Source organism: Cherax quadricarinatus, chromosome 7 (genome assembly GCF_038502225.1).
Source record: "Cherax quadricarinatus isolate ZL_2023a chromosome 7, ASM3850222v1, whole genome shotgun sequence".
Lineage (NCBI taxonomy): Eukaryota > Metazoa > Arthropoda > Malacostraca > Decapoda > Parastacidae > Cherax > Cherax quadricarinatus.
The window spans coordinates 2320923-2448159 of NC_091298.1; the positions used below are offsets into that span (position 1 = coordinate 2320923).

A 127237-nucleotide genomic window follows, 5' to 3' on the forward strand; every position below is an offset into this window, starting at 1 on the left:
TCTCTGAAGGCAACTTGTCACAGCCGGCTGAACCTTCTTAAAACCCTTGCTCATCTTTCATGGGGAGCTGATCGTCGAACCCTCCTTCGCCTACATTCCACCCTCATTTTATCGAAACTTGATTATGGTGACCAGATCTATTCAGCGGCATCTCCTGCTACTCTCTCTAGCCTTAACCCCATTCATCACCAAGGATTACGTTTATTCCTTGGTGCTTTTCGCTCTTCCCCTGTCGAGAGCCTCTATGCAGAAGCGAACGTTCTATCCTTATCCGATCTCCGTGATGCCCATTGCCTTTGCTACTATGTACGCTCTCATGATCTCCGCAATCCTTCCATTTATAGAATGGTCACTGATATTAGTAGACATTCTTTATTTGTTCGCCGCCCCTGTTTACTCCGTCCCTTCTCTCTTTGCCTTCATTCGCTCTTGTCTTCTCTTCAATTACCACCTTTCTATGTTCATGTAGCATCTCACTTTTCCCTACCCCCCTGGGAAGTTCCAGCTGTTCGAGTCTGTTCTTTCTCTCTCCCTTGCTCGAAAGCCCAACTGTCTACGGTCGCTTCCCGCTCTCTTTTTCTTGACCACTTCCACTCTCATTCTCATGCCATTGCTGTATACACAGATGGCTCTAAGTCTTCTGACGGCAAAGGATTCGCAGCAGTGTTTCCGGACAGCGTCGTATGAGGGCATTTACTATCTTCGGCTAGTATTTTTACTGCTGAATTGTATGCCATCCTTGCAGCTCTTATCCGTATTGCATCTATGCCTGTGTCATCATTTGTGGTTGTCTCAGACTCCCTTAGTGCTTTACAGGCTATACAGAAATTTGATACACCTCACCCCTTAGTCCTCCGTATCCAACTTTGGCTACGCCGCATCTTTACCAAGCATAAAGATATTGTTTTTTGTTGGGTCCCTGGTCATGTTGACGTACAGGGCAATGAACAGGCAGACACTGCTGTGCGGTCAGCAGTACACGACCTTCCAGTTTCATATAGAGGTATTCCATTTACGGACTATTTTACTGCAATATCTTCCCGCCTTCACACCCGTTGGCAACAACGTTGGTCTACTATGCTCGGCAACAAACTTCAGTCTATTAAACCGAGTATAGGTTACTGGCCGTCTTGTTATCACCAGTGTCGAGGTTGGGAGACTACTCTCTCCCGTCTTCGCATTGGCCATACTCGTCTTACTCATGGAGAGGCGCCGTGCTCCTCTCTGTGAGAATTGCCAAGCTCCATTATCAGTCAGCCACATTCTGTTGGACTGCCCACTTTATCAACGAGCACGCAGAGTTTACCTCCGTCGTCATCTTCACTCCGCTGCTCTCTCTTTACCTTCCCTTCTCGCTGATGGACCCACCTTTCATCCGGACTCTCTCATTGACTTTTTGACAACAACTGACTTACTTCACAAATTCTGATACCTTCAGCTCTTTCTACTTCAATCTCTTGCTACCCTCTACCCCCGTACTATCCCCTGCCCCGCTGTTTTCTGTAACCTACTGATCATCCCTCCTCCCTTCTGCCACCCAGTACCCTCGCTTCCTTCCCTACCCTGCAGCGCTGTATAGCCCTTGTTTCTTAGCGCTTCTTTTTGATTATAATAATAATCTCAGCAGCAAAGGCCTACTCCTTTCCTAATTATAGCTTTTGATCTGTAACAATGCTTTTTTTTTTTTTTTTTCAAAATTGGATACATCAGGAATGTGCTACTGCCCTGTTCTATATGATAAGTTAGTGGGAGCAAAAGCTTGCTATGTTTCCCTGCCATATTTCATTATGCAGGATGGCTTTCATACATAGTGTTAAAATCTGTTAGCATGAGCTAAGAGACTTCACTGAGGCAATGGGGATTTCAAGTATTGTATTAAGTATTGAACAGCTCTATAAGCTTGAAAGATTCTCTTCCATCAAAGCTGAAGCTTTCATTACTCAGGAATTACCATCTCCCAGGATGACCTATTCCATACACGGAATAAATATAATTTTTATGAAGTCTCTGTTGCAGAGGTGGAACATAACATTTGAAAGTTATGCAGATAATTTTTACACATGCCATGGTTTTATTGCAGACATCATTTCACAAAGGACAAGCTTTATTAAGTGACTTGAAGGTGAATTGTTGTCTACATAAAAGACTTGTCCATTAATAGCTTCTCTGTATATTTCTCTCAATACTCTATGCCATACTTTTACTTGCTTGTTACCGGTAATAAATAATTCCTGAAACAATGTAGATTATCAGTAGGTAAATAAAAAATTTTATGAATTTTGTTAAAAGTGTTACAGTACAACTTTATATTACATGGGAAATTTCAGTACATTGGTCTCCAACAATGTTTAACCTAACCCCAGAAAATACCAGCATGCACTTGTATATTTTTGTCTGCATTCAAGGTGCTTTAGTCGGGCTCGTGTAATTACGCATTACCTTGCTGTCTAGAGACAAATGAATTTTGAAACAACTGAGTACACTAGAGACAGTGAGAGAGTAAGCAAGAGAAAAATAAAATTTGAGAAAGAAAGTACACACCCGGGTGTTTGATAATGTACTGTACATGTATTGTATATAGGGAAATTGTTATGTAATATATCTATAACATATGGCAGAGGACAACTGCTGCAGGATGTGTTACATACTCTACCTTTTTTAATTAAAATTTTTATGCACAGTGTAAACTTCATCACCCTCAGAACTGTACCATAAGCCAGAAATGTGCAAATATATCCTGCAAAAAATCCTGACTCTGGCAAGATTACACTGTCATAGATTTTATAACACAGTATATTATTTAGAGAATATTTGATGAAATAATTTTACTTGTTAATTCAAAACTGTGATAAATTCCAAATAATTTTGAAATGAAAACTTAAAATTTTTATGTCATGCTTCTTTAGTTCTTGATAATTACTTGCTTAGTTTAAGGCTATATGTCATCAAATAATCAGGAGTCATAGTTGACTAATCTGATATTATATTTGTATATAGTACAGTATTCTTAATGAAGCTTCCTAAGTGAATTGTTATTAACCCTTTGAGGGTTTCGGACGTACTAGTACGGCTTACGACCCAGGGTTTTTGACGTACTAGTACGCCTAAATTCTAGCGCCCTCAAATCTAGTGGGAGAAAGCTGGTAGGCCTCCATATGAAAGAATGGGTCTATGTGGTCATTGTGCACGGTATAAAAAAAATCCTGCAGCACACAGTGCATAATGAGAAAAAAAAAACTTTGACCGTTTTTTTGGAATAAAACAGCGACTTTGCACTGTATTTTTGTATCGTATTTATTGTTGTATTCTAGTTTTCTTGGTCTCATTTTATAGAATGGAAGGCATATCACAGAAATTGAGATGATTTTGACTGGTTTTGCAATGAAAAGTACCTTGAAATTGAGCTCAAAATAGCATAAATGTTCGATTTTTACCAAAGTTCAAAAGTAAACAAATCATGCCAAGCGTCCAATACACGTCAACTGGTGAGTCTAATATTCTTTTGCAAGTGCGCCAATATGATTCATACCATTTTTTACACTAATGCAGTAGTCTGCATAGCAGTAAATCTTCTATTTTTTGTGAGAATAAAAATTCAAAGTGGAAAGCAAAAGAATGTAAGAGGGACCTTGAGACGTGACTAATGAACAGAGGAAATGTCATTTTAGTGCCAGGAATGTATTTCTTGTTTGTTCTGGACCCTATTCGGAAATTGGCATCTTTTGAAATTTGTGTGAAATTGGCAAAATTGCTAAATTCTTACCACTGTACTGGATAGTTGAAATTGGTAAATGGGTGGTTTCTTGCACTCATTCAATAGAAAAAATGGAGTTCTAGCGAAATATTAATGTTTTTTGTCGACTAGTATAGTGGAACTGGCAGAGAATGGGGCTCAAAGTGGGCAAAATCGCCGATCCGTAAACATCGCCGAGACCGCTAACTTCGCGAGAGCATAATTCCATCAAATTTCATATTTTTGGTGTCATTATGATCGGGAAAAAGATTCTCTATCTTTTCATAAGAAAAAATTATATATTTTTTTTTTTTAAATTTGGCCGACCCTGAGAACGAGTCTCGGAGAGGGCCTGTCGACCCTCAAAGGGTTAATGGTATGAACCCTTCTCTACTATTGTATCTACAGTTGTAACATTTGCTGTACTTGTAATATAATTCATCATGATTCAAGAGAGGAGGAGTCCTGACCCCAGGGCCAGATGTAATATACACGTCTGTTGATCTCATTTGAATTAAATATTGTAAGGATCCTTATTATTTCTTAATGTGTTATTAAAAATGTAAAAAAGTGGATATGTACTATATTCCAGTATTGACATTAGTCAATTATAGTAGTCAATAATTTTTTGTTTTATGATCATTTGTTTTATTAATAAGGATACTGTTGGTTGTAAAATCAGTTAAATTGTTATCTTTTATGAGGATATTGCTGGTTGCATTTTTGCTCTTGATTTGCTTCAGGTATCTCATACTCAACTACCCTTCATTTGAGACTGATAATACTTTGTTGTAATCATCACTAATATTGTACATGGTAAGGATCAAATGATTTTTACTTTTTCTTGCAAATTCAGCATTTATTCATGTCAGGTGTCATTCATTTTTTTTTATCACATCCAAAGTTGATGTGAGAAACTTGTACATACAGTGATTTTTTTTTTTTGCAACTGACTTTTTATTGTCTGCTCACAGTAAAGACAGTTTTTAGGTTTTTATTTGAAAAATTATAAATTTTCCTAATAGGTGATAGAGTATATACGTATACACTTTATGGAATCATCTTAGATCCTAAAAATGTAGACTGCTTCTGCTATTTTCAACTCAGTAATGACTGGTGCTTTAACCTTGGTTGCAATATTAATGTTAAATGCAACATTTAGCCTTAATGACGTACAAATTTGTATAAGCTTTTCTAAAACATAATTCATATTGCCTTCAGGGGAAATTTCCTGCCACATTGATCCAAGGAACTGAATTTGTTCCTTTCCTCATATCAATTCTAAATGCAGTACCCCAAACCCTTCCCCTCTCCATTTAGGAGGAAATATATCCCAGCTCCTGGACAGTAAAAAGGCACCACTGTCAGCCCTGTTCTAACACAACCTCTGTTGGTACTGCTGTGGTGGTCTCTTTCAAAGAGTATACAGAATTTACTTTTGATCTCTTCATTGCCCTGATACACTAATTCTAATCGCTCTTCTTGGCAAAAGCCTCACAATTAGTGCACACTATGATTTTTTAATGGAACTTAATCTATTGCACCAACTACAACTTTCATGTTTTACCCTTCACTAAACCTCACCTCCAATCTTATCTACTCTTAAAATACAAACCACCATTGCACTCTGTAACCCTTATGGGTTTAGCTTGTTTTCAAGTGTAATAAAATTCATGTATGCATGTAAATACAGGTGTGTTATTAGCTCTTTAGAAAAATAAAGGAATCTACTTATACAAAAATCATCTGCATATTATTTTCCTTCACATTAAAGTAATTATGAGTAAGTACACCTGTTTATAAAATACAGCATCACCTTTTACCTAAGCACCTTTGGGCCTGGCTAGTGTATCAAAAATGTATCAAAAATGCAGTCAACTGGAATGTATATCTACGGTAACTTTTGTATGGCTCATAAGAAATAAAAAAATTTTTTAATTTTAATGTAATATAGATGGACAGAGAATTTCTAACCCCCTATCTCAGCATATACTATTAGGATCAACATATAATATTTTTATTCATTCACTGTTGTTTGTTTCAGTTCCCTCAAACACTTGAGAGGCCTAATTCAGAGGAAACAAATGACTAAAATTGTATCAATTCTTAAAATTTATACATTTCTTTCCCCTCGAGGGAAGTTCATTGATGCTGAGTGGCTCTTAATGCAATGAATTGGACCTGTCTCTTATTCCCTTTCTAATATATACATGGGCTTAACATACCTTAACTGACCTCTTTGCTGAAGATTCCCCTTCAACACAGACTCTGACTTTAACAAAATAAACTATTGCACCAACTATGATTGCAATTTTACACTCATTCTAACCCTGACCTCCAGTAACTCCTACCTTTACACACCCCTTCCCAGAGCACTGTATGTTCCATGTAAGCTTAGCATTTAAAAATGATTATATTACAGTATTTTTCCCCTCCTTGGGCAGAATCCAATTGTCTCCCATTCACCCCAGGTGCTCTATGACTCCTACAGGTTTAGTGCTTCCTCATGATAAGTCACCACCTCTGTTTTCTCTGCAGCTCTGCATGTCATTCCCTGGATCTTTGGTAAATATGTATAAAAAAGTGTTCCTGGTGCTTTTCCGACTGCACTTGCACAGTTCATTTAAAGTAAGTTGCATGGGGCCTCTTACTTACAAACTTACTATAGACGTTTCCTAACTTACAAACAAGTGAGGGTGCACAGACATCAAGTTACATGTATATAGATAACTAAATGAACTTGTAGGTGTGCTTACATGTTCACTAAATGCCACTACCTCTATGTGTACAGTCTGGAGAAAAAAATATGAAAGTTATAAGGTCCTGTCCTGTCTCTTCTTACCTTTGCTGGCAAAAACATAGCAGACCCTTTTGAAGCTACCACAGTGATTGGACATTACTTTGAGAATTGATGTTGGTGAGAGGCTCTTGATCTAAGGAACTAGATTTTTTCTCCCCTTCAAATTAATCCAGAATGCCTTCCATTTCCCAAACACTATATGACCCCAAGGGTTGTGCCAAAATTTCTGTATCAGAAGGGCTTAGCGGTGGTTATCCTGTTGGAAGGGATGCTAGACTTTTGAAGCAGCATTATTATTTTTATGTGGGAGCTTCAGCCTCCAAAACTCTCCTTGATGCAGTCCCTGTATGGCCCCATACAAATTTAGCACTTTTCTCTCTTTTTTTTTTTTTTTAAAGGGGGAGGGGCAACAGATTGTTCATATTTCTCAGGGGCTACACTTATCCCCCTCATTTCTTCAACACAAACCTGAGCAAGAGTCCACTCCACCAGATTTTGTCTTCACCACCAAACCTGAAAATGTTCCTCTCACACTGATGTTATCTGAATGCCATCCAACAGCAGCTGGACCTGATGACATGATATCAATGTTCAGATGCTTCAACACCAGTCTTCCTTTAATCAGATTTGCTTCATAGGAGATTCCTTTTCACTGGAGAGCAACAGTCGACATTCTGTTATGAAACCCCTCAAGGGAGGTTCCTTAACGTTGGTGAAGGGCTCATCATCTAGGGAATTAGATCTGTGCTCCAGTTCCCTGCATTGAGCCTGAGTACCTTCCATCCCCCCCTCCCCCCCAAGGAGCTGTTTAATCCCTCCGAGTTTGGCGCTCCCCATGATTATAATAATGATCCATTTTGAAAGTCGGGTATCTAGTCAAGACACCTCTCATTATAGACCCATTGCCTCAGGTACAGGTACACATAAATAATTACATAAATCCTTCAGAGGAGTTTCCTTGATGCTGGTGAGGGGCTCTTGATCTAGGAAATTGGATCTATGCTCCACTTCCCTGAATTAATTTCTGAATGCCTTCTTTCCCCACCCCCAAAAGCTCTGTATAATCTGATGGGTTTAGCGCTCCCCCATGATTATAATAATAATGTTTCATAAATTATCATACATAGCAGCATATGTGTAGATTACCTATAACCCAAGAATGCCAGACAAAGTGACTTAATTCCAATGGGGTCCTTGAAAAGGTTGATGCTAGCAACTTTCAGTGTTCTCATGCAGTCACCCATTCAAAGTACTAGCCAAACCCAACGTTGCTTAATTCAATTCAATTCAATTCAAAGTTTATTCTCTATAAGGATTACAATGCTGAGTTTACAGAATTTGGTTATTGTGTGGTTTACATGTAGTAAAATAATAATTACAGAGTGTACCACAAGAACACCTAGCATGGCTAGGCATTTCGGGTAGACTTAAATTAAATCTTAAGTTTAAAATATTACAAAATTATGAGGTAAGTTGGTATTATGGCTAAGTGACTAAATACTAGTTTGTGAGTTTAGCAATGTGAATGCTTTTGTTTTGGCACTATACATAGTTTCAGTATTGGAGTATCACAGGCCAACTTATGACTAGTTAAGATTCATTATTTTGAGATTGAGATTGATATTTCTGTTTATGGTCAAATGGGTGAGTGAGTGCAAGTGTTAACCACCAGGTGGTATTCGTGTAATTAGTTGACAGGGTGTATCAGGGAGATAAGATGTTTTCTGATGGTAGTTTTGAAGGTGATGAATGTGTCTGCAGTTTTAGAATTTTCAGGTAGGGTGTTCCAGATTTTAGGGCCTTTGACATACATTGAATTTTTGTATAGGTTTAGTCGGACACGGGGAATGTCATAGAGATGTTTGTGTCTGGTGTTGTGCCTGTGGGTTCTGTCACAACTATCAAGAAAGCATTTTAGGTCAAGGTTAATATTGGAATTTAAGGTCCTGTAGATGTAGATTGCACAGTAGTAAGTGTGGATGTACTGAACAGGGAGTAAGTTTAGATCTATGAAGAGGGGGGGGGTGTTGCCAGGGATGGGATTTAGTGATTATTCTTACTGCGGCTTTTTGTTGGGTTATTATTGGCTTTAGGTGTGTTGCTGCAGTTGAACCCCAAGCACAGATAGCATAGGTGAGGTATGGATATATAAGTGAATGGTATAGTGTGAGAAGGGCAGTTTGCGGCACGTAGTATCGTATCTTGGAGAGGATCCCAACCGTTTTGGATACTTTTTTGGTTATGTTGGATATGGGTGCTGAAGTTCAGGTTGTTGTCGAGGTATAGGCCTAGGAATTTGCCCTCATTATGCCTGGCAATTAGAGTGTTGTCGATCTTAATGTTAATTTGCGCATCTCCTGCTCTGCTACCAAACATAATGTAGTAGGTTTTGTCAGTGTTAAGCGTAAGTTTATTGGCTGTCATCCAAGTCGATATTTTGATCAGCTCCTCATTAACAATGGTGTTGAGGGTGGCAAGATTAGGGTGAGAGATGACATAAGTCGTGTCGTCAGCAAAGAGAATGGGGTTCAGGTGTTGAGATACGTTTGGAAGATCATTGATGTATATGAGGAAGAGCAGGGGACCAAGGACACTTCCCTGCGGAACTCCAGTATCAAGTGGCTGTGTTGTTGATGCTGTGTCTTTAATGGTGACATACTGATACCTATTAGTAAGGTAAGATTTGAAATATGCAAGCGCATGGCCTCTTATACCATAATGGTCAAGTTTGTGGAGTAGGATGCCGTGGTCTACTGTGTCAAAAGCTTTTCTTAGGTCAATAAAAATTCCTAGTGGATATTCCTTATTTTCCAATGCTGTGTAAAGCAGATCTAGCATTTTTATGATTGCATCATTAGTGCTTTTATTTTTCCTGAATCCAAATTGGCAGGGGTTGAGTATGTTTTGTGCCATTATAAATGAATATAGTCTCCTGTGCACGAGTTTCTCAAAGATTTTGGATAGCAATGATAAGTTTGATATTGGCCTATAGTTGTTTAAATCTGTAGGGTCACCACCTTTATGTATTGGTGTAACCCTTGTCGTCTTGAGTAGTTTCGGGAAGGTGCTAGTTTCTAGTGACTTGTTAAAAAGTAATGAAATAGCATGCGAAAGGATATGGGCCGCTCGCTTGTACAGTAATGGTGGGCAAATTTAGTAATGGGATTGGATTTGTCTTGGCATGATACATTGTTTCTATTAAAAATCATATATTGGAGGAGTATCTTAGGCAAACTTAAAACTAACTTAAGATTTATTAATAGGCAATAACTATACATTAAAAATTTTATGTTTACAGTCATTTGGGTGAGTGTAAGTGTAAATTGGGGAATTACGGATAACGAGAGTAATACTATACATGTATAGTTTTGGATGTGTTCATGATAAAAAAAAAGAGAATTGGGTGGTTTTCATTTGGTTAGCTGATAATGGGGAGGAGTTCCAGATTTTAGACCCTTTTATGTATATCAAATTTTTGTAGAGGTTTAGACGGACACGAGGAATGTCATAGAGATTTTTGTGTCTGGTATTGTCTTAATGATGAGCTACAGGGCAAGTCTCCTCTTTATTTTAGTAAGTTTATTAAGGTATACACAAATACATTTACATAGATTATCATACATAGCAGCATATGATAAGATAAGATTTCGTTCGGATTTTTAACCCCGGACGGTTACCCACCCAGGATAACCCAAGAAAGTCAGGTCGTCATCGAGGACTGTCTAATTTATTTCCATCGTGGTTCTCAATCTTGTCCCCCAGGCTGCGACCCATACCAGACGACTAACATCCGGGTACCTATTTGCTGCTAGGTGAACAGGACAACAGGTGTAAGGAAACGTGTCGAAATGTTTCCACTCGCCGGGAATCGAACCCGGGCCCTCTGTGTGTGAAGCGAGAGCTTTAGCCAGGGTAACCCAAAAAAGTCAGACAGATTGACTTTATTTCAAATTTGCATTCGATATATTGCTATGTGGCCTCGATGTTGCTCACCCTCCATAAATAAATACGTTCCATTTTAATAACCTCTTCAAGGGGGGCTCCTTGGCGTGGTGAAGAGGCTCTTGGTCTGAGGAATTAGCCCTGTCGGTCTTCTTCCTCAGACCGAACCTAATTACCCCCCATTCTTCCCTCCCCTATCCCATCCTCCCCATCCTCCCCTTTTTCCATTCCTCCTCCTCCTCCTCACCCCTCCCTTTTGCCCTTCCTCTTTTTGGCCTTTGGGATTTCTCCCACAGGCACGCTAGTTCCTAGGTAGGGGAAAGGACACCGGGGTCCATCCCATTCCATTGAGGTTCTTGGCGGTGGCGTAGTTTGCCGTGGAATCTGGATTGCCTGGGGATGTCCCGATCCCTCTCCGGTATCCCGGAGTAGCTTTGGGTGTCTTTCGGGCGACGGGTGTATCTCTGGAAGTCACCTTTCGGATTCCAGGGGTGGTGGCCGAAGGAGGTATGCTTTGTGGCGGATATCCGGCCGCCCTCTCTTTTGTCCACCGAGGTAGCTCGGCAGATGTGAGGTTGCTATCCCGGATTGCTGGTTTACTGGCATGAAGGGTAGGGTATGGCACGGGTTCCATGCTGCATCTGCGTTACTAGTGGTGCTGAGGTCCTCTTGGGCGCGGAGGGAGATTTCTGGCCCTTTCATTCCTCCTGGGAACTATTCCTCCCCGCTCCCCCCTTTTTTTTATTCTTTTTTTTATTTTTATTTTCTTTTCTTCTTTCTTTTTTTTTCTTAAAAACAAAAAGCAAAGGAGTAACCTAACCATGGCAGCCCTAGTCCATGAACCCACTACCCCCGGGCCCCTTCTTGATACCGCACCCCATTCTGACCCTGCCTTGCGTTTAGACCACTCTTCGGACACTCCTAATGCCCCTGTACCTCTTGCTGGTGCTGTTTCCTCACCCGCTTCAGGTACCGGGGCTTCGACTGACTCCTTCGATTTGTCTGAACTCCGCTCTCCTTTGACCATGCTTCCGGCTTCTCCCTCTACGGTACGGCAATTTTCGAATCGCCCGCCCATTTCACGCCGGACCAACTCCGGTCCTACTCCTAAACTCCAATGTCAATCTCCTGATGATGCTCCTTCGTTACCTTCCCATTCTACTCGGAAAAGACCGACACGTCAAGCACTCCCTCTCCACGCTCAGTTTTGGACCACACAATGGACTAAATTCTTTACTTTAAGACCGACTTCTTCTTCTGCCTACCTTTCTGACCATAGTATTGGCAAAGCGCTCCTGCGTCATGTTGGTAGAGATATTTCATTTCATGCTCTCAAGAGCGGTATGCGCATCGTCACTGTCCAGAATGCTACCCAAGCTCATGATCTTTCTCAACTTTCGAATATCGATACTACTCATATCACTATTAAAAAACATCTTTCTCTCAATTCTTGTAGTGGTACTGTCATTCTGCCCCATACCATAGTCCAACAGAATTTCCAGTCATGTGGCAATGACATTTTTGAACAGCTGGAACTCCAGGATCTCCCAATCCTCAAAGTAGACACTTATGTCCTTCCTGCCCGGGGGCGGAGACATTACCCTTGCAATGTAGCTCGTTTAACTTTTGACAGCCGAGAACTCCCGTCCTCTGTATATGTCGCGGGACATAGGTTACAAGTTCGAAAGGTGATACCTACACCGCAACAATGTAGAAATTGCTGGCGTTTTGATCACCCAGCGAAATATTGCAGATCTATGGCCGAATGCCCAGTCTGTGGTGCCGACGACCATTCTAATACATCTTGCAGTCAACCTCCATCTTGCCTTAATTGTAATGAAGCTCACCCTTCGTACTCCCGCCGTTGCCAGGTCTACTTAAATGAACGTGAAATCCGTTGCCTCAGAGAGGCAGAAGGTCTCCCTTATGCTATGGCAGTTACTCATCTCCGCCTCCAAGGGAGACTACCCCGTGTTTCTTATTCTCGTGTTTCCAAACATCCCCCCACTTCTGGGGTCCCATCTTCTGCAGCCTCCTCTGTTGTTACCCCTCCCATAGCCACTATGGCATCTAACCCTTTTGCTGTCCTTGGCTCTGACGTCCCGACTACAACTCAGTCTGTTCTCACATCTTCGCGTCCTTCCTCACAAGCCCCAGTATCGACAAGACCTCGTACGACACCTAATACCAATCGCCCCTCTACTCAGAAGTCCAAAAAATCCACATTGCTCAAATCTTCTTTGCCCATTCCTTCCCTTCTTCCACCTCCACACTTTACCTTTCCAGTCTCTGTACCTAGTTCTTCCCCTCTCTCTGGCTCTATTACAAGTGTGGAGATTCACCCTCCTCCTCGTACTATGCCTTCCACCCCCGTCCCCTCCCAAGTTTCTCCCTATTCTGCCACCTCCCAGGTTTCTGCCTCTTCTGTCCCCCCCCCACACTTCATCTCCAGTCCCTTACACTCTTTATTCCCCCTCTACTTTGGTACAGTCCATTACTGTCCCAATCTTTACTCACCCTCCTCCTTCTATCTCAAATATGGTCTCTCATACATCTTTGAATTCAGAAACACTTGAAGCCATTTCAGAATATATTGCAGAGACTAAACCTTCAATGGACACTGATTCACTTCCTGTTCCTTCTCTTCCCTCTCCTCCATCTTCACAACCCCATTCTTCGCAACGCTCCGTTCCTTCGCTGCTTGAACGTCTTCCAATGCCACCACACGTTGACTTTTCTAACCCCTCTAGTCCGTAGGTGCCTTTACCTACAGATTCCTGGTATTTTCTTCATTGCCAATCATGGCCTATTTACAGTGGAATATCCGCGGCCTCAGGGGTAATCGGGGTGAGCTTCAGATGTTGCTTTCCAGGTTTTCCCCTGTTGGTGCTTGCTTACAAGAACCAAAATTACACTCGGCTGTTTTCCAACCTATCTCAGGCTATAATTTATTGTATTCTTCGGATCCTTTCTCAGATGGGACCTTTAATGAAAGTGCCCTTCTTCTACACAATGATATTCCGTACTGTCAACTATTTGTCCATACTTCGCTGCATTACACTGCAGCCCGTATCCACTTGAATAAGTGGTTTACAATATGTTCTTTATATCTCTCTCCTTCTCGAGCATTTTCTATCCCAGACTTTGCCTTTCTTGTTTCATCCTTACCACCACCACTTCTGTTACTTGGTGATTTTAATGCCCACCATTTCCTCTGGGGGGGATGGGTCTCATTGTGACTCACGTGGCATCCAGTTGGAGGCTTTTCTCGCCTCTCACCCCCTCCATGTTTTAAATACGGGTACTCCCACCCATTTTGATCCTCATACTCATACTCTCTCTTGCATCGATCTATCAGTCTGCTCTTCCTCCACTGCACTAGACTTCACCTGGTCTGTTCTACCAGACTTACATGACAGCGATCATTTTCCGATCATTCTTACTTCTCCTTCCTATTCACCACCTTTCCGTAGCCCTCGCTGGCAATTTGATCGGGCAAATTGGGATCTTTACTCACACCTCACTGCTTTTAGTGAGGTTCCTTCTTCATCCTCCATTGATGAGCTCCTACACATCTTCTCGACGTCAGTTTATACCGCAGCTTCTCATTCTATACCCCAAACCTCAGGCAGGCATTCTCAGAAGTGCGTGCCTTGGTGGTCTCCTGCTTGTGCTCGTGCAGTACGTTTGAAACGTGCTGCATGGGGCAGGTACCGGTACAATAGAACCGCTGAGAGACTTCTTGATTTTAAGCAGAAGCGTGCGATCGCTCGCCGTGTCATCCGTGAAGCTAAACGCACTTGTTGGCGAGACTATGTTTCCACCATCACCTCTGCTTCTTCTATGAGTGCAGTCTGGAAAAAAGTGAGGAAATTGAGTGGTAAATACTCTCCTGACCCGGCTCCCATTCTACGGGTCGCTGGTGTTGATGTAGCAAACCCTCTCGACGTTGCCATTGAACTTGGCACACATCTGGTCCGTATTTCCCGAGGGCTCCATCTATGCCCCTCGTTTCTTTCCTCAAAGTCTGCCAGAGAGTTAGTACCCTTGGACTTTTCTTCTCTCAGAGAAGAACAGTATAATGTGCCTTTTACACTTCAAGAACTGGAGGCAACGCTCTCAGCTTGCTGATCATCGGCAGCTGGGCCTGACGACATTCATATTCGTATGTTACAACATTTACATCGGTCAGCCCTTGTAGTCCTCTTACAGCTCTTCAATCTTATTTGGGCACAAGGAGTTCTTCCCCAGCTGTGGAAATCTACCATTGTTCTCCCTTTCCGCAAACCGGGTACTTCAGGACATGATGCCTCCCACTATCGCCCCATCGCTCTTACTAGTGCAGTTTGCAAAGTGATGGAACGTCTCGTAAATCGACGTTTAATGTGGTATTTAGAGACACACAACAGTCTCTCCGCTAGTCAATATGGCTTTCGTAAGGGACGTTCTACCATAGACCCCTTACTACGCTTGGATACGTATGTTCGTAATGCCTTTGCGAATAATCACTCAGTTATTGCCATATTTTTTGACCTTGAGAAGGCATATGACACAACTTGGAGGTATAATATTTTGGCCCAGGCCCATTCCTTAGGCCTCCGAGGCAATCTACCATCCTTCCTTAAGAACTTTTTAACTGACAGACATTTCCGTGTTCGAGTCAATAATGTTCTTTCCCCGGACTTCGTCCAAGCTGAAGGTGTCCCTCAGGGATGTGTTCTAAGCACAACACTTTTTCTCCTTGCTATAAATGATTTGGCCTCTGTTCTTCCACCCAATATTTGGTCATCACTCTATGTTGATGACTTCGCTATTGCTTGTGCAGGCGCTGACTGTCATCTTATTGCAGTTTCTCTCCAGCATCCGGTCGACCGTGTTTCCACTTGGGCCACCACGCATGGGTTTAAATTTTCAAGTACCAAAACTCACCAAATTACTTTCACTAGACGCTCTGTTATCTCCGATCATCCTTTGTAGCTCTATGGCTCCCGTATCCCCGAACGTGATACAGTCATTTTTCTAGGCCTTCTCTTTGATCGTCGGTTATCCTGGAAACCTCACATAACCTCTCTGAAGGCAACTTGTCACAGCCGGCTATACCTTCTTAAAACCCTTGCTCATCTTTCCTGGGGAGCTGATCGTCGAACTCTGCTTCGCCTACATTCAGCCCTCGTTTTATCGAAACTCGATTATTGTGACCAGATTTATTCCGCAGCCTCTCCTGCTACTCTCTCTAGCCTTAACTCTATCGATCACCAAGGATTACGTTTGTGCCTTGGTGCTTTTCGCTCTTCCCCTGTTGAGAGCCTCTATACAGAAGCGAATGTTCCATCCTTGTCTGATCGCCGTGATGCCCATTGCCTTCGCTACTATGTACGCTCTCACGATCTACACAATCCTTCCATTTATAGAATGGTCACCGATATTAGTAGACATTCTTTATTCGTTCGCCGCCCCTGTTTGCTCCCTCCCTTTTCTCTTCGCCTACATTCACTCTTGTCTTCCCTTCAGTTACCACCTTTATATGTTCATGTAGCATCTCACTTTTCCCTACCCCCCTGGGAAGTTCCAGCTGTTCGGGTCTGTTCTTTCTCACTCCCTTGCTCGAAAGCTCAACTGCCTACAGTGGCTTCCCGCTCTCTTTTTCTTGATCACTTCCACTCCCATTCTCATGCCACCGCTGTGTACACAGATGGCTCTAAGCCTTCAGACGGCGTCGGATTCGCAGCAGTGTTTCCGGACAGCATCGTGCGGGGACATTTACTATCTTCAGCTAGCATTTTTACTGCTGAACTGTATGCCATTCTTGCAGCACTTATTCGTATCGCATCTATGCGATACGAATAAGTGCTGCCTTAGTGCTCTACAGGCTATACGAAAATTTGATACATCTCATCCCCTAGTTCTCCGTATCCAACTTTGGCTACGCCGTATCTCTACCAAACATAAAGATATTGTTTTTTGTTGGGTCCCTGGTCATGTCGACGTACAGGGCAATGAACAGGCAGACACTGCTGCGCGGTCAGCAGTACATGACCTACCAATTTCCTATCGAGGTGTTCCATTTCTGGACTATTTTGCTGCAATAGCTACCCACCTTCGCACCCGTTGGCAACAACGTTGGTCAACTCTGCTCGGTTTACCTGGAGTTTACCTGGAGAGAGTTCCGGGGGTCAACGCCCCCGCGGCCCGGACTGAGACCAGGCCTCCTGGTGGATCAGAGCCTGATCAACCAGGCTGTTGCTGCTGGCTGCACGCAAACCAACATACGAGCCACAGCCCGGCTGATCCGGAACTGACTTTAGGTGCTTGTCCAGTGCCAGCTTGAAGACTGCCAGGGGTCTGTTGGTAATCCCCCTTATGTGTGCTGGGAGGCAGTTGAACAGTCTCGGGCCCCTGACACTTATTGTATGGTCTCTTAACGTGCTAGTGACACCCCTGCTTTTCATTGGGGGGATGGTGCATCGTCTGCCAAGTCTTTTGCTTTCGTAGTGGGTGATTTTCGTGTGCAAGTTCGGTACTAGTCCCTCTAGGATTTTCCAGGTGTATATAATCATGTATCTCTCCCTCCTGCGTTCCAGGGAATACAGGTTTAGGAACCTCAAGTGCTCCCAATAATTGAGGTGTTTTATCTCCGTTATGCGCGCCGTGAAAGTTCTCTGTACATTTTCTAGGTCGGCAATTTCACCTGCCTTGAAAGGTGCTGTTAGTGTGCAGCAATATTCCAGCCTAGATAGAACAAGTGACCTGAAGAGTGTCATCATGGGCTTGGCCTCCCTAGTTTTGAAGGTTCTCATTATCCATCCTGTCATTTTTCTAGCAGATGCGATTGATACAATGTTATGGTCCTTGAAGGTGAGATCCTCCGACATGATCACTCCCAGGTCTTTGACGTTGGTGTTTCGCTCTATTTTGTGGCCAGAATTTGTTTTGTACTCTGATGAAGATTTAATTTCCTCATGTTTACCATATCTGAGTAATTGAAATTTCTCATCGTTGAACTTCATATTGTTTTCTGCAGCCCACTGAAAGATTTGGTTGATGTCTGCCTGGAGCTTTGCAGTGTCTGCAATGGAAGACACTGTCATGCAGATTCGGGTGTCATCTGCAAAGGAAGACACGGTGCTGTGGCTGACATCCTTGTCTATGTCGGATATAAGGATGAGGAACAAGATGGGAGCGAGTACTGTGCCTTGTGGAACAGAGCTGTGGAAAATTTTTTAATTTTCCGAAACTATAGTGCCTAATAGGTGTTTAATGTGTCTATATGGGTCAAAAATGTATTTGAAAATAAGAGTAGAACCAAGAGCTCCCTTTGCGCATGCGCGGATGTGCGGGGGGGAGGGGCGGGTTTGTTTTGAAGGTGGAGAGGAAGCGGAAAAGGCATGGTACCACGAAATTGGCATTCACGGCGGCCTAAGGATTAATATAGGCCTCATTTCGTAATAGGAAGTGTCGTGACTGTTCCTAGTGGAGAGTGAGGGAACGTGATTTACGGGACCACGATAATAGAGTGGTAAAAGGTGATTACGGGTAGGACCGGGGGTGACTGACGCGTCGTCCTGGACTGAGCCCCGGGAAAATTACCCTTGGTTTAATCATCACTCATCGGTCTCAGATCTTAATGGAGTGATCTCTAATGTGTATAATAATTTGAGTCATTAAATCGTCTTGTGAATTGTAATGTAATTAAGGATAATAACGCTAAGTTAAGAGAATATGTGAAGTGAAATAAGTCGTTTGCTCCGAGTGAACACGCTAGACCTCGTTGTTAACGAGACGAGGAAAGGGAAACTCCTTGAGTCACGACGTCTAAAGCAGGACAAACCAGCGGATACCTCGTCCTGCTGGAATGAGAATCGTGTCGGTGTAGCAGGACATCGAAAATGAGATGGTGAATCAAGAAATGAGGAATATCAATCACCCACAGTTAAGTAACCCTTCTAGTTATAGCAACCTTAGACTGGCCAGTGGTGGTATGTTATAATTAGATAGGTTATGAGTGATCCAGCTACATCAAGTGACCACCAGAGAACATCTGGTAAGTAGTGGGATTATGTACAAATGTTTTCCTTGACGGATGTATCCAGGTGTATCCTACCCCCCTCCCCTTCATTCAGCTAAACTAATATAATCTATACAGTCCACAATTAATTAGTAGCACCGTACTTGTGGGTGCTACCCAATCCATACTGGTCTCGGATAGATATGGATAAGATTGTGAGGTCGAGGGGACCACTTGGTGCGACCAGGGGTGGTTAAGTTTTCTCACATGTCTACACGGGGTGACTACGGTAAACAATATGATTGTCTCCCAATGAGATTACTGGTATGTATATAATGTTGAGGTACATACAGGTAAGCACCCTAGAAAATTTTCCATATCTGCCCGTTGGTCCTTCGAGAACCGGGTGCAATCAGTGAAAAAATTAATTGAATTAATTACTTAATAATTAAGTGACTGATTGAAGGAAGTGGGTGTAGGGTGCACAAGTTTAATCGATCGTGTGATGGATGACAATTAGCCCAATTAATTGCTAGCACATGTGTGGCTAGGATATACAAGAGTAAAGTGCAAGAATTACTCTTATAAGGCGCCTACTTAAGTTGTATAATCAGTGATTAATAATTCTCTAACCATGACTGGATCTAATGGAGTTAATGTGGCTGACAAGTCCGTGAATTTTAGAGTAATGAAAGCATCATTACAGGCTATTAAAAGCCATGTGACGAAGGCATTTGATTTAGTGAATCAAAGAACCGTGAACCCTAATGAATTAAAGTTATATTTAGATGCTTTAGAGAGTAGATTTGATTGGTACAAATTGTGGTTTAAAGACTGTGAAAGAGATCTGCTAGAGAATTGTACAGATGGAATGGAAATGAATGTTTTAATTAATCAACATTACGAATTGGAAGAAAAACTGTCTTGTAAAAGTAAGGCTTTGAATAAATTAAAGGGTGTAAGCCAGGCAGTTGATCAACCTATTAATGCAAAGGGTGTGTTTGCCAAAACCTCCATAGTACGGTCTGGAGGAAATCAGACTAGGTCGGCAGGAATTAATTGTTCAATTGCAGACCAGTCAGCCAAACAGTTCTAAGGATATAACACATAATGACTCTGAAGTATCTGTCAAGTCTCAAAAGGGAAAAATAATCCCAGTGGTAATAATCATAGTTAAGAGTTAAATAGGCACATATCAAGTCAGGAATCAGTAATAGTGGTTCCTCACATCAAGGTAAGAGGAATAAGTACTTCAGTAAGTGTAACCCAGTTAATAAGAGGTCAGGCAAGGAAAAGAGAGACTGCCTCTTCTGCCAGGGTACTCATTTCACTAAAAATTGTAATGCCTGTAATTCATGGGATATTAAAGTGGAAAGAATGAAAGAACTTGACAGATTTATCAGATGTCTAGACAATCATAATGTAAAGGATTGTCATACCAAATTGAACAGTTGCTATCAATGCAACAAGGGAAAGCACCATACAGTTATGTGCAGGGTTGTATGTGATTCTTATAATAATGGTGACAATAATGATAATGTTAATAACCCTGACACTACAGTGACTGATGTAAAGGTTGCAGCTAATGGCAATAATGATGGCCTAGCTGAGGTAGCCTTGCCGGTGTTGGATGTAAAAATTCAGGATAAAGGGCATAAATCCAAAACCATACGGCGTCACTCTCCTCAACACTGGTACGGGCCATGTAATATATGGCAGACTACCGCCTAGTAATAATGACTAGAGGAAGTAGTGAATACGGTCACGGTGTCTTACTCATGAAAGGTCAACCCAGTACAAGTATTCTTCTATCGAGAATGATGTTGAACCAGTCTAATTTGTGGGAGCTGGACAGCATAGGGATTAATGTAAATGAGGAAAGTCCAAATGATTCCTTTACTCAGGAACAATACCTGAAGGATGTTAAATGTGAATCTGGACATTACTGGGTGCGACTTCCGTGGAAGCTTGACCGTCCAGAATTACCTACTAATTATAGGATGGCGTATGGACAGTTAAAGGACCCAGCTCTGCGAACTGAGCAAGACACCAAAATTGTTGACTGCTTATAATGATATAATTAATAAGCAGTTAAATAATAAATTGTTCTTACTTCAGGCGACGATAAATGCACACCTTAAGTGCACAGGCGGTCCACTGAGCGAAGTAATTGGGTAAATAATCTTATGTGGACAATTTCCGGGTGTGACGTCAACTGAAGAGGAACTAATGAGGATATGTGAAGGGGTTAATGAAATAATGAAGAAATGTGCTGGGACTGACTTGGGATACTGAGAGACTTGTTATTGTTAAAGTCTCAAAATTCCAGTATGCCCAATAAATTAATCCAGGGAGCATAGGCTTATGCCCCTGAGAGAATGGAACACCAATTAGTCCATTTTGAGGGATCAATAAATATAGATGGCCATGGAGTTGGTGCCTGTATGCAGTAATGTGCTGGGGCTGACTTGGGATACTGAGAGACTTGTTATTGGTAAAGTCTCAAAATTCCAGTATGCCCAATAACTTAATCCAGGGAGCATAGGCTTATGCCCCTGAGAGAATGGAACACTAATTAGTCCATTTTGAGGGTTCAATAAATATGGATGGCCATGGAGTTGGTGCCTATATGCAGTAATGTGCTGGGGCTGACTTGGGATACTGAGAGACTTGTTATTGGTAAAGTCTCAAAATTCCAGTATGCCCAATAACTTAATCCAGGGAGCATAGGCTTATGCCCCTGAGAGAATGGAACACCAATTAGTCCATTTTGAGAGTTCAATAAATATGGGTGGCCAGTGAAGATGGAAAAAATTGTACTCCACATTATGTAAGTCGTCTAGCAACGACCTCCGCCCGGCCGCAGTGTGGAAAATTTTTTAATTTTCCGAAACTATAGTGCCTAATAGGTGTTTAATGTGTCTATATGGGTCAAAAATGTATTTGAAAATAAGAGTAGAACCAAGAGCTCCCTTTGCGCATGCGCGGATGTGCGGGGGGGAGGGGCGGGTTTGTTTTGAAGGTGGAGAGGAAGCGGAAAAGGCATGGTACCACGAAATTGGCATTCACGGCGGCCTAAGGATTAATATAGGCCTCATTTCGTAATAGGAAGTGTCGTGACTGTTCCTAGTGGAGAGTGAGGGAACGTGATTTACGGGACCACGATAATAGAGTGGTAAAAGGTGATTACGGGTAGGACCGGGGGTGACTGACGCGTCGTCCTGGACTGAGCCCCGGGAAAATTACCCTTGGTTTAATCATCACTCATCGGTCTCAGATCTTAATGGAGTGATCTCTAATGTGTATAATAATTTGAGTCATTAAATCGTCTTGTGAATTGTAATGTAATTAAGGATAATAACGCTAAGTTAAGAGAATATGTGAAGTGAAATAAGTCGTTTGCTCCGAGTGAACACGCTAGACCTCGTTGTTAACGAGACGAGGAAAGGGAAACTCCTTGAGTCACGACGTCTAAAGCAGGACAAACCAGCGGATACCTCGTCCTGCTGGAATGAGAATCGTGTCGGTGTAGCAGGACATCGAAAATGAGATGGTGAATCAAGAAATGAGGAATATCAATCACCCACAGTTAAGTAACCCTTCTAGTTATAGCAACCTTAGACTGGCCAGTGGTGGTATGTTATAATTAGATAGGTTATGAGTGATCCAGCTACATCAAGTGACCACCAGAGAACATCTGGTAAGTAGTGGGATTATGTACAAATGTTTTCCTTGACGGATGTATCCAGGTGTATCCTACCCCCCTCCCCTTCATTCAGCTAAACTAATATAATCTATACAGTCCACAATTAATTAGTAGCACCGTACTTGTGGGTGCTACCCAATCCATACTGGTCTCGGATAGATATGGATAAGATTGTGAGGTCGAGGGGACCACTTGGTGCGACCAGGGGTGGTTAAGTTTTCTCACATGTCTACACGGGGTGACTACGGTAAACAATATGATTGTCTCCCAATGAGATTACTGGTATGTATATAATGTTGAGGTACATACAGGTAAGCACCCTAGAAAATTTTCCATAAGAGCTTTTCACCGTAGCTGCCTCGGACTTTACTCTGTTGACGACTACTCTCTGTGTTCTGTTAGTGAGGAAATTATAGATCCATCGACCGACTTTTCCTGTTATTCCTTTAGCACGCATTTTGTGCGCTATTACGCCATGGTCACACTTGTCGAAGGCTTTTGCAAAGTCTGTATATATTACATCTGCATTCTTTTTGTCTTCTAGTGCATTTAGGACCTTGTCGTAGTGGTCCAATAGTTGAGACAGACAGGAGCGACCTGTTCTAAACCCATGTTGCCCTGGGTTGTGTAACTGATGGGTTTCTAGATGCGTGGTGATCTTGCTTCTTAGGACCCTTTCAAAGATTTTTATGATATGGGATGTTAGTGCTATTGGTCTGTAGTTCTTTGCTGTTGCTTTACTGCCCCCTTTGTGGAGTGGGGCTATGTCTGTTGTTTTTAGTAACTGTGGGACGACCCCCGTGTCCATGCTCCCTCTCCATAGGATGGAAAAGGCTCGTGATAGGGGCTTCTTGCAGTTCTTGATGAACACAGAGTTCCATGAGTCTGGCCCTGGGGCAGAGTGCATGGGCATGTCATTTATCGCCTGTTCGAAGTCATAGAACTTCATTCTATTAAACCGAGCATAGGTTACTGGCCGTCTTCTTGTCATCAGTGCCGAGGTTGGGAGACCACTCTCTCCCGCCTTTGCATTGGTCACACTCGTCTTACTCATGGGTATCTCATGGAGAGGCACCCTGTTCCTCTCTGTGAGCAGTGTCAAGTTCCAGTATCGATTAGCCACATTCTGTTAGACTGCCCTCTCTATCAACGAGCATGCAGAATTTACCTCCAACGTCGTCTTCGTTCTACTATCTCTTTACCTTCCCTTCTTGCTGATGGACCCTCCTTTAATCCTGGCTCTCTCATTGACTTCTTGACAACGACTGATTTACTCCACAAACTCTGATGATACTTTTCGCACTCCCCTCAGCCCTTTCTAGTTCAGTCTCTTGCTGCCCTTTACCCTTTCACCATCCACTGCCCCACTGTTATCCGTAACCTATTACTCATCCATCTCCCTTTTGCCACCTGATGCCCTCGCTTCCTTCCTGCCCTGCAGCGCTGTAGAGTCCTTGTGGCTTAGCGCTTCTTTTTGATTATAATAATAATAATAATAATCCATTTTAATAAATATGCATAATTCTTAGAAAATAAGGTGTCATATTTAGCACGTGGGGCCAGGCCACTCAAATACAAATGGAAATAAAAACCTTCGACTTTTTTGGGGGGTTTTCCTAGATAATTTACTCATGTTACTATATATGATAATTGTGCATATGTGTACCTCAATAAACTTAAACGAACTTTTTTTTTTTTTGGGGGGGGGGGCGGGGAGGAGGTTATCCAAGGTAATTTACACGCTATTACGTGTGATAATTGTGGTTATGGGTATCTGTACCTAAATAATTTACTTATCTAAAAACAAAGACAAATTCATATTGAAATAACTTTGGACAGATGTTTCTCGCGGGTTAAAACGTTTTGGTGGAGGTTGAGAGTGTTAGTGTGACATGTGACGCAGCGGGAGTGACGCTATCATTGTTCTCTCACCATCAACGTTCATCTATCTTAATTCCTCTGTGGAAACTGATATTCTCTTACGTATAAACCCAAGTTCTGGGTATTTAATTCCTCTCGGCACTGGAAAAAGAGTTAAGAAGGTGAGTGGTGGACACGAGTATTGTACTGACCATAGTGCATATTTTTGTTGAAAAAAAAACAAACCTGATGAACATTAGTTTAATATCTGTATTATGTACCCCATACCTATGGTATGGGCGGTAGTCAAAATATTACAGAGGTACATAATGGGTCCAGGGAGTGAGCCCCAGAGTTTTGATAGGTCAAGTTATAAAGATAATGAAAGTTTTACATGTCTATATCTGGTCACAATAATGACCAAGTTTCAAAGATAATGAACCATCTACACGTCTATACATGGTCACTATCATGAATAAATTACAAAGTAATGAGCCATCCACACGTCCACAGAAGAACTAAGAGAACATTCACCAAGAACACATTAAGGAACACCAGTTGACTCAATAGATGATGTATATTACAGATGAGGTTCAACATCATTAAAATTACGGGATGTACACTTAAAAAATGTATTTAACCCCACATATATATGTTGAGTTTAAACTTTTTTTTTTAAGGGGGTTGTATGACCCTAGAGGGTTTAGCGCTTCTTTTTGATCATAATAGTAATCATATTTAAGGATTTAGTAAGTTTATTCAGGTATAAGTACACATAAATAGTTATACTAATTATCGTATATAGTAGCAAAGTGACTATTTCTATTGAGGTTCTTGATTAAAGTATATTCTTAGTAAGTAAGTAAGTAAGTAAGTAAATTTATTCAGGTATACACAATACAGTTACATAGAATTATCATACATAGCAGCATATGTGTAGAGAACCTAGGATAACCCAAAAAAGTCAGACAGAGTGACTTATTTCCATTGGGGTCCTTTTACCTTATTATTATAATATAAAGGTTATAATATTTTCTTATTATTCTATAATGAAGATAACATCTTATCATACTAAAAAGACTATCTACTACACGAGGGTCATTAAGACTACAATACGAGGGTCATTAAGACTATCTACTACCCGAGGGTCATTACGACTATCTACAATACGAGGGTCATTACTAGGGATAAGGTAAAATTTACACGTATTTTAGCTAAAAAATAGAAAATCATTCCCCTCCCTTTCTGTTGCTTCATTCATCAGACACTTTTTGGCAGTCTTCTTGAACTGGTTCATGCTATGACTGGCTTTGACATGTGCGGGTAGTCTGTTCCATTCCTTTATTGCTGTACAATAAAAGGTGTTTGAAGCCTGGCCACTGACTGTGGGTACTACAAAGTTGTGCTCTCTCCCCCTAGTACTTGATTGTTAGTGAAAGGTTCCCTGCAGTGCTGTATGACCCTTGTGGGTTTAGTGCTTAGTTATGATTATAATAATAATGGTGAAAGGTTACTTGATGACTCTGCTGTACTGGATAACCTTTAAACCCCATTAAATTACCAGTGTTTCTACACCTTAATGATTTAATAAGACGATTTTATTTCTTTGTGGTACAAATAATGTAGTTAACATATACTAAAACCTTGAGTATACACAGTAAGTAGGCATAAAAGAAAATTGTTAATTATGCAGTGCATTTTGGGGAATTTGTCATACCTGGAGTTTACCTGGAGAGAGTTCTGGGGGTCAACACCCCTGCGGCCCGGTCTGTAACCAGGCCTCCTGGTGGATCAGAGCCTGATCAACCAGGCTGTTACCGCTGGCTGCACGCAATCCAACGTACGAGCCACAGCCCAGCTGGTCAGGTACCGACTTTAGGTGCTTGTCCAGTGCCTGGGTGGCCCGGTGGCCTGGTGGCTGAAGCTCCCGCTTCACACATGGAGGGCCTGGGTTCGATTCCCGGTGGGTGGAAACATTTCGACACGTTTCCTTACACCTGTTGTCCTGTTCACCTAGCAGCAAATAGGTACCTGGGTGTTAGTCGACTGGTGTGGGTCGCATCCTGGGGGACAAGATTAAGGACCCCAATGGAAATAAGTTAGACAGTCCTCAATGATGCACTGACTTTCTTGGGTTATCCTGGGTGGCTAACCCTCCGGGGTTAAAAATCCGAACGAAATCTTATCTTATCTTATCTTGAATACAGCCAGGGGTCTATTGGTAATCCCTCTTATGTATGCTGGGAGGCTTAAAAGTTACTTAAGATTTAGATATTATTAAAGTAGGACTCCATAGTAAGTTTATTAGTGTAAAAATCAAAATGAAAATTTTATTTCTTTGTAAAGGTTACATTGTATGTGTATATTTCAAAATTGTATTAGTACAAAGAAAACCACTGTCGTGCCAAGGCATTTCAGGCAGGCTTAACCTAATACTTAAAGAATACTTAAGTCTAGACAGGTGAAGAGTGGTAGATTACAAATATTTAATATTTTACTCTGTTATTAACATGAGGTAGCACAATTTATGATACAAACATACATTTTTAAATGTAATTTTGTTTAGTCTATTATTAATATGAGGCAGTACAATTAATAATACTAACATAAGAACATAAGAACGAAGGAACACTGCAGCAGGCCTACTGGCCCATGCGAGGCAGGGCCAAGTCTCCTACCGGCTTAAGCCAATGCACCCAACCTAGTCAGGTCAGGTCACATTGACTTAAGGGAGGAACACGGCAACCGACCTGGTAGCACAAGCTATCAGGTCCAACTCACACCCACCCACACCCACTCATGTATTTATCCAACCTATTTTTAAAGCTACACAACGTTCTGGCCTCTATAACTGTACTTGGGAGTTTGTTCCACTCATCCACAACTCTATTACCAAACCAGTACTTTCCTATATCCTTCCTGAATCTGAATTTTTCCAACTTAAAACCATCCCATACCCCGGCCGGGATTGGACCCGTGGTCAGAGAGTCTCAAAACTCCAGCCCGTCGCGTTAGCCACTAGACCAGCTAGCCACAATAAGATTCGTCCAACTAGGTATATTTCTACACCATAGGAAGGTTAGCACAGGCACCACTGTGACCACAAATGCAAGTTTTTACAGACGAATCTCCAGCTAGCGTGGCCGTGACGAACTCTAGCTCAAGTCCCTTCACTGCCGTCAACATGACTCACGAAATCGTAATGACACGATTGCAAACAAACCATACCCTGGCCAGGATTGAACCCGCGGTCAACCTTCCTATGGTGTAGAAATATACCCAGTTGGACGAATCTTATTGTGGCTAGCTGGTCTAGTGGCTAACGCGACGGGCTGGAGTTTTGAGACTCTGACCGCGGGTTCAATCCCGGCCGGGGTATGGTTTGTTTGCAATCGTGTCATTACGATTTCGTGAGTCAACTTAAAACCATTGCTGCGAGTCCTGTCTAGGCTAGATATTTTCAGCACACTACTTACATCCCCTTTATTTATTCCTGTCTTCCATTTATACACCTCAATCATATCCCCCCTAATTCTACGTCTTTCTAGAGAGTGCAGATTCAGGGCCCTTAGTCTATCCTCATAGGGAAGGTTTCTGATACATGGGATCAACTTTGTCATCCTCCTTTGTACATTTTCCAGAGCATTTATATCCATTCTGTAATACGGTGACCAAAACTGTGCAGCACAATCTAAATGAGGCCTAACCAAGGATGTATAGAGTTGAAGAACAACCTGAGGACTCCTATTATTTATGCTTCTTGATATGAAGCCAAGGATTCTATTAGCTTTATTGCGAACACTTATGCACTGTTGTCTTGGTTTCAGATTACTGCTAACCAGAACTCCTAAATCTCTTTTTCGCAATCCGTAATATTAAGATCTACATTATTTAGTTTATATGTGGCATGGTTATTGTCCTGTCCAACATTTAGAACTTTGCATTTGTCTATATTAAACTGCATCTGCCACTTCTCCGACCACTGCATCAGTCTATTCAAATCTTCCTGGAGTGCTCTAATGTCCTCGTCAGAATGAATTTGACGGCCTATTTTGGTGTCATCGGCAAACTTGCTGATGTCACTCTTTATGCCCTCATCTATGTCGTTTATGTAGATTGTGAACAGCAGGGGGCCCAACACTGACCCCTGTGGAACACTGCTCGTGACACTTCCCCACTCTGATTTCTCCCCATTTATGCAAACTCTCTGCTGCCTATTTGTCAACCATGCCTCTATCCAGGAAAAAATTTCTCCTCCTATTCCATGTGCCTTAATTTTCCTCAATAGTCTCTGATGTGGGACCCTGACAAAAGCCTTACTGAAGTCCATATACACAACATCATATTCATTACCATGATCTACCTCCTCAAATACCTTAGTGAAAAAAGTTAATAAATTCGTAAGGCAGGAATGCCCCTTTGTAAAACCATGCTGAGATTCGTTGATTAATTTATGCTTTTCAAGGTGGCTATGAACTGCCTCGGCAGTTCGAAGCTAAGGACCTGTCACCTGCTTTGAAAATAGGTATCACATTTGCCATTTTCCACTTATCTGGCACCATGCCAGTTTGTAGTGATATGTTGAAAAGATTAGCCAAAGGTTTGCTAAGCTCCTCTTTACATTCCTTTAGAACCCTTGCATACAGTTCATCAGGACCTGGGGATTTGTTAGGTTTTAATTTATCTATTTGCCTAAGGACCATGTCACTTGTGACCCTAATCGTGCACAGTTTATTATCGTCCTGTTCTACATAATTTATCATTTCTGGAATATCGCTGGTATCCTCCTGTGTAAAAACTGAGAGGAAGCATGTGTTAATAATTCTACACATTTCCTTATCAATGTCAGTGAGCTGACCCGAGGAACTTTTGAGTGGGCCTATCTTGTCCCTGATCTTACTTCTGTATACCTGAAAGAATCCTTTTGGGTTAGTTTTCGATTCTCTTGCAACTTTAACCTCATAATCTCTTTTTGCTTTTCTAATTCCCTTTTTTATTTCTCTCTTTAACTGAATATATTGATTTCTTAATTGCCCCTCTCCTCTTTTGATTTGCCTATATATGCCTCTCTTTTGACCAGTCAGATATTTTAATCTATTGTTCATCCATTTAGGATCATTTTTGTTTGATCTGATTTCCCTATTTGGAACATAATTTGACTGAGCAGCTAGAACTATGCCCTGGAAAGCATCATATCGGCAACCATCACCACCTACCTGACCCTTAGTCAGGTCATTCCAGTTCAGCCCACCTAAGTAATTTTTCAGTCCTATGAAATCAGCCAAGCAAAAGTCAGGGACAGAGACTTGATTGCCATTATTAGGGGAATTCCATGATATATTAAAACTGAGTGATTTGTGATCACTTTCCCCAAGCTCATCATTAACCTCAAGATTATTAACCCTTAAATGGTCCAAACGTATATATACGTTTTTTCAACATCTGAAAGTATGTAAAAAAATGTAGATCTTCTTTTTTTTGTTTTACATTTGAAAACGTGTAAAAAAACTTTTATCTACATTTTTTTTTGTTATATTTGAAAATATGTAAAAAAAAGTAGATCTACTTTTGTAGCACTACGAATTTGAACGTCGATCTCTTTGGACCGTTTAAGGGTTAAGGACCCCAATGGAAATAAGTCACTCTGTCTGACTTTTTTGGGTTATCCTAGGTTCTCTACACATATGCTGCTATGTATGATAATTCTATGTAACTGTATTTGTGTATACCTGAATAAACTTACTTACTTACTTACTTACTTAATTAGTGTTTCCCTACTGGCAAGAACCAAGTCAAGGAGGTTATTGCCCCTAGTTGGCTCTGTCACAAACTGTTTTAAAAAACAATCTTGGATCGTATCAAGAAAGTCACCTGACTCTAAATTTCCTGTCAAATTGCTCCAGTCAATCTGTCTATAGTTGAAATCTCCCATTAGCACAACATTTTCGTATGTAGATGCCTTACGAATTTCGTCCCATAGAAGTTTACTGCACTTCCTATCAAGATTTGGGGCCCTGTAAATCACACCCAAAATTAGTTTTTCTCGGCCCTCGAGAAGCTGTAACCAAACAGGTTCAGTGGCTGACGCTTCTAATTTTATATTATTTGTTAAATAATTCAGGTGCTATTTTTTAGCTTAAGACTATTTACTTTGTTTTATACTTAATTCTAACTATAGATTCACTACAAATCTTATGATTACAAGCATTGATCCTGATACCAACCTCTTATTTAATGACTTAAATGAATCAAACAGTTACTGTAATTACTACACTGCAGAACAATCAAAGGCACTTCTCAGAGCCAACAACAACATAACTATCTTTAACTACAATATCAGATCTTTAAGCAAGCATTACGATGACCTCATAGCATTACTAAATTCCTTACATGCCAATATGTCCATCATTACACTAACTGAAACCTGGCTAAAGCCTGATAGTACAGATGTCTATGCCATTCCTGGTTACACAGCCATACACAACTGTAGGCCAGACCAACAAGGGGGTGGCACAGCCATATACTACTCAGACCAACTAGAATGTATCACTAATACTTGCACAAGGGATGAACATGGGGAATATATAATAGCCAAATTCAAATCCAAATACCTACAAAAACCTCTCACATTGATAAACATCTACAGAGTTCCACAGTCAAACATTAGCCAATTTAGTCAAAACCTAGGAAGTATGATAACTGATGCATGCATGAACAAAGATCACTTACTACTCTCAGGTGACTTCAATATAAATCTCCTGCAAGACCAGGACCCACACGTTACTGAATTCACAAACACAATGAGTAACTGTATGTTGCTACCAACAGTAACAAAACCTACAAGAGTTACAGAGACTAGTGTTTCCCTACTTGACCACATCTGGACCAACACCATATCCCCTTTAAAATCAGGCATAATTACAGATAATACCACAGACCACTACCCTACTATTCTCATAACAACTCTTGGTAAATTACCCCAAGACACTACTAAAGTCACCTTCAGACTTCACAATGAGGCAGCCATTAATAACTTCACAACAGCAGTAGCAAACATTGACTGGCACACTGAGCTAGAAATCTATACAGATATTGACGAATGTATTAATAATTTTCTAAAAAAGACCCAATACCTCTATAACAAGCACTGCCCTAAAAAACTAAACAGATGACAGCTAAGAGACTGAACAGTCCCTGGTTAACACCCAGCATTCTCAAATCCATAAATACAAAACACCAATATGAAAAACAGTACAGAATGGGTCACATAACCAGAGACCAAACAAAACGTTACTTGTCAATCCTAACCAGCCTGATAAGAAGGGCAAAAAAATTGTATTATGAGAACAGATTATCCAACTTACGAGGTGATATAAAAAAGACCTGGAAAACCCTATCAGAAATTCTGGGAACAAAAAAGATATCACGAAATAGCGAAATAAAATTAGCAAAATCAGATGAACCCCAACTCCCACCAACAGAAACAGCAAACAGACTCAATGACTTCTTCTCCACTATAGGACAAAACCTTGCCAATAAAATCCCAAGCTCAGATACCCCACCAAATGACTACCTCACCGGCAACTACCCGAACACACTGTTCCTAGCTCCGACTAACCCATACGAAGTCTCCCTTATTATCAACACACTAAAAAACAAGGCAGGAGATTTAAATACCTTACCACCCTTTATATACAAAAAAGTGTCACAAGTGCTATCACCAATCATTGCAACACTCTTTAACAAATCCATTGAATCCTCCACCTTCCCTACAGTACTCAAAATAGCAAGGGTCACCCCGATCCACAAAGGAGGAGACCAAACAGAGTTGAATAACTATAGGCCAATATCCAACTTACACCCTCTCTCAAAAATCTTCGAAAAATTAATTCATAAACGAATCTACTCCTACCTTATCTCCCAAAACATACTCAACCCCTGCCAATTTGGATTCAGGCCTAATAAAAATACTAATGATGCTATTATACACATGCTAGAACATATATACACTGCAATAGAGAAAAAAGAAGTCCCACTGGGGATCTTCATTGACTTACGTAAAGCTTTTGATACAGTTAACCATGACTTGCTCCACGTAAAATTGTCACACTATGGTATAAGAGGGCACTCCCTCAACTACCTCAAGTCATACCTCAGCAACAGAAGCCAATATGTGTATGCAAATGGGGCAAACTCTTCTGCACAACCAATTACAGTTGGTGTCCCACAGGGAAGTGTCCTTGGCCCTCTTCTCTTTCTCCTATACATAAATGACTTACCAAATGCTTCGCAATTACTCAAACCCACACTATTTGCAGATGACACTACATACGTCTTCTCCCACCCGAGCCCAGTCACGCTAGCCAATACTGTAAATACCGAATTACAGAAAATATCTACCTGGATGAGGACTAACAAACTTACACTAAACATTGACAAAACCTACTTCATTCAGTTTGGTAACAGAGCTACAGATGTCCCTCTTAACATAATGATAAACGGATCACCTATCACAAAGCTAACAGAGGGAAAATTCTTAGGAATCCACCTTGATAATAGACTCAAATTTCATACACATATACAACAAATTTCTAAGAAAATTTCCAAGACTGTAGGCATACTATCGAAGATACGGTACTATGCTCCACAGTCAGCCCTCCTGGCCCTATATCACTCTCTTATTTACCCCTATCTCACCTATGGAATTTGTGCATGGGGCTCAACAACAAGTAACCATCTCAGACCACTAATTACCCAACAAAAGGCTGCAGTTAGAATGATAACAAATTCTCACTATAGGCAGCACACTCCACCAATATTCAATACACTAAACCTACTCACCATACAAAACATCCATACTTATTACTGCACCTATTACATACATAGAACACTTAACTCTGATATTAACCCTCCCCTCAAACATCTCCTTGCCAACCTCAACAGAACACATGACCATAACACAAGGCACAGATCACTCTTTGATGTTCCTCGTGTCCATCTCACACTATGCAAAAACTCAATGCACATAAAAGGCCCTAAAATCTGGAATTCATTACCTGTAAATATAAAAGAAACACTACCTGTTTATAAATTCAAGTCTCTTCTCAAAGATCACTTACTCACCCAAAACCAAATAAATACTGAATAACTGAACCTTATAAATTGTATATCTTAAATGTTTCTCACAATTATATCACATAAATGTTAAACCTAGGACCCAATCTAACTTTATTATTTTTTAAATACACTACCTAACAGAATACTCCATTCTACTGAATGTACAACAATGCATACAACCATATGACCTGTCTTTGTAATACTCACTTGTGCTTTATAGTAATCTGTTTACATTAAGGTTTTATCACTGATTTCATCATTGCTTAGTTAATCTTAAGTTAATTTTAAGCCAGCCCGTAATGCTATGCATAGTATAAGTGGCTTTGGCATGCTGCTCTTATCTGTATTTTTTGTACCTCTGTATGTGTGCTCAAATTTTTAAATAAATAAATAAAATAAATAAATAAATAAATATCTTGTTTAACACAACAATTTAAATTGTCTGTGACATACATCGCTACTCCACCACCCTTCCTGTTGACCCTGTCAGTGTGGAATAATTATTTTTTATAGCCTTGTATGTGACATTCAGAGGGCGTCTCTCTATCTTTCAGATTGAGCCAGGTCTCTGTTATAGTAATAATATCTGTTTCCTGCACTTGCAATAAATCTTAGCTCATCTATCTTATTTCTTACACTCCTGCTATTAGTATAGTAAACCGTAAGGGAGCTAGTCCCTTGCTGCCCTCTGCTGTCCCCCTTTGTTTGCTGACCTGATCTATTGTCTTTATTTATAACTTCATGCTGAATGCCTTTTATACATTTACTGTTTCCAACCCTGGTGTTGCAACCTGCTTGTTTCCCACACACACCCATACCTCTATCTTCTATCAGTTTAAAATCATAGGCATTTCACCACTGGCCTTCTCAATTGAGTTTGCAAGTGCTACCACCCCAGCCCCAGAGAGATGTACCTCATCCCTTGCATACATATCATGTTTGCCATAAAAGTTGTTCCAGTTGTCAATGAATGGGATTGCAAGTTCCTTGCAGTATCTGTCTAGCCAGCAGTTTACACCAATTGCCCTAGACAACCATTCATTTCCTACTCCCCTTCTAGGCAAGATGCTACATATGCTACATTTATTTATTTATTTATTTATTTATTTATTTAGAAATTTAGCATACATACAGAGGTACAAAAAAGATACAGGTAAGAGCAGCATGCCAAAGCCACTTATATGCATAGCATTACGGGCTGGCTTAAAATTAACTTAAGATTAACTAAGCAATGATGAAATCAGTGATAAGACATTATTGTAAACAGATAACTATAAAGCACAAATGAGTATACAAAGACAGGTCATATGGTTGCATACATTGCTGTTCATTCAGTAGAATGGAGTATTCTGTTAGGTAGTGTATTTAAAAAAATAACAAAGTTAGATTGGGTCCTAGGTTTAACATTTATGTGATATAATTGTGAGTAACATTTTGGAAATACAATTTATAAGGTTCAGTTATTCAGTATTTATTTGGTTTTGAGTGAGTAAGTAAACTTTGAGAAGAGACTTGAATTTATAAACAGGTAGTGTTTCTTTTATATTTACAGGTAATGAATTCCAGATTTTAGGGCCTTTTATGTGCATTGAGTTTTTGCATAGCTTGAGATGGACACGAGGAACATCAAAGAGTGATCTGTGCCTTGTGTTATGGTCATGTGTTCTGTTGAGGTTGGCAAGGAGATGTTTGAGGGGAGGGTTAATATCAGAGTTAAGTGTTCTATGTATGTAATAGGTGCAATAATAAGTATGGATGTTTTGTATGGTGAGTAGGTTGAGTGTTTTGAATATTGGTGGAGTGTGTTGCCTGTAGTGAGAATTTGTTATCATTCTAACTGCAGCTTTTTGTTGGGTAATTAGTGGTCTGAGATGGTTAATTGTTGTTGAGCCCCATGCACAAATTCCATAGGTGAGATAGGGGTAAATAAGAGAGTGATAAAGGGCCAGGAGGGCTGACTGTGGAACATAGTACCGTATCTTCGATAGTATGCCTACAGTCTTAGAAATTTTCTTAGAAATTTGTTGTATATGTGTATGAAATTTGAGTCTATTATCGACGTGGATTCCTAAGAATTTTCCCTCTGTTAGCTTTGTGATAGGTGATCCGTTTATCGTTATGTTAAGAGGTACATCTGTAGCTCTGTTACCAAACTGAATGAAGTAGGTTTTGTCAATGTTTAGTGTAAGTTTGTTAGTCCTCATCCAGGTAGATATGTTCTGTAATTCGGTGTTTACAGTATTGGCTAGCGTGACTGGGCTCGGGTGAGAGAAGACGTATGTAGTGTCATCTGCAAAAAGTGTGGGTTTGAGTAATTGCGAAGCATTTGGTAGGTCATTTATGTATAGGAGAAAGAGAAGAGGGCCAAGGACACTTCCCTGTGGGACACCAGCTGTAATTGGTTGTGCGGAAGAGCTTGCCCCATTTGCATACACATATTGGCTTCTGTTGCTGAGGTAAGACTTGAGGTAGTTGAGGGAGTGCCCTCTAATACCATAGTTTGACAATTTTACGTGGAGCAAGTCATGGTCAACTGTATCAAAAGCTTTACGTAAGTCAATGAAGATCCCCAGTGGGACTTCTTTTTTCTCTATTGCAGTGTATATTTGTTCTAGCATGTGTATAATAGCATCATTAGTATTTTTATTAGGCCTGAATCCAAATTGGCAGGGGTTGAGAATGTTTTGGGAGATGAGGTAGGAGTAGATTCGTTTATGAATTAATTTTTCGAAGATTTTTGAGAGAGGGTGTAAATTGGATATTGGCCTATAGTTAATCAACTCTGTTTGGTCTCCTCCTTTATGGATCGGGGTGACCCTTGCTATTTTGAGAACTGTAGGGAAGGTGGAGGATTCAGTGGATTTGTTAAAGAGTGTTGCAATGATTGGTGATAGTACTTGTGATGCTTTTTTGTATATAAAGGGTGGTAAGGTATTTAACCCTTTGACTGTTTCAGGCCCCTCTCTGAAACTGTCATTCTATGTCGTTCAATTTTTGAAAAAAAAAAATAATTTTTTCTTATGAAATGATAGAGAATCTTTTCCCGATGGTAATGACACCAAAAGTTCGAAATTTGGTCAAAAACTCATGGAATTATGCTCCCGCGAAGTTAGCGGTCTCGGCGGCATATGCGTATCGGCGATTTCGCCGACTTTGAGCCCTATTTTCAGCCAATTCCATTGTTCCAGTTGATCAAACTCATAGCTATTTCTTTAGAACTCCATTTTATCTATCAGCTGAGTACAAGAAACCTCCCATTTACTAATTTGGACTACCCAATATGGTGGTCAGAAATTGGCAATTTGGCCAATTTGACGCAAACTAAAAAAGATGTCAATTTCAAAATAGGGTCCAGAATAAACAAGGTAGACATTCGTGGCACTAAAATAACATATGCTCTGTTCATTAGTCACATCTCTAGGCCCTTCTTATATTATTATTGCTTTCTATTTTGATTTTTTATTCATACAAAAAAATACAAAATTTACTGTTATGCAGACTACTGCATTATTGTGAAAATGGTATAAATAATATCAGTGCACTAGTAAAAGAATATTAGACTCCTCAGTTGACGTGTATTGGACGTGTGGTGTGATTTATTTACTCCTGAACATTGGTAAAAATCGAACATTTCCGCTACTTTGAGCTCAGTTTCAAAGTCGTTTTCATCGTCAAAGTAATGAAAATCATCTCTATTTCTGTAATATGTTTTCCATTTTATCACCTAAGACCATGAAAACTTGAATACAACGATAAATACTATACGAAAATACACCTCAAAGTCGACGTTTTATTCCAAAAAAACAGAGTTTTTTTTTTTCTCATTACGCAATGTGTGCTGCAGGATTTTTTTTATGTGGTGCACACTGACCACACAGACCCATTCTCTCACATGTGGGCCTACCAGCTTTCTCCCGCTTGATTTGAAGCCGCTAGAATTATTGAGTATATATACGTCAGAAACATTGGCTCGTAAGACGTATGTATACGTCGAAAACAGTCAAAGGGTTAAATCTCCTGCCTTGTTTTTCAGTGCGTTGATAATAAGGGAGACTTCGTATGGGTTAGTCGGAGCTAGGAACAGTGTGTTCGAGTAGTTGCCAGTGAGGTAGTCATTTGGTGGGGTATCTGAGCTTGGGATTTTATTGGCAAGGTTTTGACGTATAGTGAAGAAGAAATCATTGAGTCTGTTTGCTGTTTCTGTTGGTGGGAGTTGGGGTTCATCTGATTTTGCTAATTTTATTTCGCTATGTCGTGATATCTTTTTTGTTCCCAGAATTTCTGATAGGGTCTTCCAGGTCTTTTTTATATCACCTCGTAAGTTGGATAATCTGTTCTCATAATACAATTTTTTTGCCCTTCTTATCAGGCTGGTTAGGATTGACGAGTAACGTTTTGTTTGGTCTCTGGTTATGTGACCCATTCTGTACTGTTTTTCATATCGGTGTTTTGTATTTATGGATTTGAGAATGCTGGGTGTTAGCCAGGGACTGTTCAGTCTCTTAGCTGTCATCTGTTTAGTTTTTTTAGGGCAGTGCTTGTTATAAAGGTATTGGGTCTTTTTAGAAAATTATTAAAACATTCGTCAATATCTGTATAGATTTTTAGCTCAGTGTGCCAGTCAATGTTTGTTACTGCTGTTGTGAAGTTATTAATGGCTGCCTCATTATGAAGTCTGAAGGTGACTTTAGTAGTGTCTTGGGGTATTTTACCAAGAGTTGTTATGAGGAAAGTAGGGTAGTGGTCTGTGGTATTATCTGTAATTATGCCTGATTTTAAAGGGGATATGGTGTTGGTCCAGATGTGGTTAAGTAGGGAAACACTAGTCTCTGTAACTTTTGTAGGTTTTGTTACTGTTGATAGCAACATGCAGTTACTCATTGTGTTTGTGAACTCAGTAACGTGTGGGTCCTGGTCTTGCAGGAGATTTATATTGAAGTCACCTGAGAGTAGTAAGTGATCTTTGTTCATGCATGCATCAGTTATCATACTTCCTAGGTTTTGACTAAATTGGCTAATGTTTGATTGTGGAACTCTGTAGATGTTTATCACTGTGAGAGGTTTTTGTAGGTATTTGGATTTGAATTTAGCTATTATATAATCCCCATGTTCATCCCTTGTGCAAGTATTAGTGATACATTCTAGTTGGTCTGAGTAGTATATAGCAGTGCCACCCCCTTGTTGGTCTGGCCTACAGTTGTGTATGGCTTTGTAACCAGGAATGGCATAGACATCTATAGTATCAGGCTTTAGCCAGGTTTCAGTTAGTGTAATGATGGACATATTGGCATGTAAGGAATTTAGTAATGCTATGAGGTCATCGTAATGCTTGCTTAAAGATCTGATATTGTAGTTAAAGATAGTTATGTTGTTGTTGGCTCTGAGAAGTGCCTTTGATTGTTCTGCTGTGTAGTAATTACAGTAACTGTTTGAATCATTTAAGTCATTAAATAAGAGGTTGGTATCAGGATCAATGCTTGTAATCATAAGATTTGTAGTGAATCTATAGTTAGAATTAAGTAAAAAATAAAGTAAATATTCTAAAGCTAAAAAAAAAAAAAAAAAAAAAAAAAAAAGTTTGTAATAATGGCTTAATAGTTAAGGGATAATAAAATATTTGGGAGAGTTGCTTTAAATTTGGTTAGAGTTTAGCATAGTGTGGGTATGGTTGTTATTGAGAGATGAGATGATTTTTGAGTATAGTTCTAAATTGATTTGTGGGCAGGGGACACACATAAATACACAGGTACACATAAATAGTTACACAAATGTAGGTGAGAACTCCCCACTTGATCACCATCTGGACAAGACCCAGGCTGGGACAGTTCCTGTGAACCTCCTACTACTACTACTACTACTAGGTGACAACAATTATCATACTTAATAACATATGTAAAATTATCTAGGATAACCCAAAAAGTCAAAGTAACTTATTTCCATTGGGATCCTTAACTGGAGTATACCTGGAGAGGGTTTCAGGGGTCAGTGCCCCCGTGGCTCAGTCTGAGACCAGGCCTCGTGGTGGATCAGGGTCTGATGAACCAGTGTGTTACTGCTGGCTGCACGCAAACTGACACATGAACCACAGCCCGGCTGATAAGGTACTGACTTTAGGTGCCTGTCCAGTCCAGCCAGGGGTCTATTGGTAATCCCCCTTATGTATGCTGGGAGGCAGTTGAATGGTCTTGGGTCCCTGACACTTATTGCGTTGTCTCTTATCGTGCTAGTGGCACCCCTGCTTTTCATTGGGGGAATGTTGTATCTCCTGCCAAGACTTTTGCTTTCATACGGAGTGATTTTCATGTGCAAGTTTGGTATTAAGCCCTCTAGGAAAGAGTAAGGTTATGAGGATAACAAAAAGATTAGGTGACAAAAGACTGGATATCAGATTGGAGGGAGAGAGTATGGAGGAGGTGAATGTATTCAGATATTTAGGAGTGGACGTGTCAGCAGATGGGTCTATGAAGGATGAGGTGAATCACAGAATTGATGAGGGGAAAAGGGGGAGTGGTGCACTTAGGAGTCTGTGGAGACAAAGAACTTTGTCTGTGGAAGCAAAAAGGTGAATGTATGAGAGTATAGTTGTACCAACACTCTTGTATGGGTGTGAAGCATGGGTGATCAATGTTGCAACAAGGAGAAGGCTGGAGGCAGTGGAGATGTCATGTCTGAGAGCAATGTGTGGTGTGAATATAATGCAGAGAATTCGTAATTTGGAAATTAGGAGAAGGTGTGGGATTGCCAAAACTATTATCCAGAGGGCTGAGGAGGGGTTGTTGAGGTGGTTCGAACATGTAGAGAGAATGGAACAAAACAGAATGACTTTGAGAGTGTATAAATCTGTAGCGGAGGGAAGGCGGGGTAGGGGTCGGCCTAGGAAGGGTTGGAGGGAGGGGGGTAAATGAGGTTTTGTGTGCGAGGGGCTTGGATTTCCAGCAAGCGTGCATGAGCATATTTGATAGGAGTGAATGGAGACAAATGGTTTTTAATACTTGACGTGCTGTTGGAGTGTGAGCAAAGTAACATTTATGAAGGGATTCAGGGAAACCGGCAGGCCGGACTTGAGTCTTGGAGATGGGAAGTACAGTGTCTGCACTCTGAAGGAGGGGTGTTAATGTTGCAGTTTTATAACTGTAGTGTAAAGCACCCCTCTGGCAAGACAGTGGTGGAGTGAATGATGATGAAAGTTTTTCTTTTTCGGGCCACCCTGCGTTTGTGGGAATTGGCCGATGGGTTAAAAAAAAAAAATATCATGCATCTCTCTTGCCTGCATTCCAGGGAATACAAATCAAAGGACTTCAACCATTCCCAGTAATTTAGGTGCCTTATACTTATGTGTGCCATGAAAGCTCTTTGTACACTTTCCAGGTTAGCACTTTCACCTTCTTTGATGGGGGCAGTTAGTGTATAGCAGTATTTCCAGCCTAGAGAGAACAAGCAATTTGAAGAGAATCTTCATGGGCTTGGCATCCCTAGTTTTGAAGGTTCTTATTATCCATCCTATCATTTTTTCCTAGCAGATGCAATAGATATGTACATTGTTTTGGTCTTTGAAGGAGAGATCCTCTGACATTATCACTCCCAGGTCCTTCACATTACTTTCACTCTGTTGTATGGTTAGAATTTGTTGTATACCTTGATAGTTTTAATTTCCTCAAGTTTTCCATATCTGAATAGTTGAAATTTCTCTTCATTGCACTTCACATTGTTTTGAGTGGCCCATTTGAAGATTTAGTTGTCTGTTTGGAGTCTTGTGGTGTCTTCGATGGAAGACACTGTCATGGCAATTTGGCTCTTTGTAATATAATATAATATTTTTATTTCAGCATGTTACAATGTACAGAGATTGGTGATGTTTAAATGTGCACACAGAAAACCCATTTTTATGCAGAGCATTTTGGGCAACTTAAGCCAAACTAAGAATAAAATGGCAATAGTTAATTGACTGCTTATACATGTGGTTTTTGAAGTTTCATAAACAATAAATTTAGTAATTATGTACAAGGAGAGCTAACAAGCAGTCACTTGTTACATAAGGTAAAGAATAAAAATATACAGTGGACCCCCGCATAACGGACGCCTTGCATAGCGGACAATCCGCATAGCGGACGCTTTGATCGCTAAAATTTTGCCCCGCATAGCGCCCAAAAACCCGCTCAGCGGCCTTCGTCCGAGATGCGTCCAATGTGCGGCCTGAGCCACGCTCACATGTTCCGTGGGTGGCATTGTTTACCAGCCAGCCTCCGCGGTAACATCCAAGCATACAATCGGAACATTTTGTATTATTACAGTGTTTTTGGTGATTTTTTTCTGGAAAATAAGTGACCATGGGCCCCAAGAAAGCTTCTAGTGCCAACCCTACAGCAATAAGGGTGAGAATTACTATGGAGATGAAGAAAAAGATCATTGATAAGTATGAAAGTGGAGTGCGTGTCTCCGAGCTGGCCAGGTTGTATAATAAACCCCAATCAACCATCGCTACTATTGGTGGTACAGCTGCTGCTGCTGCTGTATCACCGTCAGCTGCTGCTGCACTGTCAGCTGCTGCTGCTGTACCACCGTCAGCTGCTCCTGCTGCTGTAGTACCGTCTGCTGCTGCTGTAGCATCATCTGCTGCTGCTGTAGCATCGTCTGCTGCTGCTGTAGCATCGTCTGTTGCTGCTGTAGCATCGTCTGCTGCTGCTGCTGCTGTAGCATCGTCTGCTGCTGCTGTAACATCGTCAGTTGCTGCTGTAGCATCGTCTGCTGCTGCTGTAGCATCGTCTGTTGCTGCTGTAGCATCGTCTGCTGCTGCTGTAGCATCGTCTGCTGCTGCTGTAACATCGTCAGCTGCTGCTGCTGCTGCTGTAGCACCGTTGTTGGTGTGGCTTATTGAGAATACCAAGAAACAATTAACCCCAGAGGATTTGCCACCCAGGATAGCCCAAAAAAGTCAGTGTCATCGAAGACTGTCTAACTTATTTCCATTGGGGTCCTTAATCTTGTCTCCCAGGATGCAACCCACACCAGTCGACTAACACCCAGGTGAACAGGGAAAATGCCTGGAACTAGTGCTCATATTGGTGAATTTAGAGCCAGCAAAGGTTGGTTTGAGAGATTTAAGAATCGTAGTGACATACACAGTGTGATAAGGCCTGTTCTGGAAGAAAATACCAAACAGGACCTACAGTACTCAGGAGGAAAAGGCACTCCCAGGACACAGTGTCTCATCAGTCATTGCTGCATCTTCAATAAAGGTAAGTGTCATTTATTCTTCATTTAGTAGAGTAGTACATGCACAATATATATTGTGCATGTACTACTCTACTATTGTGCATGTATCCTTCTCTTTGTGTGTAGGAAAATGTATATTTCATGTGGTAAAAATTTTTTTTTCAAACTTTTGGGTGTCTTGCACGGATTAATTTGATTTCCATTATTTCTTAGGGGGAAAATTCATTCACATAGCGAACATTTCACATAACAGCCAGCCCTCTTGCACGGATTAAGGTCGCTATGCGGGGGTCCACTGTATATATAGCTTATCATATGTTTGTGGTTCAGAGAATTGCTTGGCATATTAACACATTTTTTAACATATTCAACATATTTAATTGTCACAAGGATTACAGTGGACCCTCCCTTTTTGTCGATCTCCGTTATCACCTATTTCCATTTTCACCGAGTTTTTTTTTATTTTTGTCAAAATATTGGTTCCGTTTTCATCAATTTCCTCCATTTTCGTCGATGGTACGGAACCTGTCCAGTGCCCAGTGTGCACACAAAGCTGCCTCCCAAATGTATTCTCAGGCAGTGTCGTGTTGTTTCTCAGTGAGTGAACATATCCTGTGAGGTCATACGAAACATTTCATAATACATGTAATCCATTGTTTTTGGCACTTGTTTATTGTGCGTGACTGCTAAATAAGCCATCATGGCCCCAAAGAATGCTCCTAGTGCCAGTCCTTTACTAAAGAAAGTGAGGAACACCACAGAAATGAAAAAGAAATCGTTCAAAAATGCATTGGACCCCTGACTTACAAACAGCTCCCAACTCGAACAATTATGTAATTGTATTTTTGTGAGTGCTTTTTTAAGTGTATTTTTGGGGGTCTGAAATGGACTAATCTAATTTACAATATTCCTTATGGGAGCAAATTTGTTCGGTAACGGCACCTGAACAGCCTTCTGGAATGAATTAATGTCGTAAGTCGGGGGTCCACTGTATAATAGTGGCATACGCATTGACGAACTCAGCAGGTTGTACAGGAAGGCACCATCAGCCATCAGCTCCATTGTGGCCTTCCTGGCCCTATATCACTCTCTTATTTACCCCTATCTCACCTATGGAATTTGTGCATGGGGCTCAACAACAAGTAACCATCTCAGACCACTAATTACCCAACAAAAGGCTGCAGTTAGAATGATAACAAATTCTCACTACAGGCAGCACACTCCACCAATATTCAATACACTCAACCTACTCACCATACAAAACATCCATACTTATTACTGCACCTATTACATACATAGAACACTCAACTCTGATATTAACCCTCCCCTCAAACATCTCCTTGCCAACCTCAACAGAACACATGACCATAACACAAGGCACAGATCACTCTTTGATATTCCTCGTGTCCATCTCACGCTATGCAAAAACTCAATGCACATAAAAGGCCCTAAAATCTGGAATTCATTACCTGTAAATATAAAAGAAACACTACCAGTTTATAAATTCAAGTCTCTTCTCAAAGATCACTTACTCACCCAAAACCAAATAAATACTGAATAACTGAACCTTATAAATTGTATATCTTAAATGTTTCTCACAATTATATCACATAAATGTTAAACCTAAAACCCAATCTAACTTTATTATTTTTTAAATACACTACCTAACAGAATACTCCATTCTACTGAATTTACAACAATGCATGCAACCATATGACCTGTCTTTGTAATACTCACTTGTGCTTTATAGTAATCTGTTTACATTAATGTTTTTCACTGATTTCATCATTGCTTAGTTAATCTTAAGTTAATTTTAAGCCAGCCCGTAATGCTATGCATAGTATAAGTGGCTTTGGCATGCTGCTCTTATCTGTATTTTTTGTACCTCTGTATGTGTGCTCAAATTATAAATAAATAAATAAATAAATAAATAAATCATGGAAGCTGATGTTGCGAAAGGGGTGAATGCGATAACAAAACAGAGATCCCAAACAATTGAAGACGTGGAGAAATTGTTGTTAGTGTGGATCAAAGAGAAACAATTAGCGGGAGATAGTGTTGTGCAGTCGATAATTTGTGAAAAGGCAAGGCAGTTGCATGACGATCTCGTAAAGAAAGTGCCTGCAACGAGTGCAGATGTTGGTGAATTTAAGGCCAGCAAAGGCTGGTTCGAAAAAATTCAAGAAGCAAAGTGGCATACAGTGTTGTAAGGCATTGTGGAGGTGCCAGTTCAGACAAACATGTGGCTGAAAAATTTGTGCGGGAATTCAGAGACTATGTACAAGCTGAAAAATTCCAACCCCAATAAGCATCAAGAGTAAATTGTGTGTGATGTGGAAGGCTAACAGTAGGGCATGGGTCACGAGGGAAATTTTCCTGGAATGGTTCAATGAAGCGTTTGGCCCGAGTGTGAAGAAATACCTCCTAGATAATAAACTGCTACTCTAGTGGCAATTTATTATCCAGGACAATGCTCCTGCTTATCCTCCAGACTTGGAAGACCAGTTGTCTAAGGAATTCAGTTTTGTAACAGTGAAGTTCTTGGCTCCTAACACCACTCCTCTCATCCAGCCCATGGACCAGCAGATCATTGCAAACTTCAAAAAACTGTACACCAAAGCAATGTTTCAAAGGTGCTTTGACATAGTCTCAGGTTCTGAATTGACCCTAAGAGAGTTCTGGAGGGATCACTTCAATATCTTCCATTGCATAAGCCTTATAGATAAGGCTTGGCAGGGAGTGACTTCCAGGATGATGAACTCTGCTTGGAGAAAATTGTGGCCAGATTGTGTCCTCAACAAAGATTTTGAAGGGTTTGAGGATGAACTGACAACCCTATGCCAGTTGTGCAATCTATTGTGGTATTGGGGAATTCCGTGGGGTTGGATGTGAGTGGCCAGGATGTGGAAGAGTTGGTGGAGGACCACAATCAAGAGCTAACCACTTTTGAGCTGCAAGAGCAACAGCAACAGAGCAAAGTTCAGGAAATTGCTTTAGAGGAGAAGGAAGAGAGATGGAAGAAGGTGCTATCTGTGCTTGGGGTTCAACTGCAGCAACACACCTAAAGCCAATAATAACCCAACAAAAAGCCGCAGTAAGAATAATCACTAAATCCCATCTCTGGCAACACACCCCCCCCACTCTTCATAGATCTAAACTTATTCCCTGTTCAGTACATCCACACTTACTACTGTGCAATCTACATCTACAGGACCTTAAATTCCAATATTAACCTTGACCTAAAATGCTTTCTTGATAGTTGTGACAGAACCCACAGGCACAACACCAGACACAAACATCTCTATGACATACCCCGTGTCCGACTAAACCTTTACAAAAATTCAATGTATGTCAAAGGCCCTAAAATCTGGAACACCCTACCTGAAAATTCCAAAGCTGCAGACACATTCATCACCTTCAAAACTACCATCAGAAAACATCTTATCTCCCTGATACACCCTGTCAACTAATAATACGAATACCACCTGGTGGTTCACACTTACACTCACTCACCCATTTGACCATAAACAGAAATATCAATCTCAATCTCAAAATAATGAATCTTAACTAGTCATAAGTTGGCCTGTGATACTCCAATACTGAAACTATGTATAGTGCCAAAACAAAAGCATTCACATTGCTAAACTCACAACTAGTATTTAGTCAGCCATAATACCAACTTTCCTCATAATTTTGTAACATTTTAAACTTAAGATTTAATATAAGTCTGCCCGAAATGCCTAGCCATGCTAGGCATTCTAGTGGTACACTCTGTAATTATTATTTTACTACATGTAAACCACACAATAACCAAATTCTGTAAACTCAGCATTGTAATCCTTATAGAGAATAAACTTTGAATTTGAATTTGAAGGAGATTTGTACAGTGTGGAGTAGGGTGCAAGCATCTGTGGAGGAACATCACCCTGAGAAAGTTGTTGCAATCCGTGCTGGCAACTTTTACAATGACAGTGCCATCTCCCATTTTAGATAAATCTTACAGAGATGCCAGAAACAGACCTATCTTGACAGATATTTTGTGTGACAGGTCCAGTGACTGTCAAGCTGGTCCTAGTGGCATTAAAAAACAAAGAAGGGAAGTGACCCCAGATAAGGACTTGGTACCTAGAGTCCTTATGGAGGGGGATTCCCCTTCCAAACAATAACCTCTTCCCTCTTCCCTCCTCCCTGTCTTCCATCCACCAACAACAGTCTTCAATAAAGGTAATTGTCATTTTGAATGTTCATTCTTTTGTGCATGTAAATCTGTCTTTAATGTAAAAAAAAAAATTTGTTAATACTTCTGGGTGTCTGGAACAGATTAATTAGACTTACATTATTTCTTATGGGGAAAATGGTTTCAGTTTTCGTCGATTTCCGTTTTCACCGATCTCTCTGGAATTGATTAAACACGAACACTAAGGGTTCACTGTATATAGGTTGTCATCTGAACAAGTTTTTATGTTATCTTATCTCCATCATTGACCTTCCTAATGCCCTATAGAAACATAAAACTCCAACTCTGCCTCACCATGCTCAAACTCTTGAGTCTGGTGAGACAGGGTACATTTCTTATACTGTATGTATGTCACATTTGTAGGTAATCAAGATTTGGCTTACATTGGATCAAAGAAAATAAAAAGTCACAGTACCATGGCTTGAACAATTCACCAAAAATCTGCCATTAAGACAGAAGACTTGTGATGACATTTTAGTCCTTCCTGGGCTATTGTCCTTGATATTGGTCCAGGATAAGCCAGAATGTCATCAAGAGGTTCTCCTCAGTGCAGGTTTTGGGTGAATTGGCATTATGAGGTTTGTTTTCCTAAACGGTATTGCAGTGCAATGGTTCTGATGACGCACAGTGTCATATATTAGTATTACATTATTTGGATTTAATCTAGGATCTCCCAATATATTTTCAGGCTGTACATCCAAAGTGCAGTATGGCTCTAGGAAAACACAATAAAGGGAGGCTATCAGTGGTAAGTAAATTTTGTTTAATAATGGGAAATGTGACTCACGAAATCGTAATGACACGATTGCAAACAAACCATACCCCAGCCGGGATTGAACCCGCGGTCAGAGAGTCTCAAAACTCCAGCCCGTCGCGTTAGCCACTAGACCAGCTAGCCACAATAAGATACGTCCAACTAGGTATATTTCTACACCATAGGAAGGTTAGCACAGGCACCACTGTGACCACAAATGCTGGAGATTCGTCTGTAAAAACTTGCATTTGTGGTCACAGTGGTGCCTGTGCTAACCTTCCTATGGTGTAGAAATATACCTAGTTGGACGAATCTTATTGTGGCTAGCTGGTCTAGTGGCTAACACGACGGGCTGGAGTTTTGAGACTCTCTGACCGCAGGTTCAATCCCGGCCGGGGTATGGTTTGTTATGGGAAATGTAATATGTTGTGTAAATAATTGTGGATAGAAGTACATATACAGTACTTTTAGCTATATAAATTGCAGCAGTTTTTTTTTTTTTTTTTCTCAAAAGGTACACTTTCAGTCCAATAAATTTATTCTTTGAACATAAAGGAGTTGGGATTTCTTTTATTTAGAAATGGTTAAGTTAGAATTTTTCTTATTCTTAGATAGTTCGGTGGTTCTTTGTACTTATTAACTAACTCATGCACAGACTACCCTCCAGACCAAAAAGCATGGATCACCATACTGATCTAGGTGCAATGGATCACCATCCTGAAACTTGTGAAAATGGAGAGAAATGGTATAAAATACTGAAACGATCGATAATATACACATATGTAGTATGTAAAGGAAGTTTTGTGGGCAAGGGGCTTGGACTTCCAGCAAGCGTGCATGAGCGTGTTAGATAGGAGTGAATGGAGACGAATGGTACTTGGGACCTGACGAGCTGTTGGAGTGTGAGCAGGGTAATATTTAGTGAAGGGATTTAGGGAAACCGGTTATTTTTATATAGCTGGACTTGAGTCCTGGAAATGGGAAGTACAATGCCTGCACTTTAAGGGAGGGGTTTGGGATATTGGCAGTTTGGAAGGATAGGTTTGTGTGTCTTTATACGTATATGCTTCTAAACTGTTGTGTTCTGAGCACCTCTGCAAAAACAGTGATCATGTGTGAGTGAAGTGAAAGTGTTGAATGATGATGAAAATATTTTCTTTTTGGGGATTTTCTTTCATTTTTGGTCACCCTGCTTCAGTGGGAGACGGCTGACTTGTTAAAAAAAAAAAAATGTAGTATGTGTAACGTGATCCTTTACTGACATTTTGGCTGCACAGTGGGCTCTATAAGGTCACAAGCACACCAGGTTGTAACTTAAGAAGGCCCACTGTGTGGGCAAAAGATTGTCAATAAAGGATTGCATTGTACTGTATACCTTTGAAGAGTTTCAAGAGTTTATCTACTCTCTGAGCTCGGCCATAGGCCAGGCTCGTGTGTGTTTGTTCCATGAAACACAAATAGAACTACAGTCACAAGCATGATTATTAATGTAAAACTTACATTCATACTGGTAGTCTTCATGACATAATCAGAGCACAAATTCCCATGTCTGATTGCCATAGTTTTTGTCTTCCACTTTCTTATATGCAAATGTTTATTGTGATAAATGTGAACTGAGAAGTAAATTAGCAGATTTTGATAATCTTTTTAATGAGATGAGTTTGGCTCTCCCCAGGTTTACAAACCCAATTAAGTGGTTTTGGTCTATTCTGTTTACTTGACCAAACCATCTCAAATTCATATTTCTTAGTTTGTCCCTTTTTTGTATTATATATGGATTGTGATTGAATTAGTTTTTCTAAGCTTTTCCACCAAATTGTTTGTATTATATGTGATCCCCTGATGCATATGCAGTAAGCTCTTATTTTTTTGTAAACATTAGTGAAGAAATGTGGAATCTACAAAGTGTTTAAATAAATCCCCATGTTTTACATATATACTCAACATATTTTGTTTTTCAGGCAGATGCTGAGGACATTATGGAGGAAGCTCGTTCTAAAGATTTTTGGATTGTTGACTATGCTTTTGACAATTGCCGGACCCTACAAGCGGCACTTGGTAAGAAAATGTCTACAGTTAATAATAAAAATAATAAATAATGATAATGAACAGGACAGTTTGAAACCAGTAAATTTCTTAAGAAAACTCTTCTCTAGATACAGTGTAAACTGAAGCATATTATTTTCCAGAAAATTGTTTTTTATTCTAAAAATGTATTAATATTTTGTTTGGTGGAGATAGTTAGCTTTTGATTTAATCATTTATGAGATCTTAAAGCTAAACTATAAGTAATTTTTTATGCGAGATTTTATTCACTGTATAAGTGTCCTATAGCTTGATCGCTAGTGCACTCGCCTCACACACTGAGGTCCGGAGTTTGAATCCCCGGTACAGCTGGATAACATTAGGACATGCTTCCATAAGACACCTGCTGTCCATATTCACCCATCAGTATAAAATGGATACCTTTGTTAGTTGACTGGTGTGGGTCGCATCTTGAGATAAAATTGAGCTAATTTGCCTGAAATGATCTGCATAACAAGTGGCTTTCTATGTACAGTGAAACCCTGAGTTTCGGCCGTAATCCATTCCAGGAGCTAGGCCTAAACTTGAAACGGCTGAAAGGCGAAGCAGTATTTCCCACAAGAAAAAATGTAAATAAAATTAATCCATTCCACACCCACAAAAATATTCACAAACACGTTTTTTTAAGAATAACTATAATTTTACATACACACAACACAGATAAATACATATACTACATGTACTAGTATACAATAGATAAATTAAAATTTAACTCTTAAACTCTCCAAAAGTAGATCTACATTTTTTCAACATTTGAAAGTATGTAAAAAATGCAAATCTTTTTTTTTTTTACATTTGAAAACATGTAAAAAAACTTTGATCTACTTTTTTTTGTTGTTATATTTAAAAATATGTAAAAAAACGTAGGTCTACTTTTGGAGCACTACGCATGGGAACATAGATCTGTTTGGACAGTTTAAGGGTTAAATAAAAATTTAAAATAACATTTACTAACCTTTATTGAAGAGACTTGCTGGTATCTGGAAGATGCCAACACAGAACAAGAGTGTTAGCCTGTCTTTCATAGGCTTGTGTCCTGGCAGGGCCTTTTCCTCCTGAGTAATGTAGGTCCTCTTTGGCATTTTCTTCCCAAACAGGCCTGCTTTGTCACAAACACTTGTTGGGGTTTGAATTTTTCAGTCTCTATGTACCCCTTAAATTCATGCACAAATTTTTCAGCTGGCTGGCTGGCTGGTTGCCTGGTTGGCTGGATGCATGACTGGCTGGTTGCCTGGCTGGCTGGCTGGCTGGTTGCCTGGCTGGATGGATGGCTGGCTGGTTGCCTGGCTGGATGGATGGCTGGCTAGCTGGATGCCTGGCTGGCTGGATGCCTGGCTGGCTGGTTAACTGGGTGGCTGGTTGCTTGGCTGGATGGCTGCCTGGCTGGCTGGATGGCTGCCTGGCTAGCTGGCTGGCTGGCTGGCTGCCTGGCTGGCTGGCTGCCTGGCTGCCTGGCTGGCTGGCTGGCTGGCTGGCTGGCTGGCTGGATGGCTGGCTGGATGGCTGACTGGCCAGCTGGCTGGCAGGATGAGCACGCAGGGTAATGTTCACTCAAGGATAAACAACGCTAGACTGGTTCACAACCCCTGCACGGGGAGGCGCACAAGCACGGGCAGGTCTGATACACTGGCCGAAACTTGGGGCAATGGTCGAAACCTGGGACAAAATTTGGCCGAAAAAAGCGGTCGAAACTTGACGTGGCCTATACTCAGGGCACCTGAAACTCGGGGTTCCTCTGTAGTAGTATGTCATTGATATTAGCTAGTCCTGTATACCTTGTACAGTGGTCCCTCAATAATCGTCCGTAATCCGTTCCTGGAAGTGGGACTATTATCGAAATGGACGATTTACGAATCAATTTTACCCATGAGAAATAATGTAAATTCAATTAATCCGTTCCTGACACCCAGAAGTATTAAAACAAAAATTTTTTTTACGTGAAATATAGATGTAGTACATAAACAATACAGTGGCACATGATGAATTAAACATTAACAGAATAACACTTACCTTTATTGGCGATTCTTCTTTGTGTATGGAAGACTGGAGAAGGAGACTGATTGGATGAATTACTGTTTGGAAGGGGAATCCCCTTCCATCAACACCTTGGGTACCAATTGCTTTTCTGGGGTAACTTCTCTTCTCTGTTTCTTAATGCCACTAGGACCACCTTGAGAGTCACTGGAGTCCTGTCTCGCAAAAAAACTGTCCAGAGAGCTCTGTTTCTGGCGTCTCTTTAAAACATCCCTAAAATGGGCCAAGACTCTGTCACTGTACAAGTTGCCGATATGGCTTGCAACATCCTTCTCTGGGTGATGTTTCTCCATAAATCTTTCCATCCTACCCCACATTTCAAAAATCTCCTTAATTTCTGAAGAAGGCACCTTCCTCCATCTCTCTTCCTCCTCCTCTGCAGCAAGATTCAGAGCTGCCATCTGTTGCTGTTCCTGCTGAAGCTCTTGCAGCTCCTCAGTGGTTAGCTCTTTGTTGTGGTCCTCCACCAACTCTTCCACATCCTCCAAACTCACATCCAACCCCATGGAAGTCCCCAGTGCCACAATGGATTTAACAACTGACATAGGCTCATCAGGGTCAGCCCCAAACCCTTCAAAATCCCTCTTGTGGACACAATCTGGCCACAATTTTCTCCAAGCAGAGTTCAAAGTCCTGGTAGTCACTCCCTCCCAAGCCTTACCTATAAGGCTTACACAATGGAGAATACTGAAATGTTCTTTCCAAAAATCTCGTAGGGTCAAGTGAGTGTCTGAGGTCACATTCAAGCACCTTTCAAACATTGCTTTGGTGTAGAGTTTTTTAAAGTTTGCAGTGACCTGCTGGTCCATGGGTTGGAGGAGAGGAGTGGTATTCGGGGGCAAGAACTTTACTGTGATGAACCCAAACTCCTTCAGAATTAGGTCATCCAAGTTTGGAGGATGAGCAGGTGCATTGTCCATTACTAGGAGGCACTTGAAATCCAATTTCTTTTCCAGGAGGTAATTCTTCACACTAGGGCCAAACACTTCGTTGAACTACTCTACAAAAATTTCCCTCGTGACCCATGCCTTACTATTAGATTTCCAAAACACACACAATTTACTCTTCATAACATTGTTTTTCCTGAACACTCTGGGATTTTCAGAATGGTTCACTAGTAACGGCTTCACTTTGAAATCCCCACTAGCATTAGCACAGAACATTAGCGTCAGCCTGTCTTTCATAGGCTTGTGTCCTGGCATTGCCTTTTCCTCTTGTGTAATGAAGGTCCTCTTTGGCATTTTCTTCCAAAAGAGGCCTGTTTCGTCACAATTGAACACTTGTTCAGGTTTCAGTCCTTCACTGTTTATGTACTCCTGGAATTCATGCACATATTTTTCAGCTGCCTTGTGGTCCGAACTGGCAGCCTCACCATGCCTTACCACACTGTGTATGCCAGTACGCTTCTTAAATCTCTCAAACCAGCCTTTGCTAGCCTTAAATTCACTCACATCATCACTAGTTGCAGGCAATTTCTTTACCAAATCGTCATGCAACTGCCTAGCCTTTTCACAAATAAGCGACGTCATAAGACTGTCTCCTACTAATTGTTTTTCATTTATCCACACCAATAATAACTTCTCAACATCTTCGAGTACTGGTGATCTCATTTTTGTCAGCATATTTACCCCCTTTGCAACAACAGCGTCCTTGATTTCCTTTTTCTTGGCTATGATGGAAGATATGGTTGTACGGGATTTGTTATACATCCTGGCCAGTTCGCCCACATGTACGCCACTATCATATTGTTCAATGATGTTTTTCTTAAATTCAATCGTATTTCTCACCTTCTTTTCCAAAGGCTTGACACTAGGAGCTTTCTTTGGAGCCATGGTAGCTTATTTAGCACTTAAATAACTTGCAAGCACTAAAATAAATGAAATATTTCACTGGAGCACGTGAGGGGACCGTCGCTCACTGGTAAACAATGGCACACTGGCTGGGAAGGAAAGGCCGAGGCGGTTCGAGGCTGCTCAGACCGTGCGTACGCGTCCGGGACGAAGGACTATTAGCGAGTTACCGGACCATTTCCGAGCCAATATTTTGACGAAAAAACAGGACTATTTCCGAAATGGACGACTTTCAGGCCGGACGATTATTGAGGGACCACTGTACATGTACTTGTAGAAATCAAGATATATTATTATTATATTATCAAGGTGGGTCCACCCAAGAATGATTTCACAAAAACTTCATTTTACAATCTAACTTTGCACCTTTGTAATTCTATAAATTTTCTATCAAATTTCATACTTTTGGTGTCATTTTCGGAAAAAAGATTGTTTACCATTTCAGAAGAATTTTTTTTTAAAGTGAAGACTGAGAGCAATATTAATTTTAGGGGCTTGGACAGTGGAAGGGTTAAGAGTAATTTTTCAGTTGCCATTTAGGTAGAAATCTTTACGAGCTCCTGGCTCATTATATTGTTACTAACGAACAAACAAACAAAATTTATTTGTTTGCAAGATTACATTGAGATTATGAAATTACAATAGTGAGTTGCAGTGCAAAGAGAGCCACTATCATGCCTAGGCAGTATGGGCAGACTTAATTTAATGGCTTAAAGGTTACTTAACCCTTTGAGGGTTTCGGCCGTACTACTACGGCTTACGCGCCAGGGTCCTTGATGTACTAGTACTCATAAATTCTAGCGCCTTCAAATCTAGTGAGAGAAAGCTGGTAGGCCTACATATGAAAGAATGGGTCTATGTGGTCAGTGTGCGCAGTACAAAAAAAAACCCTGCAGCACACAGTGCGTAATGAGAAAAAAAAACATTGACCATGTTTTTGGATTAAAACAGCGACTTTGCACTGTATTTTTGTATGGTATTTATTGTTGTATTATAGTTTTCCTGGTCTCTTTTTATAGAATGGAAGACATATTACAGAAATTGAGATGATTTTGACTGGTTTTACAAAGAAAAGTACCTTGAAATTGAGCTCAAAGTAGCAGAAATGTTCGATTTTTACCAAAGTTCAAAAGTAAACAAATCATGCTAAGCGTCTAATACACATCAACTGGTGAGTCTAATATTCTTTCACAAGTGCTCCGATATTATTTATCCCATTTCTACACTAATGCAGTAGTCTGCATAACAGTAAATCTTCTATTTTTTGTGAGAATAAAAATTCAAAATGGAAAGCAAAAGAATGTAAGAGGGGCATGGAGATATGACTAATGAGCAGAGGAAATGGCATGGAGATATGACTAATGAGCAGAGGAAATGTCATTTTAGTGCCAGAAATGTCTTTCTTGTTTATTCTGGACCCAATTTGGAAATTGGCATCTTTTGAAATTTGTGTGAAATTGGCAAAATTGTTAAATTCTGACCACTGTATTGGATAGTTGAAATCAGTAAATGGATGGTTTCTTGTTCTCATTCGACAGAAAAAATGGAGTTCTAGCGAAATAGTAATGTCTTTTGTCTACTAGTAAATTGAAATTGACCGAAAATAGGGCTCAAAGTGGGCAAAGTCGCCGATGCGTAAACATCGTTGAGACCGCTAACTTCACAAGAGCATAATTCTGTAAGTTTTCCATCAAATTTCATACTTTTGGTGTCATTATGATCAGGAAAAGATTCTCTATCTTTTCATAAGAAAAAATTATTTTTTTTTTTTAAATTTGGGGGACCCTGAGAACAAGTCTCTGAGAGGGCCTGTGGACCCTGAAAGGGTTAATACTAAAGAAATTGATCATAGTTTGTTTAAGTTGCGCATCTTTTTTTTTATTTATAGTAGACAGTAATTTAACTTTAATTATAATAGTTTCAGTAATAAATATTGAATTTTTTTTTTTATCAAGTCAGCTGTCTCCCACCTAGGCAGGGTGACCCAAAAAGAAAGAAAATCCCCAAAAAGAAAATACTTTTATCATCATTTAACACTTTCACCTCACTCACACATAATCACTGTTTTTGCAGAGGTGCTCAGAATACAACAGTTTAGAAGTATATACGTATAAAGATAAACAACATATCCCTCCAAACTGCCAATATCCCAAACCCCTCCTTTAAAGTGCAGGCATTGTACTTCCCATTTCCAGGACTCAAGTCTGGCTATTTAAAATAACTGGTTTCCCTGAATCCCTTCACTAAATATTACCCTGCTCACACTCCAACAGCTCGTCGGGTACCAAATACCATTCGTCTCCATTCACTCCTATCTAACACGCTCATGCATACTTGCTGGAAGTCTTTACCCCTTCCCTCCAACCTTTTCGAGGACGACCCCTACCCTGCCTTCCTTTCCCTGCAGATTTATACGCTTTCTATGTCATTCTACTTTGATCCATTCTCTCTAAATGACCAAACCACCTCAACAACCCCTTTTCAGCCCTCTGACTAATACTTTTATTAACTTCACACCTTCTCCTAATTTCCACACTCCGAATTTTCTGCATAATATTTACACCACACATTGCCCATAGACAGGACATCTCCACTGCCTCTAACCGCCTCCTCACTGCGGCATTTTCTTCCTTAATTCTTTCATTTATAATTCTGGGAGTATACAGTAATTATGGTAATTATTATATCCTTAAACTGTCCAAACATAGATCTACGTTTGCACGCGTAGCACTCCAAATGTAGATCTACGTTTTTTTTACATAATGTAAAATCGAACGTATATCTATGTTTGGAGCGCTATGCTTGCGAACTTAGATCTACGTTTGGACAGTTTAAGGGTTAATAAATAGGTTAAAGGATGAGCAAGATAGAGGCAAACATTTTTTCTTTGCAATTGTAATGAATACTGCCATGTGGGGCTGAGACAGGTTTCCTCAGTTGCACTGGAGATGAAGCCATATTTAATTTTTTACAGATTGCTGTACAGTACTAGGATAATCCAACAACAGTTCTGAATATAAAAATTAGATAGCAAAAACAAATTTAAATACTTGTGTATTTTTTCAAATACATAGTTATTTTCATTTGTGTGATTAATATCAAAATTAAAATGTGTAACATAATTACTAGTAATTTTGTGATGCTATCTCCAGATGTGCTGTATAACACCATCCCTGGCAATAAGTATGTAGTCAACTACCAAGATAATCAGAATGGGACTCGCCTTAGTATCCATTGTAAGGTAAGTTTTAATTAACTTTTTCAAGTACATTATATCACACATGCTCATGCATGCATACAAGCATGATGTGAGGGAAAAGTTCAACAGATAGGAGTAGCGAGCAAGTATATGGTAACGATAGTTTGATTGCCGGCTGCTTGTTAAGGTAGGGTCAGTGTAGCTCCCGCTATCCCCTTCCCTTTCTCCCCACCCCGAAAGGTGACGTGTGGGGCTCCGGCCAAACAGTAATCACTCGACTCACAGCTCCCAGCACAACTGTAAGTAAAAGCCTCTGCTCCTATTCTAGTGGATATTGGTTGAAAGCTTCACTTTTGACCAATAATAAACTTAGTCCTTTCAGTTTTAAGCTCCACATGAGACTTTTAGATAATCATCACCTTTTTTTAAGTATCTTACACTTATCATGGAGAGTGATTTCTTAAGCAGTTGGTAACCTGTCTCTCTTTCCAGATTGGAATGACAGCTCGGGTCACCTGCCAACCAACGAGAAGTGTTGAAGGAGACGGGCTGAAACCGGTCTTGAGACGTCACTTTATGATTTACCTACCTGATTAATTGTACAGGACACTACCCCTCATCTTTGTAGTGGTAAAGAACCTGCGTTCCTGTCATCTGGACTGGCTATTCAAGGCTATACACTCTGTGAAGAACTAGTCATTGGGTTGTCACTCAACACCTGTGGAACCCCCTCCCCCCCATCATTAACGGCTACAATTTCTACAGGATGGTGTCAACATCAACCAGACACCCCAGTTTACTTGTACATATTAGTGTTGAATTCAGATGGCAATTTTTCATTTCATTTTTCTTTCAAGTAGGATACACCTTCATGTTTCAATGTTTTATCTTTGCATTAATAAATAATAAAGCGTTTATCTTTGTGAATTATTATTTCTTTTTCTATTCATTAATTATTCTGAGGAGGAGCCAGCCTTGGTAATACTGTCTGAAGTTGTTACAGGGCTGAGTAAGCCTTCACACATGATTTATGTGAACATTTGTCAGCGGTAGCAGGAAACCCACACGTAATCAAAGACAAGAGACTAGTTGATCTGTATATTTTGATCTTGATCTGATGAGGATCCTGGACTGAGATGCAAGTACTGTATACTGATCAATTCTTCTGCTGTATTTGTTTACATGTGAATTTCCTGTTACCATGATTCATTCTGATTAGCTGTTTCTTCATGGGCAAAGCATTTTAACGTCCACTCAGCAATACCATCCACTGTTTCTTCTTTTCAGAAGTTTCAATTCTTCAACATTGTACTGTACTGTATGTAGTTCAGATTTAAGATTAAATGTATTGTTAGCATTTTGAGATATAATTGAAATGCCTAATTAGTATGATAAATTGTCCATTATAAAAATGATAATATATGCTATTAGTAATTTTTTTTTTTAACTGAACATGTCTCATTCCAAGACAGGGGGCCCAGAGGACAAAAATTCATCATTTACTCAATGGCCTTTCCATTCTTATACATTATACTCTTTGCTTCCATGGATAATGTTCTTTGTTTCTGCAGACTCCTCAGTGCAACACTCACCTTTTTCCTCCTTATCAATTCTATGATTCACCTCATCTTTCACGGACCCATCTGCTGACAAGTCCACTCCCAAATATCTGAATACATTCACTTCCTCCATATTCCCTCCCTCCAAACTGATATCTAATCTTTCATTACCTAAATTTTTTGTTATTCTCATCACCTACTCTTTCCTATGTTCACTTTCAATTTCCTTCTTTTACATACCCTACCATACTCATCCACCAACCCCTGCAACTTCTCTGCAGAATCTCCCAGAAGCAGTATCATCAGCAAAAATCAACTTTGACAACTCCCACTGTGTTAATTTCCTTTACTTTTAATTCCACACCTCTTGCAAACACCTGAGCATTCACTTCTCTTACAACCCTATCTATAAATATACTGAACAACCATGATGACATCACACATCCCTGTCTAAGGCCTCCTATTACTGGGAAATAATCTCTCTCCTACATGCTCTAACCTGAGCCTCACTATCCTCGTAAAAACTCTTCACTGCTTTCAGCAGTAACCTACCTCTTATTCTATACATCTGCAACATCTGCCACACTGCCCCCCTATGCCAAGACCCTCGCATTCACTTCTCTTACAACCCCATTTATAGTTTGGAAATTAGGAGAAGTGGGGTTACTGAAAGTATTATCCAGAGGGCTGAGGAGGGGTTGTTGAGGTGGTTCAGATATTTAGAGATGATGCAATGAAATAGAATGACTTGGAGAGCACGTAAATCTGTAGTGGAAAGAAGGCATGGTAGGAGTCAGCCTAGGAAAGGTTGGAGAGAGGGGATAAAGAAGGTTTGTGTGCTTGGACTTCCAGCAAGCATGCATGAGTGTTAAATAGGAGCAAGTGGAGACAAATGGTTTTTATGACTTGACGTGCTGTTGAAGTAGTATGTGCAAAGTAACATTTCTGAAGGGATTTAGGGAAACCGGCAAGCCGGACTTAGAGTCATGGAGGTGAGAAGTACAGTGCCTGCACTCTGAGGGAGGGGTGTTGATATGTTGCAGTTTTTTAACTGTAGTGTAGGTATGCCTCTGGCAAGACAGTGTTGGAGTGAATGATGATGAAAGTGTTTCTTCTTATTTGCATTGCCCTGTCTTGGTGGGAAATGGCCAGTGTGTTATTAAAAAAAAAAAAAATTGTTAACCCCATGTGAGTCATTGAGTGTAAGGAGTGGTGGAGACTCCATCCTCCTCCTGTTAAACATAAGGCAGGCACACTACACACTAGTTTGTTTTCCTTACAGGTTTGCACCAAGGACTTGACATCTTATGATCCATTTAACACTCACGAAAATGGCAAAACCCACAAGAAGGTAAGCAAAGGTCAAAAATTGTTGGCTCCAGAAGAAGAGGGAAAATAACATGTAATCTCCCCTCACTTAACGACATGCTCATTTAATGACTGCTCAGACTTACGACCAGCTCTCTGACCAGTATGCATACTTAAGTAATGCATATTAGAGCTGATTTCCTCTATTTTGTTTATTACAATATACAGTACACTATAAACATTTAAAAATATACTAAAAATGTTATAAATGGTGCAAAGGTGACATTAAAACAATATCTGAAGATGGTTGACACAAACCTGCTACCAGTATAGTATGCTCCTCGCTTAATGACCAGTTCGTTTACTGACCTACTCTTAGGAATAGAACTCGGTCGATAAGTGAGGAGAGACTGTACTGAACCACACTTTGATATAGTTTAAATCAGTAAGTACATTTTAGTAATAGCTTCATTATTTGCAATAACTATTTAATTGCTAATTTGGTCAACTAGAATTGGAGAGCCTTCAGTGTGGTTTTCACACTTCAGCCTTAGATGCTTTGTATCTTGTCTCTGGTACTAATACACTGACTCAAGAAATATCCATTGTGTTAAAAGGTGCGACTAACCTTAGTAATAGTGAATGGGATAAAACCAACAAGTTAATATGTTGCATTCCTTAGGAATTTGCCTTGACACTGACCACAAATCAGTACATTCACCAGTAGGGATCAAGAAGTTGACTAAGGTGCACACTTTTTTGTGTGTGATGTTTGTGTTAAGAATGAGCGAGTGAAAGGGATTATGTATTTGAGTTTGTGGGGGTAGCAAGGGGAGCTCCAGCTTTTGGTGTGTGTGTGTGGGGGGGGGGGAGTACAAAATGGAAAAATAGTGTATGACTGGACTTCCTGGTTATGTCCCAGGCTCTAATAAGTTTTCATAGTCCAACAGTTATTTGGTGCTCTCTTTGTCACCCTTTAACATCCACAAAATCTGTCTTAGCACAGTACTTGAGTACAGTACTAAAATTTGACTTCACTGTTATGAAATGGTGCCATTCACTGGTTACTTATTTTATAGGAAGACCTTTAATAATGAAAGTGTGTTGTATGTATAAGTAATTCATTAACATTGTGTGGTATGTAAAGGTAATTTGATAATACAAAATTGTATTGTATATGTAACTTAATATGCTGGATGCATAGGTAGTTTGAGAATAATGAAAGTATAGGATGTGTAGGTAGTTTAATAATAAAAAAAAGTATATGTAGATGATAATTTGGGATTTTATTCTTGAGCTACTGCTCATTCAAGAAATTCACAAGCGCTGACACACTGATAGTTCAGTATATAAATACTTAAATATATTGTTAAAGGTCATTTGGTCATTAAAGTGTTTTGTTCAACATTTCATTGCAGTGTCGGCAGCAATTATTAACACCAAAGGATCCAAACCTCAGAAGGCAGCTGGTCCGAAGACATCTCAATGAGCCACGTGGAATATTTCTTGAAGGCTCTTTAGAAAATATGATAGATTCAACTGAATTAAATGTATTAGGTAAGAATTTTGTTGGAAGGTAAGACACACATGCAATAGTTAGGTATCTTTATTTCGAAACGTTTCGCCTACACAGTAGGCTTCTTCAGTCGAGTACAGTTGATAGAAGCAGAAGAGACTTGAAGACGATGTAATCAATCCATCACCCTTGAAGTTTTGAGGTGATCAGTCCCTCAGTCTGGAGAAGAGTATTGTTCCATAGTCTGAAACAATATGGAGTTGAAGTGACAGGATGGAGCCTTATATACTGCCAGGAGGTGAGATGTAGGCCACTAGTAGAGGTAAGAATGTAGTCGTTGGGAGGTCAGGTCCCTCTCAAATTCAGCCATTCTCACTAGTAGAAGTTATCCAAGTTGATTTCAGGTCTGTATCAAGATACCCTTGTGTTGCAGTGTCTGACAGAGTGAACATTAAAATGGTATAAAATACCGACAGGTTGGAAGGTAAGACACATATGCAACAGTTAGGTAACTGTTGCATATGTGTCTTACCTTTCAACCTATCGGTATTTTATACCATTTTAATGTTCACGAATTTTGTTAATTGATAAAGAATGTAGGATGAGGAAATAAAGGGAAGAAAATTTGTAAGTTTTTTCCTAATAGCTTAAAAAAAAATAAGAGGGAGGGGAGGGGAGAGGAGTAGATGGTTGAGAGGGACTGTCTCTACTACTTTTTTGATGAACACTGCTGCCAAACTGTAAGTCCTTGATCCAGTTAGGGAACCTTAGCTAACTGCAAGATCTGTCAGTGACTGAGGTTACAATAAGGCAGGATGCAGTATATTTCCTCCATAAATCCCTGGACAAAGAAAAAGCTGTGGGTCCAGATAAGATGAGCCCATGATTGCTGAGATGTGCAGACCAGCTAGCATCACCTCTAACTTGCATCTATCAGTAGTGCTAGCACAGCATAAATGGTCTTGTGGAAGGAGGTAAATGTAGTTCTTGTTCACAAAAAAATAGATGGAAATCAGCAGTTACAGACCAGTGTTACTCCTGTCAGTCACTGGCAAAATTCTTAAGACTATACAGTGGAATTCCGGCTTTCATACGGTCCACATATCGTACAATTCGGATTTAGAACACTGTTTTTGGGCGAAATTGTGTGTATCAGACGTGTCCACCCATCCGGGATGCCATCAGTCTGGCTCTGGCACTGGTTGAGTGAGCATTCATCTGAAACAATTCGCAATTTTTGTGCTTATTTATTGATTGCGACTGCAAAATAAGCCACCATGGGCCCAGAGAAAGTTCCTAGTGCCAGCCCTGTGATAAAGAAGGTGAGAAACATGATAGAATTCAAGAAAGAGATTGTAGAAAAATACTAAAGTGGTGTATGTTTAGCTGAGCTTGCAGTATCTGCAACATGTTCAGTGACAATACCTTGTCCCATTTTAGGCAAATCTTAAGAGACGCCAGAAACAGAGCTCTCTGGACAGATTTTTAGTGCGACAGGGGTCCAGTGACAGTAAAAGACAAAGAAGGGAAGTAACCTCAGAGAGGGCTTTGATACTTGAAGTCTTTATGGAGGGGGATTACCCTTCCAAACAATACCCTCAAACTCTTCTCCCCTCCTCGCTTTCTTCAATATGCCAACAAGAGTCTTCAATAAAGGTATGTAATGTTCATTTATCATTCAAATTAGTCATTTATATTTATTCCTCAATGTTTTCTGTATGTAAAACTAGTTTTTCTTTAAAAAATGTATTTTTGTTAATATTTTTGGGTGTCTGGAACGGATTAATTGTATTTACATTATTTCTTATGGGAAATATTAATTTGGTTTTCATACATTTCAAATTTAGAACGACCTTCTGGAATGGATTAAGTACGAAAACCAGAGTTCCACTGTACTCTCAAAGCAAACCATTTTTCAACTATCACTCGCTTCTTGGTGACTGCTAATAGGGCTTCAGAAAAGGTTGCTCTGCTGCAGATCTATTAAACCTCTCCACTATGTGGCACTAATCACTGGATGAATCAAAGATCAACTGTTTAGTAGAATTTTATATTGCTGGTGCTTTTGACCAAGTATGGTACCAGGGCCTCTTGATAAAACTGAAAAACACTTGGAGTCCTTGGCTTGCCACTACACCTCCTTAGTGATCATCTTCAAGGTAGATCTCTAAGAGTAGTTCTTAATGGGACAGAGTCAACAAGGCACTCAATTGGTGCTAGTATACCACAGGGAATACCTCAATATCCTTCACCTCATCCCAGAATCCCATGCCTGTACAGATGACTGTATTCTGACATTTACTTATCCAAGAAAGGAAATGTCAGCTGTTTTCGGGTAAATCAATCACCAGCTTACAGTTATATTGGCCTGAGGAAAACGATGGCTGGTTACCTTTTCTTTTGAAAAAAAAAAAAAATACAAATGATGATGGTGTTTGGGCACTGTGGTGTTAATACTTGATGAGTTATAAGAGTGAGAGTGTAGGAACCTGGCGATGAGGTGGAAGTCCTAGGGGTGAAATTTGATCCCAAACTGTTGAAAAACCACCCAGTAAACCTTACAAGAGAGGCAGCCAAGAAGATAGCACTAGGCAAATCTTGTACCTGCTTCACAGCAGAGGCTGCAAAAATGTACCTTTACTGCCTTGGAGTACCTGCCCCTTGTCTTATATATGACTTCTGGACAAAATAGAGAACTGAGCAAGACACCTTACTTCTTGGCCTCAATAAATGTTATTCCATCAGCTCCTTCAGCACTGGAGAGGTGTGGGTGATCTTATTTTGTACAAGGCCAGTATTGTCATCCAATTTGTGGCTGGTGAGAAGATAACTTGCATACAGGATGGTCAGAAAACAGCAACTACACTCTGGCTGTACCCTTCTCAAGAACATTGCTTCATATGATGAAATTACCGGCCCACAGCTGGTTCCTACTCCATCTTGTTTCTGTTTTGTATGTCTCATAATAGTAATAAAAAGACTTTCAAATGAACTGACATGCACAAATAACTCGCATGTAGGATGCTAAAATGTATGATAATGTTTCAGTTCAACTTGGGCCATTAGTTAATGCCTGATGTAGGTAACAGCTCTTAACTTGTAAATAAGGTTAGGAACTCGTAACCTAACCTGTGAAAGCTCTTGTGTAAATTAAAAAGATACAGTAGACCCCTGGTTTTCGGCCATAATCCTTTCCGATATGTTGGCCGAAAACTGAAGTAATATTTCCCATAAGAAATAATGTAAATCCAATTACATACTCAGTCGACAGAATAGAAGTACATAAGTTTATTCAAGTATACACAAATACAGTTACATAGATTATCGTACATAGCAGCGTATGTATAGAGAACCTAGGATAACCCAAAAAAAAAAAAGTCAGTGACTTATTTCCACCACCTGGCTTGGGCTTGCCATATATGATTTTTGGTAAATAATTTTTTCTCAGTTGTTTGTTGGGCTATATTATTGAAACTTGGGTAATGTATGATGGAAAGATGCTTCTTAACGTACACCAAAATTGAAAAAAATCAGATGATAAATAACGGAGTTCACTTCTCAACCATTAGCTGCCTCTTAGCGGTATATTTTTGTATGGTTTTTATGGTTGTATTCTCATTTTTTTGGTCTCATTTGATAGAATGAAGATATATTATAGAAACAGATATGATTTTGATTAGTTTAACGATGAAAAGTATCTTGAAATTGAGCTCAAAGTAGCAGAACTGTTCGATTTTTGGTGATGTTCAATTAATTTTCTTGTGTAAGACAAGTTGATTAACTTTATAAAGTGTATTCTAACCTAACCACTCTGTAATCCGGCAAACTCAGTAATCCGGCACACTACAGGTCCCAGCGATGCCGGATTTGTGATGGCGGACCTGTATAAGCATCCTCTCCTAAGTATGGGTTAGTTGTGAAATATGGACAGTGGCATGTGGAGCAGAGGTGGAAAAGACAATTACAGTGGGAGGACTAATTAACCCTTTCAGGGTCCGTCCTGTAGATCTACGGCTTTACGTTCAGGGTCCAAACCGTAGATCTACGTCATGAGCTCAGCTCACTCTGATAAACTGTGAGTGGTACATTTGGGCCTAGATATGAGAGAATACATCTATGTGGTATGTGTGCACCACATAAACCAGATCCTGCAGCACACTGTGTATAATGAGAGAAAAAAACTGAAATCATGATTTTTCGATTAAAACAGCAAATTTGCAGTGTTTTTTCGTATGTTTTTTATAGTTGTATTTGCGATTTCTTGGTCTCATTTGATAGAATGGAAGACATATTACAGAAATAGAGATGATTTTGATTGGTTTTAGCACTGGAAATGGCTTGAAACTGAGCTCAAAGTAGCGGAAATGTTAAATTTTTGCCGGTATTCAAGAGTAAACAAACGACCTCACACATCTAATACACGTCAGCTGGTGGGTCTAATATACATTCACAAATATGGTGATGATATTTATACAATTATTACAGTATTGCATAACAGTAAATCTTCTATTTTTTGGTGTGAATAAAAATTCATTATGTGAATAAAAAATCAAAATGGAATTTATTTGTAAAGCCTCAAAAATGTAACTAATGAACAGAGGAAATGTTAGTTTAGTTCCAGGAATACCTACATTGTTTATTCTGGAGCCTATTTTGAAATTGGAATATTTTGAACTTTGTGTTAAATTGGCCAAATTAACAATTTCCGATCACTTTATTTTGTAGTTGAAACAGTTGACTTGGCGATTTCTTGTGCTCAATCGATAGAATAGAAGTAATACTAGTGAAATAGCTAAGAATTTGGTTGATTGGAATAATGTAATTGGCCTAAAATAGGAGTCAAAGTCGGCAAAATCGCCGATTCATAAATATCGCTGACACATCAAAATTCGCGAGAGCATAATTTCGTCAATTTTCCACCAAATTTCATACTTTTTGTTTTATTACCTTCACAAAAAGATTCTCTACGATTTCATAAGAAAAAATAACAAATTTTTTTTTTTTAAATTCTTGGACACTGGGGCACCACTTCAGATTTGGACCTTGGACCCTGAAAGGGTTAATGGGCATGAAAGTGTATTGGTGATACAAAAATGTGTTTTTCATTCCTATCAAAAAAGTTTATTATGATAATCATTTCTTTGTCCACTCACCTTTCAGCCAAATTAGGCACATGATTTTTAGAAGATTTACCTTAGGTATGAGAATTTAATGATATTTTTTCTTTCCTTTCACAGGTGTGCAGTTTGTCTACAAGGAGGTTATTCACGGCAAAAATTTATTCACTTGCCAGCTATGTCAAAGAGACAACGACAGCGTCAAACGTATCCGGTCATCTGAAATGTTGTCACACTTGACTTCCAAGGAATACCATGGAAAATGCATGCCTCACAATGCAAAATACTTAGTAAGTATAAGTTTGTAGTACAGGAGGTTGGGTGCAGGTGGGAAGAGGAATGATTGATGGAATGGTGAGTTAGAGGGTGGTAATGATACAAGGCAAAGTGTATGGAGAGGAAGAGGGAGGTTAAAAGTGTTGATTGAGTGCAGGAAAGCCAATGAGAGAATGGGCAAGTCTTTATTAGCAAATTTTGCTGAAAATAAAAAAACTGTTTTGGAAATAAATGCTATAAAATACCGACACAATAAAAATATAAACACTTAAGCAGTATAATGTGATCCTTTATTGGCAACGTTTCGCCCACACAGTGGGCTTTGTCAAGTCACAAACAGATCTACCTGGGTGAAAGATACGTGAATATAAGATGAGAATGCTGGGTCAGGTGGAAAATGCTGCATGTGACAATCTTCCAAGTAGGGTGATAGTCTAGAACCTTGGGTAGCTTTAAAAAGAGATTGGATAAATATATGAGTAGACCTTCTGCATTGTTCCTCCATTCTTATGTGGAATAGCAATGAAGAAGTTTCTTGGCAAGGGGTTCAGCTATGTTATAGAAGCCGTTGTTTTGGTTGAAGTTGTTGGATATACGGATAAGTGATGATTCCAGGATTCTTCGGTATTGAGTGTTGTCTTCTCTGGCGATAAGTCTTGCATTTCTGTAGTTGATTAAATGGTTGTGTGAATTTTGGTGTTGAACACAGGCATTCCTCGGATCGCCAGATCTGCCTGCGTACTGGTGTTCTGAAATGTGTTTGGAGGTCTCTGGATGTTTCGCCGATGTATAATTTGCTGTACGATGGGCATTAAGCATCTTTAACACACCCAGAGAAGACACTGCTAAGAAGAGATACATAGCCCTCTCCACCAACTCTCTTGCCAAACACATTTCCAACATCTTTTCCAATACCTCATTCCAAGTATCTACCTCCACATCCACCACCATCAAGGACATTACAAATAATAGACAGGACAAGCTTCAATCCTCTGCAGGCTTATACACAATCCCTTGTAATGACTGCAGCAAATTATACATCGGCAAAACATCCAGAGACCTCCAAACACGTATTTCAGAACACCAGTATGCAGGCAGCTCTGACGATCCAAGGAATGCCTGTGTTCAACACCAAAATTCACACAACCATTTCATCAACTACAGAAATGCAAGACTTATTGCCAGAGAAGACAACACTCAATACCGAAGAATCCTGGAATCATCACTTGTCTGTACATCCAACAACTTAACCAGAACAATGGCTTCTATAACATAGCTGAACCCCTTGCCAAGAAACTTCTTAATTGCTATTCCACATAAGAACATAAGAATGGAGGAACACTGCAGAAGGTCTACTCATATACTTATCCAATCTTATTTTAAAGCTACCCAAGGTTCTAGACTCTATCACCCTACTCAGAAGATTATCACATGCAGCACTCTCCACCTGACCCAGCATTCTCATCCTGTAAATACTCACTTATGTTTCACCCAGGTAGATCTGTTTGTGACTTGATAAAGCCCACTGCATGGGCTAAACGTTGTTAATAAAGGATCACATTATACTGCTTAAGTGTTTATATTTCTAAGAAACTGTTTTGGAGGGAGATCAGTAAGGTAAGGAAGCCTGGAGAGCAAATGGATTTGGCAGTAAAACATGAAAGAGGGGAGCTGTTAGATGGGGAGGTGGAGGAACTAGAAAGATGGAGAGGATTTTTGAGAAGTTTCTGAATGTTAATGAAGAGAAGGTGGTAATTTTGTGCATTGGGCAGGAAGGAATAAAATAATTTAGGAGTGAGAAGTCTGGGGTCAATGCAGGGAGGGTACAGTACACAAGGCAGTGGGTAGAATGAAAGTGGATAGAGCAGCTGTGATAGATGAGATTAATACAGATGTTGAAAGCAGGTGTTAACAGTGTTGAAGTGGTTTGTGTGTTCAGTATGTGTTAAAGGGAAATTACCTCAGGATTGGCAGAGAGCATGCATAGTTTCCTTGGATAAGGGAAGAGAGAACAAGAGAGAGTGTAAGAATTATAAGAGGATATGCCTACTGAGTATACCAAGTAAATTTTATGGTATAATTATTATTGAAAGGGTTAGGAGTAAGACAAAAAGCAGGATCGCAGAGGAACACGGAGGCTTTAGGAAGGGTAGGGGATGTGCAGACCAAGTGTTTATATTGAAGCATCTAAGCGAGTTGTACTTAAATAAAGGGTAAAGAGCTGTTTTTTGCATTTATGGATGTAGAAGAGGCATATGATAGGGTGGATAGGGGAGCCATGTGGCTGATATTGCAAATGTATGGAATAGAAGTTATGTTACTTAAAGCAGTTAAGAGGCTCAGGTTAGGGTGTATAGGAAAGTTTTTTTTTTTATTATCACACTGGCCGATTCCCACCAAGGCAGGGTGGCCCGAAAAAGAAAAACTTTCACCATCATTCACTCCATCACTGTCTTGCCAGAAGGGTGCTTTACACTACAGTTTTTAAACTGCAACATTAACACCCCTCCTTCAGAGTGCAGGCACTGTACTTCCCATCTCCAGGACTCAAGTCCGGCCTGCCGGTTTCCCTGAATCCCTTCATAAATGTTACTTTGCTCACACTCCAACAGCACGTCAAGTATTAAAAACCATTTGTCTCCATTCACTCCTATCAAACACGCTCACGCATGCCTGCTGGAAGTCCAAGCCCCTCGCACACAAAACCTCCTTTACCCCCTCCCTCCAACCCTTCCTAGGCCGACCCCTACCCCGCCTTCCTTCCACTACAGACTGATACACTCTTGAAGTCATTCTGTTTCGCTCCAGTCTCTCTACATGTCCGAACCACCTCAACAACCCTTCCTCAGCCCTCTGGACAACAGTTTTGGTAATCCCGCACCTCCTCCTAACTTCCAAACTACGAATTCTCTGCATTATATTCACACCACACATTGCCCTCAGACACGACATCTCCACTGCCTCCAGCCTTCTCCTCGCTGCAACATTCATCACCCACGCTTCACACCCATATAAGGAAAGATGGGGACTATATCCCAGTGAAAGTGGAACTTAGCTATGAGTAATATTACCATAATTGTTTAACCCTTTCAGGGTCCAAACCATAGTTCTGTGCCATGAGCTCAGCTCACTCAGATAAGCTGTGAGCAGTTAATTTGGGCCTAGGTATGAGAGAATACATCAATGTGGTATGTGTGCACTATATAAAACAAATCCTGCAGCACACAGTACATAATGAGAGGAAGAAAACTGAGACCGTAATTTTCGATTAAAACAGCGACTTTGCAGTGTTTTTCGTATGTTTTTTTATAGTTGTATTTGCGATTTCTTGGTCTCATTTCATAGAATGGAAGATATATTACAGAAGTAGAGATTGTTTTGATTTGTTTTAATATTGGAAATGGCTTGAAACTGTGCTCTAAGTAGCGGAAATGTTAAATTTTTGCCGATGTTCAGGAGTAAACAAATGACCTCGCACGTCTAATACACGCCAGCTGTTGGGTCTGATATACGTTCACAAGTGTGGTGATATTATTTATACAATTATTACAATATTGCATAACAGTAAATCTATTTTTTGGTTTGAATAAAAATTCATTATGTGAATGAAAGATCAAAATGGAACTCATTTGTAAAGCCTGAAAGCATAATTAATGAACAGAGGAAATGTTAGTTTAGTGCCAGGAATGCCTGCATTGTTTATTCTGGACCCTATTTTGAAATTGGAATATTCTGAACTTTGCATTAAATTGGCCAAATTACCAATTTCCAATCACTTTATTTTGTAGTTGAAACAGTTGACTGGACGATTTCTTGTCCTCATTTGATAGAATAGAGTAATACTAGTGAAATAGCTAAGAATTTTGTTGACTGTTGTAATGCAATTGGCCTAAAATGGGAGTCAAAGTCGGCAAAATCGAAAGAATAAGTTCATCAATTTTCTATCAGATTTTGTACTTGTTGTTTTATTGTCTTCAGAAAAAGATTCTCTACCATTTCATAATAAAAAAGAAATAATGTATATCAGAGTTGATTTCATCTATTCTGTTTATTACAATATACAGTACACTACTGTATAAACATTTAAATTTTTTTTTTTTTCAACAAGTCGGCCGTCTCTCGCCGAGGCAGGGTGACCCAAAAAAAAAGAAAGAAAATCCCCCAAAAGAAAATACTTTAATCATCATTCAACACTTTCACCTCACTCACACATTATCACTGCTTTTGCAGAGGTGCTCAGAATACAACAGTTTAGAAGCATACACATATAAAGATACACAACATATCCCTCCAAACTGCCAATACTAAAAATGTTATAAACCGTGAAAGGGTGACATTAAAGTAATATCAAAGATGGTTGACATAAACCCACTACCATTATAGTATGCTTCCTATTTTGCAGCGAATTCATTTATCGACACGGTATTAGGAATGGAACTTCATCATTAACCCTTTGACTGTTTCAGTCGTATATATACATCTTACTCGCCACTGTTTCTGACGTATTTATACGTGTAAATTCTAGTGGCTTCAAATCAAGCGGGAGAAAGCTGGTAGATGCACATGTGAGAGAATGGGTCTGTGTGGTCAGTGTGCACCACATAAAAAAAATCCTGCAGCACGCAGTGCGTAATGAGGAAAAAAAACTCGCCTTTTTTTTGGATTAAAACGCCGACTTTGAGGTGAATTTTCATATAGTATTTATCGTTGTATTTTCGTTTTCATGATCTCGGGTGATAAAATGGAAAACATATTACAGAAATGGAGATGATTTTGATTACTTTCACGATAAAAACAACCTGAAATTAAGCTCAAAGTAGCGGAAATGTTCGATTTTTACCAATGTTCAAGAGTAAGCAAATCACACCACATGTCCAATACATGTCAACTGGGGAGTTTAATATTCTTTCACTAGTGCACTGATATTATTTATACCATTTTTACAATAATGCAGTAGTCTGCATAACAGTAAATTTTGTATTTTTTTGTATGAATAAAAAAATCAAAATAGAAAGCAATAGTAATATAAGAGGGGCCTAGAGATGTGACTAATGAACAGAGGATGTTATTTTAGTGCCAAGAATGTCAACATTGTTTATTCTGGACCCTATTTTGAAATTAGCATCTTTTTTAATTTGCGTGAAATTGGCCAAATTGCCAATTTCTGGCCACTTTATTGGGTAGTTCAAATCGGTAAATGGGTGGTTTCTTGTACTCAACTGATAGAAAAAATGGAGTTCTAAAGAAATAGCTATAAGTTTGGTCAACTGGAACAACGAAATTGGCCAAAAACAGGGCTCAAAGCCGGCGAAATCGCTGATGCGTGTATGTCGCCTAGACCGCTAACTTCACGGAAGCGTAATTCTCTGAGTTTTCGGCCAAATTTCATACTTTTGGTGTCATTACTACTGGGAAAAGATTCTCTATCATTTCATGAGATTTTTTTTTTTTTTTCCAAAAATTTATCGACATGGAATGACAGTTTCAGAAAGGGGCCTGCGGCAGTCATAGAGTTAAGTGAGGAGAGACTGTATTTATAGGTAGGGTTGTAAAGGAAGTGAATTCTAGGATGATGGGTAGAGTAAGAGATTAAAAAGATGTTTGATAACAGTGGTATTTTTTTTTTTTTGTGTGTGTGTGTGGATGGGGGGGGGGGTTCTGAAAATAAGTTGCAAAGGTTGGTGGATGAATTTGGGAAGGCAAGTAAAGGAAGGAAATTTAAAGTAACCATAGAAAAGAGCAAAATGATGAGGAGTTAACAGAGTCTAGGCAATGATAGATTCAGTATCACATTGTAGGGTTGGAGTATGAAGGAAGTGGATCTATTTAGATTTTTGGGAGTGAACATGTCACTACACTGTATTTGGGTCCATGAAAGACAGGGTGAACCATTGAAAATATGAGAGTGGGGGGGGGGAATGAGTGATGTATCGAGGCATTTGTGAATAGAGGTTTATCTATGGAGGCAAAAAATGTAATACAGTGGACCCCCGCATACCGTTGGCCTTGCATAACGTTAAATCCGCAAACCACTACAATTTATTGCCAAGATTTTGCCTCGCATACCGCTAAAAAACCCGCTCAACGCTGTTCGTCCGAGACGCGTCTAATGTGCGCCCTTAGCCAGCCTCACATGTTCCGCCGGTGGCATTGTTTACCAGCCAGCCTCCGCGGTAACATCCAAGCATACAATCGGAACATTTTGTATTATTACAGTGTTTTTGGTGATTTTATCTGCAAAATAAGTGACCATGGGCCCCAAGAAAGCTTCTAGTGCCAACCCTACAGCAATAAGGGTGAGAATTACTATAGAGATGAAGAAAAAGATCATTGATAAGTATGAAAGTGGAGTGCGTGTCTCCGAGCTGGCCAGGTTGTATAATAAACCCCAATCAACCATCACTACTATTGGTGGTACAGCTGCTGCTGCTGCGGTACCACCATCAGTTGCTGCTGTAGCATCGTCTGCTGCTGCTGTAGCACTGTCAGCTGCTGCTGCTGCTGTACCACCGTCAGCTGCTGCTGCTGCTGTAGCATTGTCTGCTGCTGCTGTAGCATTGTCTGCTGCTGCTGTAGCATCGTCTGCTGCTGCTGCTGCTGTACCACCGTCAGCTGCTGCTGCTGCTGTACCACCGTCAGCTGCTGCTGCTGCTGCTGTACCACCGTCAGCTGCTGCTACTGCTGTAGTACCGTCTGCTGCAGCTGTAGCATCGTCTGCTGCTGCTGTAGCATCGTCTGCTGCTGCTGTAGCACTGTCAGCTGCTGCTGCTGTAGCACTGTCAGCTGCTGCTGCTGCTGCTGCTGCTGTAGCACTGTCAGCTGCTGCTGCTGCTGCTGTAGCACTGTCAGCTGCTGCTGCTGCTGCTGTAGCACCGTTGTTGGTGTGGCTTATTGAGAATACCAAGAAACAATTAACCCCAGAGGATTTACCACCCAGGATAACCCAAAAAAGTCAGTGTCATCGAAGACTGTCTAACTTATTTCCATTGGGGTCCTTAATCTTGTCTCCCAGGATGCAACCCACACCAGTCAACTAACACCCAGGTGAACAGGGAAAAATGCCTGGAACTAGTGCTCATATTGGTGAATTTAAAGCCAGCAAAGGTTGGTTTGAGAGATTTAAGAATCGTAGTGGCATACACAGTGTGATAAGGCCTGTTCTGGAAGAAAATGCAAAACAGGACCTACAGTACTCAGGAGGAAAAGGCACTCCCAGGACACAGTGTCTCATCAGTCATTGCTGCATCTTCAATAAAGGTAAGTGTCATTTATTCTTCATTTAGTAGAGTAGTACATGCACAATATATATTGTGCATGTACTACTCTACTATTGTGCATGTATCCTTCTCTTTGTGTGTAGGAAAATGTATATTTCATGTGGTAAAATTTTTTTTTTCATACTTTTGGGTGTCTTGCACAGATTAATTTGATTTCCATTATTTCTTATGGGGAAAATTCATTCGCATAACGATAATTTCGCATAACAATGAGCTCTCTTGCACGGATTAATATCGCTATGCGGGGGTCCACTGTATAACAGTGTAGTGGTACCAACACTTTTATAGGGGTTTTTACATGCTGCAGCAAGGAGGCTAGAAGCAGTGATGATGGGTTTGAAAACAGTGTGTAGTGTGAATAATGTGAAGAGAATTTAGAGCGTAGAAACTAAAGTGATGTGGAGTCACCAAGGTTATAATACATAGGGGAGGGGGAGTTGTTTAGGTTATTTAGGTATGGAGAGAGATAAGTTGACAGAGGTGAATAAATCTTGGGTGGAAGGTAGGAAGGGTAAGGGTCATCCCAAGAATAGTTGGGGTGAGGAGGTAAAAGAGGCCTTTTGAGGTTTAGGGGTTTGAGCATCCATCATGCTTGTGCGAGTGTGTTAGTGAATAAAGACAAGTGATTTTTAATGGACATGTTTTAGGAGTGAAGAAGAACAGGATGTGAGTGTGGGGGAGGTGCGTGAGGCATTACGTAGAATGAAAGGGGGTAAAGCAGCTGGAACTGACGGGATCATGACAGAAATGTTAAAAGCAGGGGGGACATAGTGTTGGAGTGGTTGGTATTTTTGTTTAATAAATGTATGAAAGAGGGGAAGGTACCTAGGGATTGGCAGAGAGCTTGTATAGTCCCTTTATATAAAGGGAAGGGGGACAAAAGAGATTGTAAAAATTATAGAGGAATAAGTTTACTGAGTATACCAGGAAAAGTGTACGGTAGGGTTATTATTGAAAGAATTAGAGGTAAGACAGAAGGTAGAATTGCGGATGAGCAAGGAGGTTTTAGAGTGGGTAGGGGATGTGTAGATCAAGTGTTTACATTTAAGCATATATGTGAACAGTATTTAGATAAAGGTAGGGAAGTTTTTATTGCATTTATGGATTTAGAAAAGGCATATGATAGTGGATAAGGGAGCAATGTGGCAGATGTTGCAAGTATATGGAATAGGTGGTAAGTTACTTAATGCTGTAAAGAGTTTATATGAGGATAGTGAGGCTCAGGCTAGGGTGTGTAGAAGAGAGGGAGACTACTTCCCGGTAAAAGTAGGTCTTAGACAGGGATGTGTAATGTCACCATGGTTGTTTAATATATTTATAGATGGGGTTGTAAAAGAAGTAAATGCTAGGGTGTTCAGTAGACGGGTGGGATTAAATTATGGGGAATTAAATACAAAATGGGAATTGACACAGTTACTTTTTGCTGATGATACTGTGCTTATGGGAGATTCTAAAGAAAAACTACAAAGGTTAGTGGACGAATTTGGGAGTGTGTGTGTAAAGGTAGAAAGTTGAAAGTTAACATAGAAAAGAGTAAGGTGATGAGGGTATCAAATGATTTAGATAAAGAAAAATTGGATATCAAATTGGGGAGGAGTATGGAAGAAGTGAATGTTTTCAGATATTTGGGAGTTGACGTGTCAGCGGATGGATTTATGAAGGATGAGGTTAATCATAGAATTGGTGAGGGAAAAAAGGTGAGTGGTGCATTGAGGTATATGTGTAGTCAAAAAACATTATCTATGGAGGCAAGGAAGGGAACGTATGAAAGTATAGTAGTACCAACACTCTTATGTGGGTGTGAAGCTTGGGTTGTGAATGCAGCAGCGAGGAAGCAGTTGGAGGCAGTGGAGATGTCCTGTCTAAGGGCAATGTGTGGTGTAAATATTATGCAGAAAATTCGGAGTGTGGAAATTAGGAGAAGGTGTGGAGTTAATAAAAGTATTAGTCAGAGGGCTGAAGAGGGGTTGTTGAGGTGGTTTGGTCATTTAGAGAGAATGGATCAGAGTAGAATGACATGGAGAGCATTTAAATCTGTAGGAGAAGGAAGGCGGGGTAGGGGTCGTCCTCGAATAGGTTGGAAGGAAGGGGTATGGGAGGTTTTGTGGGCGAGGGGGTTGGACTTCCAGCAAGCGTGCATGAGCGTGTTAGATAGGAGTGAATGGAGATGAATGGTATTTGGGACCTGACAAGCTGTTGGAGTGTGAGCAGGGTAATATTTAGTCCATTTCCAGCACTTGAGTCCTGGAAATGGGAAGTACAATGCCTGCACTCTAAAGGAGGGGTTTGGGATATTGGCAGTTTTGAGGGATATATTGTGTATTTTTATACATATATACTTCTAAACTGTTGTACTCTGGGCACCTCTGCAAAAGCAGTGATTATGTGTGAGTGAGGTGAAAGTGTTGAATGATGATGAAAGTACAGTGGACCCCCGCATAGCGAACTTAATCCGTGCAAGAGGGCTGGTCGTTATGCGAAATGTTCGCTATGCGAATTAATTTTCCCCATAAGAAATAATGGAAATAAAATTAATCCGTGCAAGACACCCAAAAGTATGAAAAAAAAATTTTTTTACCACAAAAAAATGTTAATTTTAGTACACACAAACTGAAAAAGGCATGCACAATTACATGACACTTACTTTTATTGAAGATCTGGTGATGATTGATGGGATGGGAGGAGGGGAGAGAGAGTGTTAGTGTTTAGAAGGGGAATCCCCTTCCATTAGGACTTGAGGTAGCAAGTCCTTTTCCGGGGTTACTTCCCTTCTTCTTTTAATGCCACTAGGACCAGCTTCAGAGTCACTGGACCTCTGTCGCACAACAAATCTGTCCATAGAGCTCTGTACCTCCCGTTCCTTTACGATTTGTCTAAAATGGGCCATAACATTGTCATTGAAATAGTCACCAGCACGGCTTGCAACAGCTGTGTCAGGGTGATTTTCATCCATAAAGGTTTGCAGTTCAACCCACTGTGCACACATTTCCTTAATTTTTGAAGTAGGCACAATGGATTCCACAACTGGCATAGGCTTCTCAGGGTTAGCCCCAAACCCTTCAAAATCTTTCTTAATTTCCATACTAATTCTCACCCTTTTTACCACAGGGTTGGCACTAGAAGCTTTCTTGGGGCCCATGGTCACTTATTTTCCAGAAACAGCACCGAAAACACTGTAATAATACGAAATATTCCGAGTGTATGCTTGAATGTTACCGCGGAGGCTGGCTGGTAAACAATGGACGCGTCTCGGACGAAGGTCGCTGAGCGGGTTTTTGTCCACTATGCGGGGCAAAATTTTGGCGAACAAAGCGTTCGCTATGCGGATTGTTCGCTATGCAAGGCGTTCGCTATGCGGGGGTCCACTGTATTTTCTTTTTGGGGATTTTCTTTCTTTTTGGGTCACCCTGCCTCGGTGGGAGATGGCCGACTTGTTAAAAAAAAAAAAAAAGTTGGAGTGTGAGCAAGGTAATTTATGAAGGGCTTCAGGAGAAACCAGTCATCTGGATTTGAATTCTGGAAGTGGGAAGGGTAGTGCTTGCACACTGAAGGAAAGGTGGGGATGTTGCAGTTGGGGGGTAATCTGAATTGTGATGTATGCATACTTCTTAAAAGGCAATGAAAGGAATAATAGTGGTGAATGTGTTTTTTTCTTTGGGTTTCTCCACCTTGAGGGATATGGCCATTGAAATAAAAAAGTTGTAGGAGACTTGAGCATTGCAACTAGGAGGCTAGAGGTAGTACAGATATCATGTTTGAGAGCAATGTGTGGTGAGAATATCATGCAGAGAATTTACGAGTGTAAAAATTAATTGGTGTAGGGGTCACCAAGAGTATAATTTAGAGAACTGAAGAGGGATTGTTGAGGTGGTTTGAGCATGCAGAGAGGCCTAGGATGATGGTGTATAAATCTAGAGTAGAAGGTAGAAGGGGTAGAGGGAGGGGGGTCATCAGGAATGGTATGAAGGTAAGGGCAGAGGAAGCTAAGTTTTAGGGCCTTGAGCATCCAGCAGGCTTGTGTATGTGTGTGTGTTTGTGTTAGGTAGAGATGGGAAGGCCAGTACCTACACTCTGAAGGGATGGAGAAGTTGCAGTTCGTTAGTACTCTGAATTATAATGTCAGCATGCTTCAGCCAATCAGCAGGTGGATAAATGATAGTGAATGTGTTTCTTTTTTATGAGAACATTAGTGGGAAATAGCTGTTGAGGTAGAAAAAATTAACATACTTTTTCATTGAGAATTATAACAGTTTCTATTATGTTTCAACAGAAAGTGAAATTTGGCTATTACAAGAGCTCAGTTGATATCCTAGAAGAAATCGTCGAGGATATTGCAAAGTATGAAGGGAAGATTCATGCAAATATTGCAGATTTCAGTAAGTATTTTTGATTGATACAGTCCTTCAGATTTAAAGTACTGGTTTAGCAGTAAAGTTGAAGATCAGTGGAAAAAATTCCCAAATATAATAACGGTCGTCCTAGGAAAGGATGGAGGGAGTAAATGAGGTTTTGTGTGCAAGGGGCTTGGACATTCAGCAGGCATGTGTGAGCATATTAGATAGGAATGAATGGAGACGAATGGTTTTTGGGACCTGACAAGCTGTTGGAGCGTGAGCAGGGTAATATTTTGTGAAGGGATTCAAGGAAACTGGTTAGCCAGACTTGAGTCCTGGAGGTGGGAAGTACGATGCCTGCACTGGGATATTGGCTATTTGGAGGGACATCTAAACTGTCGTATCTGAGTGCCTCTGCAAAGACAGTGATTGTGCATAAATGATATTGAAAGTGTGAATGATGAAAGTTTTTTCTTTCTTTTTGGGTTTTTCATTCTTTTTAGGTCACCCTGCCTCGGTGGGAAACGGCTGACATGTTAAAAAAAATATATACGTATATACATCGGACCCTTGGTTTTCTTGATTAATCCGTTCCAGAGAGTGCTGAAAACCAAAATTCACGAAAACCAAAACCATTTTTCTCCATAAGAAATAATATAAATCCAATTAATCTATTCCAAACACCCAAAAGTTGTGTTCTGAGCACCTCTGCAAAAACAGTGATTATGTGTGAGTGAGGTGAAAGTGTTGAATGATGATGAAAGTATTTTCTTTTTGGGGATTTTCTTTCTTTTTGGGTCACTCTGCCTCGGTGGGAGACAGCCGACTTGTTGAAAAAAAAAAAAAATTTAGAGATTAAATACAGATTTACATTCAGAAAAGAATGACAGATCAATATAAAGCAATAATATCACACTTAGCTTTATTGAAGACTCTGGTGTATGGAAGATGGGAGGGGGGGAGAGGGAGAAGTTACTATTGTTGGGCAGGGGAATCCTCTTCCATAAAGACTTTAGGTACCGAGTCTTTATCCAGGGTTACTTCCCTTCTTTGTTTTTTTTAATGGCACTACAACCAGCTTGAGGGTCACTGGACCCCTGTCACTCAAAATTTTTTTCCAGAGAGCTCTGTTTCTGCAAAAACAGAGTTTTTCTCATTATGCACTGTGTGCTGCAGGATTTTTTTATACTGTGCACACTGACCACATAGACCCATTCTTTCATATGTAGGCCTACCAACTTTCTCTCGTTAGATTTGAAGGCACTAGAATTTATGCGTACTAGTACGGCACCAACCCTGGCGTACAAGCCGTACTAGTACGGCACCAACCCTGAAAGGGTTAATCTTCGATGAAGGCACCTTCTCTCTCTCTTCCTCCTCCTGTGAAGCAATTTCCTCAGCTGTGGTCTGTTGCTGTTGCAGATGAAGCTCTTGTAGCTCTTCAGTGGTCTTCCACATCCTGGCCACTCACATCCAACCCCACGGAATTCCCCAATGCTACACTACATTCCACAACAGGCATAGGGTCGACAGGTCAGCCCCAAACCCTTCAAAATCCTTCTCTTGGACACATTCTGGCCACAATTTTTCCCAAGCAGAGTTCATCATCCTGGAAGTCACTCTCTGCCAAGCCTTATCTATAAAGGTTATGCAATTGATGATATTTAAGTGATATTTCCAGAACTCTCTTAGGGTCAATTCAGTGTCTGAGGTCACGTCAAGGCACCTTTGAAACATTGCTTTGGTGTAGTTTTTTGAAGTTTCAAATGATCTGCTGGTCCATGGGCTGGATGAGAGGAGTGGTATTAGGGGGCAAGAACTTCACTATGACAAAACTAAACCCCTCCAACAATTGGTCATCCGAGTCCAGAGGATGAGCAGGAGCATTGTCCATTACCAGGAGGCACTTGAGTGGCAGTTTATTATCCAGGAGGTATTTCTTCACACTCCAGCCAAGCACTTCATTGACCCAATCAAGGAAAATTTCCCCCGTGACCTTATTGTTAGCCTTCCACATCACACACAATTTACTCTTGACGACACTGTTTTTCTTGAACACACTGGAATTTTCAGAGTGATACACCAGTAAAGGCTTTGCTTTGAAATTCCCACAAGCATTACCACACAACAAGAGAGTTAGCCTGTCTTTCATAGGCTTGTGTCCTGGGAATGCCTTTTCCCTCCTTCGTGATGTAGGTCCTCTTTGGCATTTTCTTCCAAAAAAAGCCCGTTTCATCACAATTGAACACTTGTTGGGGAGGAATCCTTCAGCTTCTATGTACTCCTTGAATTCTTGCATGAATTTTTGAGCCACACGTTTGTCTGAACTGGCACCCTCACCATGCCTTACAACACGGTGTATGCCACTTCGCTTCTTGAAATTTTTGAATCGGTCTTTGCTGGCCTTAAATTCACTAACATCAGCACTCTTTCCAGTTATTTTCTTTACAAGATCTGCATGCAACTGCCTTGCCTTTTCACAAATTATCGACTGCACAACACTATCTCCCGCTAACTGTTTTTGGTTGAGCCACACCAACAACAAATTCTCCACATCTTCAATTGCCTGTGATCTGTTTCATTAGCACATTTACCCCTTTTGCAACATCAGCTTCCTTGATTTTCTTTTTCTTTCCCATGATGGGAGTGATCATTGAATGGGGCTTCCCATACATCCTGGCAAGCTTGGACACACATACAACACTTTCGTATTTTTATATGATTTCTTTCTCTAATTCTATCATGTTTCTCACCTTCTTTACCAAAGGGCTGGCACTAGAAGCTTTCTTTGGGCCCATGGTGGCTTATTTAGCAGTTGCAAGCACAAAAAACAATGGATTAATACGAATGTTTCATATGAATGCGTGGGGCGATTCTCACTCACCGAGAAACAATGCCAGACTGACTCTTGAATGTATCTATGGGAAGCTTTGTGTTTACAGGGCCACTGGGCCACATACTCTACGACTGCCGAAATCCAAGGGAAATCACAAAAAGCAAGGGTATATTTTGAAGAAAAAAGTTGCTGATAACCAAAATTCACAAAAACTGAGACTCAGGAAAACCAAGGGTCCACTGCATGTGTAAATACATGAATATATTTCTCAACAAACCAGCCATATCCCACTGAGGCAGGGTGGCCCAAAAAGAGAAACTCATCATTACTTACTCCATCACTGCCTTGTCAGAGGTGTGTCAAAACTGCAACACAGCTGTATAGCCCTTGTGGCTTAGCGCTTCTTTTTGATTATAATAATACAGTGGACCCCCGCATACCGATTTTAATCCGTGCAAGAGGGCTCATTGGTATGCGAAATAATCGGTATGCGAATGAATTTTCCCCATAAGAAATAATGGAAATCAAATTAATCCGTGCAAGACACCCAAAAGTATGAAAAAAAAATTTTTACCACATGAAATATACATTTTCCTACACACAAAGAGAAGGATACATGCACAATAGTAGAGTAGTACATGCACAGTATATATTGTGCATGTACTAGTCTATTAAATGAAGAATAAATGACACTTACCTTTATTGAAGATGCAGCAATGACTGATGAGACACTGTGTCCTGGGAGTGCCTTTTCCTCCTGAGTACTGTAGGTCCTGTTTGGCATTTTCTTCCAGAACAGGCCTTATCACACTGTGTATGTCACTACGATTCTTAAATCTCTCAAACCAACCTTTGCTGGCTTTAAATTCACCAATATGAGCACTAGTTCCAGGCATTTTTCCCTGTTCACCTGGGTGTTAGTTGACTGGTGTGGGTTGCATCCTGGGAGACAAGATTAAGGACCCCAATGGAAATAAGTTAGACAGTCTTCGATGACACTGACTTTTTTGGGTTATCCTGGGTGGAAAATCCTCTGGGGTTAATTGTTTCTTGGTATATTCTCAATAAGCCACACCAACAACAGTGCTACAGCAGCAGCAGACGATGCTACAGCAGCAGCAGCAGCTGACAGTGCTACAGCAGCAGCAGCAGCTGACAGTGCTACAGCAGCAGCAGACGATGCTACAGCAGCAGCAGCAGCTGACAGTGCTACAGCAGCAGCAGACGATGCTACAGCAGCAGCAGCAGCTGACAGTGCTACAGCAGCAGCAGACGATGCTACAGCAGCAGCAGACGATGCTACAGCAGCAGCAGCAGCTGACAGTGCAGCAGCAGCAGCAGCTGTACCACCAATAGTAGCGATGGTTGATTGGGGTTCATTATACAACCTGGCCAGCTCGGAGACGCACTCCACTTTCATACTTATCAATGATCTTTTTCTTCATCTCTATAGTATAGTAATTCTCACCCTTATTGCTGTAGGGTTGGCACTAGAAGCTTTCTTGGGGCCCATGGTCACTTATTTTGCAGATAAAATCACCAAAAACACTGTAATAATACGAAATGTTACGATTGTATGCTTGGCTGCTACCGCGGAGGCTGGCTGGTAAACAATGCCACCGGCGGAACATGTGAGGCTGGCTAAGGCGCACATTGGACGCGTCTCGGACGAACAGCGGTGAGCGGGTTTTTGAGCGGTATGCGAGGCAAAATTTTTGCGATTAAAGCAAGCGGTATGCGGATTAATCGTTATGTGATGCCAACAGTATGCGGGGGTCCACTGTAATAATCTCCACCCCTCGTTTAGAATGCAGGCACTATACTTCCCACCTCCAGGACTAAAGTCCAGCTAACCAGTTCCCCTGTATCCCTTTATGAGTGTTAACTTGCTCACACTCCAACAGCTCATCAAGTTCTAAAAGTCATATGCCTCCACTTACTCCTACCTAGCATGCTCACACACTTGCTGGATGTCTAAAGTCCTTTGCACATGAAACCTCGTTTACCCCCTCCCATCCTTTCCTAGGAAGACCCCTACCCTGTCTTCTCTCCTACAGATTTATACACCCTCCCAGTCATCCTGTTTTGCTCCATTCTTTCTAAATGACCAAACCACCTCAACAACCCCTTCTCAGCCCCATGGATAATACTTACTCCACACCTCCTAATTTCCACACAATGAATTTTATGCAAAATATTTACGCTTCACATTGGCCTCAGACATGACATCTCCAATGCCTCCAACTTCCTCCTCACTGCAACATTACTAACCCATGATTTACACCCATATAAGAGTGTTGGTACTACTATACTCTCATACACTTTCCTCTTTGCCTCCATGGAAAACTTTTTTTTTTTTGTCTCCACGGATACCTCATTGCACCTCCCCTTTTTTTTTCTTCATCATTTCTGTGGTTCACATCGTCTTGCACATATCCATCTGATGACAGGTCCACTCCCAAATATCAGAACACATTCACTTCCTCCATACTCCCACCTTCCAATCTGATATCCAATCTTTCATTACCTAAATCGTTTGTTACTCTCATCACCTAGCTCTTTCCTAAGTTCACTTTTAATTTCCTTCTTTTACATACCCTCCCAAATTCATCCACCAACCTTTACAACTTCTCTGCAGATTCTTCCAAAAGCACAGTGTCATTAGTATAAAGCAACTGTGACAACACCCATTTTGTATTAGATTTTCCATATTTTGTTCCAACACATCTCTCCAACACCCTACCATTTACTTATTTTACAACCCTATCTGTAAATGTTAATTAAATAACCATGGTGACATCACTAAGGCCTAGTTTACCGGAAAATAATCTTCCCCTCTCTTATATAAACTAGAACCTGAGCATTGCTATCCTCATAAAAAAGTCTTAATTGCTTTCAGCAACCTACCACTTATTCCATACACTTGCAATATATTCATTTACATGTTAAAATTTTTATTTTATTTATTTCAGCCAAGCAACTGCCACCAGATATGACTGAGAGTACTTCAGAAAATTTCATGTACGTATTATATTCATTATAGTTAGTAGGTTGGTAGACAGCAGCCACCCAGAGAGGTACTACCATCCTGCCAAGTGAGTGTAAAACAAAAGCCTGTAATTGTTTTACATGATGGTAGGATTGCTTGTCTTTTTTTTCCCATTTCATAAACGTGCAAGATTTCAGGTACAGTGGAACCTCAAAAATCGAACGTATCACATATTGAACGTTTTGAAAATAAGACCATTTTTTCGGACAAACTGTGTCCCTATTATCGAACGCGCCCCTATTTTTGGACCGCCGGGTACGGGACCTATCCGCTGGCCCGCTCTGATCGCGTCCCCGTGCAGGCGCCATGAGCAGTCTAACTTTGTTCATGCTTGAGTGAACACTAACCTGCAATCTCATTCACACATTTTATGATTATTTAATTGTGTTTAGTGCTTGTGGGGCTGTGAAATAAGCTGCCATGGGCCCAAAGAAACTTGCTAGCGGTACCCCTGTGGTAAAGAAAGTGAGAAACACCATAGATGTGAAGAAGGAAATAATACAGAAGTATGAGATTGGAGTGAGACTTGTTGAGCTTGCCAGGATGTACAGAGGACTGTGGACAGTTATTTTGTGAGACAGAAACAGACGACTGTGGATAGTTATTTTGTGAGACAGAAACAGGCGACTGTAGACAGTTATTTTGTGAGACTGGGGTCCAATGACTCTCAAGCTGGTCCTAGTGGCATTAAAATACAGAGAAGGGAAGCAACCCCAGAGAGGGCTTTGATACCGGAAGTCCTCAGGAGGGGGATTCTCCTTCCAAACAATAACCCCAACTCCCTCTCTCCTCCTCCCTATCTTCCAGATGCCATCACCAATATTCAATAAAGGTAAGTAAAAATGTTATTTATATTACTATACATAATTAGACTATAGCATTTGTTGTGTTTATGTAAAACTGTAATTAATCTCTATAAATTTTTTTTATAGAGATTAATTACAGTTTTACATACACACAACAAATGCTATAGTCTAATTATGTATAGTAATAGGAAGGGTTGGAGGGAGGGGGTAAAGGAGGTTTTGTGTGCGAGGGGCTTGGACTTCCAGCAGGCATGCGTGAGCGTGTTTGATAGGAGTGAATGGAGACAAATGGTTTTTAATACTTGACGTGCTGTTGGAGTGTGAGCAAAGTAACATTTATGAAGGGATTCAGGGAAACCGGCAGGCCGGACTTGAGTCCTGGAGATGGGAAGTACAGTGCCTGCACTCTGAAGGAGGGGTGTTAATGTTGCAGTTTAAAAACTGTAGTGTAAAGCACCCTTCTGGCAAGACAGTGATGGAGTGAATGATGGTGAAAGTTTTTCTTTTTCGGGCCACCCTGCCTTGGTGGGAATCGGCCAGTGTGATAATAAAAAAAAAAAATAATTTTTTTTTTTTTTTTGTGAATATTTTTGGGTTTTTGGAACGGATTAATTGTATTTCCATTATTTCTTATGGGAAATATTGCTTCGAATTTCAGACTTTCGAATTCAGAACTAGCTCCTGGAACGGATTAAGTTCGATTTTTGAGGTTCCACTGTACTTCTTGCAACTTCTACTTACACTTAGGTCACACTACACATGCATGTACAACCATATATATACACACCACTCAGGGTTTTCTTCTATTTTCTTACTAGTTGTTGTTTTTGTTTATTTCCTCTTATCTCCCTGGAAAGTGGAACAGAATTCTTCCTCCGTAAGCCATGCATGTCATAACAGGCAACTAAAATGGTGGGAGCAAGGGGCTAGTAACCCCTTCTTTTTGGGCCAACCCTGCTTCAGTGGGATACGGCCAGTGCGTTGAAAGAAAGAAGATTAAATTTATTTATAGAAATGAGTGATATATTCTATTGGAGCCTCTAAAAAGAATCTCATAGTACAGACGCTACACTTCTTGCGAACATTCGAGTTACAAACATTCGAACATATGAACAGACTGCCGTGTTAATTAGTTTCATTCACAATACTTCCACAAATCCAAACTTTGAGTTGTGCACCTTCTGCGTAGTATGACGTTTTGCTGCAACCCACGCTGGGCAGCACCAAAGTCAGCGGAGCTGACGAATGAAGATTTGATGGAGCTGTAAGATATGCAGCATAAGGAAGAGCAAGAGGAACAAGATGAAACTGTTCCTTCTAAAAAGTTTGAGACAAAAATGATGGCCAAGGCATTTTCCCTTAGAGAGAGAGGTCTTCATATGTTTGAGCTTCAGGACCCCAGTATCGAGAGATTCTCAAAGGTTTCAAGTGGTGTTAAGAATTCTAGCTTGTGCTACCGTCTTATATACAATAAGAAGAGAAAACAGTGCAAACTTCCTTAGATAAATTCTTCAGACCAGTGCCTTCTACCTCAAAAGCCTCTTCAGATGTTGAAGAAACCCAGGTTTGTGAAACCCTGACTGACGAAGCATTTGACGATGAAGTGTATGAGGTTGACAGCCCTCTTCCCCAGTAGCCCTACACAACCTGCCATCTTCCTCTCATCCATCACCTCAAGTTTATTGTATCCTTAACCCTTTCAGGGTCCAAGGCCCAAATCTGGAGTCACGCACCAGTGTCCAAGAATTTAAAAAAAAAAAAATTTTTATTTTTTTCTTATGAAATCGTAGAGAATCTTTTTGTGAAGGTAATAAAACAAAAAGTACGAAATTTGGTGGAAAATTGACGAAATTATGCTCTCGCGAATTTTGATGTGTCAGCGATATTTACGAATCGGCGATTTTGCCGACTTTGACTCCCATTTTAGGCCAATTACATTATTCCAATCAACCAAATTCTTAGCTATTTCACTAGTATTACTTCTATTCTATCGATTGAGCACAAGAAATCGCCAAGTCAACTGTTTCAACTACAAAATAAAGTGATCGGAAATTGTTAATTTGGCCAATTTAACACAAAGTTCAAAATATTCCAATTTCAAAATAGGGTCCAGAATGAACAATGTAGGCATTCCTGGTACTAAACTAACATTTCCTCTGTTCATTAGTTATGTTTTGAGGCTTTACAAATAAATTCCATTTTGATTTTTTATTCACATAATGAATTTTTATTCACACCAAAAAATAGAAGATTTACTGTTATGCAATACTGTAATAATTGTATAAATATCATCACCATATTTGTGAATGTATATTAGACCCACCAGCTGACGTGTATTAGACGTGTGAGGTCGTTTGTTTACTCTTGAATATCGGCAAAAATTTAACATTTCTGCTACTTTGAGCTCAGTTTCAAGCCATTTCCAGTGCTAAAACCAATCAAAATCATCTCTATTTCTGTAATATGTCTTCCATTCTATCAAATGAGACCAAGAAATCGCAAATACAACTATAAAAAACATACGAAAAAACACTGCAAAGTTGCTGTTTTAATCGAAAAATCATGATTTCATTTTTTTTCTCTCATTATACACAGTGTGCTGCAGGATCTGTTTTATGTGGTGCACACATACCACATAGATGTATTCTCTCATATCTAGGCCCAAATGTACCACTCACAGTTTATCAGAGTGAGCTGAGCTCATGGCGTAGATCTACGGTTTGGACCCTGAACATAAAGCCGTAGATCTACGGGACGGACCCTGAAAGGGTTAAACTGTCCAAACGTAGATCTATGTTCACGTGTGTAGCGCTCCGACCTTGATTTTCCCCATTTGAAAGCCTATATAAAAAAGTAGATCTACGTTCGGAGCCCCCCGCACGTGGACGTAGATTTACATTTGGACAGTTTAAGGGTTAAAAAGGCAAGAAGTTTTTTATTACAGTATTTATTATTAAATTCAAAATTATTAAATTATTAAATTAAATTATTAAATTCAAATTCAAAATGGGAATTGACAGTTACTTTTTGCTGATGATACTGTGCTTATGGGAGATTCTAAAAAAAAATTGCAAAGGTTAGTGGATGAGTTTGAGAATGTGTGTAAAAATAGAAAGTTGAAAGTGAACATAGAAAAGAGTAAGGTGATGAGGGTATCAAATAATTTAAATAAAGAAAAATTGGATATCAAATTGGGGAGGAGGAGTATGGAAGAAGTGAATGTTTTTAGATACTTGGGAGTTGATGTGTCGGCGGATGGATTTATGAAGGATGAGGTTAATCATAGAATTGATGAGGGAAAAAAGGTGAGTGGTGCGTTGAGGTATACGTGGAGTCAAAAAACGTTATCTATGGAGGCAAAGAAGGGAATGTATGAAAGTATAGTAGTACCAACACTTATATGGATGTGAAGCTTGGGTGGTAAATGCAGCAGTGAGGAGACGGTTTGAGGCAGTGGAGATGTCCTGTCTAAGGGCGATGTGTGGTGTAAATATTATGCAGAAAATTCGGAGTGTGGAAATTAGGAGAAGGTGTGGAGTTAATAAAAGCATTAGTCAGAGGGCAGAAGAGGGGTTGTTGAGGTGGTTTGGTCATTTAGAGAGAATGGATCAAAGTAGAATGACATGGAAAACATATAAATCTATAGGGGAAGGAAAGAGGGGTAGGGGTCGTCCTCGAAGGGGTTGGAAAGAGGGGGTAAAGGAGGTTTTGTGGGCGAGGGGCTTGGACTTCCAGCAAGCGTGCATGAGCGTGTTAGATAGGAGTGAATGAAGACGAATGATACTTGGGACCTGACGATCTGTTGGAGTGTGAGCAGGGTAATATTTAGTGAAGGGATTCAGGGAAACCGGTTATTTTCATATAGTTGGACTTGAGTCCTGGAAATGGGAAGTACAATGCCTGCACTTTAAAGGAGGGGTTTGGGATATTGGCAGTTTGGAGGGATATGTTGTGTATCTTTATATGTATATGATTCTAAACTGTTGTATTCTGAGCACCTCTGCAAAAGCAGTGATAATGTGTGAGTGTGGTGAAAGTGTTGAATGATGATGAAAGTATTTTCTTTTTGGGGATTTTCTTTCTTTTTTGGGTCACCCTGCCTCGGTGGGAGACGGCCGACTTGTTGAAAAAAAAAAATTATTATTAAAATATGCTTTAGTATTAAGAACCCAACATTACTGATACTGTACAGTACTAAGTTTTCCATGAACAACAGCGCAGAGAATAATAATGATAATATTAAAAACAATAATAATTGTCACGATAGAAAAATGGCAAAATAACGGCTTACAAATAATTCAGGATGTGAACAACCTTCTGGAAGGTAAGTTGGGGGGCATCAGTACAAGTAGACTGGTAACCCAGAGTAGATATTTGAAATAAATTTGGTTCATAAAAGTTATTATACAGTTTGGAGATTGAATAAAATGAGGTACTGCATTAACCCTTTCAGGGTCGAGAGGCCCTCTCCTAAACTTGTTCTCAGGGTCGAAAATTTTTCAGAAAAAAAAAATTATTTTTTCTTGTGAAAAGGTAAGAGAATCTTTTCCCGATCATAATGACACCAAAAGTTTGAAATTTGATTGAAAACTTATGGAATTATGCTCTCGCAAAGTTAGCGGTCTCGACGATGTTTGCGCATCGGCGATTTCGCCCACTTTGAGCCTTATTTTCAGCCAATTCCAGTGTACTAGTCGACAAAAATCATAACTATTTCGCTAGAACTCCATTTTTTCTATCGAATGAGTACAAGAAACCACCCATTTACTGATTTCAACTATCCAATAAAGCAGTCAGAAATTAGCAATTTTGCCAATTTCACACAAATTTCAAAAGATGCCAATTTCCAAATAGGGTCCAGAATAGACAAGACAGACATTCCTGGCACTAAAATAACATTTTCTCTGTTCCTTAGTCATGTCCCCAGGCCCCTCTTACATTTCTTTTGCTTTCCACTTTGAATTTTTATTCTCACAAAAAATAGAAGATTTACTGTTATGCAGACTACTGCATTAGTGTAGAAATGGTATAAATAATTTCAGCGCACACTTGTGAAAGAATATTAGACTCACCAGTTGACGGTTATTGGACGCTTGGCATGATTTGTTTACTTTTAAACTTTGGCAAAAATTGAACATTTTTGCTACTTTGAGCTCGATTACAAGGTGCTTTTCATTGTGAAACCAATCAAAATTATCTCAATTTCTGTAATATGTAATCCATTCAATAAAATGAGACCAGGAAAACTAGAATACTACCATACTATACTAAAATAGAGTGCAAAGTTGCTATTTTAAACCAAAAACACGGTCAAAGTTTTTTTTTCTCATTACACACTGTGTGCTGCAGGATTTTTTTTATACTGTGCACACTGACCATAAAGACCCATTCTTTCATATGTAGGCCTACCAGCTTTGTCTCGCTAAATTTGAAGGTGCTAAAATTTAGGCGTTCTAGTACGTTCTAGTACGCCCCTGAATGGGCTAATAATTGTCTTCCTCTTTTCTTTGTCACCTTGTTGACTTAAAGAGCCTCCCATTTCTGAGGCAGAGTTCCCCATGGAAGATCCTAGATACTGGCAAGGGACTCTTAATGCAAGAGCTATACCTGTGAAAGATAGGCAAATCATAGAATATATGAGGGGGGGAACAAAAGGGTGGTTGGTGTGTTGAAATGAAAATGAAAGGAAATGTACCAGAGTATAGTGGTAACAACATTTTAATATGGGTGTAAGGCATGAGTTTTGAATGCTGCAGCAAGGAGGAAGCTAGAAACTGTGGAGAGTTATGAGGGAAGACACGAGAAAGAAATTTCTGAGTGTCATGGGCATCCAGTGATTGGTTCATTCACTGTGACAGTTATCCTGCTGATGCAGTTGAGTGGGGGGGGGAAGTGGCATTCATTCCCCTCCCTCTGTACTCCCCAGATGTGGTCTTTTGTGACTTTCTCTCTATCCACAAATAAAAATAACACTTGATGAACAACACTTTAATGATGTGGAGATTCAAGCAAAATTGCAAGTTGTAGAGTTCCAGAAATGTTTCAAGAAGTGGCAGAGGTGCTGGGATCATTACTCTTCCGAGGAGAGTACTTTTAAATTAAAACAAATTATCATACGAGGGATTAGAATGATTCAATATTGCATTCAATCACTACAGTGTTACATTGTTGCATCAATACAGTATTGTAATTCTACACTGATGCAATGTTGTGTTGAAGTACTACGGCATCATTAGCTTTGGAGTGTCCTTATCTACATGCCTTGGATGACCTGAAAAGTTACTGGTTACTCTGCTGGATATGTTTAGAGAGTTTGACCCCATAAATCCAATCAGACAAAAGTTTATGTAAATACTTAAATCAGATATAGAGGTTCACAGGGAATACTTCTATACTTAGTCTATGAAATATCCGAAATATTGTCACAGTGTAACTGATTTCCTATGATGCTATTGTACTCGGTAGATAGTGTTACTGTACTGCAGTGCAGGGTTACTGAATATTTTCTTGTCATCATTTCCTGTAATATGTAATGTGGAAATAGGGTACAAAATTTTTTTTTTTTTTTTTTTTTTTTTTTTTTTTTTTTTTTTTTTTTTACCTTTTCAGACCAATCTCTGGCTCAGACAGGAGTCGTTGTTCTAGGAGTCGCTCATGCAGTTTAGCTTCCTTAAGTCCTTCAAGAAGTGTTCACTCTAGAAGTAAATCACCAAGAAAATCAGAATCTCCAGAGCTGGTACATCTTCCAGAGTTAAAGAAACCTGTTAAATATGATGTAGAGGTTGAAGCAAACTTTGACACGGCGAAGGATATTTTAAAAGATGGACTACTCTTGAAGGAGGTAAGTACACCTACCATCCGACTTGCGACCTGCTCGACATACGACCACTCGACTTACGACCATGTTTTTTTATGCCAAATTTCTGGGATATAAACAACTGTTTGTGTTGTACACAGTGTGTATCCTAAACCTTACGGTATAAAATACAGTACTAACAACATAAAAAGTAAAGTAAAAAATGAAATATCAAAATAAAACAGTAAAATAAAATGATTACAAAAGTGTGATGTTGATATTCACTAGTAAGGTTTGACTTACGTCCATTTTGACTTATGACCGGTGGTCGGTACCAAGCTTGGTCGTAAGTTGGATGGTACCTGTAGTAGTTTTTCTTGGGTCACCCTGACTCAGTGGGAGACGGCGAACGTGGTGAAAAAAAAATATTACTGAACATTCCAGGTAAAGTGTATGGTAGGGTTATTATTGAAAGAATTAGAGGTAAGACAGAGAGCAGGATCACAGATGAACAAGGAGGCTTTAGAATGGGTAAAGGATGTGTTGATCATGTTTACAATGAAGCATACAAGTGAATATTTAGATAAAGGCAGGGAAGTTTTTGTTGCATTTATGGATTTAGAAAAGGCATGTGATAGGGTGAATAGGGGAGCAATGTGGCAGATGTTACAAGTGTATGGAATAGGTAGTAAGTTAATAAATGCTATAAAGAGTTTTTATGAGGATAGTGAGGCTCAGGTTAAGGTGTGTAGGACAGAAGGAGATTACTTTCCAGTAAAAATAGGCCTTAGACTGGGATGTGTAATGTCACCTTGGTTGTTTAACATGTTTATAGATGGGGTTGTAAAATAAGTAAATGCTAGGGTGTTGGTGAGAGGGGTGGGAATAAATTATGGGGAATCAAATACAAAATGGGAGTTGAAACAGTTACTTTTTGCTGATGGTACTGTGCTTTTGGAGATTCTAAAGAAAAGTTGCGAAAGTTAGTGGACAAGTTTGGGAAGGTATGTAAAGGAAGAAAGTTGAAAGTGAACATAGACGAGATTAAGGTGATGAGGGTATCAAACAAGTTAGGTGAAGCAAAATTGGATATCACATTGGAGGGAGAGAGTATGGAAGAAATGAATGTGTTCAAATATTTGGGAGTTGACTTTTTAGTGGATGGGTTTATGAAGGAAGAGGTAAACCATAAAATTGATGAAAGAAAAAAAGGTGGGTGGTATATTGAGGTATATGTGGAGACGAAGAATGTTATCCATGGAGGCAAAGAAGGGAATATATGAGAGTATAATGGTACCAGCACACTTATAAGTGTGAAACATGGGTTATAAATCCTGCAGTGAAGAGGAGACTGGAGGCAGTGGAGGTGTGTCTAAGGACAATGTGTGGTTTAAATATTATGTAGAGAATTCATAGAGTGGAAATTAGGAGGTGTGGAGTTACTAAAAGTATTATTCAGAGGGCTGAGAAGGGATTGTTGAGGTGGTTTGGTCATTGAAGAGAGGATGGAGCAAAATAGAATGACTTGGAAGGTGTATAAATCTGTAGTGGAGGGATAGGGGTCATCCTAGGAAAGGATGGAGTTGGGCAGTAAAAGAGGTTTTGTGTGCAATAAGCTTGGACATACAGCAAGCACGTGTTAGTGTGTTAGGAATGAATGGAGATAAATGGCTTTTGGGACTTGCCTAGCTGTTGGAGGTGGGAAGTACAGTGCCTGCACTTTAAAGGAGATGTTTGAGATATTTGCTATTTGGAGTGACATCTGAACTGTTATATCTGAGCACCTTTGCAAAGACAGTGATTATATGTGAATGATGGTAAAAGCTTTTCTTTTTTGAGGGTACCCTGCCTCAGTGGGAGATGACTGGCGTGTTGAATAAAAAAAATGAGAAGTCTTTATTGCACTTCAAAAGATCTGTAGAAGTAATTTCTTTTCATACCTTAGTTTGCCAGTTAAAGATATATTCAAGACCCTAAAATTTGACATGAAATGTTTAACCATATTCTGTTCTTTTGCATTTAAGACTGAATGTCGGGAAATGCTGCAGGAGGATGCCGACATGCAGGGCATGCTTATTCAAACTCTGTGGACGCTTAATCAGAAGCTCGATAAATATTATAGCCGGACAGGAGTGGTATTCACTAAAAAAAATGAAGAAACTGTCACCCTTAAAGTAAGTAATATGTAATTTAGTCTTTTGAAATACGGTAATGCATAAGTGGATGTTATCCTGTTATATCATGATTTCATAATTTGTCAACTAGTGTCACGAAAAAATATCAGGTTAGTACTGTATGTCAAAGTAACAAATCTGTCATTCTTTATAATATCATAACACAAATGTAGTAAGTTTTGGTCATGATTGACATTGTGTAGGGTTTTTATGCTATCTAATCTTTATTTCATTTTGGAACATTAACTTTTTAACTGTGCAACAAATTGACACAGGGAACCAGATTGTGTCAGATGTATAAAGCTTTTCAGTTTTGGGTTTTCAGATTTGTCAAGTCCTTCTATTTTAGGACTTAGCTCATCTCTTTGAGTTGCCAAATACCTCTTAATATAGGCCCACATAGATCAATGCAGGGCATGGTAGGTGAAAAACAAGCTCAGGTAGCACATTTTCACATTGGCAAGCAGACACCAGAACTTTACTCAAAGTAAAATAGAGGCTTCTCTTGGAAATATACATCTGGTACCAGTACCAGTAATTGTAGTAGGTTTGGTTAAGAAAGTGGAGAATATAAAGATACAAAATGGCTTATATTATTGATGAATAAAGTGCCTCACATTATTCACCAATAAAACAAAAATGTGCATCACTTTATGCTATATATTGTTCTATGGACAAACTTCTCATGATGCTGCTAAGGTAGGGAAAGATAGTGAAAGCGAAAATGATTGTGCAGATTTTTTTTTTTCAACAAGTCGGCCATTTCCCACCCAGGCAGGGTGACCCAAAAAAGAAAGAAAATCCCCAAAAAGAAAATACTTATCATTCAGCACTTTCACCTCACTCATACATAATCACTGTCTTTGCAGAGGCACCCAGATACAATAGTAGAAGCATATACATGTAGTATAAAGATATATAAAATATCCCTCCAAACTGCCAATATCCCAAACCCCTGGAAATAAATGGTATCAAATACCGACACAGTGGAAATATAAACACATATGCAGTATAATGTGATCCCAAACCCCTACTTTAAAGTGCAGGCATTGTACTTCCCATTTCCAGTACTCGAGTCTGGCTATATAAGAATACAGTGGACCCCCGATGTACGGTGTCCCCAACCTACGATGCTTTTCAGCATAAAAATTTGACACCGACATATGTTGAAAAACTCGACCTACAGCATTCGTCCAGTACCTGTCCACATGTCTGTCCACCTGAGCACGCCTCAGCTGGCCTGCCTTCAGTTGGTGTGCCAATGTTTACAAGCCAGAGTGGTCGCTTCCAAGCATACATTCGGAATATTTTGTATTATTCCATTGTTTTTAGTGCTTCTAACTGCTAAATAAGCCACCATGAGCCCAAAGAAAGCTTCTAGTGCCAACCCTGTGGTAAAAAGGGTGAGAAATACTATCGTACCACAGTCAGCTGCTGCTGCACCATGGTCAGCTGCTGCCACTGCTGTAGCACCATCAGCTGCTGCTGCACCATGGTCAGCTGCTGCTGCTGCTGCTGTAGCACCATTGTTGGTGTGGCTTATCGAGAATACCGAGAAACAATTAACCCCAGAGGGTTAGCCACCCAGGATAACCCAAGAAAGTCAGTGTGTCATCGAGGACTGTCTAACTTATTTCCATTGGGGTCCTTAATCTTGTCTCCCAGGATGCGACCCACACCAGTCGACTAACACCCAGGTGAACAGGAAAAAATGCTTGGAACTAGTGCTAATATTGGTGAATTTAAGGCCAGCAAAGGTTGGTTTGAGAGATTTAAAAATTGTAGTGGCATACACAGTGATTATTATTATTATAATCAAAAAGAAGAAGCACTAAGCCAAAGGGCTATACAGCGCTGCAGGGTAGGGAAGGAAGCGAGGGTATTGGGCGGCAGAAGGGAGGAGGGATGATCAGTAGGTTACAGAAAACAGCGGGGCAGGGGATAGTATAGGGGTAGAGGGTAGCAAGAGATTGAGGTAGAAAGGGCTGAAGGTATCAGAAGTTGTGAAGTAAGTCAGTTGTTGTCAAAAAGTCAATGAGAGAGTCCGGATGAAAGGTGGGTCCATCAGCGAGAAGGGAAAGTAAAGAGAGAGCAGCGGAGCGAAAACGATGACGGAGGTAAATTCTGCGTGCTCGTTGATAAAGCGGGCAGTCCAACAGAATGTGGCTGACTGATAATGGAGCCTGGCAATTCTCACAGAAAGGAGCAGGGCGCCTCTCCATGAGATATCCATGAGTAAGACGAGTATATGGCCAATGCGAAGACAGGAGAGAGTAGCCTCCCAACCTCGACACTGGTGATAAGAAGACTGCCAGTAACCTATACTCGGTTTAATAGATTGAAGTTTGTCACTGAGCATAGTAGACCAATGTTGTTGCCAACGGGTGTGAAGGTGGGAAGATATTGCAGCAAAATAGTCCGTAAATGGAATACCTCTATATGAAACTGGTAGGTCATGTACTGCTGACCGCGCAGCAGTGTCTGCCTGTTCATTGCCCTGTACGTCAACATGACCAGGGACCCAACAAAAAACAATATCTTTATGCTTGGTAAAGATGCGGAGTAGCCAAAGTTGGATACGGAGGACTAAGGGATGAGGTGTATCAAATTTCTGTATAGCCTGTAAAACACTAAGGGAGTCTGAGACAACCACAAATGATGACACAGGCATAGATGCAATACGGGTAAGTGTTGCAAGGATAGCATACAATTCAGCAGTAAAAATACTAGCCGAAGATAGTAAATGCCCTCGTACGACGCTGTCCGGAAACTGCTGCGAATCCTACACCGTCAGAAGACTTAGAGCCATCTGTGTACACAGCAATGGCATGAGAATGAGAGTGGAAGTGGTCAAGAAAAAGAGAGAGTGGGAAGCGACCATAGACAGTTGGGCTTTCAAGCAAGGGAGAGAGAAAGAACAGACTCAAACAGCTGGAACTTCCCAGGGGGTAGGGAGAAGTGAGATGCTACATGAACATAGAAAGATGGTAATTGAAGAGAAGACAAGAGCGAATGAAGGTGAAGAGAGAAGGGACGGAGTAAACAGGGGCGGCGAACAAATAAAGAATGTCTACTAATATCAGTGACCATTCTATAAATGGAAGGATTGCGGAGATCATGAGAGCGTACATAGTAGCGAAGGCAATGGGCATCACGGCGATCAGATAAGGATGGAACGTTCGCTTCTGCATAGAGGCTCTCAACAGGGGAAGAGCGAAAAGCACCAAGGCATAAACGTAATCCTTGGTGACGAATGGGGTTAAGGCTAGAGAGAGTAGCAGGAGATGCCGCTGAATAGGTCTGGTCACCATAATCAAGTTTCAATAAAATGAGGGTAGAATGTAGGTGAAGGAGAGTTCAAAGATCAGCTCCCCATGAAAGATGAGCAAGGGTTTTAAGAAGGTTCAGCCGGCTGTGATAAGTTGCCTTCAGAGAGGTAATGTGAGGTTTCCAGGATAACCTACGGTCAAAGAGGAGGCCCAGAAACTTGACTGTATCACGTTAGGGATACGGGAGCCATAGAGGTACAAAGGATGATAGGAGATGACAGAGCGTCTAGTGAAAGTAATTTGGTGGGTTTTAGCGCTGGAAAATTTAAACCCATGTGTGGTGGCCCAATTGGAAACACGGTCGACCGCATGCTGGAGAGAAACTGTAATGAGGTGACAGTCAGCGCCTCCACAGGCAATAGCGAAGTCATCAACATAGAGGCCAAATCATTAATAGCAAGGAGAAAAAGTGTTGTGCTCAGAACACATCCCTGGGGGACACCTTCAGCTTGGATAAAGTCCGGGGAGAGCACATTATTAACCCGAACACGGAAATGTCTATCAGTTAAAAAGTTCGTAAGGAAGGATGGTATATTGCCTCGGAGGCCTAAGGAGTGGGCTTGGGCCAAAATATTATACCTCCAAGTTGTGTCATAAGCCTTCTCAAGGTCAGAAAATATGGCAATAACTGAGTGGGTATTCGCAAAGGCATTACGAACATACGTATCCAAGCGTAGTAAGGGGTCTATGGTAGAACGCCCCTTACGAAAGCCACATTGACGAGTGGAGAGACTGTTGTGTGTCAATAAATACCACACTAAACGTCTATTTACCAGGCGTTCCATCACTTTGCAAACTGCACTGGTAAGAGCAATGGGACGATAGTGGGAGGCTTCATGTCCTGTAGTGCCTGGTTTGCGGAAAGGGAGAACAATGGCAGATTTCCACAGCTGTGGAAGAACTCCTTGTGACCAAATAAGATTGAAAAGGCGTAATAGGACTGCAAGGGCTGACTGATGTAAATGTTGTAGCATACGAATATGAATGTCGTCGGGCCCAGCTGCCGATGATCGGCAAGCTGAGAGTGTTGCCTCTAGTTCTTGAAGTGTAAAAGGCACATAATACTGTTCTTCTCTGAGAGAAGAAAAGTCCAAGGGTGCTAACTCTCTGGTAGACTTCGAGGAAAGAAACGAGGGGCATAGATGGAGCCCCTGAGAAATACGGACCAGATGATTGCCAATTTCATTGGCAACATCTAGTGGGTTTGCTATATCAACACCGGCAACCCGCAGAACAGGAGCCGGGTCAGGAGAATATTTACCACTCAGTTTTAGTACTTTTTTCCAGACTGCACTCATAGAGGAAGCAGAGGTGATGGTGGAGACATAATCTCACCAGCAAGTGCGTTTAGCGTCACGGATGACACGGCGAGCGATCGCACGCTTCTGCTTAAAATCAAGAAGTCTCTCCGTGGTTCTATTGTACCGGTACCTGCCCCATGCAGCGCGTTTCAAACGTACTGTACTGCACGAGCACAAGCAGGAGACCACCAAGGCACGCATTTCTGAGAATGCCTGCCCGAAGTTTGGGATATAGAATGAGAAGCTGCAGTTAAAACGGAGGACGAGAAGAGGTGTAAAAGCTCATCAATGGAGGATGAAGAAGGAACCTCACTAAAAACAGTTAGTTGTGAGTAAAGGTTCCAATTTGCCTGATCAAATTGCCAGCGTGGGATACGAAGAGGTGGTGAATATGAAGGGGAAGTAAGAATGATTGGGATATGATCGCTGTCATGTAAATCCGGGAGAACAGACCAGGTGAAGTCTAATGCGGCGGAGGAAGAGCAGACTGAGAGATCGATGCAAGAGAGGGTGCGAGTCCGAGGATCAAAATGGGTGTGAGTACCTGTATTTAAAACATGGAGGGGATGGGTGGCAAGAAAAGCCTCTAACTGAATGCCATGGGAATCACAGTGAGATCCCCCCCCCAGAGGAAATGATGGGCATTAAAATCGCCAAGTAACAGAATCGGTGGTGGTAATGACGAAACAAAAAAGGCAATATCCGGAATAGTGCCCGAGAAGGAGAGAGATATAAAGAACAGAGCGTATACCACCTATGCAAGTGGATACGGGCTGCTGTGTAATGCAGCGAAGTACGAACAAATAGCTGATGGTACGGAATATCAGTGCGTAGAAGGGCACTTTCATTAAAGGTCCCATCAGGAAAAGGATCTGAAGAATACAATAAATTATAGCCTGAGATGGGAGAGATAACGGCAGAGTATAATTTTGGTTCCTGTAAGCAAACACCAACAGGGGAAAACTGGGAGAGTAACATCTGAAGCTCACCCCGATTACCCCTGAGGCCACGTATATTCCACTGTAAATAGACCATGATTGGCAATGATAAAGATACTTGAAATCCGCAGGTAAGGGTTCCTATGGACTAGAGGGGTTAGGAAAGTCCACATGTGGAGGCAGCGGAAAACGTTCAAGCAGCGAAGGAACGGTGCGCTGTGAAGAAAGGAGTTGCGCAGATGGAGGAGAGGAGAGAGAAGGAACAGAGGGTGGATCAGTGTCCATTGATGGTTTGGTCTCTGCAATATATTCAGAGATTGCTTCAAGTGTTTTGGAATTCAGAGACGTCATATGAGAGACAATATTGGAGATGGTAGGGGGAGGATGAGTAAAGATTGGAGCTGTAATGGACTGTACCACGGTAGGTGGGGGGGCGAGAGGGTGGAGGGAACTGGAGAAGAAGCGTGGAAGGGGACAGAAGAGGCAGAAACCTGGGAGGTGGCAGAAGAGGAAGAAACTTGGGAGGGAACAGGGGAGATAGGTATAGTACGACGAGGAGGGTGAACCTCTACACTTGTAACAGAGCCAGTGAGAGGGGAAGAACCCGGTACAGAGAAGGGAAGGTAAAATGAGGTGGAAGTAGGGAAGGAGGGGTTAAAGGACCTTTTTTTGACTTCTGAGAAGTAGAGGGACGATTGGGAGGAGGTGTCGTACGAGGTCTCGTCGATACTGAGGCTTGTGAGGGAGAACACGAAGAAGCGAGAACAGACTGAGGTGTTGAAGTATGGACATCTGAGCCTAGGACAGCAAAAGAATTAGATACAGGAGTGACTATGGGAGAGGTAACCACAGAGGAGGCTGCAGAAGATGGGACCCCAGAAGTGGGGGGACATTTTGAAACACGGGAATAAGAAACACGAGGTAGTCTCCCTTGGAGGCGGAGATGAGAAACTGCCATGGCATGAGGGAGACCTGCCTGTTTGAGGTAACGGAATTCCCGCTCATTTAAGTAGACTTGGCAACGGCGAGAGTACGAAGGGTGAGCCTCATGACAATTAATAAGGCAAGAGGGAGGTCGATTGCAAGATATATTAGAATGGTCATCGGCACCACAGACTGGGCATTCGGCTATGGATCTGCAATATTTCGCTGGATGGCCAAATCACCAGCAATTTCTACACTGTTGCGGTGTAGGGATCACCTTTCAAACTTGTAACCGATGTCCTGCCACATAAACTGAGGATGGGAGTTCACGGCTGTCAAAAGTTAAACGAGCCACATTGCTAGGGTATCGTCTCCGCCCGCGGGCAGGAAGAACGTAAGTGTCTACGTTGAGGATTGGGAGATCTTGGAGTTCCAGCTGTTCAAGAATGTCATTGCCACATGTCTGGAAATTTTGTTGAACTATGGTATGGGGCAGAATTACGGTACCACTACAAGAATTGAGGGAATGATGTTTTTCAATAGTGACAGGAACACTATCTATATGGGAAAGAAGAGAAAGATCATGAGCTTGGGTAGCATTCTGTACAGTGATGATGCGCATACCGCTCTTAAGAGCATGAAAAGAAATATCTTTACCAACATGGCGTAGGAGTGCCTTGCCAATACTGTGGTCGGAAAGATAGGCGGTAGAGGAAGTCGGTCGTAAAGTGGAGAATTTAGTTCATTGTGCAGTCCGAAACTGAGCGTGGAGAGGGAGTGCAGGACGTGTTGATCTTTTCTGAGAAGAACGAGAAGGTGGAGAAGTATCATCAGCAGGTAATTGTCGTTGGCGTTTAGGCGTGGGGCCAGAGTTGGTCCGACGTGGAACGGGTCGGCGATTCGAAAATTGCCGCACCGTAGAGGGAGAGGCCAGAAGCATAGTCAAAGGAGAGCGGAGGTCAGATAAATCAAAGAAGTCAGTCGAGACCTCAGTACCTGAAGCGGGTGAGGAAACAGCACCGGCAAGAGGTACTGAGGCATGAGGAGTGTCCGAAGAGTGGTCCAAAGACGAGGCGGGGTCAGAACAGGGTGCGGTATCAAGAAGGGGCCCGGGGGTAGCAGGTTCATGGACTAGGGCTGCCATGGTTAGGTTACTTCTTTCTTTTTGTTTAAAAAAAAAAAAAGAAAGAAGAAAAGAAAATAAAAATAAAAAAAAAGAAAAAAAAGGGGGGGACCAGGGAGGGATAGTTCCTAGGAGGAATGAAAGGGCCAGAAATCTCCCTCCGCGCCCAAGAGGACCTCAGCACCGCAAGTAGCGTAGATGCAGCATAGAACCCGTGCCATACCCTACCCATCATGCCAGTAAACCAGCAATCCGGGATAGCAACCTCACATCTGCCGAGCTACCTCGGTGGACAAAAGAGAGGGCGGCCGGATATCCACCACAAAGCATACCTCCTTCGGCCACCACCCCCGGAATCCAAAAGGTGGCTTCCAGAGATACACCCGTCGCCCGAAAGACACCCAAAGCCACTCTCCGGGATACCGGAAAGGGATCGGGACATCCCCAGGCGATCCAGATTCCACGGCAAACTACGCCACCGCCAAGAACCTCAACGGAATGGGATGGACCCCGGTACCCTTTCCCCTACCTAGGAACTAGCGCACCTGTGGGAAAAATCCCAAAGGCCAAAAAGAGGAAGGGCATAAGGGAGGGGTGGAGAGGGGGAGGAGGAAAGGGAAAAGGGGAGGATGGGATAGGGAAGGGGGGATTGGGGGGTAATTAGGTTCAGTCTGAGGAAGGAGACCGACAGGTCTAATTCCTCAGACCAAGAGCCTCTTCACCACGCCAAGGAGCCCCCCTTGAAGAGGATACACAGTGATAAGGCCTGTTCTGGAAGAAAATGCCAAACAGGACCTACATTACTCAGGAGGAAAAGAGGCACTCCCAGGACACAGTGTCTCATCAGTCATTGCTGCATCTTCAATAAAGGTGTCATTTATTCTTCATTTAGTACAGTGGACCCCCGCTTAACGATCACCTCCCAGTGCGACCAATTATGTAAGTGTATTTATGTAAGTGCGTTTGTACATGTATGTTTGGGGGTCTGAAATGGACTAATCTACTTCACAATATTCCTTATGGGAACAAATTCGGTCAGTACTGGCGCCTGAACATACTTCTGGAATGAAAAAATATTAACCGGGGCTCCACTGTATAGTAGTACATACACAATATACATGTATATTGTGTATGTACTACTCTACTATTGTGCATGTATCATCCTTTTTGTGTGTAGAAAAATGTATATTTCATGTGTTAAAATTTTTTTTTTTATACTTTTGGGTGTCTTGCACGGATTAATTTGATTTCCGTTATTTCTCATGGGGAAAATTAATTCAACCTATGATCATTTCGTCTTACGATGGGCTCTCAGGAATGGATTAATATTGTAAGTCTGGGTCCACTGTAACCAGTTTCCCTGAATCCCTTTACTAAATATTACCCTGCTCACACTCCAACAGCTCGTCAGTTCCCAAAAATCATTCATCTCCATTCACTCCTATCTAACACGCAGATATTGGTCTAAATAGTGGACCATATATCCATTGCAGCTAGGATCTTTTGTGCTGCCATTACATTTCTTACCAGTACCACATGTGCCACCACCAGTTGCCATTCTGACTATATGCCAGCACCACCAAATATACAAGCACCAGCAAACAGGGTATGGAACTGGCAAGAAGATGCCTTGTTTGTTTCAAACATATTGCAATTTGATGATATTAACAGTTGAACTTGGCCAAATTGTCTGATAGACTATTCTTTTGAACTTCAGCATTTTAAATCTGCTTTTAATGAGAAGACAATGGATAAGGAGGAACCTGAAGGTAAACTATTAAGTGGCAACAGTTACATAAGCAATACGTTTTATTGGTAAATTTCCACTTTTACCAAAAAGTACCCTGGCATATCTAGAAGCATTGCTCCGAAACATAGAAGCAATGTATGATGTCCCATCATTAGCTCTATTACATTGAGATGTATTATAGAATACTTAAGTACTCCAGTTCATCCATTAGCTAATTACAATACAGCCACATGAATACAACCCCTCCCACCTTCTACCCCACCTCATACACACACATTCCATGTCAGCAAGCAACAGGAACTAGAATGTAAGAAAAGATAAACTGTATACAGTGGACCCCCGGCATATGATAGCATCGGCATACATTAAATCCGGCATATGATACATTTAAACGCAAAAATTTTGCCTAGCCACACGTTAAAAACCCCACCACACACGATTCATCCGGGACGCGTCCCACATGTGTCCTCAGCTGCCCCGTACGTGCCAGTGTTTACAAGCCAGCCAGTGCGGTCTCATCCACACATACAATCGGTACATTTCATATTATCACAGTGTTTTTAGTGATTGTACCTACAAAATAAGTCACCATGGGCCTCAAGAAAACTTCTAGTGCCAACCGTGCAGTAAAAAAATTACTATGGAAATGAAGAAAGAGATAATTGCTAAGTACGAAAGTGGAGTACGTGTCTCGGAGCTGGCCAGGTTGTATACCAAACCCCAATCAACCATCGCTACTATTGTGGCCAACAAAACGGCAATCAAGGAAGCTGTTCTTGCAAAAGGTGCAAGTTTGTTTTCGTAACAGAGATCGGTCAGCTGTTGCTGCACCAGTCAGCTGTTGCTGAATCACGGTGAGCTGCTGTTGCACCACGGTCGGCTGCTGCTGCACCACGGTCAGCTGCTGCTGCACCACGGTAAGCTGCTGCTGCACCAGTCAGCTGTTGCTGAACCACGGTGAGCTGCTGTTGCACCACGGTCAGTTGCTGCTACACCACCATCCTCTGTTGCTGCACCACGGTCAGCTGCTGCTGCACCAAAGTCAGCTGTTGCTGTACCATGGTCAGCTGTTGCTGCATCACGGTCAGCTGGTCCTAGTGGCATTAAAAGAAGGGAAGTAACCCCGGAAAAGGACGTGCCACCTAAAGTCCTAATGGAAGGGAATTCCCCTTCTAAACATTAACAACTTCCACACTCTCCCCTCCTCCCATCCTATCAATCATCACCAGATCTTGAGTAAAGGTAAATGTCAGTTTGTGTGTATTAAAATTAATATTTCACGTGGTAAAAAAAAAAAAATTTTTTATACTTTGTGGTGTCTTGCACGGATTAATTTGATTTCCATTATTTCTTATAGGGAAAATTAATTCACCTTGCAATAATTTCAACATACAATGAGCTCTCAGGAACGGATTAATATCGTATGCCGGGGGTCCACTGTATTTACCTAATGTTAAAGAGTTGTTTCACAGATTTGGAAGTGCCTGGAACATGGTTCTGTTTCCCCATATTTCACTTCACATAATCCTATTTTTCACAAGGTGCCAATTTTCAGGAACATAACCTACACATTTTGAGAGGGTATACTGTATGTCACTGACCTAGTTAATACTGATGTTCTTAAGACATCTTAAGGTTAGTTTTCAATTTAGCAGGTATGCACCAAGCCTGAAAAAGTGGATAATGCGTAATACAGGTACAGCACTGATTTTCCAGCACCCTTGTTTCCTAGACTTTGCTGGTATATTGATTTTGCCAGACCAACAGAGGTCACATGATAATTCAGCAGTATACTTCTAACACACTATGGACTGCTGGAGACTAAAACATTTCCATAAATAAAAAAAACATTAGCATAAATGAAACGGGTATATTTATTTCTGTAGTTTAAATGAATATTCCAGTACAGTAGGGCCCCGCTTTACGGTGGTTCGCTTTACGGCATTCCGCTAATACGGTCATTTCAAATTATGACCAAAACTCGCTATACGGCTCCCCCCACCTGACTTTCTAATACAGTCACCGTGCCCCACCCTGTTTGTTTACATTCTTCGTGAGCTCAGTAAGCACTAAGTCTCTCCATTTTGTCTGGAAACTCCAAAATTTCAAATGTTTTTAAAAGTTATTTCATATTTTATATATACTCTGATAATTATACTTGTGTATACCTGTACTTAAATAAACTTACATACTGTGCTGGCATGCAGGTACACATTAAAATCAGTAAGAGTGTTTTATGTCTCCAGACGTCACATTAGTAATGATAATAATAATCATCGAGTCTCATTTAAATGTCGTATATTACGTTAAATACACATTTTCATTAATCCATCTATGATATTTTTTCAAAATTATATAGTAAACACGATACATAACATAAAAAGATGATAAATACACCCCACAATAGAATAAATAAACATAAATATGAGATGTGGTAGCAGACGACTTGCACAAGTGACGCCATATTAGAAATGATAATAATAATAATAATAATCACCGAGTCTCATTAAATGTTGTATATTACGTTAATATACACATTTTCAGTAATCCATCCATATTTTTTTCAAAATTATATAATAAACACAATACATAACATAAAAAGATGATAAATACACCCTACAATATAATAAATAAACATAAATATGAGATGTGGTAGCCAGATAACTTGTACAAGTGATGCCAAGAATAACATTTTCTCTAATCTAACATAAGAGAAAATGTGTTACTGGGGGTAACTGTAGAAAATTATTCCTTTCGTATGTATGTAAGTTTATTCAGGTATACACAAATACAGTTACATAGATTATCATACATAACAACATATGTGTAGAGAACCTAGGATAACCCAAAAAAGTCAGTGACTTATTTCCATTGCCTTCACTCAGAGCATCATTTCTTCTCAAAATGATGTTACATGAGAATGGGAGTGTTCTTCTTTATTTATTCTACCGTATCAATGTAGAGACAACCTGTACACAATGTAACTTGTACACAAACCAGACGTGTACACTTTGTTTACAAAACTTACCTTCGCCTGGTTTGTTTACATAACTCTGCGCCTGTCCCCTCTCATGCACTCATTCTTTCTCTCTCTCATTTATTCGTTTTATCTCATTTACTTACTCCTGACCCTACATTAAGACTACAAATATTTTAAGGTAAGTAATGAGTGAACTGTATATACATTTTATCGCTCTGGGATGCTTAAATATAGAATTGTATGTGTGGGTGGGGTGGCCTGGTATGGTAGCCCGGCTGACTACCATACATACCACACTTGATTTCTTACAATAAATACTACTTGTCTCACCCTAGATTAAGACTATAAATATTTTAAGGTAAGTAATGAGTGCACTATGTGTGTATTGTACTTTTTTATTGTTTTTTGATGCCTGGTTCTATTGCTAACTTAATATATGTTAGTGTAAACTTGTTATCTAGTGTTTGTACGCATTTGTAAGTGGAAAAAAAGGGTGTTCCACTTTACGGCGGTTTCCGCTTTACGGCGGTAGCCTGGAACCTAACCAGCCGTATAAGTGGGGCCCTACTGTATACGGCTCCCCACACTTGACTTTCTAATACGGTCACCGTGCCCCACCCGGCTTTACATTCTCCGTGAGCTTCGTAAGCACCGCATCTCTCCATTATGTCTGGAAACTCCAAGATTTCAAGTGTTTTTAAAAGTTATTTCATATTTTATATATACAGTGGACCCCCGGTTAACGATATTTTTTCATTCCAGAAGTATGTTCAGGTGCCAGTACTGACCAAATTTGTTCCCATAAGGAATGTTGTGAAGTAGATTAGCCCATTTCAGACCCCCAAACATACATGTACAAACACACTTACATAATTGGTCGCATTGGGAGGTGATCGTTAAGCGGGGGTCCACTGTACTCTGATAATTATATTTATGTATACCTGTACCTAAATAAATTTAAACACTGTGCTGCTGTGCAGGTACACATTAAAATAAGTAAGAGTGTCTTATGTCTCGAGATGCCATCTTAGGAATGATAATAAAGAAGGCGGGATGGGAGGTCATCCTTGAAAAGGTTGGAGGGAAGAAGGTTTTGTGGGCGAGGGACTTGGACTTACAGCAAACGTGCGTGAGCGTGTTAAGAGTGAATGGAGACGAATGGTTTTTAGGACACGAGCTGTTGGAGTGTGAGCAGGGTAATATTTAGTGAAGAGATTCAGAGAAACCGGTTATTTTTATATAGCCAGACTTGAGTATTGGAAATGAGAAGTACAATGCCTGCACTTTAAATTAAGGAGGGATTTGGGATATTGGCAGTTTGGAGGGATATGTTACATATCTTTATACATATATGCTTCTAAACTGTTGTATCTGGGCACCTCTGCAAAGACAGTGATTATGTGTGAGTGAGGTGAAAGTGTTGGATGACAATGAAAGTTTTTTTTTTTTTTTTTTTGGGGGGGGGGGGGGTCACCCTGCCTCAGTAGATGGCCAACTTGTTGAAAAAAAAAATGCTGTAATAAGAAGTTATAAAATGTTATGCACTGTCATAACATGCAAGTAGGTAGATAAAAAAAAAAAGGCAAAGATATGCACCTTATATGTATTGTACATACTTATTTTTTATTTATTTATATTTTTATTTTATTTTATTTTTTTTTTTTTTTTTGCAGCAGTGCACAGAAAAGGTCCGTAAGAATATAGAACAACTGCATGTAATTCATCCCACTTCTGAACACCAACACTGATGAAGCTTAGGGGAGTGTGACCAGACTGCATATCATTAGGCATTTGAAACTCCTACATCATAAGACAGCAAGAATAATGTAACTAAACTTTCAGCATTGTTAGATGTTTAAAACCAAAATTGTTTTGCTCAATTTACAAATTTACAAACAAAAATTTGCTATATTAACTTTGAGAATTGCCAGTTTGGTATTATTGTATAGTATTAATATCATATATCAGGCCATTCCATAAGGTTTTTGTGCGCTATATGTAATTTACATTATCTTTGTTTAGCTATTTTATCCAGTATATATGCACTAAACTATTTCCTCCAGTACTACCACTCCACTTGAGTGGTGGTACTGTGCAAGTAATAGTTAATAAAAAAAAATCATAAAATTAGAAAGATAATTTTGATTTATTTCTTGACAAGGAGTGCTCAAAATATATGAATTTCAAAGCATGTGTCCTAGGATTATTTTACATTAACAGTTATGTCAGTTTTTTTTTTTTTACCAGTTAGTACTATTTTGAGATAATCAGCAAATTAATTTCTGAGCCATCTTTCCATGGATCTCCTGTACCATCATTAAATACATTTTATATTGATTGTGTAACAAATATGATTATTGGATGAATATTTGAAGCCAAAAATTTTGTTGCTCATCTTGGAAGAATAGTTGCACTTAAAAATTAAATGAAGAACTTTATTAGAATAGATTTTATCATTAAGGAATTTAAGATCGGAAAATTTATCATGCTACAAAGAAGCAACTTCTAATAACCTCATTGCAGGTTACTTAGTAGTTGGCAATTCTCATTACTGCCCTGTAAAAAATTTGCTGAAGGAAAACTAGTCAGGGTCTTGAATTAACAATTTAGTATTTAGTTCTGAGTACATTTCCCTAATGCAGATACTATACAGTACTTACAGTTTATATTGAATAGCTTGCCATGTATATAAAGTAAAAGGGTATTCTGCCATGCTCATTTTGTAACTCAAAATTATAGTAACATAGTTGCAAACAAACCACATAATGGGTCGGGTTTGAACCCATGGCGAGTGAGTCGAACTCCAGGAGAGTGGCTTACTCACTGGCCTGGAGTTTTACGAGTCACTTGCTGTGGATTCAAGCCCCACCTAGTCTTTGGTTTCTTATTTTGTACTTGTGCATTTATATTGTATTCTAAGAATGTATTCAAGGTAAAAAAAAAATATGAACTTTGTAAAATGCATTAAATGTTTTGCATGTATACCTTTATCAGGAAGATATACTTAACCCCTTAACTGTTCAAACGTAGATCTCCATTCTTACTGCTAGTGCCCCAAACATAGATCAACGTTTTATTTTTCCAGCCTCCAAATTTGGCACGATTGGCCTGAGATGCCTGGTCAGCATAGAACGGGTCTTAACACACTGCGAAGTATTAAAAAAATCTGGGACCACTTAGTACCTTGTGGGAGCACCAGTTAAACAGCGCCAGCTAGAGTAAACAGCGCAGCAAACACCAAACACAGAGGATGGCTTTGGGTGTCTCTCGGGCGACGGGTGTATCTCTGGAAGCCACCTTTCGGATTCCGGGGGTGGTGGCCGAAGGAGGTATGCTTTGTGGCGGATTTCCGGCCGCCCTCTCTTTTGTCCACCGAGGTAGTTCGGCAGATGTGAGGTTGCTATCCAGGATTGCTGGTTTACTGGCATGATGGGTAGGGTATGGCATGGGTTCCATGCTGCATCTGCGCTACTTGCGGTGCTGAGGTCCTCTTGGGTGCGGAGGGAGATTTCTGGCCCTTTCTATCCTCCTAGGAACTATCCCTCCCTCGTCCCCCCTTTTTTTATTCTTTTTTTCTTTCTTTTTGTTTTTAAGAAAAAAAAAAGAAAACTAACCTAACCATGGCAGCCCTAGTCCATGAACCTGCTACCCCTGGGCCCCTTCTTGATACCGCACCCCGTTCTGACCCCGCCTCGTCTTTGGACCACTCTTCGGACACTCCTCATGCCTCTGTACCTCTTGCCGGTGCTGTTTCCTCACCCGCTTCAGGTACTGAGGCCTCGACTGACTCCTTCGATTTATCTGACCTTCGCTCTCCTCTGACTATGCTTCCGGCCTCTCCCTCTACGGTGCGGCAATTTTCGAATCGCCGGCCCGTTCCACGTCGGACCAACGACAATTACCTGCTGATGATACTTCTCCACCTTCTCGTTCTTCTCAGAAAAGATTGACACGTCCTTCACTACCTTTCCACGCTCAGTTTCAGACTGCACATTATTATTATAATCAAAAAAGAAGCGCTAAGCCACAAGGGCTATACAGCTTCAGACTGCACAATGGACTAAATTCTTCACATTACGACCGACTTCCTCTACTGCCTATCTTTCTGACCACAGTATTGGCAAGGCACTTCTACACCATCTTGGTAAAGATATTTCTTTTCATGCTTTTAAGAGCGGTACGCACATCATCACCGTACAGAATGCTACCCAGGCTCATGAGCTTTCTCGTCTTTCCCATATCGATACTGTTCCTGTCACTATTGAAAAACATCATTCCCTCAATTCTTGTAGTGGTACCGTCATTCTGCCCCATACCATAGTTCAACAAAATTTCCAGACATGTGGCACTGACATTCTTGAACAGCTGGAACTCCAAGATCTCCCAATCCTCAAGGTAGACACTTATGTTCTTCCTGCCCGCGGGTGGAGATGATACCCTAGCAATGTAACTCGTTTAACTTTTGACAGCCGTGAACTCCCATCCTCAGTTTATGTAGCAGGACATCGGTTACAAGTTAAAAAGGTGATCCCTACACTGCAACAGTGTAGAAATTGCTGGCGATTTGGCCATCCAGCGAAATATTGCAGATCTATCGCCGAATGCCCGGTCTGTGGTGCCGATGACCATTCTAATATGTCTTGCAACCGACCTCCCTCTTGCCTTAATTGTCATGAGGCTCACCTTCGTACTCTCGCCGTTGTCAAGTCTACTTAAATGAGCGGGAAATCCGTTACCTCAAAGAGGCAGAAGGTCTCCCTTATGCCATGGCAGTTTCTCATCTCCGCCTCCAAGGGAGACTACCTCGTGTTTCTTATTCCCGTGTTTCAAAACGTCCCCCCACTTCTGGGATCCCATCTTCTGCAACCACCTCTGTGGTTACCTCTCCCATAGTCACTCCTGTATCTAATTCTTTTGCTGTCCTAGGCTCAGACGTCCCTACTTCAACGCCTCAATCTGATCTCGCTTCTTCGTGTTCTCCCTCACAAGCCTTGGTAGCGACGAGATCTCGTATGACACCTCCTAATCGTCCCTCTACTTCTCAAAAGTCAAAAAAAGGTCCGTTAACACCTCCTACCCATCTTCCACCTCCTCATTTTCTCTCTCTCTCTCTCTCTCTCTCTCTCTCTCTCTATCTCTCTCTCTCTCTTTCTCTATCTATCTCTCTCTCTCTATCTATCTCTCTCTCTCTATCTATATCTCTATCTATCTCTATCTATCTATCTCTATCTATCTCTCTATCTATCTCTCTATCTATCTCTATCTCTCTCTATCTATCTCTATCTCTCTCTCTCTCTATCTCTCTCTATCTATCTCTATCTATCTCTCTATCTATCTATCTCTCTCTCTATCCATCTATCTCTCTATCTATCTCTATCTCTCTCTCTATCTATCTCTCTCTCTCTCTATCTCTCTCTATCTATCTATCTCTATCTCTCTCTCTGTCTGTCTGTCTGCGGTCTTCTTTGCCCTTTCCCAATCTTCATGACTTTGCATTTGGCAGGGTTAAATTAAGGAGCCAGTTGCTGGACCAGGCTTGTAGCCTGTCCAGGTCTCTTTGTAGTCCTGCCTGATCCTCGTCCGATTTGATTCTTCTCATTAACTTCACATCATCTGCAAACAAGGACACTTCTGAGTCTATCCCTTCCGTCGTATGGGAGACAATATTGGAAATGGTAGGGGGAGGATGAGTAAAGATTGGAACTGTAATGGACTGTACCAAGGTAGGGGGGGACGAAAGGGTGGAGGGAACTGGAGAAGCGTGGAAGGGGACAGAAGAGGCAGAAACCTGGAAGGTGGCAGAAGAGGAAGAAACTTGGGAGGGAACAGGGAAGGAAGGTACAGTATGAGGAGGAGGAGGGTGAACCTCTACACTTGCAACAGAGCCAGTGAGAGGGGAAGAACCAGGTGTAGAGGTTCACCCTCCTCCTCATACTGTACCTTCCTCCCCTGTTCCCTCCCAAGTTTCTTCCTCTTCTGCCACCTCCCAGGTTTCTGCCTCTTCTGTCCCCTTCCACGCTTCTCCAGTTCCCTCCACCCTTTCGTCCCCCCCTACCTTGGTACAGTCCATTACAGTTCCAATCTTTACTCATCCTCCCCCTACCATTTCCAATATTGTCTCCCATACGACGGAAGGGATAGACTCAGAAGTGTCCTTGTTTGCAGATGATGTGAAGTTAATGAGAAGAATCAAATCGGACGAGGATCAGGCAGGACTACAAAGAGACCTGGACAGGCTACAAGCCTGGTCCAGCAACTGGCTCCTTAATTTAACCCTGCCAAATGCAAAGTCATGAAGATTGGGGAAGGGCAAAGAAGACCGCAGACACAATATAGTTTAGATGGCCAAAGACTGCAAACCTCACTCAAGGAAAAAGATCTGGGGGTGAGTATAACACCGAGCATATCTCCTGAGGCGCACATCAATCAGATAACTGCTGCAGCATACGGGCACCTGGCAAACCTACGGATAGCGTTCCGATACCTCAGTAAGGATTCGTTTAAGACTCTGTATACCATCTACGTCAGGCCCATACTGGAGTATGCAGCACCAGTTTGGAATCCACACCTAGTCAAGCACGTCAAGAAATTAGAGAAAGTGCAAAGGTTTGCAACAAGACTAGTCCCAGAGCTACGGGGATTGTCCTATGAAGAAAGGTTGAGGGAAATCGGCCTGACGACACTGGAGGACAGGAGGGTCAGGGGAGACATGATAACGACATATAAAATACTGCGCAGAATAGACGAGGTGGACAAAGACGGGATGTTCCAGAGATGGGACACAGACACAAGAGGTCACAATTGGAAGTTGAAGACTCAGATGAATCATAGGGATGTTAGGAAGTATTTCTTCAGTCATAGAGTAGTCAGGCCGTGGAATAGCCTAGAAAGTGATGTAGTGGAGGCAGGAACCATACATAGTTTTAAGGCGAGGTATGATAGAGCTCATGGGGCAGGGAGAGAGAGGACCTAGTAGCAATCAGCGAAGAGGTGGGGCCAGGAGCTGTGACTCGACCCCTGCAACCACAAATAGGTGAGTACACTTACATAATTGGTCGCATTTGGAGGTGATCGTTAAGCGGGGGTCCACTGTACTTCTAGACGATACTTAATAAATTTATTAAATTTTATTTTCTCTAGTTAGTAGCCTACCAGTTGTAATCCTGAAGCACTATTGAATCATACTGAATTCTAATGGATAATTGGAGCAAAGTAACATTTATGAAGGGGTTCAGGGAAACCGGCAGGCCGGACTTGAGTCCTGGAGATGGGAAGTACAGTGCCTGCACTCTGAAGGAGGGGTGTTAATGTTGCAGTTTAAAAACTGTAGTGTAAAGCAGTCTTCTGGCAAGACAGTGATGGAGCGAATGATGGTGAAAGTTTTTCTTTTTCGGGCCACCCTGCCTTGGTGGGAATCGGCCAGTGTGATAATAAAAAAAAAAATTGGAGCAGGATACTGACTAATTGTTACGAAAACCCAGTTACAGGCTGGATGCTAGAAGGGCAGTCCTTTCTAGTATTCACTGGAGATCTCTAAGCTTTTAGAATCGCATTTTTTGTAATACCTGATACTAGTGAAGAGTTCTTGATCTAAGGAGGGTAGCTGGGCTTCGACTTTTTGACAGCAGATTTATTGTACAACCCTCGATTGTACTTTAGCACTCCTCACCACCCTTACTGACTCTGCCTCCGTTATACTCTCCATCCTTGCTAGTTTCTGATCAGGCATATTACACAATTCGCACACCCTACCCTGCAGTGCTGTATGACCCTTGTGGGTTTAGCACTTTGATTATAATAATCTTTATCTAAAGAATTGGAACCATCCAATGTATGACCCTCATGGTTCACTGTTTTCCCATGATTAAAATAAGAATTGTGTTCATCATTATTATAATCATGGGGAGTGCTAAACCTGTAGGATTATACAGCATGTGGGGGGGGGATGGACAGTATTCAGGCTCAATTCAGGGAACCAGAGCACAGATCCAATTCCCTAGATCAAGAGCCCTCTCACCAGCATCAAGGAACCTCTCTTGAGGGAAGAAATGTGTTCAGTAACTTCAGTGAATAAATATTTTACCCATCTTTCATATGTTTGACTGGCTGCAGTTCATCACTTGCAAACAAAAATTAATAATGGTTTAGGATGCACCAAAATGTCATCTGAGTTTGCAAGTTAGACATGGAGTGTTTCAGCTATGATATTATGGCATTATTAGAAAACAGTGTTTATAGTGTCAACAAGGTGAACATTGCCTGAAGATGGCCTTACACTTTATTTCTAACCACCAGATATACAATATTTTGGTTGCTACATGATACAGGAAAGATTTTTCCCATATTCCATTTGCTCAGCCATTTCTACATCAATGTACACACAAGGAATAGTTCAGGGTGGAGATAAAATTCTAATGCAGCAAAATACAAAAACACACACGTACATATACAGTAGGGACCCACTTATATGGCAGGTTAGGTTCCAGGCTACTGCCAGAAAGCAGAATGTTTTTTTCCACTTATAAATGCACATAAATGCCAGACAACAAGTTTACACTAACTTATATTAAGTTTGTAACAGAACTAGGCATTAAAAAAACACAATAAAAAGTAAAATACATACACAGTACATTCATTACTTACCTAAAAATATGTGTAGTCTTAATGTAGGGCAAGAGACGAGTATTACTTATTTGTAGGAAGTCAGGTGTAGGTAGCCCTGGCTCACCGTCCCAAACTTAATATACGATATTTAAAGTAGCCCAGAGAGATAAAATACACATACAGGTCTCCCTCAACATTCGCGAGGGTTAGGGGATCAAGAACCTCGTGAATGTTGAAAAATCGCGAATGTTTGGTGACCCAATATATTGTAGGGAAATACAATACTGCTTCCTTAACCTATTGAACCATGAACAGCCATAAAACACATGAAAACATCATAAAATATTGTACTAGTGCCAGCCCTTTGGTAAAGATGAGAAAAACTATAGAATTCAAGAAAGAACTCGTAGCAGAGTATCAAAGTGGAGGAGGAAGAGAGAGGGGAGAATGTGCCTTCTTCAGTGATTCTGCGATATGCACGATACTAAAGCAGCATGAGTCGATAAAGGATATAGTGCCACCCAGCAATACAGTGTAGCATTAACAATGTAGCAAGTAAGTTAAGCGATTAATCGATAGAAAAGGACAGCACGAACCTAACTCCTCCAATGTTGTTGGAGTTATATAGGGCGACTGACAACACCACCGCCTCTAGTCTCTACCTCTGCTGCCGCCTTCACCACCACTATGTACGGCTTATGCTCTCAGTGGCCCTTATACACCCAACAACACGGCAACACACTTGACATACTTAATGATGTCATGTTTCTATGTTATTAATATTGTTTATTATGTCATATTAGATGAATTGTGATAGATAAATAAGCTGCAGAGTTGATATTAGTGTCATACTGAAGGACTATCTTGTCTCATCTCCAAACAAACTCTGCCACCACCACAATTCCAAACGTGTAATGGCATATTTTAAATATGACTGGGCAGCTGGGAATTAGTGAATGTTCAAAGCCTGCGAAGGTGGAAAATGCAAATGTTGAGGGAGACCTGTACAGTGTAGTGTTAATGTAGGATGAGAGGTGAGTAGTATTTTGTTCGAAGTCAGGTATAGGTAGCCGGTAGGTGTAGCCCAGGTGGGCCACACCTACCTACATAGTTTTACGATATTTAATGCAGCCCAGAGCCATATTATTACCATCGACATACCTTGTTTACCGAGTTTAATAGTTTCTAACAATTACCTTTAGATGCCATAATAAATGAAGGGAGAAGTAATGAATAATTCATGCCGAGAATTGTGAACAAAAGCTGAGTGTTAAGAGGAGTGACTGGGCCAAATGCAGATTCATACATGTTTTCTCTGGTGCTGGACCAGAGAAAACATGTTTTCCCTCTGCCTGGCGGCTAGCACACCTCCATAGCATATAAATATAGCATGTTTATGTGCTATGTAATATGTTTCTTATATAATTCTGAAGAAAATATAGATGGATTAATGAAGATGTGTAAGACATTTAATGTGCCCAAGAGTGATTATTATTACATACTATCAGTATGGCGTTAAGACTAGTGGGACATTCTTAGTGATTTTAATGTGTACCTGCATGCCTGCACAGTAAGTATACAGTGGACCCCCGCATAACGATTACCTCCGAATGCGACCAATTATGTACGTGTATTTATGTAAGTGCGATTGTACGTGTATGTTTGGGGGTCTGAAATGGACTAATCTACTTCACAATATTCCTTATGGGAATAAATTCGGTCAGTACTGGCACCTGAACATACTTATGGAGTGAAAAAATATCGTTAACCGGGGGTCCACTGTATTTAGGTACAGGTACACAAATATTATCAGTTATTGCATATAAATTATGCAATAACTTTAAAATGCTTGAAATTTTGGAAAGTTTCCAGACATATTAGAGAGATGTGCTCACAGAGAATGCAAACAAACTGGGTGGGGTGCACTGTATTAGAAAGACGGGCTGCCATATAGTGAGCTTTGGTCATAATTGAAATCACCATATTAGCGGAATCCTGTAAAGCGGGGCCCTACTGTATACATTTCTATATACAGTGGACCCTCCCTTTTCGTCATTAATCCATTCCAGAGAGATCGGCGAAAACTGAAACCATTTTCCCCATAAGAAATAATGTAAATCGAATTAATCTGTTTCAGACACCCAAAAGTATTAACAAAAAAAATTTTTTTTAGCTTAAATATACATTTACATGCAGAAAAGAATGACAAATATATAGCATTAATAAAATGTATAAATGAACATTTAACATCACACTTACCTTTATTGAAGACTTGTTGGTGTATGGCAGATGGGAGAGAGAGGAGAGGGAAGCGAGTTTACTGTTGGAGACAGGACAATATGTTTCAATATGACACTAACATCAACTCTATGACTTATTTATCTATCACAATTCATCTAATATGACATGATAATCAATATTAATAACAGAAACATGACATATACTCTAGAATGAATAAAATATGTCATTATGTATGTCACGAGTGGCATTGTTGTTGGGTATAAGGGCCACTGAGAGCATAAGCCGTACAGAGTGGTGATGAAGGCTGCAGCAGAGGTGGCGGTGTTGTCAGTAGTAGCCCTATATAACTCTAACAACATTGGAGGAGTTAGGTTCGTGCTGCCCTTTTTCTATTGATTAATCGCTCAACTTATTTGCTACACTGTTAATGCTACACTATCGCTGGCTGGCACTATAGCCTTTATCGACTCGTGCTGCTTTAGTATCGTACATATCGTAGAATTACTGAAGAAAGCACATTCTCCCCTCTTTCTTCCTCCTCCACTTGGGTACAGTAGGGCCCCACTTATATAGCAGTTTAGGTTCCAGGCTACTGCCGGAAAGCAGAACGCCATTTCTTTTTCCACTTATAAATGCATATAAATGCCAGATAACAAGTTTACCCTAACATATATATGTATTAAGTTAGCAATATAACTAGGCAGTAGAACAATAAAAAAGTTAAATACACACACAGTACACTCATTATTTACCCAAAATAAACCATACCCCGGCTGGGATTGAACCCCTGGTCAGAGAGTCTCAAAACTCCAGCCCGGGCTGGAGTTTTGAGACTCTGACCGCGGGTTCAATCCCAGCCGGGGTATGGTTTGTTTGCAATCGTGTCATTACGATTTCGTGAGTCATACCTCAAAATATTCGTAGTTTAATGTAGGGCAAAAGGTGAGTAGTAGTATTTACTGTAAGAAGTTAGGTGTGGTAGCCTTCCTGGCCACCCCACCCACATATAATATATTATGGCAGTGCTTAAAGCTCCATAGTGATAAAATGCATATACGGTACACTCATTACTTAACTTAAAATATTTGTAGTCTTAACCCTTTCAGGGTCCGTCCCGTAGATCTACGGCTTTACGTTCAGGGTCCAAACCGTAGATCTACGCCATGAGCTCAGCTCACTCTGATAAACTGTGAGTGGTACATTTGGGCCTAGATATGAGAGAATACATCTATGTGGTATGTGTGCACCACATAAAACAGATCCTGCAGCACACTGTGTATAATGAGAGAAAAAAAATGAAATCATGATTTTTCGATTAAAACAGCAACTTTGCAGTGTTTTTTCGTATGTTTTTTATAGTTGTATTTGCGATTTCTTGGTCTCATTTGATAGAATGGAAGACATATTACAGAAATAGAGATGATTTTGGTTGGTTTTAGCATTGGAAATGGCTTGAAACTGAGCTCAAAGTAGCGGAAATGTTAAATTTTTGCCGATATTCAAGAGTAAACAAACGACCTCACACGTCTAATACGCGTCAGCTGGTGGGTCTAATATACATTTACAAATATGGTGATGATATTTATACAATTATTACAGTATTGCATAACAGTAAATCTTCTATTTTTTGGTGTGAATAAAAATTCATTGTGAATAAAAAATCAAAATGGAATTTATTTGTAAAGCCTCAAAACATAACTAATGAACAGAGGAAATGTTAGTTTAGTGCCAGGAATGCCTACATTGTTCATTCTGGACCCTATTTTGAAATTGGAATATTTTGAACTTTGTGTTAAATTGGCCAAATTAACAATTTCCGATCACTTTATTTTGTAGTTGAAACAGTTGACTTGGCGATTTCTTGTGCTCAATCGATAGAATAGAAGTAATACTAGTGAAATAGCTAAGAATTTGGTTGATTGGAATAATGTAATTGGCCTAAAATGGGAGTCAAAGTCGGCAAAATCGCCGATTCGTAAATATCGCTGACACATCAAAATTCACGAGAGCATAATTTCGTCAATTTTCCACCAAATTTAGTACTTTTTGTTTTATTACCTTCACAAAAAGATTCTCTACGATTTCATAAGAAAAAATAACATATTTTTTTTTGGAAAATTCTTGGACACTGGTGCGTGACTCCAGATTTGGGCCTTGGACCCTGAAAGGGTTAATGTAGAGTGAAAGGTGAAAAGTATTTATTTGTAGAAAGTGGTGTGGTAGTGTAAGGAAGCCAGCCTGGCCACCCCACCCACTATGTAAACAAACAGACGATGCACCTGGTTATGGTTCATGAACATTCATACAAACACCTTACTTTGTGTACAAGCTGTCTCCACAGTGGTACAGTGGAGTAAATAAAGGCCAACACTTCCATTCTCATGTAATTTTTAGAATGATGCTCTGACATATTATTATAAGTTATTATTATTACAAGTTATTATTATTATAATCATAATAAAAAAAGCACTAAATCCACAAGGGTCGTGAATTGCTATATATAGAGTGAAGGCATATGAATGGAATATTTATCTACAGTTAGTATTCCCCAGTGTTTGACTAGAGAAAATGTATTTCTTCCGACACTCCTACAGAGCCTCTTTGTAAACAAATCTTGTATTTATGTCAATTTTTATTCTGTGGGTGTATGTATAATGTTTATATGCTATGTAACGTGTTTCTTATATAATTTTGAAGAAAATATCATACATGGATTAATGAAAATGTCTATATTAATGTAAAATAAGACATTTAATATGCCCAAGAGAGATTATTATTACGTAGTATTACAATGGCATCATGAGCTGAGAGACTTAGTGATTTTAATGTGTACTGAGAGACTTAGTGATTTTAATGTGTACCTGCATGCCAGCACAATGTGTAAGTATATTTAGGTACAGGTATACATAAGGATAATTATCAGAGTGCATATAAAATATACAATAACTTTAACCCTTTGACTGTCGCAACCCCCAATCCTGAGGTGTCTCCTGGTGTCGCAAAATTTAAAAAAAAAAAAAATTTTTTTCTTATGAAATGATAGAGAATCTTTTCCTGATTGTAAAGACACCAAAAAAAACGAAATTTGATGGAAAACTGACGGAATTACGCTCTCGCGAAGTTAGCGACCTCGGCGATATTTACAAATCGGCGATTTCGCCCACTTTGAGCCCTATTTTCAGCTAATTCCATTATTCCAGTCAACCAAACTCATAGCTATTTCTTCAGAACTCCATTTTTTCCAGCGACTGAGTACAAGAAACTGCCCATTTACCGATTTCAACTACCCAGTAACATGGTCAGAAATTTGCAATTTGGCCAATTTCACGAAAATTAAAAAATATGACAATTTCAAAATAAGGACCAGAATGAACAATGCAGACATTCCTGGCTCTAAAATAACATTTTCTTTGTTCATCAGTCATGTCTCCAGGCCCCTGTGATATTACTCTTGCTTTTTATTTTGAAATTTTATTCAAACAAAAAATAGAAGATTTACTGTTATGCAGACTACTGCAATACTGTAATAATTGTAAAAATTACATCAACCCATTCATGACTGCATATTAGAATGGCTATTTGGACATTTATTGGACAATGACATCATTTGTTTACTTTTGAACATCGGCAAAAATCAAACATTTCCTGTACTTTGTGCTCCATTCCCACGTTCTTTTTATAATAAAATTAATCAAAATCACCTCTATTTCTATAATATAGTTTCCATTCTATCAAATGAGACCAAGAAAACGAGAATACAACCACAAATACTATACAAAAATAGGCCACAAAGTCGGCATTTTAATTAAAAAAATGGTCGGAGTTTTTTTTTTTCTCATTATGCACTGCGTGCTCCAGGATTTTTTTTATATGGTGCACACTGACCACACAGACCCATTCTCTCACATGTGGGCCTACCAGCTTTCTCCTGCCTGATTTGAAGCCGCTAGAATTTATGAGTATATATACGTCAAACACGGTACCTCGTAAACGTATATATACGGCCGCGACAGTCAAAGGGTTAAAACACTTGAAAAATGGAAAGTTTCCAGACATAATAGATGTGGTCACAGAGAATGTAAACAAACCAGGTGGGGCGCGCCATATAGCAAATTTTGGTCATAATTTGAAATCGCAGTATTAGTGGAACGCTGTAAGGCGAAACACCATAAAGCGGGGCCCTACTGTACTTTGCTATGATTTCTTTTTTTAATACTATCGTGTTTCTCACTTTCTTTACCAAAGGACTGACATTAGGAGCTTTCTTTGGGCCCATGGTGGCATATTTAGCAGTCACACACAATAAACAAGTGCCAAAAACAATGGATTATTACAAAATGTTTCATATGACCTCACAGGATATGTTCACTCACTGAGAAACAACATGACACTGCCTGAGAATGTGTGTGGGAGGCAGCTTTGTGCACGCTGGGCACTGGACAGGTCCTGTACCATAGACAAAAATGGAGGAAATCAATGAAAATGGAACCAATGTTTTGACAAAAAAAAAAAAAAAAAAAAAACTCAGCGAAAATGGAAATCGGCAATAATGGAGATTGACGAAAAGGGAGGGTCCACTGTACATACATGGATGTGAGAATGCAATTTTGTGCATATGTATGGCAGTTTGGAAGGACTTCTGTCATATCTGAGCGCCTCTGCAAAGACAGTGGTTGTAGATGAATGGTTCAGAGAACCAACCCCTCATGGAAGGTTCCTTGATGTTGGTGAGGGGCTCTTGATTTAGGGAATTGAATCTGTGCTCCAGTTCCCCGAATTAAGCCTGAATGCCTTCCACATCCCCCCCTGGGCGCTGTATAATCCTACGGGTTTAGCGCTTCCCCCTTGATTATAATAATAATAATCAGAGAACCAACACGTTGATAAATTAGACACATGTCCAACTCTTGGGTATCTTTATTGAGGAAACGTTTCGCCACACAGTGGCTTCACCAGTCCATACAAAGGAGAATCTTGAAGAACAGGAGGAGAATGAGGTAATCAGTCCCTCAACCTTGAGTCGATGTGGTCAGTCCATCAATCTTGAATAGAATACGGCATATATGCGGAGAATCAGCTTATAAACCTTAGGTAGGAGATGTGCAGCAGTCGTAGGTGGTGTCACATTTGTCCACTGTGGAAGTAGGTCATGCCCAAGGGTTAGGCAAGCGAAGAATTCCCAAGTACATGTACTCTATTCAAGATTGATGGACTGACCACATCGACTCAAGGTTGAGGGACTGATTACCTCATTCTCCTCCTGTTCTTCAAGATTCTCCTTTGTATGGACTGGTGAAGCCACTGTGTGGCAAAACATTTCCTCAATAAAGATACCCAAGAGTTGCACATGTGTCTAATTTATCAAAGACAGTGATTATGTATGAGTGATGGTGAAAGTGTTAAATGATGATAATAGTATTTTTTCTTTCTTTTTGGGTCACCCTGCCTCAGTGGGAAATGGCTGTGTTAAAAAAAAAAAGTATGCATGTATGAATTACACTTTTATATGTATGAACATGTGCATATGTATTCTTGTACTAATTGTTTGTATGCACATATATGTGCATATGTAATACGAATGAATATGTATGTGCTTGGTGTATATATGCATATGCCTATACATGTATATGTACAGTGGACCCTCGACCAACGGCATTAATCCACTCCAGAGAGCTAGCTGTTAGTCGAATTTGCCGTTAATCAAATTAATTTTCCCCATAAGAAATAATGGAAATAGAATTAATCCGTTCCAGACACCCAAAAGTATTAAACAAATTTTTTTTTTTTTTACATGAAATATACATTTCCCTACACAAAAATGAATGGGACATGCAAAATAAACAATAATTAAATGCTACTTACCTTTATTGTGGTGTTGACGAGTGATGAGACGGTAGGAGGGCTGATGATTCAGGCGTTTTATTGTTTAGAAGGGTAATCCCCTTCCATAAAGACTTCAGGTACGAAGTCCTTTGGTGGGGTTACCTCCCTTCTTGGTTTTTTTAATGCCACTAAGACCAGCTTGAGTGTCACCGGACCCCTGTCGCACCAAAAATTTGTCCAGAGAGCTCTGTTTCTCACATGCTCTTAGGATTTCCCTAAAATGGGACACAAGAATGTCAGTGTACATGTTGCCAATACAGTATGCAACAGCTGTTACATGATAAAATTCATCGATAAATGCTTGCACCTTTGTAAACATTGTACACATTTCCCTAATCCTTGACGAAGTCATCTTCCTCCTGCTCTGAAAAACATTCCTGAGATGTGATCTGTTGCTATTGCACCTGAGGCTCTTGCAGGTCCAAGATAGTACTGATGGTTGAATGGGATTTGTTGTATAGCCTTTCCAACTCAGACATACACACTCCACTTTCGTATTTTTCAACGATCTCTTTCTTCATTCCTCTTCAAGGGGGGCTCCTTGGCGTGGTGAAGAGGCTCTTGGTCTGAGGAATTAGCCCTGTCGGTCTTCTTCCTCAGACCGAACCTAATTACCCCCCATTCTCCCCTCCCCTATCCCATCCTCCCCTTTTTCCATTCCTCCTCCTCCTCCTCACCCCTCCCTTTTGCCCTTCCTCTTTTTGGCCTTCGGGATTTCTCCCACAGGCGCGCTAGTTCCTAGGTAGGGGAAAGGACACCGGGGTCCATCCCATTCCGTTGAGGTTCTTGGCGGTGGCGTAGTTTGCCGTGGAATCTGGATTGCCTGGGGATGTCCCGATCCCTCTCCGGTATCCCGGAGTAGCTTGGGGTGTCTTTTGGGCGACGGGTGTATCTCTGGAAGCCACCTTTCGGATTCCGGGGGTGGTGGCCGAAGGAGGTATGCTTTGTGGCGGATATCCGGCCGCCCTCTCTTTTGTCCACCGAGGTAGCTCGGCAGATGTGAGGTTGCTATCCCGGATTGCTGGTTTACTGGCGTGAAGGGTAGGGTATGGCACGGGTTCCATGCTGCATCTGCGCTACTAGCGGTGTTGAGGTCCTCTTGGGCGCGGAGGGAGATTTCCGGCCCTTTCATTCCTCCTGGGAACTATTCCTCCCCGCTCCCCCCTTTTTTTATTCTTTTTTTTATTTTTATTTTCTTTTCTTCTTTCTTTTTTTTTCTTAAAAACAAAAAGCAAAGGAGTAACCTAACCATGGCAGCCCTAGTCCATGAAACCACTACCCCCGGGCCCCTTCTTGATACCGCACCCCATTCTGACCCTGCCTTGTGTTTAGACCACTCTTCGGACACTCCTGATGCCCCTGTACCTCTTGCTGGTGCTGTTTCCTCACCCGCTTCAGGTACCGGGGCTTCGACTGACTCCTTCGATTTGTCTGAACTCCGCTCTCCTTTGACTATGCTTCCGGCTTCTCCCTCTACGGTACGGCAATTTTCGAATCGCCCACCCATTTCATGCCGGACCAACTCCGGTCCTACTCCTAAACGCCAACGTCAATCTCCTGATGATGCTCCTTCGTTACCTTCCCATTCTACTCGGAAAAGACCGACACGTCAAGCACTCCCTCTCCACGCTCAGTTTCGGACCACAGAATGGACTAAATTCTTTACTTTAAGACCAACTTCTTCTTCTGCCTACCTTTCTGACCATAGTATTGCCAAAGCGCTCCTGCGTCATGTTGGCAGAGATATTTCATTTCACGCTCTCAAGAGCGGTACGCGCATCGTCACTGTCCAGAATGCTACCCAAGCTCATGATCTTTCTCTCCTTTCGAATATCGATACTACTACTATCACTATTGAAAAACATCTTTCTCTCAATTCTTGTAGTGGTACTGTCATTCTGCCCCATACCATAGTCCAACAGAATTTCCAGTCATGTGGCAATGACATTTTTGAACAGCTGGAACTCCAGGATCTCCCAATCCTCAAAGTAGACACTTATGTCCTTCCTGCCCGGGGGCGGAGACGTTACCCTTGCAATGTGGCTCGTTTAACTTTTGACAGCCGAGAACTCCCGTCCTCTGTATATGTCGCGGGACATCGGTTACAAGTTCGAAAGGTGATACCTACACCGCAACAATGTAGAAATTGCTGGCGTTTTGGTCACCCAGCGAAATATTGCAGATCTATGGCCGAATGCCCAGTCTGTGGTGCCGACGACCATTCTAATACATCTTGCAGTCAACCTCCATCTTGCCTTAATTGTAATGAAGCTCACCCTTCGTACTCCCGCTGTTGCTAGGTCTACTTAAATGAACGTGAAATCCGTTGCCTCAAAGAGGCAGAAGGTCTCCCTTATGCTATGGCAGTTACTCATCTCCGCCTCCAAGGGAGACTACCCTGTGTTTCTTATTCTCGTGTTTCCAAACGTCCCCCCACTTCTGGGGTCCCATCTTCTGCAGCCTCCTCTGTTGTTACCCCTCCCATTGCCACTACGGCATCTAATCCTTTTGCTGTCCTTGGCTCTGACGTCCCGACTACAACTCAGTCTGTTCTCACATCTTCGCGTCCTTCCTCACAAGCCCCAGTATCGACAAGACCTCGTACGACACCTAATACCAATCGCCCCTCTACTCAGAAATCCAAAAAATCCACATTGCTCAAATCTTCTTTGCCCCTTCCTTCCCTTCTTACACCTCCACACTTTACCTTTCCAGTCTCTGTACCTAGTTCTTCCCCTCTCTCTGGCTCTATTACAAGTGTGGAGATTCACCCTCCTCCTCGTACTATGCCTTCCACCCCCGTCCCCTCCCAAGTTTCTCCCTCTTCTGCCACCTCCCAGGTTTCTGCCTCTTCTGTCCCCCCCCACACTTCATCTCCAGTCCCTTACACTTTTCCCTCCCCCTCTACTTTGGTACAGTCCATTACTGTCCCAATCTTTACTCACCCTCCTCCTCCTATCTCCAATATGGTCTCCCATACATCTTTGAATTCAGAAACACTTGAAGCCATTTCAGAATATATTGCAGAGACTAAACCTTCAATGGACACTGATTCACTTCCTGTTCCTTCTCTTCCCTCTCCTCCATCTTCACAACCCCATTCTTCGCAACGCTCCGTTCCTTCGCTACTTGAACATCTTCCAATGCCACCACACGTTGACTTTTCTAACCCCTCTAGTCCGTAGGTGCCTTTACCTACAGATTCCTGATATTCTCTTCATCACCAATCATGGCCTATTTACAGTGGAATATCCGCGGCCTCAGGGGTAATCGGGGTGAGCTTCAGATGTTGCTTTCCAGGTTTTCCCCTGTTGGTGCTTGCTTACAAGAACCAAAATTACACTCGGCTGTTTTCCAACCTATCTCAGGCTATAATTTATTGTATTCTTCGGATCCTTTCTCAGATGGGACCTTTAATGAAAGTGCCCTTCTTCTATGCAATGATATTCTGTACTGTCAACTATTTGTCCATACCTCGCTGCATTACACTGCAGCCCGTATCCACTTGAATAAGTGGTTTACAATATGTTCTTTATATCTCTCTCCTTCTCGAGCATTTTCTATCCCAGACTTTGCCTTTCTTGTTTCATCCTTACCACCACCACTTCTGTTACTTGGTGATTTTAATGCCCACCATTTCCTCTGGGGGGTCTCATTGTGACTCACGTGGCATTCAGTTGGAGGCTTTTCTCGCCTCTCACCCCCTCCATGTTTTAAATACGGGTACTCCCACCCATTTTGATCCTCGTACTCATACTCTCTCTTGCATCGATCTATCAGTCTGCTCTTCCTCCACTGCACTAGACTTCACCTGGTCTGTTCTACCAGACTTACATGACAGCGATCATTTTCCGATCATTCTTACTTCTCCTTCCTATTCACCACCTTTCCGTAGCCCTCGCTGGCAATTTGATCGGGCAAATTGGGATCTTTACTCACACCTCACTGCTTTTAGTGAGGTTCCTTCTTCATCCTCCATTGATGAGCTCCTACACATCTTCTCGACATCAGTTTATACCGCAGCTTCTCATTCTATACCCCAAACCTCAGGCAGGCATTCTCAGAAGTGCGTGCCTTGGTGGTCTCCTGCTTGTGCTCGTGCAGTACGTTTGAAACGTGCTGCATGGGGCAGGTACCGGTACAATAGAACCGCTGAGAGACTTGTTGATTTTAAGCAGAAGCGTGCGATCGCTCGCCGTGTCATCCGTGAAGCTAAACGCACTTGTTGGCGAGACTATGTTTCCACCATCACCTCTGCTTCTTCTATGAGTGAAGTCTGGAAAAAAGTGAGGAAATTGAGTGGTAAATACTCTCCTGACCCGGCTCCTGTTCTACGGGTCACTGGTGTTGATATAGCAAACCCTCTCGACATTGCCATTGAACTTGGCACACATCTGGTCCGTATTTCCCGAGGGCTCCATCTATGCCCCTCGTTTCTTTCCTCAAAGTCTGCCAGAGAGTTAGTACCCTTGGACTTTTCTTCTCTCGGAGAAGATCAGTATAATGTGCCTTTTACACTTCAAGAACTGGAGGCAACGCTCTCAGCTTGCCGATCATCGGCAGCTGGGCCTGATGACATTC

The 127237-nt window shown here is 40.7% G+C and overlaps 1 protein-coding gene across 2 annotated transcripts; it reads left to right on the top strand.

The window, feature by feature from the left end:
- The first annotated feature begins 24084 nt into the window (after positions 1-24084).
- On the top strand, positions 24085-108741 carry LOC128686799 (uncharacterized). Of its 2 annotated transcripts, none has more exons than XM_053773894.2 (12): positions 24085-24228; positions 47302-47361; positions 49329-49425; positions 56489-56577; positions 59377-59445; positions 60821-60959; positions 66156-66325; positions 77859-77964; positions 83731-83779; positions 91223-91454; positions 93434-93583; positions 107602-108741. In XM_053773894.2, exons 2-12 carry the CDS (start codon positions 47323-47325, stop codon positions 107674-107676), a joined length of 1215 nt encoding a protein of 404 aa, XP_053629869.1. In that variant the 5' UTR covers positions 24085-24228; positions 47302-47322; the 3' UTR covers positions 107677-108741. The 2 variants fall into 2 exon arrangements, with proteins under 2 accessions (XP_053629869.1, XP_053629870.1); XM_053773895.2 differs by having other exon boundaries at positions 24095-24228; positions 91259-91454; positions 107602-107818.
- Positions 108742-127237: the final 18496 nt, after the last annotated feature.

Excerpts from the sequence above, each read along its gene's own strand:
- LOC128686799 (XM_053773894.2), top strand. The coding sequence starts at position 47,323 with ATGGCTCTAGGAAAACACAATAAAGGGAGGCTATCAGTG. Across the intron at positions 66,326-77,858 it reads CTCACAATGCAAAATACTTA|AAAGTGAAATTTGGCTATTA; the intron begins GTAAGTATAAGT and ends ATGTTTCAACAG. Across the intron at positions 77,965-83,730 it reads TGCAAATATTGCAGATTTCA|CCAAGCAACTGCCACCAGAT; the intron begins GTAAGTATTTTT and ends TATTTATTTCAG.